The sequence below is a fragment of the Oreochromis niloticus genome, linkage group LG13 (genome assembly GCF_001858045.2).
Source record: "Oreochromis niloticus isolate F11D_XX linkage group LG13, O_niloticus_UMD_NMBU, whole genome shotgun sequence".
Classification (NCBI taxonomy): domain Eukaryota; kingdom Metazoa; phylum Chordata; class Actinopteri; order Cichliformes; family Cichlidae; genus Oreochromis; species Oreochromis niloticus.
The window spans coordinates 526009-670187 of NC_031978.2; the positions used below are offsets into that span (position 1 = coordinate 526009).

A 144179-nucleotide genomic window follows, 5' to 3' on the forward strand; every position below is an offset into this window, starting at 1 on the left:
CTCCAACGGAACGTTTCGGAGGAAAACACGAACACAGTGTACAGTTGAGTCTTAATAGCTTACTTACAGCTGGGCTCGTCAGGCACTCTTCTTGGCTGCAGTGGTTATTATTATATTTACATGCTTCCAGCTCCCGTTTTTGCTCCGTGACAGCTCGGACTTTTCCTTTCTCTCCCTCCCTCGCTCACAGACACATAACGTGTACGGCAGTCCATTCTCCCTGCAGCACGGACTACACTGCCCATGAGGCTACGATCTTTAGGGCGACGCCTGTAACACTCTGACTATTGCCTTGTTATTAAATAATTTTTGTGAATACATTTTAAAAATATTTCTTCACATCATTATGCGGGCCGCAAGTAGGGGTGACATGGGCTGCGAGATTGAGACAGACATTAGAGCCCGTTAATGCATGTTTTGTTTGGGTTTCCACGCCAAAATTGAGATGGCATAGCCGAACATATGAAACAGGAAAAGGCCGCAGTGTAATCCATTTATTTCAAAAAAGTAACTGTATTCTGAATACCACCTTTTTAAAGGGAATACAGTTACTCATACTTTGTATTTTAAATAAGTAACGTCGGTACATGTATTCCTTTACTCCCCAACACTGTACACAGTGTTACAGGACACAAGGATACAAGGTCATAAATAGGAGATCAGGCAACATGGCAAAAGGAGTGAGCAAGCAAACGACAAAGAAACAATCCAGAGATGCCAAACATCAGGAAAACAACATTGGAATCACTCGAAGGCTTGACTACAAAGAATACAAGAAGATGTGGCAACCAGTGAGCGTAAGGGAGGAAGTCTATATACCAGAGAGGGTGAGTGACTGCTAGGAAACAAATGTGAAGAACAAACCAAATGAGACTAATCAGCCAGGCATTCAATCACAAAGGAGGGAAAGCTAACAGACTTGTAGGAAGCTTAACATTGTTACAGATTTTAAAAAAATAAAACATGGAAAGTAAACTAGGAAATGATTTAACTTCCTGGCACAGAGGATCAAAGAAAGTGGACTAATTAAACATGATGACAGAGACAAGGAAACACTGAAGGAGATGAGGAGGAAGAAATAACTTAGAATAGGAACTGAAGCTAAACAAAAAGTAGTATTTAAAAGTAAATGCTGGACGTGTAAAACCATTTTAACAAGCTTCCTGAACTTCATGGAATTAAACAGGAAGTCAAATAGTATAAAAAACAATAAAGGCTCACCGATAAAAACATCAAATCAGGGATCCAAAACTCTAACATCAGAAAGTTTGCTTGGTTGAACATCACACTGCTGAGGCGGCGGATTGATGACCATAGCTCACTGGGCCAGATGACGGTCGTTCCTTCTGGTTTTAGGAATTCCAAAAGAAATTCCCAGGTCATGCTGCCTGGTGTCCTGCTAGGGCTTCAGGTCTGTTCACTGTCCCTCAGTAGTTCTCCCACTTTGTAATGATGTGGTGGTGAATTTACCACGCTGCTTCAATGTTTGATTTCTGGGTTGTATCATGGTGCACGTTGTTGGCCTTTCAGGGGTGTAGATAGAAAGATTATTTAACCTCTCAGGTCTGTGTAACCCTACCCGAACCCCAGCCCTGAGCGTGTCGCAAAGAACAACACGAAATTCAACATTTTTCCGACCCAAACTTGTCGTGTAATATGTACGCACACTGAAATGTTTTTTTTGTGAAAAATTAATTCTCAAAAAACAAAAAAAAATTTTTTCCTGATGTTTCTGAAACAGAGAAATCATTTCAGAGAGCTGACTGACCCGAAGCAGCAGCTAGTTGTGCATCTGGGGTAAAATCGGATTATTTTACAATTTTTCTATCATTTTATATTCAGCACTGGTCCACATGCTGAACTATGAGCACTGTGTTGCCAGATTCTGATTTTAAGATCTGTTTATTCACATGTGAAAAATCTGAAGAAGAAAAAAATCGAGCATGATGAAAAAATAAGTGACGCAAATTTGTCCTATGAAATTATGCGTTAACCCTTGTGGTATGTGAAAGCCTTAAACCCTTATCCCTAACCCTGTGTTAGCAGAGGACACGTTTTTTGGCCTTTAAAATACACGAAAACATGTCGCACAAAAGCTGACACACATCTAAAAGTAATTTTTTAGAGAACAGTAAAGGTCCTGTGTTTAGATTTTTCCATGCAACAGTAACTGTGATGAGATGATGGAGGAAACTGTTGTTTGGCATCTGAAAGGAGCTAATTTCTCACGTTTCTATAATGGTGTCTTTACAAGTGACACTGTGGCTTATCACAGCTCTTGGAGTTTCTACTTTATACTTCTGTTATTACATTTTGAGAAGCGTCTATGTAAGATGCAGAGTAGCAGCAGTACTCGCAAAACTGTAACTGTCCTGTTACACCTCCACCAACAACTAACTTGTGGCTATTGTTATTTTTTCTGAAGGAACCAATCAATCAGATCCACTCTATGGACCCAGCTGGCTGAGTGTGCAAAGCTTTCGGAGTAAAATATGTCTGTGAAGGTTCTCAGTCATCCAGCTCATCGTAGTCTAAGGAGCTTGGAAAGAAAAGCGTCTGGACTTCTTTAAGTTGCTGAGAGGTGAAACGTCTTCAAGCAACTTAAAGAAGTCCGGATGCATTTCTTTCCAAGCTCCTTAGACTTTTAGAGTAAAGCGGTGTTTGCTCTTCTCTCTGGAGTTCTCGGAGAGACGCTGGGCATGCAGCTGGTGGAGGCCTTGGCTCAGCTTTGGTTTGTGATTATGAGGAACAGCTACAAACAATTTTACCTTCAGAAGTTGTCAAATATGCTCAGAGGTTAGAAGTGGAGAATCAAAGCATGACAAATAACCCAGAAAAAAACAAATTAAAATACGTGAACTTTGACTCGATGTCAGTATTTGTTCTGGCCGTGCATTATACACTCAGCAGACTCTACAGGTTATTTGGTAGTTTTCCTTTTTTGCATCTCATCAGCTGTGTAATATTTTGGTCTTTGTCTGCACATCACGTAGTGGAACTGCGGGTGAGTTTCATAGTTTGAATATTGCGACTAATGAGCCCCTGAGAGCTGTACAAAAGAAAACATGAAACATGGTCATTATGAACTCCTTCTCCTCATCATGAATTGCTTTGCAGAAGCTTTCATCCAGCAGAGAGGCAGGTAATCACATGTGATTTGTTTGAACGTGTTTGATGGTCTATTCATATGTAAATGAGCGTTTTAGGAAAGGAAGGAGAAACTCTGACAGTCTGCTGCAGGGCTCAAACATGCTGGAGGTGTAGTTTTCAGACAAGAAGCCATTCTGAGGCTTTTTATGGCATAAGTTGATTCATTCAGCGCTAAATGGCATCTTATGCAGTTTAAAAGAGCCCCTAAAACTTAAAACCGTTTTCTATTCGAGGATGGATGGATTTGATGGAGGTTTTATTTAGTGGATCATGACCTTTTCCCAACTGCTTCAAGCACCCGGTCAATTAATTGGAAGCCTTCCTGATTGTGCTCAACGACTTCTGCTGCTCCTGGCGTTCCTTTGATTTCTTGTCCAGGTCTTTGGGGGACAGGAGCTAATATTTGCTGTGGGTTTTAATCCACCATTTACACGTACCTCGATTGTTTTACATCAATCCAGCCGTCCAGTCACGTCTAGAATGCAGTCTAAGCAGAGAAGTCCAGGCTCTGTTTTCCCAAGTGGGGCATCCTTGTCTGCTGGCTGAACCACCTCAACTGTCTCCTTTTGATGTGGAAGAGTAGCCTCTCTACTCTGAGCTATTCCCAAATGACTGAGCTGCTCAGTCTGAGCCCTTCAGAGGAAGGTCATCTCTGCTGCTTTGTCATCTCATTCTTCTGGTTCCTCCCGCCATCACTGATGGCTGTTCCTCCCCACAGCCCGTAGCCATCAGTGATGGTAGAGATGTAAATCTATCAATTAATAATAATTAAGTGGAAATAACTACAGGAACTGTTGTGTTGCAACCAGATAATGTACTTTAGTGATCAAATTATTGAAATCCTGGCAGTGAATTTGGATTGTTCTCCTTTTAAATGAGTCCAGCCTTTCAGGTGCTCATGCACTGGTTTGCACGTGCACACCAGTGACAGTCACGGGACCTTTTTATTTAAAGGGAAACAATGGAATCAAAAACAAGTTATAGAAATTTAAGAACAGGCTGTGCTCTGACACACTGTGAATAAGCTACAACAACCAGTTGGTAATGATTAATCACATTAATAATCTAATTATTATATTCATATTGATTCATTCATTGCATTGGAATGGAATTAATTTACATCATAGACATGAATTTGTATCTAGCTTCCACCTAACCTTAAACATGTATATCTAAAGGCCAGCGGGTGGTGACTCCTCTGACTGGAAAATAAAATCCATCCTACTTTTGTCTATAAGTCTGCACTCTCCTAACCAGTTTATAACATAAATGTGTAGTTTCCAGTCATGTTGAATAAAACATGATGTTCACTTTATTTCCAGTTAGAGTCAAAAAGGAGGATAAACCAGCACATGACTGTTTTTTCTATTAGATCATCAAGTCCTCTTTAAAAACTCAGCTTGAGGCTTCACAGAGGGAAACAACATGGTGGTTACATCACTTTTTACTAATAAGTCTACAATTAATATTCAGCAATATCAAAATATAGACAGATGTTAATGTTTCCACCAGGAAACGTGTTCTTCCAAACCACAGTGTCGCTTCTGTTGCTCAGACAGTTAAAATCACACCAGGTCTCCGTGTCAGTTCTGACGTTCTTATAAAAGAGGGGATGATCTATAATGTGACTGATAATGATACTGAACACGCTGTCTAACGCCCTACAGCTGCAATCAGTCCAGAGTCATTAGACCTAACGGTATGAGTGAAAGGCTCCCCCTCTTCCTCTGTGTTTATGCACATGTGATGATGCCCTGAGGTGTGACTGTTCACCCATTCCAGCTGGATTAACTCCAGCTGATTAACTAATCACCGACCTGCAGTATGTGGGAGCCAATCCAGGAGAGCCCTGCCCTAATTTAACCCATCCAAGTGCTGATCTTTGCTATAACATCACCAAAGGACCCATGTATTTTTAAAGCTGTCCCATTATCTGATTGGGGCCTATAGAGAAAGGACAGTAATGAAAAATTTTCATAATGCTATATAATTGGACAGTAACGCTGTTCATATAAAAATGAAAGCTGAGGCTGAGAGTGACTATAAATTGTGATGATGGGCCTCTCAGTGCAGGCGGTGCACACTCCACTCAGTGGTTGAGGAGTTTGAACTTGGCAAGTCAACTCGGGACTCCGGAGACCTGAGAATGGGATTTGTAATTGGAACGCCAGTGTTCCTGCTGACACCAGCAGCTCAGCCAGGGTCTGATAATTATACAGTGCACTTTAACTCTCTTTCAGTAGGCCGTATATATGTATGTAAAGGCCACCCGGCAACTCAAGCATATTGCGATTTGTACTGAAATGCGGTGACACATGCGATTCAGAGCACAGAGGGAACGTTGTGCCATCCAGAGTTTATTCAGATCACTCAGTGACAGAGGGAATTACAGAAGTATCCACAAGTCCAAATCTAAAGAGCTACTTTCTAGTTCAAAAAAATATTAACACAACATAAGGTGACAAAATAGCCATTTTATGACAAACGCATTACAGCTCAAAAGTCTCTCCCACTGCCTGTCGTCAGCACAAAAGTCTTTATTGGCTGCTCAGACTTTTGTTTTTATAGTGAAACCTTATTTTTTAGAATCAGCAGATAGTATATCTGCCAGTCATACAGCTGAGCTCGTGATGCCTTATTGGAATTCAGGAGTTAATGTTTCCTTTTCAAACTAACAAATACATCAGCACAAAAAACTATATTGGAAACATTTTTCACGCTTGGTCACCGTAGCTAATCTGATCTGACATGAAGATGAAAAACAGCAGCAGGTGTGGCATTACACTAGTGTGATACACACGCCCACAATGTGATCTGAAGCCACGATTACACGTTTGCGTTCAGTTTTTGTTTCCTGCCTCAGATCAGAGTAAGCCTTTCCCTGATTTTGCAGTCTTTCGATATCAACCCTTAAAAGGAGACACAATGCACTTAAAATCAAATACTTGAGTGTGGCTGGAAAGCACTCCGGTCTAGAGGAGGTCCAGGCTACAGCCGGGAGACACAAGTTAGTCCTAGATGTTATTTTGAGTGATTGTCCACAGAGAGAGGATTTAGCCAGGCTGCTTACTCGTATCTTTGTGAGGAGGTCCTCTGGTTTGAAGGCAGATGATCTGACGGAGACTGGAGCTTTTCTGCTCCCCAGCAGAATCACCAGGATCTCATCAACCTCATCAGCGACAAACTCCACCCAAAGAGGAGAGGACCTGTTCAACCTATCCTGGCTCAGAGAGTTAGAAAGAACACACAGACCAGTGGCAGACGATGACCTTATTAAATGCTACTACACAACATCAGCACAGTTATATCTGGGTGACATAAGGAGTGAAAATATGAGTCATGCAGATCAGCTGATCTTTATTGTTTTGGAGATCACTCACTTGAAGAACAAGTTTTAGGCCCATTTGCACATTTGCGACTTTGCCATGAGCCTAAATCTGGCTCAGGCATCAGCTGCTGTTTCAAAGTGACCTGACGTCTGTGTGGAGCGGGTGATGACAGCTGAGCACTGTTCAGGCTGTGCGACGGGAATCTGCTTACCTGTGTGAGACTGTTATTGACATGTTCTACTGTAACATGCTGAGGGCCTTTTTGGGAGAACAGAGCTTCAGCACTTGTGCCCCTGGTAAGATTTACATCCATGCCGATTTTTTTTTTTACAATTCTACCAAATTAAAATCATATTTTGGGGTCATTGTTTTAACACGGTGAAGGAGATCCAGCACGCTTTACCTGAGGTGAAGTACCAATGTGTTATGGTCCTGGGTGTTAGACCCGAGTGTTCTTTGATTTATAGTCTTAGTCTGTCTGCTGTTTAGATGATCGCTGCCGTGTTTATTTCTTGTTACTGAAGTCTAGATAATCATTTTATTGTATTTCCTTTGTATGAAGTTTTTAACTTTGCGTTGTTTCTCTTGTAAGAGATCCCTTAGTTCTATTCTCACTTTAGTCCAGTTTCCACTTCTCTCTGTTACATGACTGCTGCGTTCTTTCAGGAAGCATCGCATAATCTGCACTTTCCTTTAGTCCAGTTTGATACAGACATTTCCAAATCTCTGTGTGTGTGTGTGTGTGTGTGTGTGTGTGTGTGTGTGTGTGTGTGTGTGTGTGTGTCTGTGTGCGTGTGTGTTTTGCAGGCCTATATAAATTCGGAGTGAGCTCCTCATTCATTATCAGCCTAAACTCACTAACAGAGAGGATCTCTTTCAACTTCACATCTTTCTGCAGCGCCTTGCATCAAGAGAGTGAGAGAAAAAATACATGAAAGGATTTTTGCCTCTTAATTGGAAATTTGGGGTTGCAGAGTACTTTGAAGACGCCAGCTGCTTCCTAAGCAGTTTTGGAGTGTAATATTTCTCAGGCCACGGCCAAAAGCATATTTATTTAGGGATCATCTGTGTCAAACTGCTAATACTCCTTCTTGCTCCCCTCTCACTCTCGCGTCTTAAAAACCCTTCTCGAGGAAAAGGCTGGACGGTGCTTTTAACGTACTTAAGATTTATTTATTTATTCATTCATCCTTACATATTTCATCTTTCTGAAGTATTTTTGGAAAATGACAGAGCGTGCCCACAACAGTAAAGCGTCCCTGTCCCTCCTGCTCTGTGGTACAGTACAGTTTATCAGGACGACGACTCTTTCCCGGAGCATTCTGCTTCTTTTTCCTCGGCAGTTAATGGGATTAGTCTGACTGAAATCCACCATATCATTTCTTTAACAATGTCCTCTTCGCTTAGCGCAACACCAGCTGCAGCTGTGCATTGCCACTGCATGTGATGAAGAAGTAGCAATGAGCATATACAGAAAGCGGAAACCTAATGTTGGGATTAAAAACTGGCACTATCATGTTTGGAAACTAGAATCAAAGAAACAGGGGATGGATTTCACACAGACACGCTAAACGAGCATCGGTGCTCATGAATGATGGAGAAAAAAAAGGCTGAATGTGTGAACGAAAGGATGACCCAGAGACAGAGCAGGATAAAGCTGCCAACGAGAAGCCAGACGTTGTGAATGACTCTGCTTCCCTCCCTGTTTTTCAGAGGCCTGGATTGAAGGAATGAAAGGCGCCATGCGCTGTGAGAGCGAGCGCTGTTGCTGAATAAAGAGGAAGGAAAATAGAAAAAGGCAAACAATGACAGCGGCGCAGAGACAGAAGAGGGTGAATAAAAAACTGAAACGAGAGATGTGAAAGCGACACAGACCGAGAATCAGGAAAGGAAGACAAATCTGAATCGCACAGAAGATCCCGAACAAAGACAAAGCCCAGAGGGGCTCTGAAAAGGAGTCAGCCACATAAGAAAAGACCAGGAAGTCTGTGCGCAATGATGCTGCACATGCACACAGGTTGCAGTTTAACAAAACAATGCAAGTGCCACCCACAGATAACTGCTGACATGGTTAAAGTTGGGGCTGTTGTGTAATAGTAGAGGCTTTGTTACATGAACATCTGGTCAATATAAAAATGTTTTCCTGGTAAGAAAAAATGACAGTAATAGCGAGCATGTGTAAAAGTATACGTCATGTACCTGAGGCCGGCTGGTTGATCCTAGAAAGCAAACACAGACTCTGACTGCAATTTTTCACCACTTAAAAAACCCAGACGGCAATTTTAAAATGACCTTTTCATGCTTCAAAATTACATTCATGCATTGTGGCCCTGCACCTTACATACAGTCTATCATGTATGTAAGGTGGATGAAAATTCATAATCTTTCATTATTAACACACATTTCCATACTTTCCGTACTGTGTGTGTGTGTGTGTGTGTGTGTGTGTGTGTGTGTCAGGGAGGGAGTGAGAGAGAAAATGTAATGATGGAGTAAATGGCTCTTGAGATATAAAGTGGAGGGCATCCTGAAAGCTTTCACGGGGGGCCTTATGTAACGTGTGTGCGTAAACTGGAGTCGAGGATATAGAGAGGTTTTTAAATATATTAAAGTGGCCTCAAATGTGTTCATTGCATCTTTAATTGGGCTCCAAATGGGCGCCCATTAAAATGCATGAACCTGTTTTTTAGAGAGTCTGTCAAACATTGGGATATATTATCAATTTATATAGTTTTTATGCCATTTATTGTAAGAAACAATTTTACACAAGTCTGTGTGATATCAGCCAAACCTGCAAAAAGTAAAAAGAAATGTGTGTTTGTTTTGTTTGCACTGAGTTCCAGCTTTTAAAGTTCTCGCAGCTGAACTATTGATCGTCTCTTTGTGCGGCGCTGCTCTGCTTCCAGTACTGAAGACCTGCTCTTTGGCTCGTGTCTGTGATGTGCGCTGGATATACTCGCATGTCTCAAAAGGGCAGCTCTTCAAGCTGAATTTCACTTTAAAGAGAACATGCTCTCAGGCCAACTGATTAAGATCTTTAAAAAAAAAAAAAAATACTGTCCACATCAACATTATACATTTTATGTTATTTCTCCTGTACTTTCTCCCCCAGATGCCTCAGGACATTATAGAACCCAGCACTGACAGTGTCACCTGGGGGGATGATGTCGTGGTTCATAACTCCATAAATGTCTTAAAAATGTGTTGTTTGGTGTCAGTAAACACTGGGGTAGTTTGACACAGATGTGGATTTTTTTGGCTCTCCGAGTTTGAGATTGAAGATGATGGTCTAAAAAAGACTTAGGTTTGAGTTTCTTCTCCCTCCCCCTCCTCCACCCCCTTCTATCTCGTCTCAGGTGGAGCTGTCCGGCTGGCTCTGCCTTACTGGTTCATCCATGATTGACTCCTGTTTGGAAATTGAAGCTTTGGAAAGGGCGACTAAGCAAAGGAGACTTGTCAGAACCTTCAGCCACATCCAACCAGTCCAGTCTGTTTCTCCAGCTCCCAGCCAAGGAAGGTCTTACCTTTGCTACACCTGCACCCACTCACTGGTCACAGATACCCACCTGCCAGGCTCCCTGCTCAGGAAACAAACAAGTACACCAGTGGAAGTACATTTTATTCATCCTCGGCAATATTTTGTTCAACTGACCTAAGCAGTTGTTAACATCCTCTGTAGCAGTGTTCCTGGTTGCTGTCGCATGAAATACCCAAAGTCCTCGTTTTCAAAAATTCGCCAGCCTTTCAATAAACCTTTTAAAACTGCAGCTGAATCTGCTCCTCGAGTCCACTTGAAGTCAAACCATGACAGCAATCCAGAGATGTGTGAGATTATCATATTTATGGGTGTAGAATGAGCTCAGTTTTGATGCGAGAAAACAGGTTTCCAGCTAGATTTAACTCAAAATGAGAGAAAAACAACTTTTGTCAGATTCCCATTTTCAGTAACAGCAAGAGCATCAGCACTTCAAGCATTAAGCATCCTCCTGTGCGCACACATGCATGCTGTTGTTTCTCAAAGCGAATTTGGGAGGATGTTGCTGTAGCATAGCAAAAGTTAAAAAAGAGAGCAGCTCAGGGCGGATGTCTTGGTGCATAGCTTACAGTACAGTTCAAAAGTCATTATTGACATTGTTCCTGAGCATATGCAGGTTAGATTTAGAGGCTCAAACTTAACTCAGCCTTAATGAGACCGTGGCAAGGACAGAAAACGGGGCTCACCTGCAGCCTGTTAGCTAACATCATAAAGGCACAGCTGACAGAGAACAGACGGGGTCAGTCTTTGCACCAACAAGGACAAAAGATTAAAGAGCCCTCCGTCTCTCTTCCACAGGCTTAAGGACAAAATCAGTGTCCAGATGAAGTCACCGCTATTTTTCTTCCGCCTCCTCACACTGACTCATCGTAATGAGCATGTCTTTGACTCACCATATTAACATGGCTAGTTAGCTTACGTCACAATAATAACACTAAAAGCTGATGATTCAGTGTTAAATGACTTCGACAGCCCGTCGTCCAAGTGCAGCATTTTCCTCTTCATCTTTTTATCCTTCATTCATTTGCACCCCCCCCACTTCCCCTCCCCTCCCATCACCAGTTAGTGTCCCTTTCTCTCCTCTTTAACCACCTTCTGAAAGCACCTCTCCTCCTCTTCCTCCCTCCCACTCTCTTTTTCACTTCTTCCTCACTTTCTCTTCACATCTCAGTTTCTTCCTCTCCATCCAGCCCTCCTTCGCTCTTTCTCACTCCTCCTCGTCTCCCATCTCAACCGGCAAACACTGGCTGACACGGGGATTGCAAACTTCTCACTTAGTAGCTCACAAAGCCAAACCTCAGCAGAAAACTGTACCGAGAAAAGTGTAAAAATAAAGAAACACTAACAGAATCCCCCATCTCCTTCTTCTTTTGTGTAAAAGTACAGTAGGTGTGAAGTTGTCCTTCAGTTTGAGCTGCTCCCTGCTGTCCACTCTGTTTTGAAGAAAGTAGAAATCGCTCTTTATGATATTTCTGAGCGTGAATGTGGGAAGGCTGAATCAATAGCAGCCGCTCATGTAAACGCTGCCTTTGGCGGCTAAATAAATGAGTCAAACAGAAAACTGCGTCATAGTGTGCATCAATCCAAGTGATCGATTAAAAAAAACACAAAATCTATGGAACTTTCGACACAACAACACACCAAAACTCTGCAACGTTTGGTGGATATAAAACTGTGTTATTATCCTTCACTCTGCTGGGAGAGGCCATCTACATGTCACAGAGAAGCTGCAGCTGGGAGCTACAGCGTGCAGAGGGTTGCTGGTGTCTGAAGCTGGGAAAATATTCTTCACCCTGCAGCTCCACTCGAGTGCATCAGTCCAAAAGTACCTTTTTCTTTGTCTTTGATGTTGGGATCCTGCAGTTCTGTCTGTGTGTGTGTGTGTGTGTGTGTGTGTGTGTGTGTGTGTGTGTGTGTGTGTGTGTGTGTGTGTGTGTGTGTGTGTGTGTGTGTGTGTGTGTGTGTGTCTACAAAAACGTTAGAGATCACAGTAATGCATTTCCACTGAAACCTTACAAAGTATTTAGAGATTTAATCATAATTTTGAGACTTGATTTAAATATAAATTAATTATATTTTCAACAAGAGTCCAGAGTACGCATCAAAATCTAATCTTCTTTAAACAACATCACAAACAGGTAACCGTCAAACAATATGTAGCCACAGTCACAGAAGTGCAAAAGTTGTATTTGGCTGAGTTAGTGCTCACAATGACTTCAGTTTAGCTCTAAAGAGATACGAGATGGACGCCCAGAGTCTGCACGCGCACAGACTGTGGGCCGTCCTGATGGTTTATGAGTTCGTTGGTGATTTTAGGTCACATTAAATAAAACACTAACCGTTTATGTTTCATTCAAAGGCTTACAAATGATGATTATCCAGGATATCCTCACTGACCAGGAACTTGTGACTGTGGAGTTGTTACCCAGCGAGTGTGGAGTTTCACTGTCAGATCTACGATTCACTCCTCACATCTGGTTTTAAAGGAAAATGGCACTGGCAGAAATGCTTAGTTTGAGGCATCATTAAAGGATTCTGATAAACAGTGAGTGATGTCACGGTGGATATGGTCATCTTTTATACCGTCTGTGGATTCAGGCTCACCAGCCAGATGTTGGAACCTGGTTGTCTGAATCCACTCCCACACAGCCTTGAGAGCATCATGAGCTCCAACAGTGATTTTTGGTGACAGCATCTGGCTCAGAGCTGGCACTGCACATCGCTCCAAAGTTTCGGACGGGGCTGAGGTCACAGCTCTGTGCAGCTCAGTGCAACAAACTGAGTGCTGTCGTGCTGAAACAGGAATAGACTGATCATTGATGCTAGCTGACTGTGACTTTTGGGTTCTTGCCCTGCAAGATTTGAAACGATCTAATGGTCAAAATGAAAAAACTGAGCACTGAAACATTATATGTTGTAAGCAGTCAGCTAGATAAAAACTCACAAAAGTTACCACAAAGAAGCAAAAGTAATTTAGCTGCTGCTGCAGGTCTGTTTGATAAAGCTGCGGTCAAACCGGCACCATAACCTGATCAGCGCTGGATCAGAAGGCTCAGAGGAGCAGGAGATAATCAATAATGCGTCTCTTTCACAAATGATAGGACTCGCAGACGTACGAGAGGTGGGAAAACGCTGATAAAGGTAAACAGATGTAAGATTAATGAAGTAATCAGTGAAATGAATGATTCTGAAGATCAGGACAAATGTAATGAAATGACATGAGCTTGTTTGGAGATAATCATTCTTTGAAGACGTGTCCTGCACTGTGTGTTCGTCAGAAACTATTATGTTTAATGATGCTTTTAGCATTAGGCGTATTTTAACAGCTCGATTACATTTAGAAGGGAACTGTAGTGTTTTCATTCAAGTTTCAGGTAAGAAGCTGAGTGTTTATAGGATGGGAGGCTTTGTGAAGAAGACCCTTTATTGGACTCGGAGTCTTGCACTGTAGAGGGTAAGAACACCAGTTTAATGTGATGGCTGGACTGGGCCCATACTGGGATAAACTGCATCACTTCATTTAAAAGTTTGGGTGAAAAATGATGTACTAGATTATGGACATGATGTCATGTCTCAGTTAATTATTTAAAATGTTAAATATAATGAGCTGAACACACAGCAGTGAATCAGCTTTCTGCCTTCCTGTCTGTCACTTCCTCGCGCTCCTCGGTTTCTCTCTTGGTCTCTTCGTGAATCGTTTTGGTGCTCCTCCAAAAATACACATTTTTAAACTAATCTCATTTAATTATTACGCAAATGTAATTACTTTTTGTGCATTTCTACTCCCAAGAGGTGACTCATTAGTTCTTTCAGAGATGTCTGAATGTGATTCTGGATGGGATTCAGTTTTATTATGTCTCTGCTGTCAGAGTCTTAAACAATACAGTTTGTCTATAACTGAGTCACAATGATCGCTCGTTAAGCCTGATGAAAACTGATGACAATTTTATTTAATTTGTAAGACACAGAATAACTACTTTGGTTTTTTTCGTATTCCACAATTTTATTTTCTCAACAAAACCACAAAGACACATTTTTTTTTTTCACAGGCTGTGAAAACAAAGTTTTGTTTCTTTTTTTAAATCAGCACAACAACACAAATAAACTGAAACACAGACACACTCGGGTCTTAATATCTGCTCATACAGAAAGACACAAAAATCATTTTATTTTCAGGTTTTTTATGTTTTATTTGGATCCTCTACAAACAAAAACAATAATATAGCAAAAAGAAAACTTTTCTTTGCATATTAATTCATCTCTACTTCATCTTCAACTTTTCTATTTGTTAAAAGTAATTAAATATGGAGTTTTGTTGACTGATGAATAGATGATTGTTCTGTCACTACTGGCAAGCACATACTGACAGAAACATGCTGATGTAATTTCAGAGGCGTGTCGGTGTAGCGCAGACTGAGGTAACAGAATATCAGTGCATCCCTGTTCTTTCATTATTGAGCTTCCTCACAAATATTTGCTGTAAATCAACAACCTGCTGTTCTACATTCCTAAATTTACAGAAACTAATAAGACGGCAGAGCATTACTCAGTGCAAACACACCTCAGTGAGATACGAGTTTCAGATAAGACAACAGTGAGTGTGGAAATAATCTCTAACTGCAGAGGGAAGAACTATTCATTTTTTAGAGTGGAAGTTGGTGTCAAGGCAGACTTCAACCTGCAAGAAGTTTTTTCCTGTAACTCAAAGTAAATGCTGATTGCACATGACTATAAAATAATGCACATCAGCATTTATGTTGGCTCGAAGTTTCTCTTCCTATTCTTTCTGCAAATGGCCACAGACTGGATATAAGACGAGCATCGAATGGAGCAGAAGTACAGCTGGGAAGAGGTTCACACATCTGCAAACTGTGGAAGAATTTCAGAATGATGCCACCTTTGTAAAGATGTGAGGACAGTAAACATCTCGCCCTCTGCAGAATATATTACCATCAAAAGATTCAAGGTTAAAATCAGTGGCGGACGCCCATGACCGTCAGGTCCTCAGCATTCTCTCATGGAAATCAGTGCATTTGCTCAGGAACACTTCCAGAAATCACGGTCTGTGAACACAGCTCACCGTGGCGTCCACACATGTAAAGTTTAAAGCTCTATTGTGCAGAGAAGAAGGCATAGTGAATATGAAAATGATCCAGAAATGCTGCAGTCCTCTCTGGACCAAAGCTTGTTTAAAATGGACAGAGGCGACATGCAGAGCTGTTCTGCGGTCACATGAATTTAAATTTGAAATTCTTTTGTGGAAACGTGGGCGCCACGTCCTCCAGACTAACAAGGAGTGAGTCTATTCGGCTTGTTATCAGCGCTCAGCTATGTACAGGTCTGAGAAAATATACCCCATCCAAACAAAGTTTTGTTTTCAGGCAAGGCCTTGAATATAAAAAAACCATCTATGACACGACAGCCAGGACTGCTGAGCAGACAAGAATGGGACGACATTCCTCTCCCAAAAGTCCTGCAGCTGCTGTCCTCGCCTCACCCACGTTTACGGACTGTTGTGAAAAGAAAAGAGGAAACTTGGCCCAGCTTTGTAGAGACGCGTTGCTGTCATCAAACTCCAAATGAGCACATATTGTTCTTAAAATGACACATTTGGTCAGGTACTCTGGCTTCCTGCCACAGTCCAGAAGCATGCATGGGGTTAGGTTAACTGGTAATGCTAAACTGGCTGCAGGTGTGAATGGTTGTCTGGCTCAGTGTGTCAGCCCTGCAACAGATTATGTTGGCTCTGGACCTCTGACAGCTTAGAAAGGCTCCAGGGTGGGATGGCACATCGTTTCACTTTAAACATTGGATTAAATTTCTTTCCTCTGTGATTTGTTTCTGTGCCAGTAAAAAAAACTTTGAGATTTTCATTGTATTCTGTTTTTATTGACCTTTGACCCAGCATCCCAGCTTTTGTGGGACTTGCTCTGTATTCCAGCAGGGATTAAACTGCATCATTACATTTTAATGCTAGATAGGTAGGTCTTATTATCATGTGCTGGCCGTGTGGAGCAGGCAGGAGAGGACCCGAGCCCAGACTCCAGACTCAAACACAAAAAGTAAACTCAAAAGGCAGCTTTATTGCTAAACATCAGAAGCTACAACACTAACTAAAACTGTAAGATACATGTAACTAGGCAGGCAGGCAGGCAACACACACACACAGCAGGGAATGAGGGCACGACACAGCACAGAGCAAGGAAAATGCAGGGCTTAAATATCCAGAGGGATAACGAGGGAATGAGACACAGGAGGAGAGCACAGCTGGGAGCAATCAAGCATGACGAGACTGAGGGGAAGCAAAACTGAAAACATTAACACAGGACAAGGACGACCAAAGTAAAACAGGAAACAGTTCGCAAAGATGCAGACTAGACACTAAGACGTGGAAACATGACAGACCTGGGAACAGAGACAGGAGTAACAAACTGCAACATGAGACACGACTGACTGCGAAGCAAGAAAATAAAGACGACAGAACGAAGCCTACACTAAACACGAGGGGCACAGGAACCCAAACACTAACAGTCATGATGAAATCACAGATCAGTAATAGTACAGACTCAAAAACACTGGGTCGCACTGTTTAGAGCTACAAGTAAATAGTTTTTAACAAGCTAGTTAGAATACTAACAGAACAACAGTCTACCATTTATTAAAAATATCATATATAACGAGGACAGAGTCTCAGTTTAAACACTGTAAAGAGGGGACTATTTAAAAAGATGCGGAGGCTTATTGAGTTTAGCTTCTTTTACTTACTCCTGCTCTGTTTGCAAATAGTCGTCTAGCAAAAATTCCACTCTCCACATAACCTTTCTGTTCTTATTGTCCTTATCTTCAACATATGCTGCTCGGTTGTTTGTTAATGGGGATAAATAAAGTCTTCTGATTCTGATTCTGTCTTTTTGTCATAAACAAAGACACAGCTCCATCATGTATTCTCCACGTTGCCTCTGATTTTTATTGCTGACTAATGTGACTGATGTTTGAATGCATTTTTAATGTTTAAACGCACCGAGTCTACCACTCATCGTTTCAGTCAGAGCTGATAATTGTCCACTTGACACTCATCAGTTACAGTGACAGCATCTTGCATAATGTCAAATGAACTGTCTGTGGAACAGTGTCTGCATCATCCTGACCGTCCTGACAGGAAATCAATAGCATCCCCACCTTTAAAGTGTGGCAAATGTTCCAGTACACTGGCGATACGAGGTTTATATTTTTAGAATGGCTGAAAACAACCTTGAACTGTGTTTTTTTTCTTTGCTTTTTTCTTCAAACTCAGTACAGTTAAATAGAAAAAAAGCTCTTTTCAAGAGTTATTTTTGGACCAACCTGCATTTTAATTGTGGGCAAAGCCACAAGGCTCGAGTCGCCAAAGGTGAAGGTTGTGTTTTCTCTTTTTAAGGTGTGCGTTTCACATCTAAGAACTTGCTTTATGCATAGATTATTTCAATACCAAACGGTTTTGCGGCTTAGCCAGACAATAAGAACAATGCTAGTGCTTTACTTGTGAAGTAACATAAGCGTAAGCCTGCAGTAGCCATCATTTCCACGTGTGTTTGCTGTCTTTAGGTGCTGATCAGAACAGTAAAGCAGAAACAGAGACGAAGATCAATCCTGTTTTATTTTTTTAAGTATTTAATGATTCATTTGGGCAAGAAAGGTCACTTCACAAATTTAGCCATCACTCAGCACCATGACAAAACTGTACAGACTGTAAAATATAGATTACATCTAAAACAAGTCTAAAGAGTTTTAACTGGACAGGAGGACATCTCCATCATGGCTGCTTCTTATCAAATCCTACAACACTGCTGCTGATGTCGTTTCAGTATGAAGAGTCATGATTGAAAATAATCTTACAGATTGGGTCAAAAACAAGGCTGATTAACTGGAACCAACAAGGTTTCACTCTGACAATAACAACATATGTTACAGTCTTTTCCACGTGAATGGTTTTGGACTCATATACAAGAAATTTCAGCAATTTGATTGGTCAAATACACGCCGCATCTGTGCCGAGAAGTGCCGTAGAGACTCTCCTGCTGTGCTTCATGGGTCGCTAAGCCCAGCTGTTATGGTCACCAGGGGCCAATGGAGCCATCGCGCTTTCCTTTTTTCTCTTTTTAGTCTTAATATATATACAGGAGTTTCACACAGTGGCAAACAGCATAAAAAAGCAATACTATCCCATGAGAGCTGTTTTTTGTACTTTGATAATGCTGACAGAACAAGGTCCCATATAGTCCCAGTGAACAACATTGCCCTTAGTATGAAAACCTAATTTAAAAAAGTGTTTGAATGGGGCCCAGGAACCATACCAATCTGAGAGCTCGGGTTTTATTTGTCCCAAAAGGATGCATTTGGCCCACTTGCTATTCTGACCATGTCAGTCCGCTAGCTCTACCTTTTATCTGATGTGGAGCAGTTTTGATGACGATAACTCAAAGCAGCGCCGCTGAGGCTTCTCATTAACCAAGATGGATGGTTTGGAATGATCTCCCTCTGTTGTGCCAGAAACAACACAACTGGATGGGATATTTTACCGTTTGCCATCACATATTTTTTATTTTTCTGACTGAGTCCTGTGCTATTTGCCCACTGGTGACCGCCAAAGATCATCTGAAATAGCCTTTCCCACACAAATCCTTATTTGTGCATTCGTCCAGTAACGGTAGGCTAGAATGAGCCCAGAGCTTTGAGTGTCTCCAGTCCACAGAGCTGACTCATTCTTCTAGTATTTTGACATGAAACAGCAGGTTGACGATTAAAAAACAATTGGTCCAATGAGTGCCATGGGAGGATTAACACACAGCCAATCAGTGACAGATTAATGGAGTCGTCTCAGTAGAGTGTTGTCACTGTGCAGCGGCAGACATTTGAAATGGGCAGTGCTGGCTTTCAGCATCCACGAGAGGCAAACAAATAAAGATGTTTGACTCTCAAAACAGGACAAACCAACACACATCCATTCACGCAAATGGAAAGTGGTGCAGACTAAAGACTGGATGCTATGAACGAGCACAGGTTATATCTAATATGGAGCTGAGCCTCCCTGTTCAAAAACAGCTTGTGATGAGGACGTTCTCAAAAGGATAAGCAACTGTTGGCTGAACATTTCCAAACATCTGGCTTCTAAAGCAGCTATTAGCAAGAGACAGCAGGTAATTTAAGTCCCCTCCAGCCAGATGCCTTAAATGTTGATCTGTCTATTTATTATCCTTACTGAAGTGTCACAGTTTCTGTGTTTAGAGTTAACAGTCATTTTCTCAGAGTGTTTTCAGTGTACTTTGACTCAAATGAGGAATACTAAGGAATAAAACATCTGCCTTTAAACAATCACATCTTTGGTTGATGTGTAAATTTAGCAGAAGCTGATATCTCCACATTCCCCGTCTTTTCATAGATTCTTTAGAAACCATGTGACCGCGCCGACCCAAGAGTCATTTTTTGATCATTGTGGGAACTGCTGGTGCACGTTTAGTCTGAGGGTTCCCGTTCCCTCGCTGAAAAAAATCCATAAATCTACTTTTTGTGACGCAGGCTCTCAATTTCTTTAAAATTAGCTCCGGTTCATTGCAGCGCTCTCATGCGTGAAGATGACTAGTTTGATGAAAGAGGCGAGCATTCAGTCACATACTGAGATGCAGGTGACAGCCACTGAGTGCCAGGGTGCACCTCTACTTTCCATTTACCTTTTAGCATGTCTCCTCTCTCCTCTGGATGTCATACAAACGGGTTATATTCTTTTTTTTTCAGCCTGTAGCTGTGCAGTCGTTCCCTTCCTATCTCACACCAATGTGTTGACACGCCACTGAGAATATTTTCACGAGATGTTGTCAAGATAACAACAGCTTCGCTTCCCAGATAGTTTGAGTTTTGCATGTGAATGATAACATTCTGCTCTTCAGAGTTTTTGGATGCTCTTCAGGAAAAATGTGCTCCTGGCAACCATTCTCCGTCTATTCTATGACGGGAAATGGAGCCATGCCACGGCGGCGCTGAGCCCAGAAGAGTACAGTTCAATGGTTCTCAACCTTTTCAGCTCACCTCCCCCAAAATAACTAATTCCCTTAGTCACATGGCAAAGGCGTGACTGGGCAGAACCCTGAAGTGTGACTGAAAAAGATGGATTTACCTATTATAGCTGATGTCCTATATCAGGGGCAGGCAATTCATTTTTCCAACTTGGACTGTTGTGGAGGGCTGCAGAAAAAAGTGAAGTCAGTTCTGCTCAATATTCATTTTATCTCTTTATAAGCTCACTGGTTCTGGTTTCCATTGTGACCCTTGGGAAAATATATATGGCCCACTCCTGTGTTTCATTATGATGTTTAATCACACTTGATACTTGACAAAAAATCTAAAATCTAGAATCTAGAGAAGCGTTCGAGTCCCGTTTTACTCTGAGTGAACTTTCTGTTGTAGGGCAGCAGCAGTTTGTCACATGAACCAGACGTCCTGCTGGCTTCTCTGTATCATCTCTGCTGCCATGCTAACTCGGTAATTAAGGCTCAGTAGCTTAGCGCATTTTTTTTATTTAAAAATAATCTTGCGGAGAGCAGCTTTAACTAACATTTCAAAAGAGAATAAAGGCAGTAATTGCAGTGTTCACACTTCTTCAGTAAAAAGAGATTTTGGTAAAACTGACTGAGTGCTCTCTGTTGCTCCTTCTAAGTTAGCTGTTGTACAATTTCAAGTTAACAAGGACAAATTGTCAGCAGCACAGAGTGTACCAATACTCGTAAAACACAAAGTCTCCTCAAAGGATTAAAAAACATTACTGCAGTCCTTGAGGAATAAGAGTTAACGCCTTTCTCCTACTCGTGTCAGTGCATATTAAGAAGAACACATTAAAAAATAATGTTGCCAGAAAGAAACCAAGCAAGCAGTTCCAGAGTTCCTACTGTCAGCATGATGTTGCAGCTGCTTGGTGCATGCAGGATGTTGCACTAAAACTTGTGCACATACAAAAGCTCTGTGCACTTTGTCACTCCCCCTGAGCTAAACTTGTACTTTTAACTTTAAATTAAACTCCAAGCAGAGAGGCTCTCGATCTCTGGGGGAGATTAAACACACCACGAGACAGCGGCTGTGATCTGCTCTCTCTCCTTTAACATCCACATCAGATTTCCTCCCGGGGCGTCGCCCTGTAGGCTGAGACAGAGCTACACGGGAATGACGGCTGCGTAATTAGTGTCTGTGATCACATAAAACTCCATAATAACAGGAGGTGAGAAGATTAACAGCATGACAGCCCAACATATTGGAGGTCATTTAATTAACACTGGTGGTACAGATCCTAATAAATGATCACATCTAACTAATCTTTAGGAAAAAAAGCCGTATTTACGCTTCCTCCATGCTTTTATCACCAGTTAGAGAATGTGAATGAAATAATCGAATCCAGAATGAACAGGGCTACGAGGATGTTCCATCATCGTTATATAGAAAGGGTTTAGACCATAAATTTTCATCGTCATAAAATCATTTTGTGTGTCTGAGGCATTTCACGGCATCCCATTTTGCCTTTCTGCAGGCAGCAGGCTGCTAGCATTGCCTTCACCCACCACAACCAGCTGCTTCCCCCACACACACACACTGAAACTGCTGTCCTGGTTTAATGTCTTATGTGTAGTTATCATTTGGACAAAGGTGCCAATAAGGGTGTTGGTCCCATGGTAAAATTCTTACTCGACTAATAGCGCTGATTAGCGGGATGCTAGCATTTATAAGCTAACTTGACCTCTATGTAAGAAAAAAAAATCAGCAGAACTGTCGTTTTACTTCAAACAGGAAACATCATCAGTTTATGTATTTTATTCCCTAGAATGACACATAAATCTTGATTTTAATTGTTTAGCTCCATGCTCATTGAGGATTGTCTCACCGGGGCCCCCTGCTGTTCAGCTGGATGAATTACAACAAATTTCTGTGAAGCGGGATCTCCTAATTTCTAGCTGGGCCCAGTTGGAAAAATATGACCTCACAGGGTTTTGAGCAGCAACTGGAGTTAAGCAATATTTGACTTCAAAGGAGACGCCAGTTATGGGTCAGGGGTGTTTACCAGCAGCAGGACAAATCCTGATCCTGGATTTGTCTTAAAAAATGTCCATATAATATATTAATGTTAAGATTTTTATATATTATAAAGAATGGAAACATAATTTATCAAAATGAAACTGGTACATGGGGTATTTTTTTGATGACTGTAGATTGGTCAGCTCATCATGCAGGAAAAAACACCTCCAGACATCACTTTGTGGAATAAGAAACTGTGATTTTACTGTTTTTGGATCCACTTGAGACAGAACTGTAGCCCGAAAACTAGTCAACTGCTAAATTAACTGTGAAAATAATTTTTGGTGCGTGTCATGTCAAAAGATTAGATCCTAAAAACTTAGAGTCTGTCCATCATTCATCTCTGTTTGAGAGGATACTGCCCATTTTATTGGCCGTTTCTTTTGTTATGTAATGCACAACAAGGCTAAAGTCGCACGTTGTCTCAACTTTCTAACACAGTGTAAGACTCTTGTGTGCTGCAACCAAACCTTAACCGACAAAGCAGAAAAAGGCACAGGCACATTCAGAAAGCGTCCTCAATGATGTTGTTTCCCTCTACTCCACCTTCAGCTCCGCTTCAACATCATCGTGTTCTGCATTTCACGTCATTTTCTCATCCCTAAGAGTCCTTGCTTGCTCATTAATTAGCTGCCATATCACAGAAATAAATGATCAGTAAATAGTTTTCAATAAAGAGGTGGTCATGACACGAGTAGAAGGAAAGGGAGCACATTTTGGCTCATCTTCAAATGATATCAACTCATTAGGTTACAACAGATCAGAACCATTTGTTACAAAAACAGCGTGGCTATTGACTTGTGTACATAAATTTTTACATAACATACTTTTTAATCATTACCGTGTCCACTTGTTACGGCTGTTCACTGATGAAACACTCTACATTTAAAAAAAGTGATAACTACAACGCAAAGTAAACACATTTGGTAGCGGTTGAGCTCCGAGACGTTCTTTATTTTCTCGTTGTTAGTGTGTCAGAAATGGAAATGTTAGTCACTGGCTACTGAGTAAGATCATTTCCATCCATGACAGGAGCTGAGATCAAAGTCTGGGTGTGTAGCTCCTCCTGCTTTTGCATCAATGTCATGTGCAAAAGGCTCTTCAGCAACATTGCAGCCAGTTTCAAATCCACCAAGGTAGCCCTTCCTCGTGGGCTTCAGAATCCCTGCAACAGCTGCCACTAATTAAACAGTATGAATTCATCACCACTGAGCTCTGTTTTCTCCCAGTTTTCTCCAGAGTGAAACACTTAGGCTTCCTCTACATCCACTTAATCGCAGCATCTTGCCTCCTCTCGCCTTGGCAATCCTCATGAAATCTGGAGGGTAAAAAGGTCTGTCAGCACAATGGCCTTGTGCCACAGTCTGAGCCCCAGTGGATTTTTTTCCATACTGGTCTCTGCAGCCTTGCTGATTGGCAGACCTACAGCTTTACGCATCAGCGTCTGGTTTCTCCACCAGTTTCAGAGCCTCGTGCATGCCAGCCGCCGACAACTTCCGATTGATGTTCCTGTAGCGGCAGCGCAGGAGGTTGCTGTAGGTGGTCCTCAGATCACGGTTGAAGAATGCATAAATGAAGGGATTAATGAGGGAGTTGGCGTAGCCAAGCCACAACAGAGTTCTTTCCAGCCAGAGGGGCACACAGCTGCACTGCACGCCACAGACGAAGGGCCTGGCAGTGGACACCAGGAAGAACGGCAGCCAGCAGAAGGTGAAGGCGCCAACTACGATGCCCAGAGTGGCTGCAGCCTTCTGCTCCCGTTTGAAGATGGACTGGTTTTTCCTCTTCCGCCGTTGGTGGTGCTCGCCGGTTTTGAGAAGGCGGGAGACGCGTGTGCTGCACTCCTCCTCCACCTCACGCTGGAGCTTCAGTGCCGCTGCCACGCAGTCCAAGCTCTCCTCTTCCTCGGCTTCCTCCACCTGTTCGACCTCCGTCCCCTCGACACTTCCCGTCTCTCCCGACTCTGCTGGCTGATGCCCTCCTCTCCCCCCGCGAAGAGTCACCACGGCTCGGTGTTCCCCTTCCCTGGGGAAGCCAGTGATGGTGTGCTTGGCTGCGCTGAGCTTGGCCGCTCGGTAGATCCTGTAGTACATGATCAGCATCACCGACATGGGGATGTAGAAGGCCACGGCTGTAGAGTAGACAGTGTATCCGAAGTCCTGGCTGATGAGACAGACCCTGCCGTCGTTGACGTTCTGTGCCCAGCCGAACAGAGGGGGGAGGGTGATGGAGGCAGAGAGGAGCCACACCGACAGGATCATCTTGGCCATGCAGCAGCCGTTTTGCCGGACAGGATAAGTCAGAGGCTTAGTGATACCCAAATACCTACACAGAGAAAAACACAGCCAAATGAATACAACCCTAAAATGTGTCTAGTGTAACACTATTTTTATTGCTTACATTACCCTAAGTTAGTGGCACTCTCCCCACCCTGGACAAGGTGCCCTTGAGCAAAACTAAGATCTCTGGTTGCCACACTCAGCTCCCAAACGAGAACTGGGTTATATTATGAAAGAGAAGCTCAGGGATGCTGGGAAAGACCATAAATGTTCAGCAAACCTCATATTTTTAATAAAGTCAGTGTGACCACCGAGCAGAGCAGTAAAATGACCACCTACAGCATACAGGCTACAAAATTTCCAACACACAGCGCATTGGCAGGCATGTGTGGCTTTCAAAAACAAATAAGCAAAAAAACATTTATCGTTTGATTAAAGTGGTGAAAACGTTTTAAGGAAATGGAAAAACAACAGCAGGGGTTGAATTTTAAACTCGGGGTCTTTTCAGAGTCTCTGAATCTGTAAATTGATTCAGCGGTCAGAACGGGAATGCCGTGAGCAGAGAGGTCACACTCTGTCCTGCAGCTTTTCATTTTAAGCAAGCGCCCCAGAACAAGACCCCGAGGCGCAAGAAGCCTCACAGAAACCCAGCGATCCAGTGTCGCAGAGCACTGAGCGACAAAAGCTGGAGTTAGAGTACAGAAGGCAATTTTTCTACGTCTATGAAATAAGAACGTGCACAATACGTCGCTTCTGTTTAAATTTATTTTTGGAGACTTGGGTTCCAAATACTAAAGACAGGAGACGTTTAATTAAAACGGGATAAAAAAAAAAATGACGGCAATGTTTTTATAAGATTTTTATCTTAGCTTCATAAAAAAAAAGAATCTGACACAGTTTTAAAGCTGAAAAAGTTTATCTCACCTGTCAATGCTGATTACGCACAGAGTCATGATGGACGCGGTGCAGCACATCACATCCATGGCGATAAAAACGTTACAGAAGAACTGACCGAATATCCACTGACCGCCGATAAGGTCCGTGATACTGACAAACGGCATCACGGCCAGAGCCACAGACAGGTCGGCCACTGCCAGAGAAACGATGAGATAGTTGGACGGCTGGCGCAGCTTCTTGACAAAACAGACGGAGATGACCACGAGCAAGTTCCCGCAGATCGTGGACAGCGTGAGCATGGTGAGCACCGCGCCGATCAGAACTTTCTCCACCCGGCCGTAGCTCAGGATCTGCTCCCCGCAGCGGGTCCCGTTCGTCTCCATGACCTGCGGCTGACTGGAGGTGGACGGAGAAGTGGCTGCTGCCGCTGCTGCCGCTGCATCTGCGGCGCCTTGCGCAGCCTTTAGTAGCCGAAGCGCAAGAGCCTCCGAGATCATCATGTTAGTGGAGCCCCCGGGATCTCCGCCACCGACTCTGTCCTCTATCATGAACGACGACCTCATGTTGCCACTGCCGAAAGTCCCGTTACTCGCTCCTGCAACAACCATTCTGCCGCCTCGTGTTCCTTTTTATCCATGGACTTGGAGAGCCGTCTGGAGGTGGCACAAACGCGCACTGAAGTGCCGGTGTTGCCGGTGAAATGATTAATTCCTTTCCCTAACCCCCGTCAGGAGACACTACGCTGGTGTGCTCTCTTTCATTCCAAAGTATCGACGCCTTATTTCATCTATTTACAGGCGCACTCGTCATTACGCACGTGGCGCGCAGCGGGCATATTCCCAAAATACCTGACCTACAAAACGGGATTTTATTTCCTTTTTGTCCTCGGCCTGACGGGCTGCACATCACGCTTTTCACCCCGATGTGCAGAAAGACAAAACTTAAACGCTGCCCTCCGCGTAAATATCACAAAAGTTGACGCGTGACGTCAAAACCCAAGTTGGATAGCCTATAGGCTGCTGGTCACTTTATATTTACACATGCACACAAATAACACGCACTGTGCTTTTTGGTGTTCGTTCTGCTGGAACTGGACACACCGTGCCCATGGATGACCGTGCGTAATTACGCAGAATGGAGAAATGTTCATTAATGTCATTAATCTACACACAACAAAAAACAAAGGGAGATAAATTCGTATTTATAGAAGTTTTAATAATGCAATCTGGGGTTTTAAGAAAATTTTAAGGAAACATCATGTCATCCTTTTGGGTGATAGACGTGAGGTCTTATAATAATTACATACTTGTGGGGAAATACTTTTTTGTGGTTTCATTTTTAAGTTGTTTATCCCTCATCTGATCGAAGTGAAGGAGCTGAAAAGGATTTCCTTTAATTTTTCCCTTGAATCATTTTTTCTGTTTAGCCGGGAGGCGTCAAATTTTGAATGTTAGGACAATCTGCCTTCATCTCACTTCTAAAACTATTAGATTTATGTTGCTGGAGTTGAGAACAGGAACACAAAGTGCTCCCGACGTCTTTTCATCATTCTCTAATCTAAGTGCAATTTTGGAAAAGATAAGTTCATACGTGGCTGTGATATTAATGCAGTCGGTAGCCTTGGTTACTACCTCCCCCAAGTGATCAAAATCGTCCACTGCATGCTGCTCGTGAAGACAATGCTGGATTTCTTTCTTGCTTTTGGGATAAAACGTTTATACTCTCATAGCTTTAATGTTAGTTTCATTTAAAATAATTTCATGTTTTTCTTTCACAGGTGAAGCTGTAGTTTCTCACTTTAGGGCCCTGAAGAGATCACCACAGGCTGGAATTTCACTTTAACTGGATTTACTGCTGGTCATCTAAAGTATCCTAAAAGATCCCGAAACACCTCAATCTGAATCACTTAATCATCACCTTGTTTTATGACAGATTAATCAATGTGATTTTTCCTCTTTGACTGCTTAGAAGACTTACAGTAAATCTATCAATCAATTCAACTTTTCCCACTTATCCAGTTCAGAATTGAGGCAGGGGCTTGTTTTTGGTGGGAGGCAGCCAGAGTGCCCACACAGATGTTGGGAGTGCACACACAGGGGCTGGACTCAAACCCAGGACCTTCTCGCTGTGAGGCAACAGCACTAACCACTGCACCCTGCGACTTACACTCTGCTTGCACAGCAGCCAAAATACGCTCATGCCAGTTACAACTTCAGGAGCATGATCCAATGAGTGAGTTAGTTGCAGGTCACCAACCCCAAAGCTTACAGGAAACTCTGGGGTCCGTTCTTCGTACCTCGCTTACTACATCCAAGATCAAATCATCGCGCCAACTTTGAGCTCGCTAATCCGGTTCTCCGAACACACCTGTTGTTGACGATTAGTATAGCTGGATGAAGTAATCTGAGATCACTGGGTGGCTTAAAAGGGGCTACGCATCGATAGTAGAAACATTGATCGGCAACCCTGTGATTGGTCGGCGAAAATGTCGAAGGAGCGCACTCAGTATTTTTCGGCAGCAGAGCAAGAACTCGGGCAGCACGGTGGCACGGTGGTTAGCACTGTTGCCGCACAGCAAGAAGGCCCTGAGTTCAATTCCACCATCAGGCCGGGGTCTTTCTGTGTGGAGTTTGCACGTTCTCCCCGTGTTTGCGTGGGTTCCCTCCGGGTACTCCGGCTTCCTCCCACCGTCCAAAGACATGCAGTTTGAGGGGATAGGTTAATTGGATAATCCAAATTGTCACTAGGTGTGAATGTGAGCGTGAATGGTTGTCTGTCCTTGTGTGTTGGCCCTGCGACAGACTGGCGACCTGTCCAGGGTGTACCCCGCCTCTCGCCCTATGACAGCTGGGATAGGCTCCAGCGTCCCCCGTGACCCTGGAAAGGATAAGCGGAAGCGGATGGATGGATGGATGGAGAGCAAGAACTCTTGATTGAGGGATTTCAGGAGTTTCAGAGTTTAATTAAAACGCAAGGGAACACTGCAAAGGCTGCAAAAGCAAGGAGAGAGGGCTGGCAGAAAGTTGCTGACAAATTAAAAGCGTAAGTAATTTATTATATTACATTATATCCTCTTTCACATTAGAGCCACAACAGGACCCACTAGAACATGGGAACAAGTAAAAGTGAAATATAAGAATATTCCACAGAATGGTAATATTTATCACTTATATTGCTTTTAGTCTATGACAAGAGACCCTGGAATAATCTGTTTGTTTGTTTATAACAGCAACCAAGAAAAGGGCAGAGCAAATAAAGACAGGTGGTGGTCCTGCACCCCCTCGTCACACCCCGGCTTTTTGTACTGTGACATTTATTGACATTGTGGGTTTTTTGTGTGTAGTTTGACATAACACTCCATCACTTTTACCTGTTCCCATGCAAGGGGTGACTGAAGCATGCACAGTAAGTTGGGAGATATATATATATATCTCTATATATATATCTATATATATAGAGAGAGAGAGAGAGAGAGAGAGAGAGTGAGAGAGAGAGAGAGAGGAAGAAAGTAAATAATACCCTGACGGGAGAATCGATATCTCTCTATGAGCACACCGTCGCGCTGAGCTAAAGGATCCTGTCTATCCCGCAATATACGCTAAATTCTGAAAACTCTCCTTATCAATCTTGCACCTTCCTTGCTCGCGTACAAACGGACAGGACATGGCTGCGACAGACTTCCCAAATCCACCTTCGCTTTTATAGTCGTGGTCTCTCATCTTGATTGCACGTAGTAATTTACTATTACTACTCTAAAATATGAATTACATCTGACATGATCTACTACATGTAATAGAATGATTAATAGTACATTTCCCTTTTTTTCGGAAATGACCTGTATGTATCTGTATGACATCAATAAAAGAATCAAATGCTGCATTATCTTTAGTTACATTGATAATATTTATTTATGGAACAACAGTGGAGAAATATCGCTGTTGCTTTCGTATAAATGAAGCGGACATACCTGAGAGGCCGCGATCTAATCCTGTTTACATAAAGTAAACCTGCTCCCGAGCAGGTTTACGCTTACGGATCTGTTGCTATGACAGCAAGTCCCGGATGAGCTTCGGAGAACCGAACGATCCAAGATCACGCGAAATCGTCAACATTCAAATCCGGCTAACTTACTTAGCGAGGTACGAAGAACGGACCCCTGGGTTTGTTTTTGTTTGTTTGCTGTTAACGTCCATGGGCGGGACCCATTCGGGGTTTCCGCCTCTGAAGCTGCACACCTGCCTACAATGATCTCATCTGAGGTTGCTACTTTGGGTAGCGGCTGGCTGGCATTCCTCGCTGGAACATTAAACTATGCAGTTAGTAAAGCTCTGGCTCCCTATTGGAAAGTACAGCCCTTTCTTCTCCCTGCGGCCTGTCTCACTGTGTTTCTCCTTTGTACAGCTTGTCCCTGGAGTGTGTGGTGAGCCTGCCTGAGCTGAGTGAGTGTGGAGTGTTCAGAGTGTTTTTGGATATTTGGACCCTCTCCTCCCTGAAGCTCCATTTTTCTCCTGCCACTACTGGATATATATATTTTACACTGGTGTTCACTGTAAATAAATGCACTTGGCTCGACCTTCCAGAATCCTGCTCCTGAGTCCTCTCAGCCTGGTTTTCATGACAGTATAATTCTTTTGCTATGGAACAATCAGACCCTTACAGAAAGTACATTTTCTGTCTGACTTGCATCTCTGAAGCTTTAGTTTATAAACTCGTCCATCTTACTGCCCGTGCTTTTAAAGTTTGGGAAATCAGAAGATTTTGCAGGCTTTCTGACCTCATCGCCATTCAGCATTTACGAATAAATGAACTGGCATACGAGTCAAACCACCTGAAATTAGCAGCCAACCTCATTACTGTAATGCTTTTGGCTGAATGCTGGTTCTTGTGGAGAGCCTGAAACCAGAGGCTGGTAAAGCAGTAGATTTATGTCCAGAGTTTTATAATGTCAGGTTTAATTATCAGATAAGGGCAGAATGGATCTACTGTTTTATCTCTGCCCAAAAAAATTACAAAAAGAAACTTTAAACTTTTAATGCACCTTAAGAAAAATTAGGGGTTACGATTAAGAGGTGATAAATACTTCTTTTCCAAATTTGGGAAATTCTTGTGCAGCCGTTGAAATGATGATGAAATGAAATAAATTAATAAAAAGATCAAATAAAACATAACTGCTATATACCTCTCTGTCAGACAGACATCTTGTGTTATTGTGAGGGTGATCATGTGTGTGTCTCATCATGTTTGCTCCACACATTGAAGGATCTCAGCTTCCTTATGGAATGGAGCTTTTTGTATCCAGCATCTGTGTTGAGTTTCCAGTTCAGCCTGTTGTTGATGTGGATGTCCAGGTAATGCTCCAACACATCCCAGGATAGACACGGGTGTTGTAGCCATTCTCGCTCTTCTGACATCTCTCGGGTTTTTTGCACATTAAGAAGCAGATCATTTCTCCAAGACTACTCAAATAAAATCATCCACTAGTGCTCTCTCTGCGCTCCTCCTCCTGCCCATCACTAACACAGGTGACATGACTCAGAGTTGGACTGAAAGTCTCAGGTGTTCATGGTAAATGGACTGGAGACAGCACGGTCTCCTGTGGAGCTCCTCTAATGCACATGAGCAAATCAGACAGAGCTCAGTGTCACGTCCTGCGGCCTGTCTGTCAGGCAGTCGCTGATCCCTGAGATGGTGGAAATGTTTGCTGACATTTCCTGCAGCTTCTCTCTCAGTGCTATTGGTTATCCAAAAAAACCCAAACTGCAGCAGCACCACATTTCAAAGAGCTCACCAAACATAGGCCACCATATAATAATATCATCTGTTAGAGAGCTATCATCTGCTGAGAGCAGATTAAGCGCATTAAGAGCTCCCATTAACAAAAACAGACGAATGAGGAGTCCGGTTCTCTTCGCCTCGACACCTTAAACATCCCTTTAACTGGCATCACACTGACGCTGAATGTTGAGTCATTTTGTAATCAGGGGAAGTTTTAGACGAGAATCTAGAATCTAGCTTTTTAAAACGTTCATAAGTGAGATTTGTCCTCCCTAAAGAGCTGCCTCATTTCATGATTAAAGTCATCATTGCACAACAGACCATGTGACCTACAGGCCTATAATCATGTTATTGCCATTGTTTATTTTTATACAGTGGCTGAGGTTCGATCTAAAATCATTTTAATTCCTATTTTTCACCCATAATCTATGATTGTATATTCATTTTACTATCATATCTCCTCTTGGTTGGCTGCTCTTTTATTGCTGTATTCTAAGGTGCCTCTGAACTGGATTAATCGGATCAATGCAGAATATGTAGGGAGACCAGTCGAGTTCTGTTTAGAAAGCTCACGCTGTTGCTTCAGCGTATTGGAAGTCAAAGAGTCACAAAACTATTGAATGGTCAAGCAAACAAGTACATTAAGAAAGTATTAAGTACCAACATTGAAAAACACTTGAAAGTTCTTACCATGCATACATGAGTACATACGTTTGTCTCCAGTTTCTTTATCCAGAGTTTGTTCTTTATTGAAATACACTAGATTCGTTCTTATGATCACTATTCGATTTTAAATGACGTCAGTTATCAGTGGCACCAGTGAACTAAGGTGAAGTCATTCTGGAGAGCACAGCTCATGTTACCTCAGAGGTATCATTTTACCATTGATTTGGAGATCACCTTGTTAGACAGTCCACTCATCACAGCAGCACTTTTCAGTTCAGCTTTGAGATTAACGCTGAAATAAGTGCGCGGACACAGTTAGCAACGGCTCGTGAATGTTCTAAATGTATGTCTATGTCTCTGATTCCTGCTTGCACTTACAAGGCAGGTGATTTCTCAAATATCATGAAAACACTGGCTAACTTTTACTGAATGCTTTAGTCTTTGTTCTGACTCAGTACCCTGATGAGGAAAATGATAGTCAGGCCTAAAATATACGTAAATCATTTACTTCTTTATGTATTTAGATATAAGCTACCGTCCAGCATGCTGAAGAGGAATTTTACTGGATGCTAGCTTGCTAAATATACAGTATTGGTTCTGCCAGCTTTCTTTGAGTGATATAGAACTGAAAGAAAGTAGATTTGAAATCTATTGGAGAATCCCACAATATTAAAGATGGTGTCAGAAGTGCAATTCCACAGGGAAAACTTTTATTTTGGATCACATTCAGTAATTTTAGATGTTTTTTTAATCTGACTTGATTAATAATTTTAAACATGCAGTTGTTATGTCTCAGTGACCACTGTTATGTTATTAATATTGAATAATGATAGTGATGGATAATGAGTCCGGGTTTTCACCACAGTCAGTATAAACATGGATGTAGGTACTGTGACATCACCTGTCTCCTGAAGTCAAGTCAACTTTATTCATACAACACCAAATCACAGCAATAGTTGCCTCAGGGGGAGTAGTCACAACACGTTAGCCAGTGAGCATATCCAGCATAATCCTCCTTCTGACACTTAGAATAAAACGGACTAAATGATTTTCATATTTCATACAGAATGACTAGAAAATGAGCACAAACTTACTGGGAACGTGTTTCCAGAGGGATGTCTTCCTATTACTTTCAACAGGAACTGAAATGCTTTTGCACCCTCAGCTCTCACTGCTCAGTGGCCTTTCAGAAACAATGCATCTATAAAGGACTTCCATATTGACTGACGCTCTTTTAGAATCTGCCTCAAGTGGCCATTAATGGAATTGCAGTTTTGGACACTGAAACACACACTGAAGCACACTGACTTCATATTGCTTCATATCCCTGAGGTTGCAGCTTGACCCAGACACAAAACACATGAACACTGGAGAAAAAACAGACACACAAAGGAGCCTCACAAATCACAGATCACAGCATAATCAGTTTGTTGTGTTTTTGTGGACTTTTGAGCTGTGAGCTGAGCCTCTGCGGCTCACAGACATAAATTTAGACAAAAGTGAAAATTATTTTGGAATTTGTGCTTTGCTCTGAAAGCAGAATCGCCTTATCAGCTGTGCCCGAGCTTCCTCCACCTGTCACCGGCTGAGACCGCAGGAAATCCCATTCCAGTGACTCCAGCGTCGCTGCCGCAGTTTCAAACGTCCCCGCGGGGAGAGCGTGTAAATACTGTGTTGCCAGGTTGGACAGGAATCCATCTTTTAGCGGAAGACGCTCACCGTGCAGAGCTGTGCGCGTGCTCCTGCCGTGCAGGCAGCTTGATGTGAGCGATAAGAAGAACCGGATCTGGTTTCCGTGAAGAGCGCAAGTATCCTCTGGAACGGACTTCCAAACGCGGCAGCGCGGAGGGATAAACGAGCCACGGACACGAGCGAAGCGCGTTTGTTTCCTGCGTGTGTCCGCGGCTGGACGGGCAGCAGGCTGACACGACTATTTGTCGCACGTCAGCTGATCGACGCTGCTCTTTCTGAAGGCCGAAGCCTCGGATTTGGGAAAATACGCACACGCGCTTCCTCCTTCCACCTTCACAGGATCGGCGGCTGGCCTGACATCATTGGCTGGCAGTTAGGAATGAATCATCGCCTTCCCCGGGGGGTTCGGGGATGCTGTCGCTGTCATAGCACCCATAAAATCCCTCGGACACGCTGACCCACCCTCTGCGCTCTGGTGTTTTAAAGCCGTCTCGTCTTTGAAGCCAGCATGGAGGAAATCTTGAGGAAGCTGCAGAAAGACGCGTCCGGCCACAAATACAAAGGCATCCGCGATGCCTGCGTCTACGCCTGCGGTGAGTGCACGGCAGCCCCTCCGGGCTCTTTGTCAGCAGGAGGCGGAGGGAGAGCAGGGATGAGGGGAACCTGCGACTCCTCACCTGCTTTTAGCTTTTAGGAACCCGAGAGCAGCTCCTGCACTCAGCCCAGAGGCTGTGGAGCCTGTGAAGAGTGAGCAAGAAGCCAGCAAATCTTTAGGACCATAACAGATTCATCTGAGCAGCCACGGTGCCATATGGCTCCCATGCCCATGTGCTGAGCTCAGTACCTGTTGTATAAGGCCAAATGTCAGCCTTTCTTAAAGAAATACGGCAAATGTTCCAGAAGGAAAGGGAAATTCTGGTTTCAAGTCAGGCTTTAGACAATTGGATCGGATCGTTATAGAAAAATACACAAGGCAAATATTTGCTGATTCATTAATGCCATAACTTGGGAGTATTGTGCAGACACGAAGAAAGCATGAAGGAGCTTCTTCAGCACGGAGAGGTTTACAGACTCTGAGCAGAAACTCTTTCTTGTCTCATTACTGTCTGTCTGCACGGCTCAGTGCTTTTCACAGTTCTCGCCTCAGCGAGAGAGACGAGCCTCACTGTGGAGGGAAAATATAGAAATAGAGGAGCCCTCCTCTAGTTTCTTTATTAAATAAAATCTAGTTAATACGGTTTAAAATGTCTTTCACAGTTCACACATAACATCAAGCAATAACAAAAACGGACACACCATGGTGTTCACGCTCCCACACTGTTTTATTATTATTATTAGTAGTATTATTATTGAGTAGCAGAGTCTGATTGGGACTCCAGCCAACATAGCTTCATTATCCAGGTGGATGAGTTATGACAGAAATTCTCAGAGTTGTTATGAAAAACCAAATTATCACATGAGGCTAAAAGAGTTTAATGTGCCAGGCTGCAAATATGATTGTTATTGCTGTAAAATTGGGCCTTTTAAAAGGAAAGTAAATGGGGATTGAATCCTCTGTGGTGCCAGCCTCGAGTGGACGTTAGTGGAGCTGCAGTTTTTAGCACTTCTGCGTCACTGTGTTATCTTTCAGTTCTGCAGGTTGAGTTTTTGGAACAAGGCTGATGGCGTACAGGTGAACTCTGGATATCAGGGTCATCAAGTTAGAGCTCGGTTTGAATTCTGTGAAATAATCCTCTGAGCTTTGTTAAACTTAATCCAGCAAGCTAGAAACTGGCAATGACCATGCGGCTGAACACAAATCATGTGACTTCCAGTGCTCTGTGACAACAATGAGAACGTGCCACAGAAGCCAAAATATATAACGCCATTTACGCACACGGTGAAAAACGATTTCCACTGACGTCAGCGAGGAGACTGTTAGCATTAAACGGCACGATGGGTCAGCGTGACCTTTTAGTGGCAGATGGAACTCATTGAGACAGCAAGTAGAGAATGAGTTCAGGTTGTGCTGAAGAAGGGGTAATTGTGTAATCGTAAACACACACACACACACACACACACAGTATTAATGCATGCTGTCTGTCCAAGGGCACAGACCTATTTGGGTATGTCCAAAGAAAGCTGCAGGCCTTTTCCAGGCATATGCTTGCATATACACACATGCACAAAAGGCCTGAACTGTGACCTTCCAAAAATGATTATATCATATATCAGTACTGTTTGCTCTTTTCTTCACAGACCGCTCGCATGAATAGAACCACGCCCACAGCATCAGTCACTGTGTGTCATGGTCGTCTCCGGATGTAAAGGATGCTGAACAGCCTGATGCAGATGCAGAGAACATATATGGGAGAGTTCAGTGCAGGGACAAAGCTGCTGTTCACTACGTCTTGACAGACACAGAAAGTATGAAAGCACTTGCAGAGATTTATGGCAGATTTTAGAGATGTCAGCAAGTCTCATATTTCAACTTTTTTACTGGAAAAACGTGGCACGCGGTCAGAATTGGATGGAAGTCTAAAGATGAGGTGAAAATTTCTCTCTGAGGTCACCGAGGTCATGTTAGGAGGAGGCTGCAATGTGCGCTGTTAATGCCGGACGGCTTTGAAGAAAAATGTGACTGTACTGACGGTTTGGTGTTTGGCTTTCCTAAAGTACGAGCTCACATTTAATTTGAGGTCGTGTTTCAGGGATTCATACTGAATCTGTAATTTTAACAGAAATGAGTCAGCTAGCAGTCAGGTGTCACGTAAATAAGATCCAATCCTGCATTTCCTTTTTTCAGCGGTAAATCAATCTGCATTTGATGCTGCAGTGGCTGTAGCTCAGGTGGTAGAGCAGGTCAGCCACTAATCAGAAGGTCGGTGGTTCGATCCCAGGCTGCCTCCTGGCTGCATGCCAAATATCCTTGGGCAAGATACTAACCCCATGTTTGCCTACTGGTGGTGGTCAGAGGGCCCGGTGGCGCCAGTGTCCGGCAGCCTCCCCTCTGCAGCTGTGGCTACAATGTAGCTTGCCATTGCCTGTGTGTGAATGTAGGGTAAAGCGCTATACAAATGCAGGGCATTTGTGTCTGCAGTGTCTGTGGGACTGAGTCAAAGTAAAGTGCAGTGTTTGTGTTCATGGTAATGAAAGAAGTGTCACTCAGTGGCTCGCTGGGTTCAGAGGTTCTGGATACACAAACCAGTGTGGAGGTTGTTGACATGAGAAAATATTCAGTGCAGAATATTTCTTCAACTGTTTCACGTCTCTGTGCTGAATTAAAACCAGCTTTTCATTCATGGATTCTATATCTATGAATGAAAAGGTAACACAGTTACAAGTTTCATTATGTTTCAGGTACAGCTGATGTTACTTAACCAGTCTGTCTGTTTCTTTGTTCCAATAGAAATGCTTCAGTCTCAGAATGGATCAGCAAAGATTTCTCCTTCACTGCTCCGGTAAGTTAAACATGCTGCATTTTCTTCTCAAAAGCATGAAAATAAAATGTATAATTAAAACCTGCTGACAGTCTGTGGTTTGTTTAGAAGAAGGCGTCTTCGACAGTGTTAAATGTTCCTGCCTTTAGCTAACCTGATAGCGTCCATTCATTCTCTTCTGCTTATCCTTATCGGGGCTGGAGCCTGTCCCAGCTGTTATGGGGCGAGAGGCCGGGTACACCCTGGACAAATCGCCAGTCTGTCACCGATAACTGAATACTCAAATTTAAACTGCTCAGAACTTTGTAGCTTAAAATGTCAGTTTTCTCAAAGCTGCCTGATTTGAATAGATTAAAATGACAGAGGAGTCATTTCTGGGTTGATAATGCAAATACTGAGCGCGAGCTGTGAGCTGAGCATTGCTTCAGTTTGGATGTTCGATCGCCAGTGAAGTGATCAGTTTAAACTGCAGTAGCTGGACACACTAACATCTAAAATCCCATCAAAACCCATCTGTTCGAATCTGCATATTCACTGTGAGCTAATTGTTTGTTTGTTTTTATCTTGTGCTTTTGTTTTTTTATTGTTCTGCACTGTCATTGTTCTATTATGTGTTTTATTCTACTGTTAAGTGTCCTTGGGTGTCTTGAAAAGCGCTTTTAAATAAAAATTTATTATTATTATTATTTATATGCCTGAGGCTGCTTTGACATGCAGGATACTTTGTTGGGCTGTCAGATATACACTGTGATCATAGTCTAATTACATCATAATTATTATATATATATGGTTTTAATTTTTATTACATTTTGAGTTTTTGCTTTTAATTCAGTTTAGTTTCCAGAGTAGCTTTGCTCGTTTCAGTGTAGTTTATATTGTTTGAAAATGCCTAGTTTTATTTTATTTATTTATTTATTTCAGTTTTAGTTTCTTTTTTGAGTTATTATTGTATAGAGGGCATATGTCAGAGGCAAGATTTAGGTAGATCACTACAGGTGTTAAAATAAAAACACATGAATCTTTCAAAGCAGTTGACTCAGTAAACACATCCACCAGTGGCTCATCAAGCAAGTTGTAAAAAAGTACTAAAATGTTTTTGTCTAGTTTTATATTTTATATTATTAAGTAAAGAAATCAATTTAAGTTATTTTTTTTCAAAAGTCTAATTTTTATTTTTCATTTTAGTTTACTAAAATGTTTTTTACATCTAGTTCAGTTTGGTTTAACTACAATGAGCCTGCTGTCTGTCAGCTGGCCAGCAGGGGGCGACTCCTCTGGTTAAAAAGTCCTTATTTCCCATTTGATCCTTGAACTCAGTAAACACTTTCACAAGTTTCAAATCTTATTTAACACAATGTGATATTTATTTTGTGAGTTTGGTCCCAATCAGAATAACAGCAATGATAGGGCGGGGCCTGATTGAGGGCTTTGTAACCGACAAGCCGGTACGGTGTGAACGTGCAGTGTCCTCAGTGTCTCAGTCGCTACTACCATTAAAGTGCAGCTGCAGTATTTTTCCTGTTATCATACAGTTTAACTCAGAGTTTTCAGAATTTTTATTATTTAAATGAGTACGAGAGCACCACAAACTAAAATCTAAAGGAGTTGAGAGAAAAAGCATCGTCGATAACACCTGAGCTCTCTAATCTAAGAAAGAGTTTGTGCTTTTGTGGTAATCGCCTATTCAATCGTTCCAAAAAACCCAGTTGGACATTTTTAGAATTCAGTGATCACTTGGTGGAGTTTTTTTATTAGAGGGACGCAAAAATATGATCTGTCTGATTCTTGCAGTCGCTGTAGTGAGTTTGAAATCCAGTAATCTCTGACTGTTTCTGTGAGTAAAACTCAGTAAAGTGTAAAGTGGATGGAGAGCTGCTGCTGCTGGTGGCCGGCAGCTCGTGATGGTCCCGTAAATTCCCAACACGGCATGAATTATTCACGTGATAATCTGTGTTGTTTTATTAGAGTGTATTAGATTAAATATTGATGATAATGTCTTTGTAATATAGTGCCGTGATTTTCTGCTAGTGTGTTCTTCTGGCTCTACAGATAAGACTTCATCCCTGTTATCTCTGAAGGAGAGGTGCTAAAGGACAGACTTGATTGACAGACTGATGGAAGATTAGTTTATAATGTATTTAATTATAAATAATCAATTTCAAAAGTGACTGAGTTTGGTGTTTAAATGAAAAATTCTCAATGTTTGTGATCCAAATATTCACCTTTTTATTGTCTTTTGACTTTGTTGTCTTTGTTGTTTGTTGCTCATAAATGGTCTGGTTGTGTTTAACTGCCGTGCAAACTGTGGCTCCTCACAGCCCGCTTGAAGTGGTCGAGTTGTGACAGCTCAGAGCAGCCTGAGAGCGCAGAGATGAAGCTCAGTATCCTGTAATCAGCAGCAGAGCGTGGTGACTCAACCGATCACAAATAACAAGAGGGAGATGGAGGGCGAGCGAGTGAGCGGAAAAACAAAGAGAGAGTGAAGAAACGGCGGGAGAAGCAACACAATAGCTGGTTTACATAAAGATACCTGCGTGAAGCTACAGTGAAAAGCTTATTTAGCAAAGGATGTGGTTGCTGAGATCATTTGGGTTCCCAGTGCAAAGTGTCAAGCTTAGCATTTTGCTCCTGTCCGTATTTAAAACCACACCTGAGTAACGGGCGGGTCTGACTGAGAAACCAGCTGACATTGTGAGTTCATGTGGTGTGATATGATATGGGATATTAATCAGCCGTAAGGTAGGCCCACCCTGACGCATACTTTGCTTTATATCCTTCTGGATGTTATTGTGGGCCACAATTTATAAAACAGACACCATGTTGTACTGAGTGACCTGAAACCAGCAGTAAACTCATAAGGAAAGAGGTTAATTGAGCATGACCTTAGCAAGAAAACAGTGTGGCACTTCTGCAAGCTGCTTTGCAACCCACCTCCAGCCCAGGTTCTGATGTTTATTACAAATGTTGCATACATATATGACCAAAAATATTTATCACGATATACATTTGAAAATTTGCGATAACGATATAACTGACGATATAATTCACACTAGACAAAATACTTTACAACTCCACAACTTTATTAGTGCAAAAAAAACCATCAGTATATTTTCACCTAAACAAGCAGCTGTTTTTTATGTGCATTAAAGCTATATAAAAATGTGCAAACACAAATTCCTCGCTGACAGTTTACCCAAAAGGCATTTCCAGTGGAAATTGGCCGACATATCCTCAGCATAACCATGTATAATATCCACAAACCTTAAAAAGAGGTTATACACACACAACACGGTAATATTATGTTGAAGCACAGTACGTATCACTCCGCGAGGCTCCTGCCTGCGATAGCCATAAAACCGACAATCCATCAAGCAGTGCGGCTTCATAGCTTAGCAAAGTCGTACTAAAACCTTTGACAGATTTTCGAGCGCCGTGCACATAAAATCGTTTCGAGGTCAGTAAACACAACCAGAATTCATATATAAGGCACACGGGATTATAAGGGGCACTGACGATTTTCAGAAAAATCAAAGAATTGATTTTAAGTGCGCCGTATTTTCCAAAAAACACGGTAATAACGACGGCCCGCTAGCATGCGCTAGCAAAAATGTGCTTTGTTGTGTATCTGACGGACGAAAGCCAAACCAGTTCCACACCACTGAAGTTGCAGCATTTTTACAAACCAATTCTGGTTCATCCGTTTCATTCAACAATCCGCTTTCGCCCTTCTCATTCTGCATCACCGCCATGCTTTTTCCGCCATGTGCGTATGAAAACAAAGGCACTGCGCATGCGCGTTTTACCCATATTCTATCGCGATATTTCATTTTCCGATCGTTGCCCAACTTTATACCGGTATTACCGTGAACGGTATGATATGGCCCAGCCCTACATACATACACAGCTTATATACAGCTCTAAGGACACAAGAACTAGAATGTAGTTCAACTTTATGGCTTATGCTCCCCTCACCCATCAGACGGTTTGGCCAATGAAAACTTTTACCAGACAAGAGGAGCTCAACTAAATTGCTCCTCCTGACTTGTTACTCTAACGATTGTAAACTATAATGCTTCGGTTTTTGCAAAGAACAGTGGAGGGGGCCACAGATTTATGATGGGGGTGAAAAAGGAGACGTTCTGATATTCTGCTGATCTGTTTTCTTCTCACATCTCTGGAGTCTCAGACCCAGAGTACTGCACACACAGTTTCACAATCTTTAAGAGATATTCCACCTATGCAACATAACCATTTTCAACCACTAATCATTAATGAGAAATTCATTTACTAAAAGCTTAATGTATTAACTTTCACTCCAAGATTTATTCACTCCATATTTTGCATTTTTTTCTGTTCCAAAATCTGTGTTCGCTCACTTTATTGACACCAATCCCTGACTGTGATTGTGTCAGCTGATCTTCCGAGATTGTAGAGAGCTGTGATTGCACTGCCTGCATTACTGTGTTGTATTTGCTTCCAGAGAGCGCTGTCTGCTGCCTCTACAGATGGCTCTGGAGTCGAAAAACACCAAACTGGGACAGACTGCACTTACTGGCATGCAGGTACTGGAAGACACAAATATATAAATAACGGTTTTATTTATTTGGATTTTATTCTTCTTTATTTAAACCTTTCTGGTTGAACTTTGACACCAGTTTAAAGTGGAATGTACAAACTGAACCTGTAGCTTCTCTCTACACAGAAACTCCTGTGTGAGGACAGGTTTGTGGGTGGAACTAGTGTGGAGGTGGAGGCACTGGAGAAACAGCTGCTCAGCCAGATGTTGGAGGCTATCAGAGTTACCCCATCTCTCCATGAAGACCTGCAGGTGGAAGTTATGAAAGTAAGACCTGGGAATGTGTTTTTGGGGCTGAAATGATGACAGATAGTTGTACTTGGGTAATGCCTGAAACTTCCAGGCGTGGTGGTTCAGTTGGCGCTGTCCTTGGTGCTGAACATGTCTCCTTTGCTTACTGACTGAAAATTGTTTTGTGAAATTGGACTGAAAGAAGTCAACAGTTCTGAGTGCGCTGTCCAAGTACCCACACTGCTCATCATGTAGCTATACTTAATGTGAACACACTTAAAATAGTGTCAATTTCTAATTATTCAGACCCAAAAACTGATGTTATTTTTTTCTAATATTTACTTTATTTTCCTGGAGCATGCTGCTTAGTGCACTTAGCCTATGTAAAGTGGACCTGCTGTGGTGGTGATTACCACCTCCATATTTTATTCTTGGACTCTACTGCAGTAGGTTTGCATGATTGCATGATTACTTATTATAAATAAGTATCTTATTTGGTCTTTGTACAGCTCCCACGTCATCCTTTGCCTGAAATAAACTGGTTTAGCTCCTCCCCCTTTTGCTGTTACTGACCAGCTTTCTTCTGATTGGCCCTTGTAAATAGAATCATCGAGCCAAGAGTTGAACAAACAGCATGTAGCACAGTTTTAGAGCAGTGTGCAACCTGAGCTTGTTTCAGTTTAGCACTTTATACCTGACAGAAAACAAGAGAAATGATAACAGGAGCACTTTAAGTTCAGTAGAGGGATGTAGTGTACAGCTGAAGGGAAACGCTGCAGCTTTTTCTTCTAACGCTTCCTGTGATTTGGCCTCTCTAGAGCTCTCTGCTCATCTTTTTCTTTCCCACTTTCCTTTTCTTGTTTCTCAGATCTTTCCAATTAGTGTTTAACTTACTGTGAACTTCTGTTGATGCAGTTCTTACATTTGCAATCAGGTTATACTGTATGAGCTAAAGTCATTTTCATGACCTGTTAAATCTGTCTGCCAGTGTTTTAGACAAGAGACAAGAGAAGCATCACCTCAGAATTAGCCCTGCTTATTAAGAGTATGTTTCTCCTGTGTGCAGGTCCTGCTCTGTATCACCTACTCACCAAACTTTGACATTAATGGAGACTCCATCCTCCGGATTGCTGAGGTAGGACAGCCTGAGACTGATGCGACTCATCTTCATAATCAGAAACATAAGCTTTTACATGACAATAAATAAATACATAAATAAATAAATTCACAGACTTCATCGCTGTGCAGAAATTGCTATCCTGGATTGTTTTTCCAGCTGTTACATTAGGTTTTAGGCTTTTTATTTATTGCTGTCACCTGGAATTAGTCTGAAATGATTAGACAGACTTGTATGGGCCGGACTAAACTTGGACTGGACGACCAAACGAGCTTTACAAAGGAAAATTCAAGCATGTTAAAAATAATTTGCATCATTTTCTGTTTAGCTTGTTCCTGCATGTTGCTTCACGATGCAGCCAAAGTGGAATAGATTTTTTTTCATAGTACCAGCATTGAATAGGCTGTCTCAGACTGAACCGATGATAGAGGGCGTTGCACTTTTTTTTTTTTAAAGGAAAGTGAACTGTTAGCACAGCGAGCTGAACATGTGTCTTTTTTTTAAAGGTGAAGCGTTTCTCTGTCCTCACTTGCCCTCAAGCCTTGTCTCGTACTGTAATCTCATCAATTATTCAGAAAAGTGAGATGAGTTTTCCTACAGACACACAAACAAAGAGACACGGGCTGCGCAGATGAAAATATTTGCCAATAAAACCAATAAAGCAAGCCCGTGACATGCTGGAAGTACCAAGATGGGCACTAGGTTCACTGGATAAGCAATCTGTACAAAGCTTCTTACTCATGGTTTTTAATGCTGTATTATCATCATATTACTGGAACACGTCTGTGTAATCATATTCAGTTTTGCTTGCTGTAATCAAGAACATCTGTTTCAAGTACAAGCCTCAGCTTGCCTTGATTTCTGCTGAACAGTGTACTTATAATGAGCATGAGAACGTATAGCTAGAGAGATTGGATAAATGTCCAGCACTACCTGCCTGATGACATACTGCACACGTGAAGTGGTGGCCCTGCCTTGAAGGTCAGCAGGTTCAGTTCTATATTAAACTATAGATTATGCCAGAGGTGATTATATATTCAAACTGCTTCCGTCTAATTGATCTACAAGCACAATTTAGACATTACTCAAGCCCTTATGTTTTTCTGGGTTCACAGTGAATGGGGTTTAAGAGAACAGATTGCATCTTACTTGTTTTTATTAGGAGGTGTGATGACAAATTCAAATCTGACACATCAACCCCTTCAAGGTCATCTCCTTGAGTGGCACTGCACTGCACCAGATGATAATGATAATAATGATAATAATAGTAATGATAGTTAAAGTAATAGTGCTCAATGTCCTGGAACACTATAGTGGAACTCTGCATTGACAGCCTGAGTCTGGGGGAAGAATGTAAGGAGAAAAAACAGGGATGAGCTGGGCAGCCTGTGAGCCTCGGGCTCTTCCACTGCAGACTGCAGCTTGGTCTTTGAGATGTAGCTGGAGTCTCAGCTCCCGTGGGCAGTGATGATCCCTGAAATTAAAGTTGGGTCAAGCTGACACTGAAGTTAATGTTTGCTCTGTGTGAAACTGGTGCAGTTTGCAAGGTTTGGGACTCCCAGGAAATGCTTTTAAAATAGCAGCTGTGCTGGAAGCACTCCAGAAGTGCTCAAGGAGACAATTTCATTCACAAAAGTTTAAACTGGGTTGACCGCGTTGTACACCCACCAGCAGTAAAAAGACTGATGAATAAAATTCATAAACTTTTCTCCAAAAGTTGAATCTGTTCATCTGGACGTAGCGTTTTGTGGGAGAAACGTTTCGTCACTCATCCAAGTGACTTCTTCAGTCTGAAGAAGTCACTTGGATGACTTCTTCAAAAAAAAAAAAAAAAGAAAAAAAAAAGGAAACGCAGAGTCATGAATAAAAGAACATCTCAAGACACTAATCAGTTCAATGCAAAGATTAGACTTTATGCTGACAGTTAACTGTATAATTGGACGTATGGTTCTAAGAAAGATGTTTCAGAAACACGATGTCACAGAATTCTACAGTTCGACTGTTTATTCTGAGCAGAAATGTCATGTTAGTCATTAATGTTCAGACCACCTGACCACCTGATCGTAGTGTGGTCGAGTGTTTTATGTCAAATGTTTTCTGTCACGTCACTTCCCCCAGCAGCAGAAGCAACATCTCCTGTAGCTAAGTGATGTTTGACGTCCATTAACAGCTCATAAAAACCCAGTCACCATGGCGTGTTAATGGGCTCTGTGCTGTCAGGGCTGGCCATCTGGTGTGTGAGTGTATTGTGTTTGCATTTGGTCATAACTCAGGGTGGCTGGAAAGGCTGTCAGCAACACTCCATTATCATAACATCTAAGCAGTTAGGGCCAGGACAGTTTTTTTTCTACTGTATTTATTTATTTATTTTAATGAAGGGATTGGCAGCGCTGAAAGATTTATGCGTTGTCAAACATGGGGAGCTAAAGGCTCACGCTCCATCTCTCTAATGTGGTCATCAGTTACACAAAATCATATAACCCTGCCATACAGCTAGAGACACTTTAGATGTAGTGTGTTAACCCTCAGATAGACTGGTGTAGCCAGCTTTATGCCCTATGACTCCAACCAAGCTGTGGCCCTGAAGGGGATGGACAGATGGATGGAGTGATAGATGGATGAGTGGATGGACGGATGAATGGATGGAATGATGGATGGACAGATGAATGGATGGACGGATGAATGGATGGAGTGATGGATGGACAGATGAATGGATGGAATGATGGATGGACAGATGAATGGATGGATGATGGATGGATGGATGGATGGAGTGATGGATGGATGGAGTAATGGATGGATGGTCGGGCTGCACAATTAATCGTTAGAAAATCGCGATCTCAATTCATACTTATGTGTGATCTCATTTCCAAATGACAACGATTTAAAAAAAAAAAAAAAGATGACGATTGTACCGCATTTTGATCCGGGACATAATCTGCATGAAAACAAGCGCTCACTCTTCCTGCTCAACAAATGACAAGGGCGGTGCCTTATACCACGTGATACCGAAGCCAGCTGGCAGGGAAAAAACAACGGAGAGCACGTGAGAGATGACGAAGCTGTAAAGGCCAAGAAAGTGACAGGAGAAAATCCGTCCCGGTCAACCACCCAAACATCAATAACGGGAACCTTATACAGCGCTTCCCCATAACCGTCGAACTCCCGCAGGCACAAAGAAATTACGGAGGCTATCACTTATCACTGGCCAAAGATATGGCTCCCATCAACACTGTGCAAAATGAGGGATTTAGGAAAATGATCAACACCCTAGACAAACGCTACACAGTGCCGTCCCGCAACTATTTTTCAAATGTTGCACTACCTGCTCTATACACGCAGTGTCGAGCAACGGTGGAGACGGAATTACAAGCAGTACAACATTTTGCGACAACGACAAAATGTGAGACATTTATTGTTTTTATGTTCATTTATTGTTTTTATGTTCAGTCTCAACTGTTACGAAGTTGATGTGCAGTTAATAAGTGCAATAAATATTTATACTGGAAAAGAAAATCGTGAGAGAATCGTGATCTCAATTCTAAGCAAAAAAATCGTGTTTCTCATTTTATGCAAAATCGTGCAGCCCTAATGGATGGATGAATGGATGGAGTAGTGGATGGATGATGGATGGACAGATGAATGGATGGAGTGATGGATGAGCGGATGAATGGATGGAGTGATGGATGGATGAAGAATGGATGGATGAATGAATGGATGGAGGGATGGATGGGTGACTGGATGGATAGATGAGTTGGATGATGGATGGACGGGCGGACGGATGGAGGGATGGATGGATTGATGGATGGACACATGGATGGATGGATAAATGATGGACGGATGTATGATGGATGGACGGACAGACGGATGGAGGGATGGATGGATTGATGGATGGACACATGGATGGATGGATAAATGATGGACGGATGTATGATGGATGGACGGACAGACGGATGGAGGGATGGATGGATGTACGGAGGGATGGATGGATGGATAAATGGATGGACGCACGGAGGGATGGTTGGGGGGACGGATGGATGGGTGGATGGATGGATAGATGGAGTGATGGATGGATGGATATCAACCAAAATGATTTGCTCAGCAGTTAATTGCCTTATTTTAACTGAAAATAATTTTCTTATTCCCACACGTTTGTCTCTTACATCAAACTATCACAGACTAAGGGCACTTTATCCCCTCGTCAAAAATATGGTCGCTTTTAGTTTCAAAAAACCAACATGGGAGTGGCCAAAAAACTAATGCTAATACTAATACATCGTTGTGTTTCCCCCCATCTTTTATATACAGTCTGTTGTCTTATAGCAACTGACCAGCGCTACGTAGAGGCAAAAAAGGAATACGAGTATTTTGTTACCAAGGAGTTTTATTGATCTGTTGCCTTCTCTTTGTTTGTGGCTGTACAACACAAGCTTTTTGCTTTTTTTTTTGCTTTTTTTTGCTTTTCTTTTTTTTTTTTTTGTCTGTCCCATTTGGTTCTTTAGCCGTCAGAATTGTTGTCTGAAGACCAACAAGGATACCAAATGGATTTATTTTGCCAAATGGATCATCATGGCATTGCCGTATTGGTCCATTTGATCAAACTTTGTTATTTTTATTTATTTTATTTTCAGTTGTTACAGATGGGACAGACATGACTGGGGGATAGGAAAGGGAGAAAGAAAGAGAGGAAGGAAAAGAAAAACAGAAGGGAAAAGGGACAGTGAGAAAGGGCACTTACAAAGACAAAGAGAAAGAAAAAAAAAATCTCCTGGATCACCTGTTGAGAGAAAAAGGAGAAGACAAGCAAAAAAACCCCCCAAAAAACCAAAGCAACATACTAAACACAACACCATCACGTTAATCTAGCTAAGTGTGAACAGCAGTAAATACTAAATATTGAAAGTTGTTGTGCAGCACGCAGGACAGACAGCGCACAATGTGCTTTGAAGTAGCAGCTAAGAAAGGTGTAGTTTATGTCTACGAACAGTGAACACCCGTGTGCACACCTGTGTGGATCAGCGCGCTTGTATACAAAAGGTTTCCCCATGTAACGGTCTGCTAGAGGGTGTGGAGGGCCATAGCCCCGTCCCCCAGGGCATGAAGCAGGCATGGAGGAGATCCAGGCTCCAGACATCCAGAGGCCCCAGAGTGCGAGAGCCCAAGGAGTACCACCGGAGGGGCATCCGTGCCACCTTCCTGGGAAGGGCTGAGGAGATCCCCAGACGAGGGGTCACCCAGTAGCCACGGAGCAGAAGCCAGAGAGGGCTGCACCGGCGTGCCCGCCGGCTCTGCCGGCAGCCAGCTGTGCCAGAGTGAACCGAGTTGCAGGCCCCGAGGCCGGAGGCCCGAGGGCCCCCTTTGCTCCGGAAGAGGCCTGACCGAGCGACAGGCACCAGGCCCCGCCAAGTAGCCACCGGGAGTGAGCTGGTGCATACCTGAGCGCCCAGCCCCGGACACCAAGAACCACCAATGCACCAACCCCTGAGGGCATCAGCTACCAGCAGGGAGTGTGGTGAGGGGAGATAGGCCTCCACACTTGGAGGGCCTGGGAGTACCCAGGGAGGTGGAGTCTAAGACCCGACCTGACATATAGACACAGACAAACAGGCACACACAGACATAAACATGCTTTCCCACCCTCATGCACACATATACAAACACTCAGCACTCACCCAACGTAGGGATAGACATACATAGACATGTACACACAATCATACTCCCCAAACATACTCTATGCCCCGGGTCCAGGTACCCTCGCCCCCAGAGGGGGAAACGGCACCCAGACCCAAGATATGTGACCCTTTCCCCCGGGGTGGAGGCAAGCAGACCGCCCCAGGCTCCGCAGCAGCAGGGAGGCCAATCGGACGGCCAACACCTCCTCCCAGCCCCCCGCCCCGATGGCTAGTAGAGAACGGGGGTGTGTGAAGACCCCATACCTCCCTCCTCCCGCTCATGTGTAGTGTTGCTGCGTGTTGTTCTAAAGTGCATTTAAAACAAGGGAGGGCATGGTGCTGCTGCCAGAGAGCAGCAGGTGTTAGCCCGGCCCCTCCCGAGAACCCTCAATGTCTACATGGATTTAAAATTGAGAGGTGGGCACCGGCGCCAGAGGTAGGGTTGAATACACAGACCGTCCTCTGGACGCCGTTAACGTGGTCACCCTCAAGGCCCTATATATATATATATATGTGTGTGTGTGTGTGTGTTATGAGAGTGTGAATAATGTGGATGTCTAAGTTGTGAAATAAAATTGAGGCGCAGGTGGCCAGAAGGGGACAGAGGGGGGGGATGCCTCCCCTGCACCCTGGTGACACACCCGCACCCCAAGGCCCTACCTGTGTGGGTGGGTGTGGTGGAGCGGGAAGAGGGAGGCAGCCGGGGATGGGGAGGAAAAGAAGGGAGGGGCAAAATGCCCCTCCTTAGGGCCAGCTCCCCGGCTGACCCCAGTAGGCACCCCCGTCCTCTAGTACCCACCAAGGCAAGGGAGCCCAGGCCCATCCAGACCGGGGCCTATGGCAGCAGCACCGCTAAGCCCTACAGGACCTGTAGGGCTTAGCAGAAAGCTTTTAGCTTTTAAACGTTGTATAAATAAATGTATCCTGTGAACCCCACATTATGTAGGTTTTAATATAACCCTCAGACATGTTTATGCTTACACTAACTGGCAGCCCTTTTAAAAAACAGTGGAGTATTGATTGCTTGCAAGAAGTGTGAGCATTAAAATTGAAGGATCTGGAGCAACTCTTAATTTCAGGAGGTAACTTGAGGTTGTTCCTTGCTCTCTTGTCCCTCTCACATGCATATTCATCCCATCTGTGAGTACCTTACGGTGCAGGATGTATTGGGTTTTTTATTGATTGGGAGCAGGTGGTGTAAAACATCCCTGAGGCTGCCAAGATTTCAAATGTAATTAGCAGATGTGGTCTTTGTTTAGGCTCTATGTGAGGTTGGCCCTGGTAGTTCTCAGCCCCTCTGAGCTCACAGGATGGAACAGAAATTTGATAATCGGTCAAATAAATCTTGGCTTACACATTTTGTTATTGACAAGCTCTGTACCGCTTCCATTAAACCCCAGTCTTGGATTAAGAATTGTTATGTGAATTAAGATCTGCATTCTTTCTAAGGTGCCCAGATGTGACAGACTTGAAATTCCCTCAATTCTGTATGAAATAATCGTATTCAGAATGGCTATTTTTAATTTCATGTAGAATAAGCTCTATACTTTACTGTGACATTAGCGAACCAGCATTCATGCTTCCTTCCTGGCTGGTTCAGTCCCAGCAATCCAGGAATAAATAAATAAAGCAAAAAGCAAAGAAAAGAAAACATCAACGGGAAAGCATGTGTGTGAGCGTGTATTCATATCTTTGTGGGGACCAAAAATTGTACGTTTACTATACTTGTGGGGACCAAAATCCCGGTTCCCACAAGTGAAAATGTCTAAATGTGGTTTTAGTGTCAGGGTTACAATTGGGTTAGGGTTAGGCATTCATTTTTCATGGTTAGGGTAAGTGGCTAGGGAAAGCATTATGTCAATTAGATGTCCCCACAAGATATGAATACCCGATATATGTGTGTGTGTTCACACACATTCACCTCTGTCAGCCTGCCCCAGGGCAGCTGTGGCTACAACAGTAGCTTGCCTCCACCAGTGTGTGAATGTGAGAGTGAATGAATAGTGGCATTGTAAAGCGCTTTGGGTGCCTTGAAAAGCGCTATATGAAATCCAATCCATTATTATTATTCAGCTACTAGCTAACGTCTGTCTTACCTTCCACAGATGCACAGTGTTTATTCTGTAACCTTCTAATCTGCCTGAAAGATGTCTGACACTGACAATAAATCCCCTTGCCCCTGCTGCTCTCTTGTCTGGTTACCATAGTAACCAGTGACGCCATGGAAAGCTCCTATGAATCTGTCCAACAGTTCGGTGTCTGTCTGTGATGGTTTCTTGGCACAGTGCGTCATGGTTTTTCTGGTTTAGTGACGTAAGAAAGACCACACACTGACAGATGCTGTGTGTGTGTGTGTGTGTGTGTGTGTGTGTGTGTGTGTAGGTGTGCATCGAGACCTACGTGTCCAGTTGTCACCAGCGTAGCATCAACACGGCGGTGAGAGCCACGCTGAGCCAGATATTGGGAGACCTGACGCTACAGCTCCGCCACAGACAGGAGGTCACACAATACTTTAATTATATACACACAGATATATTATACAGATGTACATGTGCACACATTAACTAGTGGAAAATGACAGGTAGATAAAAGCATAACGTACAGTACCGCATTTGTTTTGACACAGAAGTGACAGTAAGCATGCCTCCTGCTGTGTGTTCCTCCCCAGGGTGCAGATGGAGACGAGGTGACTGCACCGCCACTGCAGAGAAGAGGTACATCACTGCCAGGGATTTCTCTCACCTCTGCAGCTTCCTTTGTCAGCTGTAGGGATGTACTTCTCACCTCTTAATATGTAATATTGCATATAAGCACAGCATTTCACTGCCTAATATCTTACTATGAATGCTGCAGACAGGACTATTGTAGGGTATGAGTGTCCAGCAGAGGCTGTAAATAAAAGCCTTAAGATCACTCTGACCTAACAGGAGCTCCCTGATTGCCAATTCCACTCATGTTCACGCTGCCAGCTGAATTGACCACTGCAGTACACAGAATAAAAACTTGGCAGCTCCTCCCTGAGCCTGGTTTTCTTGAAGATCTCTTCATGTTAAAAGGGAGTTCTTCTTCCTCACTATCACCAAGTGCTTTCTGAATGCTGGACTGGGGACATTGTTGCCCATTTTACGAGTGGCATGTGGAAATTAAAGCATCACTGGTTGGTGGAGGCATAGAAACTCTAGTTTAGCCCAGCAGTGGTTCAATTCAATTCAATTCAATCCAATTTTATTTATATAGCGCCAAATCACAACAAAAGTCGCCTCAAGGCGCTTTATATTGTACAATAGATCGCACAATAATAAATACAGAGAAAAACCCAACAATCATATGACCCCCTATGAGCAACCACTTTGGCGACAGTGGGAAGGAAAAACTCCCTTTTAACAGGAAGAAACCTCCGGCAGAACCAGGCTCAGGGAGGGGCGGGGCCATCTGCTGCGACCGGTTGGGGTGAGAGAAGGAAAACAGGTTAAAATGTCCGAGTTTAGTTTCTCTTGTGAATTGAGCATTAAAGCTTGCGAGCCAGTGGTGGCTGTGGGCTCTCCGTCATGTTTAGTGTGCAGCTCCAGCTGTTTTGTAGCTGTTATAAAGCCACTGTAATCACCAATCTGCTGGTAGTAAGAAGCACCTTCGGAGAGAGACTGGCAGGGCTGCTTTTATGATATCATAAACAGTCCAATGCACTGTTTCGATAGATGCCTCTGCAGGAAGAGAGCCAAACAGGTTCCAGTGAGGGAACTGATTTATTCTGCTTCTTAGAGGGGAAACTGAGAGAGGGAAAATGGGGAAAGCAATGAGTTTTTTATCGCTTCATGTACATAGTGGCCGAAGATAAAGCAGGAACCATAAATTAACCTTTTTATGGTGTGTGTGTGTGGGGTGGCTTTTTCAGATATTTCTCCCACCAGCCAAGCTCTGTGTGAAGATGTGGTCACGGTTCTGACCGTTTTCTGTGAAAAGTTGGAGTCAGTGGACAGGTAACACTGCAGGTTCTCGTTGACTCATTAATATTCTTGTATATTTCTCTTGTCTCAGTATGGAGCTGATAATTCAGTCAGACTGATCCAAACACAAAAAAACAAAAACACAGATATAAGATTTTGGAGCAAAGGATGGGCTGACGTCACTGATAATCACTCTGCTCTTCTTTCATTAGTGTTTCATCTCCTTTCAGTGTAAGTAATGAGAACAAACATGAAGGCGTCAAGGAAAAGGTTGAAAAACTGCACATAGAAGTTTAGCTGCTGTTTAGCCCATTCATGCGGTTTCACTGTAAATGTCAGTTTTACCACATTAAACAGTGTTTGCATGTTTCCTCTGCACTTCCACGGTTTCTTCCTGGAAGCTTCCTAGTTTAATACAGTAACCATTTCTTTATTTTAATCTCCCAGTGATAACCAGCTCCTGCAGCTACTCTACCTGGAGTGCATCCTTTCTATGCTCAGCAGCTGCCCTCCCACAATGCACCTCTTCAGAGGTTTCACAGACCTCGTGTGGTAAGACTTCTTAATTGAGTAAAATTTCATCAATTGGTCCCTCACTGTTGTCCTTAATTGGAGTTGATTGTAGTCCAATGTAATCAATAAAAATCACTAATGTTCCTCTTCCCAGGAAGCAGCTGTGCCCATCCCTGGTGGCAATCATGGGCAATCCCGTCAATGACAAAACTATTGCTTCCCACCACGGCTACTCAGCGGCGTCAGACCGAGACCGCCTCTCAGAGAGACTCAGTTTAGGTAACTGAATTTACTAAACAAAATCCACTATAGGAGGCTGTCGGTTTGTCTATTTTTTTGCAACAATTTGAAAGTGATTATCAGTTGAAATTAATCTGTGTCAGGGATTTAAGCACCAAGAAAGGGTGAAAATCAATACTTAATTAGTGATCGCTCATAAATGGAGCCAGATGCAGCTATGAAGCTAACGACTGAAGCTAAGAGTGTGAAAAGTGTTGGTTTCCACTCACTGCTGCAGCTTGTTTAAGGACACATGGCTTCTTATAGGAGGAAGCTTTCTATCAGCAGGATTTTATGGGTTCAGCTTCATGCCCCTCTTTGTTTTGCTCTCCCAGGAATGGGCCAGGAGGTGGACTCCTCCTGCGGAGGACTGTCCGATCAGGGCAGAGGTTCTGGCTGCTCCTCTAGCGCCCCTGCCAGGATTGCACCGGTAGTGCGCACAGTTTGCTACATTGCAGCGGAGCTGGTGCGTCTGGTGAGCTGCGTTGAGTCGATGAAACCAGTGCTGCAGTCGCTCTACCACAGGATCCTCCTCTACCCTCCTCCTCAGCACCGCACCGAGGCCATCCGCATCATGAAGGAGGTGGGACAAAGACACGTGTTTCTCTACATTTATAATATTAGACTTTTGCTAATCTTTATTCAGCAAAGTTTTCACAAGTACCTCCGAGGATCATGCACTCGAAAGGGATCCAGTAACAGTTTGACATTTGGGATAACGTGCCTGCATATGTTTTTAGAAGCATGTCAGCAAAGCTTTAATCCTTTCGTCTGTGGCTGTGGCAGATTCTGGGCAGCCCCCAGCGGCTGTATGACCTCGCCGGGCCCTGCATGGCTGAGCCTGAGACCAGGAAGCGATCATTCTCAAAGAGGAAGTCCCACCTGGATCTGCTCAGACTGTTAGTAACTCCTAACTTTGTTCATTTGGTGTTTGCTGTAACTGTTTCTGAAATGTAACAATCTGAAATCTGTCACACGGCAATGTTTGTCCGTACTCTTTGTTTTGCTACACATTGTTTCAGTCGTCACTCGGTCCAAATTAAAGTAGAAATCAAAGTAATGTGTTTGCTCACGTCATGTGATACTGGCGATCAATCCTGACTCATTTGTACTGAGCTGTTTGTTTCTGTTTCCTGTGGCAGAGTGATGGATGGGATGACAGAGGCTTGTATGAAAGGAGGCATCGAAGCATGTTACTCCTCCGTCTCTTGTGCCTGTGCCCTTCTCAGCGCACTGGATGAGCTGTCACAGGGCCGTGGCATCCAGCCTGAGCAGGTACGCAGACAACACACAGAACTACAGCATTAAAGGGCCATTCTGGGGTTTACCGTTTTAAGATAAGATAAGATAAGATAAGACTTTATTGATCCCACGATGGGGAAATTTTTGCGTCACCTCAGCTCAGGTACAGATATCAGAAAGAAATACAAAAAAAATACAAATAAGTACAATCAATGAAAAAAGTAAGATAATACACTATATACAATGGTAGCATACACAGTATGTGATTATGGATATGGTTGGAAATATGGAAGACATAAACTATATCGCTTGATATAGCTATTGTACCACTACTATTCCTATTTATAGACATGTACACACACACATGTACACACTAAATATACATATGTATACATATACATACATATATACCTGCACATGTCCATACACATGGAAGGTCCATTATGCATGAAGTGGTGACCGTGGATGTTCACAGTGTCCAGTGACTTATGACATTGTGATTGAGGAGTTATAGAGTCTAACTGCTGTTGGGATGAATGATCTGTGAAAGCGCTCCTTCCTGCACCGAGGGTGTTTCAGTCTCTGACTAAAGGAGCTGCTCAGCCCACTCACATACTCATGCAGTGGGTGATGTGGGTTGTTCATGATGGATGTCAGCTTTACTAACATCCTCCTCTCGCCAACCACCCCCACAGACTCCAGGGGACATCCCAGCACGGAGCTAGACCTCCGCACCAGTTTGTCAATCCTGCTCCTGTCCCTGTCCGTGCATCCTCTCCCCCAGCAGGCCACTACATAGAAAAGGGCAGATGCTACCACAGTGTCATAGAATGTCCTTAACAAAGTCCTGCAGACTCCGAAGGACCTCAGTCTCCTCAGCAGGTGGAGTCGACTCTGGCCCTTCTTATACAGGATGTCTGTATTTGTAGTCCAGTCCAGTTTATTGTTGAGGTGAACACCCAGGTACTTATAAGAGTCCACTATCTCAATGTCTTTCCCTTGGGTGCTCACCGGTGTTGTAGGGGGTGACTTCCTCCTGAAGTCTATGATCATCTCCTTTGTCTTGCCGGCGTTGATTTGGAGTACGTTGGTCTCACACCAGCCAACAAAGTCACTGATGACCCCCCTGTACTCCTGATCATTCCCGTCTGATACGCATCCAAGGATGGCTGTATCATCTGAGAACTTCTGTAGATGGCAATCGTCCGAATTATAACAGAAGTCTGAAGTGTAAAGGCTGAACAGGAAAGGTGAGAGAACCGTGCCCTGTGGTGCTCCCGTGCTGCATATTACCACCTCGGACACACAGTCATGGAGCCTCACATACTGTGGTCTGTTGGTAAGGTAGTCGATGGTCCATGCAGTCAGCTGTTTGCCTACTCCGGCTCCCTCCAGCTTCCCTCTCAGTAGTGCAGGTTGGATGGTGTTGAAAGCACTGGAGAAGTCAAAAAACATGATCCTCACAGTGAGGATCATGTTTTTTGACTTCTCCAGTGCTTTCAACACTGGAGAAGTTAAATAAGTTTTACTTATTTAAGTAGCACTTTTTGTGCATGCAAAGGGTTTGGATTTAGTGTTCAGGCCAAAAGAAGGTCTCTATGTCACTGTGTAACCCAGTGATACTTAATGCATTCCTAGCAGCTAGTTTGACACCCTTCAACCAATAAATGAGCAGCTCTGTCGCTGGCCGTTCGTCATTAAAATGTTTGTGGGTGACAGCTCTTGGGCCTCTGAATCAGTGATGATTATGTATAAAACGGTAACATAGCTGCGCTCTCCAGGCTCGGCTTCTCCTCAGACGACTGGATGATCTGAAAGATGGAACCGAGTCGACACGCGAGTCCATGGAAATCAACGAGGCCGACTTCAGGTGGCAGAGACACATCCTGTCCTCAGAGCAACCTCCGTGGGACCCCAGCTCTTCTTCCTCTAATGTGGCCACCACCAGCGCCACTGAGCGTAGCCCCGACATCAGCATCAGCATCACCACGGAAACGGGCCAAACCACCCTGGATTTAGAAGTGGGAGAGCTCGGCCTCGCTATGGGCCACGCCAGTCCAGAGGAGTGTGGAGAGGACGCTCGGCTCCCTTCGCCTTCCTTCTGCGGTAATCAGCAGGAAACCAAACACGAGCCGATTCCCAGGCCCGACCAGGGAGGCCAGAAGGAGGAGGGAGGGGTGCCCACAGGGGAGGCGGAGGGAAGAGGAGAGAAGGAAAGAGGTGGAGGCGGAGAGAGAGGAGGTGCAGTTCCTCCAGATGTGGTGCAGAGGAGTCACGCCCTCGTCTACCCCGACATCACGAACTTCCTGTCGGTGGAATCCAGGTCTAGGTCACACCATGGAGGAGGGTCACGATACAGCGAGAGCAACTTCAGGTACTGCTGTTTCTGTAGCTGCTGAATTGAAATTATGATAAATATTAATTAAGTAAAGAAAGAATATATTAATAATAAAAACAATCTCATGCTTCTTCCTGCTGCCCACCAGCATGGAGGAGCAGGACTTGTCACGGACAGAGTTTGACTCGTGCGATCAGTACTCCATGGCTGCCGAGAAAGACTCGGGGCGCTCTGATGTGTCCGACATCGGGTCCGACAACGTGTCGCTGGCCGATGAGGACCAGCAGTTATCCCGCGACTTCCCAGGTCACCGCTCCCTGCGCACTGCCGCCCTGTCCCTCAAACTGCTCCGCAACCATGAGGCTGACCAGCAGAGCGCCCGACTGTTCGTGCAGTCTCTGGCTGGGCAGCTGCCCCGCCTGCTGGGGCTGTCCACTGCCACGGAGGTGGATCTGTTGCTGCAGAACTTCTCTTCCACCTTCTGCTCTGGACTGCAGGCTGGTGAGTGAGGGGAGAAGGGACAGAGGTTAGATTTACTACAGTGGAGTGAGCTGTATTCCTGTTCTGCGATCTGCATGTGTTTGCTACTCAAACACACACATATTTGCTCAGGGAGGAGATAGTTCTCCGTGTTTAAGTAAATATATTACACTGCAGGCATACGCTGGGAATATCAGAGTGCAAAGAATCATTGACAAGGAGACACGCTAAAAATCAGTTGTTTAAAGAATAACATTTATTTTCAAGCTGGGATTCTTGTTTCTTTTTTTCTACTGTAGATGATCTAAAAGCTGAGGTTTTCAACATTTTTGTGGTCATGGTTAAATTACAAGGGAAAGCATTTTCCAAATTCCCCTTCCCAGTTCTAACACATCTTTAGTTGGTCTGATTAATAAGATTTCCTCACGCTCACCGGTGAGCTTGTAGACTAATGGGCCAAAATTTACAGGAGCACGAACAGCTGCAGTGATTTCACAGCAGTCATAATGCAGAAAATGTCTGCGCAGCTAAACGAGGGTGGGTGCTTTGGGGGAAAAATTCTTCAGAAGAACAATTAAGTGGAAATGCCACACTGCCTGGAACATTTATGAAATCATGTTTCAGTCTGTCAACCCATCAATCAGGCAAATGAGCCGCATCTCCTTATCCCATCATCCAATCAGAAGACTGCTGAGATTAGTCTGACTCATGAACACCTTGGCTGCATATTCATTCAAGCAATTACATGAGCAGAATTAGTGATGTCACAGTGCACAGGTTCTCATATTAATGCAGTTTTTTTCTGCTGCTGTGTGTGTCAGTCAGAAAGCTTCAGATGCTGTTTTCTGTGTGTGTGCTGCTTTGAGGAAACCTGATCAAATATTCAGGAGCTTAAATTAGTTCACTTTGGGTTTCTGGTGCAGATTTGGCTTCCTCTCTGTGGCGGTGTCCTGTGTGGGTCGTGGGTGGTGTTGTTCTTTCATTAACTCTCTGGACTTCTCTTGGTCCATCTTTGTTTTTAAAGTGTCTGAATGGCTCAAATCTTTGATTAAAATGCATGTAGCATTGTTGTGTAATGTTTCTTTTGCAACAGATTTGGCAGGAGCGCACTTCAGATTCATTTTTTGTACTTTTTTATAAGAGCATTAGTTTATTATCAGCGATTATCAGTAAAAATTTCAGTTGTGACTACGGTGCGTTAGCGGGAAGAAAACCTCGTGTGTGCACAGGTCCCTGACATCGGGGACGTTTTGCTGGCATGGCTTTTGCTTTTCCTTTTATTTGTCAGTGGTGTATAGTCTGAATGCAGTACATTTATTTTCTTGGAGTTATTAAACAAAAGTTTTTGCCTTACAGTCATGACATCCATCGCTAAGAGCTGCGAGCCTGCTGGGAGTTTCTACATCAGCAGAGCAAAATTATGACCTAAATGAAATGTTACGCTTAGCTGACTTAATGAAATAGTTTGAGACTTGAAATCCCCAGAGCGGGTTTTTGATTAAAACACTTCAGTCACCGTCAGCCAACAGATTGTATCTCGCTGCCTGCTCTCACCTGTGCGCTCCCTTTCATTAGCTCTCTCACTGTCTCAGTTTTCTTTCTTTCTTTTTCACTGGTGCTTCGTCACAGCTTCCTTTACTACTTCCCTTCCTTTCAGACTGCTTTCCCATTTCCTAAATCTGTTATTAAGGCATATATAATCCGTCATATTTGACCTCTGAGAACACCGACATGTCCTCTACAGATGTAACTTGTAATCCTAAATCTATGTCCCTGCAGGCGGGATTCACTCCCCAGGTTTTGAGACAGGCGACACTCTGAGCTGCCAGTATCTGATGAACGCAGACGGCCTTTACCTGGTGTCCTACTACGCTCTGCTGCTTAATCTCAAACTCTGCTGCTGCGGCTACTACAAGCGGCGAACGCTCACGCCCGTCCTCAGCCTGGTGAGAGCGGACTTTCATTTCCTCTGATCAGTTTTCTCCAGTGTTTAAAGACAAAGATTCAAAGATAAAAAGTAAAACCAGGGTCTCCATATAATTGCTTTAATGCAACTACATCCTGTAGTTTCAAAGAATCCTCATTGTGCAGCATTGCTTATTTAAAAGTATAGATGTATCTTTGTGTTTCTCGAGCCACACAACTAGATACTGAATCAGCTCTACTTAGACGTTTAAGGTGCTTCAACTTTTGTACCAAAAGTACAAGAAAATTGAAAAAACTTCCTGCACTTATGACTGAATCTACCAGCACAGAATTGAATGCAGTCACACTTAATGGGTGGATTTTTGTTCTGTTGTGCAGAAGGAGTTTGTGCGTCTGATCCAGAGCAGCGGCGTCCTCGTGGTTCTGTCTCAGGCCTGGATCGAGGAGCTTTACCACCAGGTGTTGGAGCGGAACCTGCTGGCTGAGGCAGGATTCTCGGGCTCGTCAGAGGACCACACACTGCCGCTTATCACCATGCTGACAGGTACACACACACGCACACACACACGCACACACACACACACACACACATCTGTACAGTTTCTGCGTGCTCAGCTAGTCTCCACACACTGGCTCAAAAGGCCTCTACGTAACAAGGGAAAAATATTGATTAAGTGATAAATGAAACAACAGTATTTATTATGAAAGGTACAAAAGAGTGTGTGTGTGTGTGTGTGTGTGTGTGTGTGTGTGTGTGTGTGTGTGTGTGTGTGTGTGTGTGTGTCTTAGCCACTGGGAGAGCACCTTTTGCTACACTACACTGTCCAGGTGGCTTCACATGACTGACAGAGAGCTCCCCCTACAGGCCTCACCAGCTGAGCGCACCGCCCTGCCTCCTCTGTCCCCAACACTAAGCAGCTCCTTCCAAACTACCTCGAGCTCATCCTCAGTCGCACTTGGTCCAGATTATTATGCAAAAATCAGTTTAGATGTAGGACAAAATGACCCTTAAAGTCAGCTCATAGTTCATGCCACACCATCAGCTTCCTTTTACTTAACAAAAAGTCCCAATTAAAGACATCTTCTGTTATCCTTGACTGTATCATCTCCAATCAAATCATTTGTTCCTGCTAACAGGGACCTGGTTAAATTCTGGTATTTATAGTAATGCCTATAATTGCTCACATCATCTCCATGGGCAACTTTTTATCTGTTCAGCTTTTCTATTAGCAGGGACCTAAAGTAAGTTATGTATGTTGATCCATAGACCTCCTTAATCTGTGTCTGACTTTGGATAGTTTCCTCAGGGCTGCCTGTAGCTCAAAGGTAGAGCAGGTCTACCATCTGCTAATCAAAAGGTTGGTGGCTCCAGCCCTGGCTGCTCCAGTCTGCATGGCAGAGTGTCTTTGGGGAAGATACTGAACCCCAGTTTGCTCAGACTTTGGGGTTTATTATATCCAGAGTGTATAAATTCAAATATCTGACATATTGTGACTTCTCTGTTCCTCCTCTCTTAGACATTGATGGCTTGGGCAGCAGTGCAATCGGAGGTCAGCTGATCCGGAGAGCGTCGAGCCATGCGCCGCTCGGCTGTGAAAAGCCGTGCAGTGACACTGTGATGGCAGGTCAGTAGCACTTCTTTGAGAGCATAGTTAACATTTAATTCTCCTCAGTCAGCAGCTCTTCATTCACAGAGTTTTCGTGTTTGGATTATATTTCTGGGGAGCTTTTCTCGAGTTTGCTGAGCCTGTAATTACTACTAAAGTGCTGCGCTGGTAATCGGTAGAAACCTCCGCATTAGCAGAAGTATCTCAGAGCAGAGCTGCATGGTCAAGACACGCAGGTTTTTGTATTTAAAATTTTGTATTTACTGGTGCATTAACGATTGTAAAACATAACAGATGAACATTTGGAAGTTTCATGTCCTGCTGCAGAGTAGGTCTGCAGGAACGTTGATGGGAAACCTGCAGGTTTTAAATATAATCATGCTTCAGTGATGTTGTGTGTTTGGTTTTGACCTGCTGAAAGAGCAAGAAGCTGCATTGCAAACAAGATGAGACAAACTGGGAAAAAAGGATAGATGGGTAGAAAGAGGGCACACGCAAAGAAGGGATGAGTCAGTGAGCACCTGTGCTGTTTCCTGCAGGATTAAGCCAGACTCTAACTGCTGCTGACTGACTCACCTCTGACATTTATGCTCATCTTGTGTTTTTGCGTGTCAACATTTAAAAACTGACCCTTTTTTTTCTCTGTATGTTTTTCAGGAGCTGTGTTCTCACGCTTCATCCTCACCGGTGTTTGGAAAAACCTGATCGATGTCCTGTCCACACCGCTGACGGGTCGCATGGCGGGCAGCTCCAAGGGCCTGGCCTTCATCCTGGGAGCAGAGGGGGTCAAAGAGCAGAGCCAGAGGGAGAGAGACACCATCTGCCTGAGTTTAGACGGCCTGCGTAAAGCTGCTGCGCTCAGCTGCGCCCTGGGTGTGTGAAGCATGTTTCATGTGCCTGTATTAATAAGACAAATGCATATCATCTTTCATCCCTGTGGGGGGAGGATTTGTGCTCCCTCCCTATAGCACGGGCAGACCAAAGGTCAGGATTAGTCACTAGACATCTGCAATACAGCTGGAGCAGATTCTAGGTATGTACAGCATGAACAGTACTTTTTATTAGCAGCTAAGCAGCCACTCAGCACTGTTTTAAAGAAAACCAAAGGTAGGTGTCAGCATGACAGGACTGTTTTTAATCAGCACGTCCTGTCGCAGCTCGCTAAACTCGAGGATTGATTTATTTAAAAGCCTGAAGAAGTGCAGTGTGAAACATGATGAGCGTGAAAATGCTTTAAACACTTAATCCAAATATATTTGTACTGTGGATTCAAATAGGACACTTATATTACAGCATGCACACACAGATGTTTTGACTTGATATGGCTAGTGGGATTTCTTCTTCACTTGCTTTGTGTCACAGTAGTACTATGTTATAAGATATGAGAAAACATGCTAAAGATATGAAATATTGTGCTAAAAATACTTCAGATTATTTTCTGCAGCAGTTAAAACCTCTCTGTCTTTGTTTGGTATTTAGCTGTAAAACATTTTCCATCACTGGTTTAACATTAAGACAGTTAGCATAGATAACTTATAAACGTCTTGAGGTTTCAAAGCTGGATGTAATCATTTAATAGGTATTAAAACTAAATAACAGGGGCCCTAGAGTTGAGCCATGTGGGACACCGCAGGAAAGAGCAAATGGATGCAAAGTCTCCGGCACAGACGGTGAAACCTTTGAGATACGGTTCAGTATGAATTTGGTGGAAGAAATGCAGAAATAAGGACTAGATGTACTAAGATAGAACAATGAGCTGCAAGTTATTTGGCCACAACCTTCAGAAGTAGAAAGACGGAACTTAAATGTCTCTGTTTCCTTCTTCCAGTCAGCAGAATAAGCATGAGAGAGCACCGGGGAGGACTTGCTGTCAGATGGCTTTATTGTTCACTTTTATCCACAGTAACTGTCAGGATGGCAAATGCCCCCACATGACTGCACAAATGGAGTCAGAGTGAAGAAGGTTCAGACTGTAGAGGCTGTCAGAGGCAGACAAAATGCTGTTATTCTAATTCTAACATGGAGTTTACTGCCCTCCTGTGAGCTCAGACCCTCTCAGCTCCCGCCACAGCACAGGTCTAATTACCCAGAATAATTGAGAACTGAGGGTTTACACAGCTTTTAATTGATATTAAACATGTTTTGGAAGCTTATGGGGTCACGGGGAAATGCAGTCACACTAATGAATGCCGCTTGACTTTTTAAGCGATTAAGCACTTTAAACTTTCATGTTAGAAGTCCTGGAAATGAATTCATTGAACCTGAATATGTAGTCGTCTGAACCAAGTGCCGGTGGCCTTTTGGCTGGCCTACCTTAAAGCTCTGTCCCATGTTTTTAGCTCGGGGATCCTTTCGTTCCCACCTCGACGTTTGGCAGCCACTGAAAAGGGACAGCAGAATAACACCAGTTGCTGAGTGCAGATTCGTTTTCAAACGTGAACACTGGGCAAAGCTGTCAGACATAAAAACACAAAACACAGGTGCTTCCTTAAAACTCCAGTTTTAGGCGCATTTTACATTTTATCTGGTCTCAGTTCATTTTAAACTGTTTACACACTGAATGCAACAAAGACGATGACTTTCCTCTCTCTTGCTGGTATAACTTTTCTCTTTGTGCTGTCAGTGCAGACTGGAGGCCACGTCGTGCCCAGATTTACTTCATACTTTGATATTGTTTCAACACAGCATGCATACCTTTTTGATTTAAGTCATATAAGTTGTTTCTTCACGTTCTGTTGATAACTTTAGTCCATGAGGCTTTAAATTATCTTTCTAATAAGCACCTTTAAACCATAGAGGGAGAAGGACACCGCTTGGACCCCTGCGCCTCCGCACCTGTGCTCTGTTTGAAATGAATCTGCTGTTGATCGTCCACTCCATGCTTCAAACTTATACATTTAAATGTAAAAACAGAAATTGTTAGTAAAGCATTCATGGGGCATTTCATAGTGCCTAAAAAGCACATCACGGTACTGTAGGCTTTTAATGTTTGTGCCATACTTTGAGCTTTAACTCGTACTCACACAGGGAAGGTTTTGCTGAGTTCTGATTTTCCTTGTCAGCTTCATTATGTATCACAATCAAATTTGACACCAGTGACAGGTGCCCAATAGCAACCAGCACCTGTTCGACCCTGTTCAGCACCTCTGGAGGTTAACTGCGAGTTTTACTTCCAAAATGTTAAATGCAAGTACTACAGAGGATGTCAGGGGAAATGCAGTTTACTTATCAACCACTGTCAGATGTCTGTGAGTATCACTAGCATTAAAAGACAGTGGCACATCCCCGGGGCCTACAGATTGAAATTATTGCAGAAGGACTAATGAATATGAATGAACACATGGCGTACGACCTCCTCTGTGTTTGCAGTTGGCACGTTACAGTTTTTGTGTCTTTAGTTAAAATGTTAAACCTGTGCAGTGGAAGTAGAAATCTGTGAAAATGTCTCTTTGGTAGATTCTGACTTTGGATGATGACTGAAATGTTGAGTTTTATATGTGCAGGGATGATGTTTTGTGGATGAATGAAACGGCACGTCTTTACTCTATGTGTGTGTGTGTGTGTGTGTGTGTGTGTGTGTGTGCGTCTGTCAGGTGTGGCTGCCAACTGTGCTTCAGCTTTAGCCCAGATGGCTGCAGCCTCCTGTGTGCAGGAAGAGAAGGAGGAGAAGGAGGTGGGGGAGACGGGAGACGCTATCGCACAAGGTATTTTCACAGAAACACAAACACACGCTCGTTCGGACGTTTGCATGTAACAGACACACAAACACCTAAAATGGCCTTATGGCATATGCATTTGTAGGAGTTTCCCTTTCAAGAAGAAAGGATTTAAATGAGTGACACAGACATGATTTACGAAGTCTGGAGCATGCACTTCCAGCAAAATGCGTTACATTTCTTTGCCAAAAACAAAGCTTATGTCTGTTGTGATTGTGATCGGTGCTTCCAGGAGTGTTTATCAGTTTGGAATGACGGGCCAATTCCTTTTTGGCCACAGCCTAAACTTTGGGAATCACTTCTACTGGAGATAAAAGCAATGATAAAAACAAGATATGGGAACTAGTGACATCTAGTGACAGCTGTTACAAACTGCTGGCAGCATTTACTGGGATGCAAAATTAATATTTATATTTTTCCACAACCTGAGAGTGAGTTTTGTTAAAGCTCATCTCAGATCAGTTCAAGCACAATGTTCAGGGTGTCTGTGACATTTAAAATGCACTTTACTGTGTGTGTGTGTGTGTGTGTGTGTGTGTGTGTGTGTGTGTGTGTGTGTGTGTGTCCAGTGAAACAGCGTGTTGAGCAGCGTCTGGAGCAGATCGGCCGTCCTCAGGGAGTTCGCCTCCACACAGCTCATGTGTTGTGCATGGACGCCATCCTGAACGTTGGCCTGGAGATGGGCAGCCACAACCATGACTGCTGGCCTCATGTGTTCAGGTACGTTCGTTTATCCTGTAAAATATACTTCATATATCATATATATCAAGCTCTGAAATGTTAGCATGTGAAGCTATAGTGGTTCATAAGAGGGACGAAACTTCAAAAATATGTTATAGAACCTCAAATCACTTTCAGGGTGACCGAGTACATCAGCTCACTGGAGCACACCCACTTCAGTGATGGCTCTGCCCAGCCGTCCTCTCTGACCACGATCACCCAGCAGAGCCAGCAGATGGCTGGCATCGACCTCGGGCTGGAGTTGAGCTGCGAACCCAGCCCCGAGGCCTCGGACCTGAGCCTGAGCCAGCCGGTCATCCAGCCGCTTTCCATCCAGGAGCTGCTGAAGGAGAGCGGCAGAGGGGGCCGGGGCCTGGACCTGAAGAGCGGCAGCCTGATGACCGGCACCAGCGCCGCCAAGGCCGTGTGCACGCTGTCAACACAGGCCGACAGGTAGAGACTGAACGAATACCACAGCAACATGATGGACTGGATGCCAATCACTTATTTCAGGCACATTAGCACAGACACTTTCTACATGTGATGTTCCAGGTGTTGTACCAGTGCTGTCAGTTGTGTTTTGATTTTGTTTTAATAAAACTCAACAACTGCACGTGTTCCAAGTTAAAGAAACATAGTAAATAAGAAATTCAGGAATTAGATTTCCTTTGACAGTCAGATTAGAGTGGTCCCTGTCTGAATCGCTGAGGTGCAACTTCAGAGATTGGATACTGAGTTGTTTTATTGTTTTTTACAACTTTTTATTTTATAGGTATTTAATCTTGCTAAAGACTAACAGAAGAGGGGTTCAGTTTTATTTATACTTTTGTCCACTTTAACTCTAATGAGGTCACAGTTATCTTTCAGAGTCTCAGATCTTTCCTGCTGAGCATTCTGCAGACATCACAGACAAGAGGAAATAAAGTAAAGGGAAGCAATGAAAGGCAAAACAAGAGAATTATGTGGCTCAATATTCATTTTATCTCCTGAAATTCCGGGACCACGCCTTCCAGTTGTCATCTATATAGGTTCCCCCAGTTCTGCAAGCTGTTCATTCTCGTTTACGTGCCCCACCCTCCCTCCCTCCTTGTTCTCAATTCTTTAACTTCTTCATTTCTATTTAGTGCACGGGGATCTGCCAGGCCCGGGAGCCGTCGCCAGTCCCCTTCCAGGCCTTCCCCAAACCGCAGCTCAATTCATGTCAAAGCCATTCACCTTTACCTACTAAAACGCTGTCAAACCTCAAATGAGGAGGTGGGCCCAGCGAGTGAAATGTCTGAAATAACTAATAAGGCTAACCTCGCGGCCATAATGTCACCACGGGCAACGAGACGGTGGAAATAGAAACAGACTAAGAAGTTTCACAGTGGGTTTAATTTTTAACTGAAGTGCAGCAGCCTGTGCCCGTGTTAGCACCGTGTTCCACTAACAGCCAGCATGACCGAGGCTCTTAATGTCTTTATCTTCCAAATCCACGTTTCACCGACATTTGGTGCTCAGCAGGTGTTCCCGAGGTTGGTTTTATAGCCAAAAGATGGCAGTAGTGGTGCAGAGCTACTGCAGTGTGTGTGTGTGTGTGTGTGTGTGTGTGTGTGTGTGTGTGTGTGTGTGTGTGTGTGTGTGTGTGTGTGCTCTGACACACTTTCTTTGATGAGTCATTTGGTATTGGACCGACACTCAGGATTAGAATGAGACTGATGTCCTCACACGTGTACAAACATGTATGCATATGTGCGCGTGCCACTTGTTACGGCTCGCACACGGCTGCAGTAACTGTGGACTTGTTTGCGTGTTCATTCCAAGGATCATCTCTTACATAACCAGTTATCTGGGCTGCTTTTAGGAGCGTATATTAAAAAAATTCCCCCTGATCTTTTGGAACAGATGGACTGAACACATTAACAAGCTCAAAGTGGCGGCGACCATAGTAAATACTGCTGCACAGGGCTGGCCTAAATGTGCTCAGAGGGCAGCGAACAGGGAACCTTTGCAAGTATTTCAGTGTAGGATGTTTTTTTTTTCTCTTCTGTCCTTTAAATGTAAACTTGCATGGCAGCGTTGCATTACCATTGCACTGTAGACCTTCATGTGAGTGTATGAAATGCTTTCTGTGTGTTTCAGGTTATTTGAAGAAGGGGCCACCAAACTAAACCTGGTTGGTCTGGTTGGTTTCCTGCAGCAGCTCAGAAAAGCTTCTCAGTCTCAGCTGTTTGACTCTCCCACTGAGACTGGAGACTATTCACTGGCAATGCCAGGTACACACTTTGCAACAAATGTAACAAACCTGACTTTACTCTGACATCAAAATATTTTTATTAGAATTGAACAAACTGGTCTTTTTCTCCTGAGAGTAATACACACACACACACACACACACACACACGGAGATGCCACCAATTGGTTTCTGAAACGTGACGAGCTGCCATCATGTGGTATCTGGATGAAAGGCTGGGATGCTAAGCTATCAGACAATAATTGCATTAGCTTGGTTAGCAAGCTGCATCCATAAAGTGTACAGGTGCATCACACAGACACAAATACCTGCTCACTAATTAAAGTAACAGATTTTTAAAAATGCTTAGATTTTACTCATCAAACTGGAGCACAGAGTTTTTCGGATTGGCTGTGTGAGAGCAATTATTCTTTGTCAGATATTTGCATTCAAAAATCCTTCAAAAGGCACGAGGAGCTTGAATGCAGAGGTGCAGATGAGTGACTCAGTGAAACATGGTAAACAGTCTAAACTATGTTTGCTTTAATAGCAGGTGAAATTGGCCAAGTTAAAAACTGGCTTCACTTCACAAAGATTTTGGCTTCACTTCAACACAAATAAACCACAGACATCCAGTTTTATTTAATAGCTACATTTTCTGCCTTCATTAAACACACCTAAAACAAATTCTGTTACATTTATTTAATTATTGACACATTTTTTTCAGACACACTAAAGTAAAATTATCCAAAAAAACATAGAATTTGCATTTCTAAAGCAAACATGCAGCGTGGTCTGCAGTTCATGCAAGCTGCTGCAGCTGTGAGAGGAAGCACAGCAGCTGTCCGCTCAAACAATGAAGAGACACATACAGGCAGGGGATTCAGTTGGGAAACACAGGGGGAGACAGAAGACGTCAAAAAGTCAGGAAAAAACTCAAAATGTTGATCATGAAACACAAAATGCGCAACAAGCCAAAAACACGTGTGCAGAAACAGGAGTCGTGTTATTCTTGACAATCACATTTGTTTTTTTCTAGATCGGAAATTAAATATAAATTAAAAACATATTTCTCTATTGAATGTCTTAGAGTGATGTTCAGCTTTTAAATAAATACAGTTTTGTGTTGTATCTGTGGCTCGTTTATTTATCACAGATTTAAAGTTTTCACAACTTTAAACATACTCTGTCCCTTCCTGTGGCCTTCTCGATCTCAGGCCTTGGCCAATGACCCAAGGGTCTGGATAACTATGAACCATGCTGGGCATACCTTGTTCTCTTTCTTAATTAGTTTCCCTCATGTGGTTAATTAAAGATGAAGTACAGACAGGAGTAAAGCTCCGAGGCCTTTTTTGTGTCCTCTGCGTGTCTGTAGGAGAAGCCAAGTCGACGTTGGACCGGCGCAGCGCCCTCCATCTCTTCCGTCTGGGTGAGGCCATGCTGCGAATCGTCCGGAATAAGAACCGACCCCTTCTCCACATGATGAGGGCCTGGAGCGTGGTGGCGCCTCATCTGGTGGAGGTAGGATATTACTACCTTCTAAACAGTGTTTTATTTCTCTCTTCTCTCCTTCTGTTAACTTCTCAACCTCTCAGTTGCACAATTGTGTAACTACAGAAGTTCTAATTGTTGCTCTGACATGAGTTGGAACTACAGACAAAGTCAACGTGTTTAAAAGACTAACAAAGGTTGTGCCAACAGTTGATTCATTCTGCCACATGTGAAATACGGGTTAATTAATCTTCTCCTTTTATGGAGATTTACTTCACAGCAGCAGCATCGCAGTAGTTCAGGCAGGTCTCAGTCTTCTGAGTTCGGCTCAGCTATCTCACTGCACCTTAGGCTGCCTACAAGCCTATATGTGTATCTCCAAGCCACTTTGCAACCCACCTCCAGCCCACCTCCTCCTTTTAAGACGGGTCTTGAACTCCAGGCCTCGAGGGCCGGTGTCCTGCAGGTTTTAGATCTCACCCTGGGTCAACACACCTGAATCAAATGATCAGTTCATTACCAGGCCTCTGGAGAACTTCAGGACATGTTGAGGAGGTCATTTAGCCATTTAAATCAGCTGTGTTGGATCAAGGAAACATCTAAAACCTGCAGGACACCGGCCCTCAAGGCCTGGAGTTCAAGACCCCTGTTTAAAGGTGTCTCTAACCTGATCAGTGTTGAATCTGTTATCACTAATGTCTGCTTGTTCCATGCTGTGTCTTACTGCTGCTGTCACCACCTTATACTTTCCATGTATGGACATGGAAGTGTGGAGGGCTCCCAGAAAACTGTGACTGCACACAGAAATGAATCTTCTTTGGATTGTAGCGGCTCTGAAATGAAGTTGTGTAACATCTGTGTCGACCACCTTTTATCTCGCACAGTGGTTTTCTCTTTTTAGCTCAACACACTTCAGGCACTGAGAGAATAAAAGCTTTGAGCTGTTTGAGGCTCTTTAAACACAAAATTTTTGTCGTCATCACAGGCTGCGTGTCACAAAGAGCGCCACGTATCCCAGAAGGCCGTTTCCTTTATCCATGATGTTCTCACAGAGGTGCTGACGAGCTGGGCGGAGCTTCCACACTTCCACTTTAACGAGGCACTGTTCAGGCCTTTCGAGCACATCATGCAGCTGGAGCTCTGTGACGAGGACGTTCAGGACCAGGTGGAGTCGGATCTCGGTTCCTCACAACAACCAAATCAGCCAGCGTTGTTCCGGGCTGTGCGTTCAGTTTGCCAAACAATTTTTCTCGGGTTTGTCTCCCTGCAGGTAATAACATCGATAGGAGAGCTGGTGGAGATGTGCTCTCCTCAGATCCTGTCAGGGTGGAGGCCTCTGTTCAGCGCCCTCAGGACGGTGCACGGTAGCAAGACTGACACCAAAGACTACCTGCTGGGAGAATACTCCATGGGCACGTCTAACAAGCTTTTTTCCAAAGTTTATCAGCAGAAAGATTTTTCCTGCAGATCTAAAATCAAAGCCACTGAGTTTCCTCCTCTCGTCTCATTGTCTTCCTGCAGGGAAGTCTCAGGCGCCGGTGTTCGACGTCTTTGAGGCGTTCATAAACACCGACAACATCCAAGTTTTTGCCAACGCTGCCACAGACTACATCATGTGTCTCATGAAGTTTGTCAAAGGATTAGGTTTGTCTCACATTTTTCATTTCAAGATATTACTTTTCAAGCCTTTTGGGATTTTATTTTTCCCGGGATCAGGCTAAGTATTTATCTCTTTATTAGATGCTCATAACATGCATGTACATTTTGTATTTACGTCACAGCTTTAATACATCAGGAGAGCGGATTTATGCATCTGCAAATGCTGCTGCTTCAGTTTTGTGCAGAAATTTAAGAATTTATTTTGATATGTGCTATTATTATTTCTTTTTTTTAATCAAAAAAGGCCAAATGCACAAATGCATGGGAAGTTTTCATGCATAAATTTGTTCCTGTACATCATCAAAATGTTTTACAAAAAAGCACCAAGAGGACACACAAGACACAAAAGCTACTTTCATGTTTTTAAAATTCCAGACATTAATAATTCCTAAACTACGACTGGGAAGCTATTTTTTCTTTTAAAAAGATACTTCATGGTTTTTAGAAGAATCGCCACCATCAAAAGCTTCAAAACCTCACAGAAGGAGAAAGGAGCAAACACGGTGCTGATCACAGTGAGTGGGAGGCAAGCTTCAGCGAGTCACTGACAAAATCAAGAAAACAGCACCACAGAAAAAGCGATCCTGTGTTTTTGAGGGACATGTTCTCTCTGAATGACTCGAAACAACTACAGTGTCATCCAAGTGTTTTTTAAAGCTGACCTTTCAAACTCTGGAGAACTTTTATGCTTTTCTGTGCAGGAGAGGTGGACTACAAAGAGATTGGCGACTGCGTTCATGCGTCAGGTTACAGCTCCACAGACCTCTGCCTGCCTGCTCTCGACTACCTCCGCAAATGCTCGCAGGTGGAAGCTCCACAGATATAAAGTGAGAGCATATTTTTAAGATTTTTCGCTATTATAAAAAAGAAACCGTGTTTTGCATTTGATTAACAGCTGCTGGCAAAGATTTACAAGATGCCGTCTAAGCCGGTGTTCCTGGGTGCGCGGCTCGCCAGCCTGCCGATGAGATCGCAGGAACGCTCGATCAGCAGCGAGGATGGCATGGACTGTGTCCTCCAGGAGTTTGATGACGACACAGGTTTCGCTTTCGCTCCTCTCTGTGCTTCACGGTCTTTGTGTCGTCTGAGAATCCTTCTCCGTTCTCTCTCCTTCTTTCTCTTCAGTGCGTTTTTGTTCTCTTGTGTCCTGCAGGTCTGATCCAGGTGTGGATTTTATTACTGGAGCAGCTCACTGCAGCCGTGTCAAACTGCCCTCGACAGCACCAGCCTCCAACGCTGGAGCTGCTCTTCACTTTGCTCAGAGAAGTCACCGCAGTGCCAGGTGATAAACTTAAAATCAATCCAAAGAAGAAGAAGACAAACCCTACAAACAGCTGCGATGTAACCTGATCTCGCCTCTCCAGGTCCAGGGTTTGGTATCTTTGCTGTCATTCAGCTGCTGCTTCCTGTGATGTCACTGTGGCTGCAGCGTAGCCATGGTGACCACTCTTATTGGGATGTGGCGGCAGCGAATTTCAAACACGCAATTGGCCTGTCCTGCGAGCTGGTGGTGGAGCACGTCAACAGTTTCATACACTCAGGTGGGTGGTGTGCGTTTCGTCTTCTTTAATCGTCTTCAAGCTAAGAGCAAAGCATGCTGGGAACTTTGCATTTCTAAGCTTTTGTGTAAAAATTCACTGAAAGATTTGACCCGTGGGCGTGGTGCATTAGCACAGTCAGGTGCGCTGTCACAGATCTGATGGACTGTTATTGTTTCTCTTGCGTATAATGTGCTTGTTCTCTGAAGTGAAATGGAGCAGAACTGATCTCGTGTTGTTCCACTGTCCTCCTCTTTAGTCAGATTAAACTGCACCCCCACCCTGTGTGCTCACAGGCTCTGTTGTGGTGTTGTGTGTGTGTGTGTGTGTGTGTGTGTGTGTGTGTGTGTGTGTGTGTGTGTGTGTGTGTGTGTGTGTGTGTGTGTGTGTGTGTTTCTTCCTTCACTTCCTGCAGATATTGGATACGAGTCACTGATCAACCACATGCTGAAGGACCTCTTCAAGCTGCTGGTGGCTTGTGTGTCTGAACCTGCAGAGACCATCTCCAGAGTGGGCTGTTCCTGCATCAGGTGACCACACATCTGGCAGTTGCACACCTGTCGCCACAGTGAAATCAAGTGTGGAACGTCTTTTCAGTTCAGGTTGTCTTTCTCTGTTTTGGGTGGATTGTTGGCTGAGTGAGTGCTTCGGTGGTGGACGCTCGTCCTAAACAAGGATGAAGTTTCTAAAAATAAGGTGCAGCTAGAAGAAAGCTGGACGATTCGTGGAACTGTTTTTAAATCCCGGTAGAACTGCATCCACATAAGCTAGCGCAATCATTTTTTTGCATTTGGAACCAGATGAGTTGTACTTGCATCACATGCATTCAGCTTGTCCCAGGTCCTGGTTTCCTTCCACATATGGCTCTGTATAAAAATCACGTAAAAAGCGATTGCAACAACAAAAACATTATAATCCAGAAACGCACTCTGCCGATCCGATCAGCTGTTCATAGCACTTCCTACGTTGGAAAAAACATCAGTGCGGATTATCACATGTCCGCCATTACCAGCAAAAACCAGAAGTGACGTCATTTTTTGTGGGAAATGTAGTTTCTCTCCTACAGGGCCTTTCAAAGGTTTCCTGGTGTTTTTCAAAGTCGTGTTTGACTTTATGCCTTTCTGTGTCGTTTCTGGGAGGCTTAGAACTTAAGTTTCACTGTTTGAAATCGTTTATTTTGAAGCACGTTTCTTTGCAAATTTTGCACAATAATATTTCTTCATTTTCCTTCAGTTAATAAAAATTGGTGTATCTCAAATATGAAACTATGAAGAAACTCAAAATACATTTCAAGTGGTTGGAAACTATTTTGTGCAACTTTTTTTGCATTTACAGTTTTGAGGGATGTAACGAGAGTATGTGTAAAAAAAAACAAACAAACAAACAAAAATGATTTTCAATTTTTTTTTGCAGTTTATTGCACCTTTTTGCATTTTGTGTAGTTACTATGCATACATATTATTAAAATTTGGGATATAACGGTTGTATTTATGTATAGCAAATGCTCCCAAAAATTGCACTACAGCATGTAAAAGTATAAAGATAACCTCTGGCTCAGACTTGGTTCCTTGGTGGGCTTTAAAGGGTTAAAGGAGGATGTTACAGCCCCCGGTGTTTTTGCAGGGCTTGCTCCTGTGTGGAGATGCAGGAGGCTGCAGGCCAGTGTTATTTAAATCCTGCCTCTGCTCCTGTGACGATGTCTACACCGTCTCTGCGGCGTGCCACCCTGTTTGTTCTGTTTTGTTAGTTATAATCTTAGTGCACGTTTGCACATGCAACACCTGCCATACATGTGACAGCTGCTTTACATCACTGATACAGACTCACTCACATCGTGAGTTTTGGACGCTTTCCAAGGTTGTGCGAGAAAGTTGATAGTGGCTCTTTTCTTCTTCTTTTTTTTTTTTCATCTGTCAGTGTTCGAGCCGAATGGACTTACTCTACTTTTATCTTCACATTCACTCAAATCCTCGAGGTTTCCATACTAATCACAAATATGACGTTTTTACAGTCTGACACTTTGATGTCACTGCATTTGGACTTGTGTGACTCTCTCGTGATGTTTTACATCTTGATTATGCAGAAACAAACATTACTGTAAAAGGTGTGCAAACTTTCAAGGACCGCATTAGACACCACGAGAGGATTGGTCAGAAAGTTTGGCAACACTAAATGGTAAATGGTAAATGGCCTGTATTTATATAGCGCTTTCTAGTCCCTAAGGACCCCAAAGCGCTTTACATATCCAGTCATTCACCCATTCACACACACATTCACACACTGGTGATGGCAAGCTACGTTGTAGCCACAGCCACCCTGGGGCGCACTGACAGAGGCGAGGCTGCCGGACACTAAGGCTTTGTTAGTTTTGCTACTCGAGCGGTTTATTCTCAGCAACAGAAATGTCAAATCAAACCACGTCAGCTGTGTTTTAGAAATTGATTTAAAAGATGTTAAAAAATAAAGCGTAGTTTATTTTCTGTGTAATCAGTCCACGGTTGTTCTGCATCTCTCTCCAGGTACGTGTTGGTCACAGTGGGTCCAGTGTTCACAGAAGAAATGTGGAGGTTGGCCTGCTGCGCTCTGCAGGACGCATTCTCTGCCACGTTAGAGCCGGTCAAGGTACGTGATGAAATGCAGATGTCAGGTGGTGCAGCACCTGGATACAAGTGACCTGGACAGCCCGCTGCAGTAAACCACATAATCCATCCCCAGTTTGAAGCCGCTTGTCCAGACAGAAGTAATCTGAAAGCAGTTAATACCACAGTGCTGGTATTCCACATTAGGCCCAATAACCCCATTTAACCTCCAGTGCACATTATATACTCGCCATCACAGTCCTGCAGCTGTGAGCGATCACTCTTTGTCTCCTCGGAGCAGGAAGGAAACTGCTCTCCTTTCCTTTTTGGTATCAACCATCCTTGACTGAGAGGTTCAGTTAGATATTCTCTGGTTTTTGGATTCTGCAGCTCTTTTGTGTGAATTACCTCAAATTTAGTGTTTTATTTGGATCCCCGTCACTTTTAGCTGTTCTTCTTTAAGTGAGACTTTATCACTTACTGCACAATGAGGCACCATTCAAAGCACAAATGTTCCCAGTTTTCATGGATGAATATAGTCTGAACTGATTTCTTTCTAAATGTTCTTTTAGTTTCTTTTAAAGACCGATTTTACTCATAATTTGAATTAAGTACAGTGTGGCTCTTATGTGCAATAAAGGTACTTTTTTTAAGCGTTGACTTCTGCGAACTAAACCTAATCCTTATCGATCTCATGCTGGGGCTCGGTGCAGCTCCTCGGTTCATCTTCTGTCTGAAATCAGCTGATTTAGCTTCCTTCCTCTTACCTTTAAGTTGTCTTTCTCCTGCAGGTGAGTGAGGCTGCTGCTCTCAGAGCCAGAGCTTTGGACCTGAGCTCACCACGTTAGTGATTTCTGTGCTTCTTTACACATCGAGCTGAGTGTGTGACTGAGTGTTTGGATCAGTCTGAAACCTGAGCTTTTTGCTTCCAGTGATGACTCGTACCTGCACTGATCTTATTATTTTAAACTTTTAAATATCACGTATAAATATGACAGAGAATAATAGTTCCTTTTTAACTGTCTTCTCTGTTTCACTTCCTAATAATGCAATATGTCTCTGCTCGTTCTAGCTTCTATTATTGATACGAGTTCCCTTTGTTGGAACGATATGGCTTCTTTCACCTGCTCAGTAGGCGCTCCTTGAGTCATACCAGTCCTGTTTGGTATGTGTACTCTACGTCATCTCTCCAAAAATAGCCAGTGCGCAAAAACTAAACAGAAGTCTAAAGAAACGACTGAAAGCTGAATGCGAGCACGATGTTTGTCTCACAATCAGTTTCCTCCTTTCGCTCGTTAAATGTTCTACCAGAACATACAGTGTCCTGTTAAAGACGATCTGCCAGCCTGCTCAGCTTTAATGAAAAATTTGTGTTAATTTGTTGATGATGGTTCAGTACCTGCTGAGTGCATGTGCGAGCCGGCAGATTTAGAGCCTCAGCGGGGAGCCGACTCCCGCTGTTCCCTTTCACTTACCAAGGGAACCGCCACTAACCCCGAGTGTGCGTGAGTGTTCGGCAGAGGTGACATGGACGAGCACTTTGTTATTGGATGTCGTGTTCCTGTAGTTCTGAGCCAGCTGCCTGCCTGACATCTGCTAAGCAGCTTTACAGATTAGAGCCACATCTGTCTGTGTGTGCGTGTGAGCCTGTATTCATATCTTTGTGGGGACTAAAAATGGAAGTTTACTATACTCGTGGGGACCAAAATCCTGGTCCCCAAAAGTTTGAAGGCATTTATGAGACTCAAAATGTGTTTTTAGTGACAGGGTTACAGTTAGGTCATGGTTAGGTTAGGGTAAGGGGCTAAGGAAAGCATTATGTCAATTAGATGTCCCCAAAAGATATGAATACCCGACGTGTGCGTGTGTGTGTGTGTGTGTGTGTGTGTGTGTGTGTGCGTGTGCGTGTGCGTGTGTGTGTGTGTCAGTCAGGCTGAGATGGTGTGGGGTGGATATACTGGACAAAGGTTGTTGAATGTGCCAAACAGGAGGAAAAGAAAAAGTTATGAGGGAAGATTCATGGATGCAGTGACGGAGGACATGCAGAGGGTTGGTGTGACAGAGGAGGATGCTGGAGGAGGAGATGGAGGCAGAGATCTACTGTGGTGGCCCTTAAAGGGAGCAGCTGTAAGAGGAAGAAGTTTCCAGAAAATATAGGATAGTAAAATAAATAAAAATGGTCCAGCTGGGCCGGGAGAGCGAGGTCTCCACTGTCCTCATGACGCAACAGTCGAAAATGAGAGGATGGATAGAAACGGATCTTATTGACTCTTTGTGATGGGTTTTAACATTATCATGCTGAGCAATGCGCTTTATGTATTTAGGTCTAATAGCCCTTTATATAACAATATTTGCTGAAGCACAGACATCTTAAAGCATGTTGCTAATGTCACATATGGAGCTGTGACCTCCTGAAGTACTTCGGTGTCTGTAGTTCCTCGTCAGCTGATGCAATACGTTCGTTCAAGCCCTTGAATAAAATGTGAGCCTGTCAGTTCAATCATAGTTTGTCTGTTTGATTTGAAATCCAGTGTGAAAAAATGACAATTTTTCCATGATATCACACGTATAACAGCACACTGAAAACAAGTGCAGCTGATCTCGTTGGCTCAGGTTCATACAAATCATTAACTCTGAAACAACCAGAGGGCTCCACGTCTTTGTAAAACGTGCACTTTGCTGCTCAACGTCGTTTTTAACCTCAGTTAAAACTTCTTTCATTTCTGTCCCATCTTACAGAAATATTGAAGAACGAGCAGAGATGTTTCAGACATTTAAACATATGTGACTATAAATGAAATTCTGAAAAATGCATAGAATCGTATTATGTTTGTAGGACAGTTGTTAACATGCAGCTTATACTATGTAGACATCAGTCCTTAATATGTAGCTTATGCTCTCAGACATATGAACACATGGCCTTTGACTGGCTTTATAGAAAAGCTGCTTTTGTTAAAAAGCATTCAGGTCACAGCTGATGTAATGTAATCATCAAGATGGAAACGCTGGCCATACATGTCATTCAGAGACCGACTGTCACCTGAAATTATACCATATAACACAAAACCTGACTGGTGTATGAAGGAAACAGTGTAATATTTCCTATAAACAATAGAAGCTGTGCTCCTTGATTAAACACACAGACTGAAAGGTTCATCCTCATTCAGCCAGCCAAAGCTGTGGTTTACACATCGGCCCTAAAAGCGAGACAAATATCAAATATCCTTTTCAGATATGCTATTAGGAAGGAGTTTCAGGAATAGTGTGCTGTAGTCTCTTCCACAGTATTCCAGTAGAAGAATGAACTTTCTGACGGATCTTCTTCTGGTTTCAAACCTGATTCAGCAGATTTCACTTCCAATGAGCCAGAGGGTCCTTCTACGCTTTCTGAAAGCGCATCAGCGATATTCAGGGAGACAAAGTCTGTGTTTCCCATTTAACGCACACCAGTGTTCCCTCTTTTCTTTCTGCAGAACCTTCTGGCGTGTTTTCACAGCGGCTCGGACAGCTTTTCTGGAGACGCCTGCGAGGTGAAGGTGGCGGCTCCTTCTCACTCACCGTCAGCCGAGGCCGAGTACTGGAGGATCAAAGCTATGGCCCAGCAGGTCAGTGTCACTTCACGTGGCTTCGCTGTGGCTTCAACCTCCAATCAAGAGTCCAGACAGGAAAAAAAATCTCCCATCATCCTGGAGTTTGAAATGTCAGGGATTATATTACAGATCCTGAAGCTGAAGTTGTACATAAACGTGTATTTTATCACTTAATACTTCAGAGATCCATCGTGGTAAATGAATATAAACACAAGTGTATGGGTAATCTTTTTTTAAGGCTGTCCTGTGGTTTTAACTGTCTGACCCGAGCTTGTCCACATGTCCTGTTTCTATCCCAGGTCTTTATGTTGGACACTCAGTGCTCCCCTAAGACACCCAACAACAAGGAAGGCTTTGAGCACGCTCAGTCCTGCGTCCTCATCATCGAGCTGCCGTCTGACCAGCAGTCCAATGGACACGCTCAGAAGAGGTGCACATCAAATGCACAAACACACAGTCTCAGATTTGGGCAATTCTAAAACTGCCACCCCCTGCTCCAGAGCTCTGATCACATGGGTGTTGCTCGTCTGATTGGTTTACATTTCTTAACGAGGCTCTGAAGGTGCCGCGTGTTTTCAGTTAGATTTAGGTTTAAATGTGCCTCCTGCTGTGGTCTGTCCTCTTATGTGCCAACTCCATGTGTGTGCTCTGTCAGTGCCTTTGGGGGAAATGTGCTCTCTGAAGCCCACTAACTCTTTTTGCTTGTCTTTCTGCTGCTGTGTTAAAGGAAAATTGGGTAAGGCTGTTCTCTGTGTGTTCATCAACAACCATTTAAAAGTGTGACAAATGCCCACATGAGGCATGGACAGCATGATCGCCAATGTTAATTTGAAATGATCCTCTAGAGCTGCACAATGTACAGACAAATATGCAGTTCCTGACAAGATAATATTATAATTAATTCAGCACTCAAACTTGTATCAGTGATGCAGCTGCAAGAGAGAAGCTGACTGAGTGCAGATGGCTAAGAACAAAAAGAAGCTCTCTTTGTACATTTCCACTTTTTCACAGACGTTACACCACAGCTGAGCTGTGATGTTGTATATTGTGCAGCTCTGTCATTTACGTGTTGCACCTGCATGTTTATCCTTTAGTCTTTATTTGTTTAACATTACAGTGATGCTACAACAGATAAATGAACCATGACATCACCCGCTGGTTTGCAAAGCCTGTTTTTGAAGCCTGTGATGTCACCATGTTAGCTTTTTGTAACCAAATGTAAACAGTCACAATCAGAATAGTTTATAAATGTCACGAGCAGGTCTGACTTTAAAACTGAGAGACACTCCATGCAGTGCAGGGCCACACTAAAGCACACCCTGCTTTAACATTGCTGGGTTCAAAATTTTACAAAATAACAAAGTTATTATCAATAAAAACTGAAACTGGTGACTGCGACTATAAATTCATCAGGCAAGTGTTTTCTGAGCGCGTGAAGCGAGAGACACGAGGACAGTTTTTCTATAGACGTCTAGTCGATGCAACTAATTTAAGAGTCTCCCTCTGCTGGCTTTTTCTAAGAATACAGATTAAAGGCTTCACCTTTCACACCTAGAAATGCATCCATTTGTTCAGTGAAAATATTTCTTTATTATGAAGGATTCTTTTTTAAATAAATAACTGAATGTATGTGATTCGACTGATGTGCAGGATCCCATTCCGGACCATCGTGGTGAGCCTGCTGTCCCACCAGGTTCTGCTCCAAAACCTCTCTGACATCCTACTAGAAGAGTTTGTCAAGCAGCCTGAAGGTCACGAAAGGGTCACACCTGTGACCTCTGACCCCAGTAAACCCACAGCAGGCTTCCTGCGCTACATCTCTATGACGAATTTAGCCATAATTCTGGATCTGCTGCTGGACTCGTACAGGTTACTGCAGCAAAACATGTCACATATGCAGATGGCAGTATAGTGTTGATACTGAATCCTGCTAGTTTCCAAACATAGAAACAAAACAAGTTATTTTATATTCATACGTTTTATAATAATGTCAATCAGCTTCAAATGCGGCTGAAAAATCTGTTGTGTGCAGGACGGCGCGGGACTTTGACACTCGGCCGGGTCTGAAGTACCTGCTGATGAAGGTGTCGGGTGTTTGTGGAGCAGCCAATCTTTACCGTCAGTCAGCCATGAGCTTCAGCCTGTACTTCCAGGCCCTGCTGTGTGCCATACTGAGCCAGGCAGACAGCATGACTGCACAGCAGGTGGAAACCAGTCAAGTTAATAATGTTCTTCTATGTTTTTGTCACACTGCTAATCCTGCACATCCAGATCTACATACTGAGGGGCAGAAACATTGTTCCAGGCTTTTGTAGCTTAGAAGTAGCCAACAATTAGCAACCACACTGCAGCTCTTTTATAGTTTTACAGGGACCTGCTGTCACTTCTAGAGCATCGCTAATGCGTTCAGATGATTTGGAACAATTTTTTGTTATTGTAAAAGCCACAGAGAGTTATCACCCGAGTGGTCACTTCCACTCAGCTCTACAAAGCCTTATCACTTATTTGAGCTTATCGTTTCACAGCTCAGCTCACTGTTCCAGGTCACTCTCACTGCAGGAGCAGGAAACTGTTTTTCATTATCCCACCTCGTGCTGCTGCTTAGCATCAAACGCACACAGTTAGAAGGTAACTGGTGAAAAGTTGGACCAGAAGGTTTAGATGCACACCCAGCAAAACGACCAACACCAGTCAGGCCGTCACACTGCCCTGTTGATCATATCACTTCTAAAGGAGCCAAATGCACAAGTTGTTTTTGATTCACTGACAGTCATTTCATAAACACATTTTGTAACCATAAACTGTAAATAACATTTAAACCACTGATGTAGAGCTGAATTTAAATTCTGTGTCATGGCGTGCTGCATGGGAGGAGCGGAGCTGAGCAGGCAGCGAGCTGGACGCCTACCCAGCTTTTATTTTGGAACTTTTTTCAAACATGTCTTGGATGAATGTTCATGAAACGATTTTTCACTGTGCAGGAACACATCTTCACATATACGATGTTTCTTGATTTCTAAGATTTTCTTTTGCTGGGATTGAGTTTATTTAAATGTACAGCTCCAGATTTAAAACTGCACTTTTGTGTGTCTGGTAGGTCGATTGAAAGAAGCGCGGAGCAGGTATTTGATATGTCTGGAGGAACGATGTTCACAAAAATAATGAATTAACATTTTCATTTCATTTATTAATTTTTATTCTAATGTTCTGCATTCTGCATAGGGCAGCACGGTGGCACGGTGGTTAGCACTGTTGCCGCACAGCAAGAAGGTCCTGAGTTCAATTCCACCATCAGGCCGGGGTCTTTCTGTGTGGAGTTTGCATGTTCTCCCTGTGTTTGCGTGGGTTCTCTCCGGGTACTCCGGCTTCCTCCCACCGTCCAAAGACATGCAGCTTGTGGGGATAGGTTAATTGGATAATCCAAATTGTCACTAGGTGTAAATGTGTGAGTGAATGTGAGTGCGAATGGTTGTCTGTCCCTGTGTGTTAGCCCTGCGACAGACTGGCGACCTGTCCAGGGCGTACCCTGCCTCTCGCCCTATGACAGCTGGGATAGGCTCCAGCGCCCCCCGCGACCCTGAAAAGGATAAGCGGAAGCGAATGGATGGATGGATGGATGGATGTTCAGCATATTTTACCAACCAGACACAGCAGTCATATTAACCTCTCAGCAATTACACAATCACTGGTGATAACTGTCGTCACCGCTAACAGACGAGCTCGTCACTAGCTGTCAGTTATCTGTTTGACATCTGAACTTGTCGCCGTGTTCAGGTGAAGAGGATCCTGTACGACGAAGAGGAGGGGAGCTCAGACTCCTCTCGTCCTGGTTCCGCCTCCTCGGAGGATGAAGACATATTTGAAGAAACCGCACAGGTAACACATGCACACACACACACACACATGTCGGGTATTCATATCTTTTGGGGACATCTAATTGACATAATGCTTTCCTTAGCCCCTTACCCTAACCATCAAAAATGAATACCTAACCCTAACCATAACCCAACTGTAACCCTGACACTAAAATCACATCTCGAGTCTCAAAAATGCCTTCAAACTCGTGGGGACACTTTTGTCCTCACGAGTGACTGTTGGTCCCCACAAAGATGTGTAAACAGGTACACACACACACACACACACACACACACACACACACACACACACACACACACACACACACACACACACAGCTTCTGTAAAGAATCGTAAAACACTCAAAAGTGATGAGAGGCCACTCAGAGGGGTTGATAGGTGACCTCAATGTAGAATTAAAGCAGCGGCAAAAACAAAAGATTTCCTTGGATTAGTCGTGCTGCTGCTCTTTTTATCCATTAGTATTTTTTTTTCTCTTCAAATCTCAGAGGCTTTTCTAAACTTTTGACCCTCCTCGTGATATTTGTGTCTTGTCTGGCAGGTCAGCCCCCCTCGCGGCCGGGATAAGCGCCACCCGTGGCGAGCTCCAGTCCCCTCGCTCAGTGTGCAGCCGCTGGGGAGCGCCGACTGGGCCTGGCTGGTCAAGCGGCTCTACAAGCTGTGCGTGGATCTGTGCAACAGCTACATTCAGATGCACCGCGACCTGGAGAGCACGCTGGAGGAGACCGCTCTGCTGAGGGGAAGTGCAGGAGGAGACCATGTGTTCTTCCTGCCTCTCTTCCAGTCCGAGACTTCGACCCCGACCTCAGCAGGCGGGCTTTCAGCGAGGGAGACGCCCTCAGAGGAAGGCGGGTACAGGTGTCAGACGACAGACGTGAGCTCAGCATCACCGGGAGACACACCGACGCCAAGTCCAGGATTCAGGTTGGAGATCACGCATATTAATGTGTGCTTTATGAAGGCTGTTTAGTCACCCGTCACGTAAAACCTGCCACTCTCCTCTCTCCACAGCTGCACAGGCAGTCTGTCCAGTCAGTTCCGGACTGGATGTGAACGGAGGGACTCCAACATAACAAGCAGCTCGGTTGGAGGGATTCCTGGCAGTGCTGGTACGGGAAGGAGAAAGGAATGGTGGGAAAGTGCTGGAAACAAGCTATACACCATCGCCACGGACAGAACGATCAGCAAGCTGATGATGGAGTATAAACGCAGGAAACAGCAGCAGCAGCAGCCGCAGCAAAGCCACGTCAACCTGTTCATGAAAGAGCAGGGCCGGGCGGCGGCGGCAGGAGGAGGCGGCGGCATCGGGGAGAGAAGGGGCCCAGTAGAGCCGCAGAGGCCCCCGCAGAGGCCCCAGCAGCTGGTGGACCAACAGGGGCCCTCTCTGAGGCACTCGGTTAGTGCGGGGCCGGAGGTGCTAAGGCAGGAGAAAAGGCCGCGGTCAGGGTCCACCATCAGCTCCCACAGCATCTCGCTGAGAGACTCCGAGGCTCAGATACAGGCGAGTGTGTGTGTGTGTGTGTGTGTGCGTGTGTGCGTGTACGCGTGTGCGCGCACACACACATGTATTCATATTTTTGTGGGGACCAAAAATGTGAAGTTTACTATACTTGTGGGGACCAACAGCTCTCATGGGGACCAAAATCCTGGTCCCCACACGTTTGAAGGTCCCCTGTTTAGATCCTCTCGTATAAAGAGTTAGGTAAAAGTGAGGTCTGCATCTGCTTGTGAACTGATGTCTGTGTTCCTCCCTCTGCAGGCGTGGACCAACATGGTCCTGACCCTCCTGAACCAGGTCCTCTTGCTGTCGGACTCCTCGTTCCTTGCGCTCCAGCCGGCGCTCTACCCCTGCCTCAGCCAGCTCTCCTGCCACGTGACCGATGCCCGCGTTCGCCAGGCCCTGCGCGAGTGGCTGGGCCGGGTTGGCAGACTCTATGACATCATTGTGTGATGTCGCAGCGAGAAAATGCGAAAGCAGCGGCCGGAGGCTGCAAAGTGTCGGTCAGTGAGGGACATAAACAGATGAAATCCGAAATGCTGCAGTAGATTTTACGAGCTGATGAATGATCGATGGTCCTCGCCAACATTTTGTTGTCAGGCAGTCATTTAGTGACATCAGTATGAAGGATGTGTTTCCTGATGAAGGATACAGTACAAGAAATTAAAATGTAAAAGGCTTCTCTATATTATTTGAAATGTTTCTTAGTAAATGTGCCATCTGTGCTCTTGTCACTCGGTTGAACTGTTTCCTAAACCCTGAACAGTGCAAAGAAACAAACATGGAGCTCTTAAATGTCATCTAGGAGTTCTCAGTTTGTGAAGACAGACTAGCAGAATCCTAATTTTGATCCAGCGTTGTCATAAAGTCCCAACACACAGAGGCTTTTGATGATAATTTCCTCACCCTCGTGCTTCATTCGTGCCAGTGACTTCCAGGGGTTTTTGACACCCCATGAAGAAGCAGCCATGTTTACATTCTTTGCATTGTTGCATCTTTTCATACACTCGTCTCTATAACCTCCATCATACTCTGTCAACACATAAATGTTGTATAGCTCCGTAGCACCACAGGTGGTCCAAACAACTCTCCCCGGTGCCCGTTTGGATGCTTTAATCCTTTTTATAACCTGCTGCCAATTTACTTCCAGCTCATTTTTCACTCCCTTTTCCACAAACCCACATTCTATCCATATGAGATGAGATGATGAGAGAACTGCCTGCTGGCACTTAGGGAGGGGGCGTCTAGGGAGTCGGAGCTAGAAGACAAATGGTAGCGATGTATTTACTGACGCCTGCGCTGTTGCTGCAGCGACTCTTACAGATGGTCTGGTGATGTCTGGGCACACAAATCCGATCTGATCACTTGCAAATAACAGCGCAGTCCTAAAGGTCCTATTTGAGAAACAAATCTGATTTGCCTGCTGTCTGAATAAAGCCCATGTCTCATCTCTGCCACGAGCTCAGCAGATTTCTGAGAAATCTCCACAGTGATGAGTGCTGAAGACGGGACCATAAACAAGCCAGTGAAATCCTGGAGATCACAAAGGTTCAGCTTAGAACTTTATTTTTATCCTGTTTTCCTTCTCAGAGTTCAGAGCGAGTGCTCATTGATCCTGATCACATGTGGCTCAGAGGTCTTTATGATTCACACCTGTTTAAACCTTCTGACACGAGTATTAATTATTTTGATCAAAGACGGCGTTCGGTGTGTGTGCTTTGATGTTTCATGCCAGCCGCGTGTCCTTTTTCATATCATCTATTTATGCAAATATTTATTTGAAATTTTTACTGTGTTGATAATATTTTTTTTTGCATTATATGTGCTTGGAGCCTGTGCCGTTTATTGGCCGTGACTGAAGGGGAAACCCTGAGTCTGACCCCACTGTCAGTGTTTCACCCCCCCACTCCCACCCCACAGGGGAAACCTGTCTTGATTTAAGTCACTCTGCTGGTTTTCTTAAGCTTTTCCAACACAGTGTTCCTAATAGAGACCAGGGGGTTGGTGACAGAGCTGCTTAATGAGTGCATCCTGTTTAACATCATCAGTAACTCTGTCATTTAATTTTAAGTAACCAAAGAATTCCAATCGCCAAACAGAGGATCCCAATTTTTTTGTATGGCGGCGCCTTCACATGACTTTCAGTCTTCATATTCTGTTTGTCACCATGTAACGTGTCTCAGTGTGGTTATATATGTGCGCCAATAACTTTCAGGTTAAAATGAATGATTTTGTTCTGCATCTAAAACGATACAAGAAAAGTTCAATAATAATCAACACCTGTCCTTTAAGCTCCTTACCGTCCATATTTAAATAACTGTCTTATCATTTTTACCCACTTATCATCAGTCTTTTCAAAGAATAATGCCGCATCTCTCACCTGGAAACCAACAGATGGATTAAAGTTTTGCCATCAGGTGCATTTAGATCACAGAGACAGAAACGTACTCCGAGCACGGAGTCAGCAAACTGAATGAATTGGGATAGTGTGCGTTATCTCACTTTCACTAGTCCTGTTTGCCTCGATGAGCTGTAACTGCTGACCTCCATTCATGTGCATTTCAGGACAGATTATGAGTGAATGAATGAAGAGAGTGCTGAGCTGACGCTAACTTCAGCGGCTTGGCCCGTATCGAGGACAGGCGGGCGGGGTGGGGAGGGCGGCAGCATCTGATGCTCTTAAGAAGATTTACTCTCCTTTTTTCACCCACTTTGTCTACAGTGGAGACTTTTTCGGTCTCATTTGCTCTCTCTTCATCGCCTCATTCTCTCCTTTGTGCCAGCTGTCACATCCTCCCTGGCAGCAATGCTTCGACTGGACGCACAGCTCCAAAAAAGCAAGTAGTCAGTGCCAAGCTGGGTCCTAATTTGATGCTTTAAAGTCATCATCTTTTCCTGCTTTAGAAGCCTGAAAATCTTAAATCAACAACAGAGTTTTAAAGCTCACTGTCTTTATTTAATACAGGCTGGAACCACTGAGCTCTTAAAGGACTGCTGTTTCTGTTGCTTTGCTTTAACATCTGTTTAATATTTATGTCATGTGGCTTCATTAGTTATTGTTGCCACAGATGAGGCGTCCAGGAACCAGCCAACTCTAAAACCAAAGAATTCTTGTTTAAGAACTCATTTTACATTTTATTGAGACGTGAATTTCTTAACTCCAGGGAGAGATAAGGGAACAGCTGCTGGGTGTCGTTGCATACGTTTTGTCCCTCTTATGGGACAGCCTGTTAGGCTAGTGACACTGTAGGAGCCACAACCACACGGGCACGTATGCTCTTAACTTTCTATTCTTACCCCCAGCTATAGGAACTATAACCCGTCATCCCATGTGACGGAGATGTTTGTGCCTGTCAGTCGGGCTCTGCTACAGTGAAATCATCTCTTTAACATAGGCAGGTGAAGCTCAAAGACTATAATTATTGTGGACAACAGCCAATGCTACAACTTGGAGTCCAGACAAACTCTTCCTATTGGAATCCTTTTTACCTTAGACTAAAGTTACACATATACTGTACACCACGACCATCTGGGAGTCCCAAACAGTTGATTCTGTTCATCTGGACATAGTGGTGCTAGTTTCAGTCATTATGCAAATATAAGGCTGGGGAAACCTGCAGTCAGCTGAGACTGAAGAAGTCACCTGGATGATGACGAAACGTTTCTCCCACTAAAAACATCCAGATGAACAGAATCAGCTTTTATGGGATTTACTTACCTGGATGATTGAGCATGCATCAACACAACCCCCTGGGTGCTTCATGGTTGCTTTTTTCCACCCTATCTCACACACACACACACACACACACAAAACCTCTGCAGATGAAAAATGAAGCCAATGCTGCAGTTCTTCTGTTTGAGTGCTTGTAGACTGTGATTAAATGGCCCACTTAACAGCAGATGTTTGTGTATGTTTAAAGCCTGCCACAAAAGACTGTCTTGGTCTCTTGTTTGCCCCCCTGAGAGCTGCTCTGCATGGGATGAAGACTTTTAAACGTTATTTGGGGATAATTATTGGCTCGACTGCTTTGATGCTGGTTTCACTTCCAGTAATTGGGAGTCACTGAGCCAGACCTCTCGCCTGTGCTGTTGGTGCCTTTCAAAGAATTTCCAGTGAAGTTTTCTGACAAAAAAAAGTTGTGATTTAGCTGTGCAGCTTTTAATCTTAAATGTCCTTCTAAGAGTCTCCTCCAGTTTCCAGGTGCACCTTGTTAATCAAGCACACTTGTGCATGCACTTCTGCACTTCTGGCTCCGCCTGCACAGAGACTGCTGCGATGCTTCATTTAAGGCTTCAGAATGTGAGTTTGCACCTTTAAGTGAGGTGGCTAAGTCAATCTTTTCTACGCATATTGTAGATGTGATTGTGTGTTTATGGCCCCTAGTTCAACATGAGAAACAAGAAAACATTAAACAAAATTCAGTTTTATTCTTTATGTCTCTAACCTGAACCCTGAGGTGACATCATAATGCAGAATATCAACAGCATCGGGCGGTTGGAAGGTCGTGCTCTAATTCCCGCTTCCTTCTTGCGGGGCTGCTACGTTGCAGCATTAGCACGTCTCGCCACTCTGTTGTGTCTCAGCTGACTTTGCTGTCCCTCAGCCCCTCCCGGTGTCCCTGACCCGTCCCCATTTGTCCCTGTTGTTCGAGGGCGAGCAGAACTGGACAGATGTTGTGGGCCATCAGTGTGATCAACAATAGTGAAGGGAAAGGATTTAGCGGGTGTTAAAGCTGTGACAGTGTTTCCATCGGCTGATGTGTCAGAGTCATGCAACAACTCTGCACCTCCAGTTTGTGCTGATGGCGCCCGTGCTCCTGTAGGTGTTTACTCTGATTGGTTCTCTGCTTTCAGTTTGCCCACGACATTATTTGTAACGCAGAGTCCACAGATTAATCTTTTGTCTGCGTTTTTGACTTTTACAGCCAACGTACATTTGAAATGTTGTGCTGAGATTAAGAGAGCTTGAACCACAGTCGCTGTGGCTGCTGCACAGTGCAGCTCATCACCAGAACAAACTTTATCTGCACTCTAAGCAGATTTAATGCTCTTGGGTATAACTCGCTGCTGACAAGAAACTGCAAATCCGTCTACGTGTTCCACAAGTCTTTGTTTGAGTCTAAGCTCTTATTGCTTTCTGATTCAAGATACTGACAGCTCCTCCTTCTCTCCATTTACTGGGAATTTCTAATATCGTTTCTACAATTGATTTACAGTAAAATCAACACATGGTGACTTTATTGAGGGATTACTGATGGAAGAGGCAGTGACTTACTGCATTCACTTTCCAGAGATCAGATTGAGCCGCGAAAAAAGAGAAAACATTGTCTGGAGAACTCAGTATACATCTGAGTGATTTGGCTGACAGTTTGATGACCGACTCCCTTGTTGGTCTGAGAAATGTACACATATCTAAGGCTTGAGCTTTCAGGGCATCTGGGTGATTGACTGTCTGAGAGCGTAGGAGTAAAAGCAGCTTTGACTATTCTGTCGTTTTGTCTGACACGGATGGCGAAAGTTTCTACGCGACCCAGACATCTGACACAGTTTCCACAATGAAAGGTCATATGACAGAGGAAGTCATGAGAACATATAGAAACAGAAAAATATAAAAGAATAATCAAATAAAAGGGAAAATTCTCAAAGTTCTTAGAAATGTGCTTTGCAGAAATATTGTGTCTGTAAATGTTTGAATCTGATTAGTTTTTGATTTTTGAAGGACAATCATGGGAAAAGTTTTGGGTTATGTGTTACATTGTCTTTAAAAAAAAGCAAAGTCAGGCTTTATCAGATTTTTGGGGCCAAGATGAAGAAGACAGAAGACAGCATAAATTTGTCTTTAAGTCATGGTCATTAGAGTAGAAATGAGATTTGTTATTTTCATCTGCATTTGTTTTTATTTGGTTTCATAGTTCTGGGACCTCCTCACTCTTCTGTAGGCATAGATTCAGTCAGGAGGAGCTGGGGTAGAGTGGGTTCCAAAGCAGCTTGCAGATATGCAGCAGATGTGGGTGTAGATAACACATTCAACTGACAAATCTGACACAGGGCGTGCCATTTATGCTGTTTGAGGAGTAATCAGGAGATGATCAGAGGAAGAAAAACATCATTACTGCTCACAAAGACGAAGCCACTAATATGGTTTCTGGTGGTTAATTTAACCAGTCATTGGCAGTTGAAGCATGCAGTCTTGCCACCATCATATTTCCTGTGAAAATGTTCAGTTTCTTCTACATTGATGGAAAAGAGGTCAAAGTTAAGCAGATGTTGGCATCAACGAACTTGAAGCTGTTAGAAAAAGTGCATCTACTGTGTAAACTTGTGTTGAACTTATCACTTGAATCTGACGTTAACCAAACACATCAGGTGTTCCAGAGACGAGGTGGTCTACATATATTTTCTTTTTCTCATTGAAGATCAGTTATGGCTACTTGTAAAACACGTGATTGTCTTTAAGCCTATAAATGCTTACAAAGTAAACAATCACCACCAGAGGAAATGGTAAATGGCTTTTGTTTGACTGATGGCACAAATATAAAACACAACCTTCGGTGTCCCTGCAGAGGCTTTGTGATGTGACTTCAGGCTCTCTGCTCGTTCACTCAGGTCGTTTTGTCCGTTTGCTTCCTTCACTGACCTCAAGATGCTCTGCTGCCCGACCTGTGAGCGCCGGCTCTGCTAATGTTGTGACTGTGATTTCTAAAAGTGCATTTTTTTCTGCTTTTGATATTAAAGAACAGCAGCTGTAAGATTTTCTCCTGGTGTTTCTAACCTGCTCTGGCTTCTCTCTTCTGTCCCGAGCTCAGCTGTGTAACTGCTGTAAGTTGTAAAAGGCTTTGTCGGCAGGCTTGTCTGCTCCATGTTGCAAATTAAAAGCAGTTTGCCCCAAATGTTTAGTATTGTGTTTTATATCTGATAATAATCAAATGCACTCCAAAGTTTGGATGTCTTCAATCCAATCTGAAAGTGATGATTTTAACCGTAAAAAAGGATTTTTGTGCAGAATAAACAAAACCAGCTGTAATGTTTTAGTTACGGAGCTTAGGGGGATTTTTTGATTTTGTTATTGCTGAGGGTTTGGCTTTGGTTCCATTTGCACATTGTTGGAGTCTGTGTGCTAAGCCGAGCTGACACACTGCGATTTGCTGAATACATGAAAGTGGTATTAGAGCTGTCCTTGCCAAAAGATCAAAACGGTTGGAGATAAATTATAGAACATTGCTCACAAAGTAGTGAAACCTGTTTATATATACACACACTGTATGTTTAAGCTACAGGGAGTGCAGAATTATTAGGCAAGTTGTATTTTTGAGGAATAATTTTATTATTGAACAACAACCATGTTCTCAATGAACCCAAAAAACTCATTAATATCAAAGCTGAATGTTTTTGGAAGTAGTTTTTAGTTTGTTTTTAGTTTGAGCTATTTTAGGGGGATATCTGTGTGTGCAGGTGACTATTACTGTGCATAATTATTAGGCAACTTAACAAAAAACAAATATATACCCATTTCAATGATTTATTTTTACCAGTGAAACCAATATAACATCTCCACATTCACAAATCTACATTTCTGACATTCAAAAACAAAACAAAAACAAATCAGCGACCAATATAGCCACCTTTCTTTGCAAGGACACTCAAAAGCCTGCCATCCATGGATTCTGTCAGTGTTTTGATCTGTTCACCATCAACATTGCGTGCAGCAGCAACCACAGCCTCCCAGACACTGTTCAGAGAGGTGTACTGTTTTCCCTCCTTGTAAATCTCACATTTGATGATGGACCACAGGTTCTCAATGGGGTTCAGATCAGGTGAACAAGGAGGCCATGTCATTAGTTTTTCTTCTTTTATACCCTTTCTTGCCAGCCACGCTGTGGAGTACTTGGACGCGTGTGATGGAGCATTGTCCTGCATGAAAATCATGTTTTTCTTGAAGGATGCAGACTTCTTCCTGTACCACTGCTTGAAGAAGGTGTCTTCCAGAAACTGGCAGTAGGACTGGGAGTTGAGCTTGACTCCATCCTCAACCCGAAAAGGCCCCACAAGCTCATCTTTGATGATACCAGCCCAAACCAGTACTCCACCTCCACCTTGCTGGCGTCTGAGTGGGACTGGAGCTCTCTGCCCTTTACCAATCCAGCCACGGGCCCATCCATCTGGCCCATCAAGACTCACTCTCATTTCATCAGTCCATAAAACCTTAGAAAAATCAGTCTTGAGATATTTCTTGGCCCAGTCTTGACGTTTCAGCTTGTGTGTCTTGTTCAGTGGTGGTCGTCTTTCAGCCTTTCTTACCTTGGCCATGTCTCTGAGTATTGCACACCTTGTGCTTTTGGGCACTCCAGTGATGTTGCAGCTCTGAAATATGGCCAAACTGGTGGCAAGTGGCATCTTGGCAGCTGCACGCTTGACTTTTCTCAGTTCATGGGCAGTTATTTTGCGCCTTGGTTTTTCCACACGCTTCTTGCGACCCTGTTGACTATTTTGAATGAAACGCTTGATTGTTCGATGATCACGCTTCAGAAGCTTTGCAATTTTAAGACTGCTGCATCCCTCTGCAAGATATCTCACTATTTTTGACTTTTCTGAGCCTGTCAAGTCCTTCTTTTGACCCATTTTGCCAAAGGAAAGGAAGTTGCCTAATAATTATGCACACCTGATACAGGGTGTTGATATCATTAGACCACACCCCTTCTCATTACAGAGATGCACATCACCTAATATGCTTAATTGGTAGTAGGCTTTCGAGCCTATACAGCTTGGAGTAAGACAACATGCATGAAGAGGATGATGTGGACAAAATACTCATTTGCCTAATAATTCTGCACTCCCTGTATATGCCAAAAGTATTCACTCATCTGCCTTCAAACACATATATAAACTTGACTGACATCAAGCAGTCTGCATGCAGAGGTGTTTGATTTTATACACCTCTGCTCATGGAAGTGATTGCAACACCTGAATTCAATGATTTGAATGGGCGAGTCAAGACTTTTGCCAATATAGTGTATTTGTGAGGATTATAAATGAGTAATATTAATTGGAACTAATATTGGCTGGCCATATGAAAACATTTTTCTTTTGCCTGAGACGGTCATACTATAACCAGGTGCTTTGCCTTCTTGCTATAGTTGTTGTGGTTGTGACTTCAATTCTCCTAAACTTTTGTTTTGCTGAAAATGAAATATGAATTCATTCATTTTGCATGTGAAGTGTATTTTCTGCCTGGTATTTAGAAGAAAACAGATGATACCCCATCATTAAAAGACAGTTTCCAAAGTTACAGAGTCACATAAATTTGTCCAAAAGTTAATTTCATTCAATTCATTTTATATCGCACCAAATCTCTACATTTGCTTCAAGGTGCTTTATTTTGTAAGGTAGAGACTGTATGGGTCCCCTTTTAGACCCATTTACTTTTAATATAACACAGCCACATACACAACTGTGTTGTGTGAGGAAGGTGTGCCCCCCCCCCAAAAAAATGTGTAGTCCTACCAATGGACAGAAACATAAATAACAGCATTTTATACCACAATAAATTGTTTAATGTCTCAATTTAAAACATTAACTATTCTTCTTGCTTCTCCTCCAGCTTGCTTTACCTCTTTTTCTTCTTTTCTAAGAGTTTCAGTTCTAAAATAATCCTGCAGTTTTAAGAAAACCTGCACAAAAGTTGTATCAAAATGTGCAACTTGGCTGAGAATGGCGTGCTATGGCTATTGGCAGCAGCCCTGCGACAGACTGGCGACCTGTCCAGGGTGTACCCTGTCTCTTGTCCTGTGCTAGCGGGGATAGGCTCCAGCCCCCCCGTGACCCTGACGGGGATAAGCAAAGAGGATGGATGGACTATTGGCAGCGATTTATTGTACAGTTTTTACCAAACCTGTGATATACTTTCCTCTTCCACACTTTTTAAATGACTTGTAAATTGTCTCAAAGTGCGTAAAACCTTTAGCTCTCAGACTTACTTCATCCTAGAAATGTTGAGAAAAGTTTCATCAGATCACAAAGACTTTTCACTTTTGGTCTTCTTGATATTCACAGAAAAACTGAGTTCCCCGAGCACGCTGAGTGACGGAGAGATGTCATCCACTGGAGATAAAGCTTCCTCATTGTCTCACTCTTTACACCGATCATTTGAATGTATCCACTACACACACAGTGCGCCACAGTATGTCAGATTTTCTTTGTCATCTCTTATCTGGACTTTTCAAACAATCAACACAGTCATTACTGTTGAACAGCAACAATCTTACTACATGTAAAAATCATTCAAAGTGTAGCTGACTGATTTTAGCCTCTGATGGCTCCTCGTTGCTCTCACTGACTGAAATTTCTTTGTCAGTGTGTCAGTGAGTGTTAAATATTCAAATAATATGCATATGTTTGCTTGTGAGTTAAAAAACAGAGTGCTTACGGTCTACTGTTCCCTAACTCATCAACTTTACTTATTTACTTAATTATGTTTGGAACCATAAATGCAGTTTGTCCTATTAGTTTATACATCTCATGCTTCAACACAGATTTGTAGCAACGTCTCCTAATGCATATTTTTGGAGGCACGCGATCTCGCTGCCCCCAATAAAAACACACCCACACACCATAGTTTTTAAAAAAGAAAAATCCTGGAAACACCCTCGGCTGTGACCCACTGGGACCAGTGATGTGTCTCTTCTCTGCTGGACTGTCTGCTGCCCTCATTTCTCTGCTGTCCCTCCCTCCTCCCCCTCCCAGATATATTTTAAGGCTGATCACTTCAGCGGTGCAGTCGGTGCTAACCCTCTGAGCCGTCAGCAGTCTCGTCGCCTCGTCTCTTTCACCCACTCCTGTCAGTGCTCTCGGCCCCTGCGGCCCCTGGCTCTGGCTGGCCTTCGGATCCTGAACCTTTCCACCATGCGGTCTCTGCTGGAGAGCAGCTGGAGGAAGTTTGGACCCGCTGGCCGGGACTCTCTGGACTGGTCATCCGGACCCTCGGCTTTGCCTTCCACTGACAGACAGGCACCGGTGAGTTTGTGCAGACATCGATTTTATTTTTATTATTAAACATGCTGTCAGTGTTTTTTGTTTTTTTTAATCAGTTCATAATTTAATCTGAAAATATGTCATTTTTTTAAATTAAATGCAGTTGCAGTTTTTGTGAAACACAAATGTGAGCGTCCACGTTATAAAATAAAATAAAATATTAATAATTGTCAAATTTTGATGGATAGATGTTACAAAGCTTGCACAACAAAAACGTGTCACTTCAAAGATTCTCTGCAGAGTTTTACTTCTAGCTTTTGGAAATGTTACTTATATGAAGCTATGAAGATACGATTCTTGGCATTTGATGAGAAAATAATATTTTGCGTTGATACTTGAATCCAGTTTTATTTCATTAGTTTTATCTGAACTTAGTGTGTTTTTAAATCACACTGCCTAAAATCCAGACTGGAAAAAATGCAAATATGTAGAACTGGAAGACATCCTTTAAATACTTCTTTCAGTTACTTTCCATTTTTGGTATTTTAACATTTATTTAACGACACAAGTCATTCTTTACAACTGCTTTCTGGTAAAAGACAACGTCTCCCATCTCGTGTTTACTCTGCATTCTTAGCTTTGTCAAGTGCTCCAAATAAAAATAACACCAGGAGCCTGTGTGCTCAGCCTCACAGTGGCGATGCTACACATTCACATGTGCAAAGAGGAAATCAGCAGAAGTTTGGCACGGACAGCTCCCTCTGCTGGACAGAGTTTTATGTTAAACACAAAACACTGGGTGGTATCAGTGCAGTCAGCACTTACTCATGTCCAACAACAAAAGTGTATCACTTAACTTTAAAGCAAAACTATATAATCAAATGACTGTTTATGCTGATCCTTTGAACTCTTTCGGAAAACCTCAACAGCAATAACAACAACAACTATTATTATTATTATTATTATTATTATTATTATTATTATTATTATTATACAACTCATGAAAAGCTCTTCTAGTCTAAGGTTCTAAGAATAAATGTATACTGCTCAAAATGAGCCAACTAGCTTCCTAAAGCTTATTTATGGGTGTAAATCTGTGACTTCTACACTTTATATTCCTTAACTATAAAAAAAACTAATGTAAGAAAACCCTAAATATGCAGACTCTGTATCACTGAGCTTTGATCCACCCATCTTGTGTCTGACTCACAGAACCAGAGTTTTGGTGAGGCCATCTTCAGCGGTGGATCAGTCACCTACATCGTCATAGCAAGCATCTCCTTCCTCATCCTCTTCATTAGCGTCCTCGGCTTTGTGGTCTGCCGCCGAAGGAGGGGCTTCAGCTTCGACGGAAAGCTGGGATTGGCTAATGTGATCGCCTTGGAGGACCTGCAGGACCCAGAGAGGAACTGCGAGCTGCTGTCCTCCCTCCGCTGCAACAGAGGTCCACTTCCCAGCTCCAGCTCCGAGCAGGACGTGACAGACGGCGTATTCCTCATGGTCTATCTGCCCTCTCCGTATGAACAGACCCTCACCAGGATTGCCAGAGCTGCTAGCACAAGCAGCTCAAAAGATGCAGAGCTCCTCCCTCCAAGTCCAGGGCCAGAGGCACGCTGTGGAGATGAAGAAGAAGGGATGATGATGGTGATGAACGACAGGAGGGCAATCATAGAAGAAGTCAAAGACTGAATCAAAGCTGAAATTAAAAGAAGAGACCTAAGATGTGAATGAAAACACTTCCAGTTGAGGACATAGGAATCAAACATATTACTTACCAAGACTACATCCCAAATCACTCTATTAAGTATATTAAAAATAAAATAATTCTACAAAAACAAAGGGGTGAAGAAGAGCTTCTGGGCCCTGTGCTGCTGCATCAAGATCTTCTAAACTGGTTTTTATACTGAATAATGTGACTGGGATCCAGGAAACAGGCGTCTCCAGACTTCCTTTGGATGACATCCTCAGTGATTTTTACCTTAATGGACAAATGTGCTAAATATTTATAACTCTTACACAGAATGGCTATTTTTTTTCTTTGTTAACAAAGTCCTCTATGCCAGCAGTCCCCAACCCCCGGGCCTCGGACCGGTCCGTGAGTCGTTTGGTACCGGGCCGCGAGAGTTGAGGCTCAGGTGTGAAATGTATTGTTTTCAGGGTTTTTATCGGTTTTCAGCGTTATTTTGTTATCGTTTTTATCGTTAACTCGGTTTTCCTGGGTCTTTTCTCATGTGTTATGAATAAATCTTCTTTTTCGGTACCAGTACTAGTTTTATTTTGTTGTATTTATCCGCGACACCTTAAAGGCCGGTCTGTGAAAATATTGTCGGGCATAAACCGGTCTTTAAGACGCAAAAAAGGTTGGGGACCGCTGATCTACGCCATAAGCACCAAGCACAGTTTCAAAAAAGCCACACAGACTTGTATACAATAATATTCTTACCATTTACATCATTCCTCATAAGTTAGTGTGATAATTTCTCCTGTTTGTACTTAACATTGTAAAAGTGTTCACGTGGATAACAAACATGCTATTTTCATTATTGTGCGTTTTCCCTGTGACACAGCTGTAGGAGCCGTTAGACGTCCCCAGAGTGAGCAGTAGTGGTAACAGGACAGTTTTATAATGCTGACATTTGTATTTATTTTTACTGTGTAATAATCACAAACAATAAAGTGAAGCGATCCCTGTGTCCCACTGTTTATTACTGTATCCTCCTCACATACAGGAATTTGTACAGATAGCAGACACACAGTTAGGTCCATAAATATTCTGAAGTTTATTTTTCTAATTTTGGTTCTGTATGTTACCACAATGAATTTTAAATGAAACAACTCAGATGCAGTTGAAGTGCAGACTTCCAGGTTTAATTCAGTGGGCTGAACAAAAAGACTGCATTAAAAAAATATTGAGGAACTAGAAGATTTTAACACATTCCCTTCATTTCAGCGGCTCAAAAGTAACTGGACAAATTAAATAACTGAAAGTAAAAAAAAAAAAAAAAAAAAAAATTTTTCCAGAACTGTTCTGTCTTATTTAGATTTTTTTTTTAGTAAAGTCCAATCTAGCCTTTCTATTGTTGAGGCTTATGAGTGGCTTGGACTTTGCAGTGAATCCTCTGTATTTACTTTGATGTAGTCTTCTCTTTATGGTAGACTTGGATATTTATATGGACTTTTATTTTGCTGAGTTCACAGTGCTGTCTTTCTTTCTCAGGATGTACAAAAGTGTAGATTTTGCTACTCCTAATATTGTAGCCATTTCTCAGAGGTGATAATTTTTTTCTGTTTTTGCAGCTTGAGGACAGCTTGTTTCAACCGCATGTTGTCTGTTCACAGCAAAATCTTCCAAAGACAAGCACCACACCTCAAATCAACTCCAGGCCTTTTATCTGCTTAACTGAAAATGACATAATGAAGGAATTGATCACACCTGATCATGAAATAGCCTTTGAGTGAATGGTCCAATTACTTTTGGTCCATTTAAAAAGAGGACGGCACATTTTAAGAAGCTGAAACTCCTAAACTATTCATCCAGTTTGAGTGTGGACACCCTCAAATGAAAGCTGAAAGTCAACACAATATTTTCATGTCCATTATATAAAAAACAAAACTTGTGTCACTGTGCAAGTATATATGGATCTAACTGTCTTTGGTCCTAAGTTATGGGACTAAAAAGTGCCTGACATGGCCCAAATCAAGAACTGGGCTTGACATAGGTCAGAATAAGGCTACGTTCACTCTGCAGGTCTTAATGCTCAATTCCAATTTTTGATCAAATCCAATTTTTTTGTCTGCTTGTTCACACTACAAATAAAATGCGACAGCAAACGCGCTCTAGTGTGAACGCTCAAAGCGGCCCGCATGCGCAAAAGAAGACGTGAGAACAATATTGTTTGACTGATGGTCCTTAATATAAAGACTTCGGACTTTACGTTTCCCAATTTTTGCTTTAAGTTGCTTTGTTCTTTACATAATAATGTAAATGGTAAATGGCCTGTATTTATATAGCGCTTTTCTAGTCCCTAAGGACCCCAAAGTGCTTTACATATCCAGTCATTCACCCATTCACACACTGGTGACGGCAAATAACCTAATAATGATCCTTATTGCTGTTTTAGAGGAGCGGTGCTTCAAAGGATAGTTGCAGATTTCTGTCAGAATCAGCAGATTATACAGTACAAATAAAATGTTCACGTTGTCTTCCCAACAGTTTCACTAACATCTACACTGGATGGCCAGGAAGCGTTCGCGATGTCTTCTCCGGCGCTGATAATTGGCGTCTGTCTTGTGTCAGTGACGTAAAAGACGGATTTAATGCGACATGACCGTTCAAACAGCAGTCGCTTTCTAAAACATCGGATATGTATCGGATTCAGTACCACATACGAAAGTGACCCAGATCGGATTTGAAAATATCGGATTTGTGCCGTTCACACTGTCATACCATGATCGGATATGGGTCGCATGGGGTCAAAAAAATCGGATTTGATGCGTTTTCGCCTGCAGTGTGAACGTAGCCTAGTGTTGTGTGGAATAGATGTGGCCCAAAGTCAAATCATGACTCACCTTGAGTCAGTGCGGTGGGTGTGGCCACTTTTGGAGAAACATCTACTAATTAGATCCTGATCATTACTCAGGAGCTTTTTGAAGCATATACCGTGTCAACCTGTTTACCATATGTCTGATAATGTTAGTTATACTGATTTAATTTGGCACTCTTCATCTCCTGACTTAAAATAAGAAGTAGACACACTGTTTTGCCTAAAATATTGACTCGCCCATCCGAATCATTGAGTTCAGGTGTTCCAATCACTTGCATGTCCACAGGTGTATAAAATCAAGCACCTAGCCATTCAGATTGCTTCTACAAACATTTGTGAAAGAATGGGTCGCTCTCAGCAGCGCACCATGAACGTGGGAGGCCGTGTGAAATCACAGAGTGGGGCCAGCAGATGCTGAGCCACAGTTTGCTAACTTTCACCTCCAAACTTCATGTTGCCATCACATTAGCTCAAGAACAGTATAGAGATCATCATAGAATGGGCTTCATGGCAGAGCATGGATCCCATATCTGATTTTGAAAATGAGTTCTTAAGCTTTAGATTTCCAGTTTATCAAATCCCACTGAGCAGTCCTTCCCTTTAAATCTAACCTCTCTTCTTCCTCTGTCTTTCTTGGCTTTCTCCATCTATGAGTGAAGTAAGCTCTTACTTTTCTCTCCCTGTGAAATAAGCAGCTGGACTTTGAGCTGCAACACACTGAGACAAACTGCACACAAACAGTTTGTGTGTTTGCTGATGTTTGTTGAGCTGATTCAAACGCTGCATTTGAAATGACCTGACAAAATGTTTTTACCTTTATGCTGCTCCTCTTCTGTAGAGCTAGCTAGATGCTGAGAGACCACAACCACAACCACAGCTTATGAACAACAAAAACAACGGTCCTCCTTAACTGACTATAGAGTTGTGAATTATCCATAAATTAAATAGTTTCAGCTCTTTGTATGCCATAAAATGGACTGATATACTGATAGATTGCCTTTTATGTGTTACAGTTTAAGCTCAAATCAGTACAGATACGTGAAAATTCTACTAAAATACATCAACAAAGTATTTGTGCTTTGTTAGTTCCCACCTTTACAAATGCACTTCTGGAAGAATAAACACACTCCTAAACCTTGTGGAGAGTCTTTTATCCAAGCAACAGGGGGCCGACATCATAACAAACACTATGGATTAAAAATGAGACGTCACTCAAGTTCATATGCATGTGAAGGCAGACAAGCTAATATTTTTGGAAATATACTGAGAGAAGATTAAGTGCTGCTCAGATGAACTGATAACCAACAGCAGGTCAACAACAACTCCATTTTAATCAGCCAACGAAAAAGATTAGCCACATTTGGAAATGACTCATTTCATGCTGTTAGTGCTTCTGTTTCCTGCACTGGCTGCTTTGTTGCCAAAAAGAAAAGCACCTACACACAAATACAGGAAAAACTAGTAATTTGTTTTTGTCATGCAGCAGAAAGTGCTCAAAAAAAGTGTTTCATTTGCAGTCAAAAAAAAGATGCTAAATGAAACATCAGAGTTGTGGTTAGTGTCCCCCAAGCTGAAACACATGACCTCATTAACTGACACAGGCTAACCCTATGACTGCTACTCTGGCTAATGTAGCTGTCTGGTGGCACAGATGTGGCTCGCTTTGACCACAGTTTGAATGATTTAAATAGAGGAGGCAACAAAGGCAGCTGGGGAGTGGAAGGAAATCAAAATCACAAAAAGTGAAAAGCAGAATTTTAATTTCTCATATTTATGTTAGTGAAGGTTGCCTCCATTCACCAATCAGAGACAGCGCAGCGTTGTGGATACACATCAGCTGAATCTGTTTAGGACTAATTACACACCTCGATCCTTCCACAAAACATAAATGGAGCCCTCATGCCAGCTATAACCTTACGCCAGAATATCACAATATTAGATAAGTAGTAAATGTCTATCATGTATTACTGTAAATGCAGTGCACCCAGTGACAATACACATACCATACCAGCTTTATTTGTAAAGTACTTTAACATAAAAGTAGGGTTCAAAAAGTGCTGTACATATACAAATAGCATAATCAATGTAAAATAAAACAAAACAAAACATTTTAAAATAAATTGAGTCAACACTTAAAGAGTGCCAAAGGCTTCAGCAAATGAATATGTTTTAAACTCAGAAAGAGAAGAGGCCTGACTAACACAAAACTATTATTCCCACCATGATATTTCATACCAGTTTATGGTGCATCTTTGTGTATAAAAAGACGAAACAATAATTCATCTTATATTGGACACAGTAGCGTTTTTTTTTTTTGTTTTTTTTTTGTTTTTTTTGTAAGATGAGATGTGACCTCACTGAATAATGCATACATTAGAAAATGGCCATAACCTGCCAAAGGGTGTACGGTCTGTTTCTTACCAGATTTAGAAATGACTAATATTTCCAGTTTACACTGACTTCCTTCCACTGAAGCACTTACTAACCACACTCTGTGTGCATTTGCACAGAGGGGAGACTAAAGAAAACCACAATTTCTCTTCTTCAGACTTAACCTCCTGAGACCTGAACTCTTCCACAGCATGCATTTTTAATTTCTCTTTGATATTTGGGCATATTGGGGACCCGATGAATGTAAAAACAAAGAATTACCAGATTCTTTTTTTCCCTGATTTTTGTTTCTAAGAAAATTGAGATAGAACAGTATAATGTCCTCGTAAGTGGATATCAGGCCCCTGTAGAGCAAAATGTAGTATTTTGGTCTAAATAACCCAAAATGTGATGTCCACATATGTGGACGCCAGGTCCTAGGAAGTTAATGAAGAAAATACAGAATCACCTCAAAGTACTTTATATTGGAGTTGAAAGTGTGTGAAGAGCAAATACCCAGTGCATCATGGCATCTCCCATGTGCATGTCGGAGGTATGACAGGAGATCTTTCTGTGGTTTTCTGTGAAACATAAAAAACTTTGACAGGAAATAGTCAAACAGAAAAAGGCAAAGCCCTTGGCATGTGGTAGCATCATTTTATGAAGAACGGTTTAAGACAAACCATTCAGTTCAGCGGCTTTTTCTTTTTCTCTTTTGAAGAAGCAAAGATCTGCTATTCCACACTGAAGGTTGTTTGCTGAAGAAAAGTGTGGACTTTACCTCTGCATTACCTTCACCGTGAAGACAGTCGCTCAGAGATGGCATCTCATGCTCGTGTGATGTTCCTAGTTGACACATGTGCCTGCCTTCCTCTGACTATTCTTCTCCTCGTGCTTTCATGTCGTGCTGTAAGTAAATAATAACATTACTGTCTGTCTGTGTCTGTCAGTGAACAAGCCTGTGTATTAAAGGTTTATTTTCTTTGCTTGACAGCCTACAGATATTCAGTCAGTTCGTCGATCACACCAACCTGTGGCTTTTAGGCATAAAACATTTTTGTCATTACTGGGTGGATTAGACAAGAAAGCACTTTCACACAATGTCAGTGGAAAGCTGTGATTTGGTACCATCTGGTGTGGCTGGGACTTAATTGAACTCTAAGGCTACGTTCACACTGCAGGCGAAAGCGCATCAAATCCGATTTTTCTGACCCCATGCGACCCATATCCGATCATGGTCTGACAGTGTGAACGGCACAAATCCGATATTTTCAAATCCGATCTGGGTCACTTTCGTATGTGGTACTGAATCCGATACATATCCGATGTTTTAGAAAGCGACTGCTGTTTGAACGGTCATGTCGCATTAAATCTGTCTTTTACGTCACTGACACAAGACAGACGCCAATTAGCACCGGAGAAGCGCTCGAGAAGACATCGCGAACGCTTCCTGGCCATCCAGTGAAACTGTTGGGAAGACAACGTGAACATTTTATTTGTACTGTGTAATCTGCAGATTCTGACAGAAATCTGCAACTATCCTTTGAAGCACCGCTCCTCTAAAACAGCAATAAGGATAATTATTAGGTTATTTACATTATTATGTAAATAACAAAATAACTTAAAGCAAAAATTGGGAAACATAAAGTCCGAAGTCTTTATATTAAGGACCATCAGTCAAACAATACTGTTGCTCTGGGTCTAAACAGAGCGCGTTGTGTGTGACGTCTTCTTTTGCGCATGCGGGCCGCTTTGAGCGTTCATACTAGAGCGCGTTTGCTGTCACATTTTATTTGTAGTGTGAACAAGCAGACAAAAAAATCGGATTTGATCAAAAAATCGGAATTGAGCATTAAGACCTGCAGTGTGAACGTGGCCTTCTTTCTGTACCTAATCAGGAACATGGAATCATGAGGGAGACGAATACTGCTACAAATCTAAACTTGTTACAAATAGATGAATTTGTGTTTAGTTATTTTTTTGGAACAACAACGCTTCTGTGCCATGAAGCCAATACCGTTCGAAAGCCTGTTTATTTCACCCTTAAAGAGTGTCATATTAGTAATGGAAATACATTTCTTTAGTTGCACCCATGAAAAACTTCTCTGCCAATGCCACAACACTTATTCTGCTTATGACTCTTGTTTGATGTCATTTTTTGGATTGGATGATTAAAGCAGAGCTTGCGTTTGTAGTGAGGACCCGAAAGCAGACACTGGAAGCAGGTCTGAACTTAACAAAAAGCCAGCCGTTTATTCTTAGGCTGCATGGAAATACAAACAAAAGGCAAAGAGAGACTAACAGCAAGAAACTAACCTGAGTGAAACTAAACACTAACAGCTGGGTCAAAGATCCAGACCATGACAAGCAACACATACTGGCAATTTAACAATTCAATTTTATTTAGAGTGCCGAAATCACAATAGCGGTCACCTCAAAGCACTTTATATTTGCAAGGTGAAAGTGAGTGAAGAACAAATACCCACTGCATCATGGGAATCCCCGGCAGCCTACGTCTATTGCAGCATAACTAAGGGAGGATTCAGGGTCACCTGGTCCAGCCCTAACTATATGCTTTAGCAAAAAGGAAAGTTTGAAGCCTAATCTTGAAAGTAGAGATAGTGTCTGTCTCCTGAATCCAAACTGGAAGCTGGTTCCACAGAAGAGGGGCCTGAAAACTGAAGGCTCTGCCTCCCATTCTACTTTTAAATACTCTAGGAACAACAAGTAAGCCTGCAGTGTGAGAGCGAAGTGCTCTAATAGGGTGATATGGTACCACAAGGTCATTAAGATAAGATGGGGCCTGATTATTTAAGACCTTGTATGTGAGGAGCAGGATTTAGAATTCTGGATTTAACAGGAAGCCAATGAAGGGAAGCCAAAACAGGAGAAATCTGCTCTCTCTTTCTAGTCCCTGTCAGGACTCTTGCTGCAGCATTTTGGATTAACTGAAGGCTTTTCAGTGAGTTTTTAGGACATCCTGATAATAGTGAATTACAGTAGTCCAGCCTGGAAGTAATAAATGCATGAACTAGTTTTTCAGCGTCATTCTGAGACCGGATATTTCTAATTTTAGAGATGTTGCGCAAATGGAAGAAAGCAGTCTTACATATTTGTTTAACATCTGCTCTCAGCCTGCAGGCTTTCTTGTGGGCGGCCATTTAAAAGTCAAATGGGAGGCAGAGCCTGTAAAAAAAAAAAAAAAAAAAACTGTCAGTCTGGTTCCTTGGAAACCAAATATATCATGTGTGGCTCAAATGTTTTCCACAGTACTGTACCTCTCTGTTTTTAGTGTTTAGCAACTTTTAAAAATGTAATTTCTTGTTGCAGTCTGCAGGTAACTGAAATAAAATCACTTTTAGCTTCTCCTTATTCACAAGTGGTCACCAAAGCAGGATAGCACTGCATCTTTGATTTGCCCGATCACACCAGATTAACTGTCCTGATGCAATCCCAGAGCAGTTTGTGTGTCCTACACATTACTGGTCATACTCATGTATTTCCCTGAAAGTGAACACAGGAACTGCAGAGAGACTGAACTGAACCGAGCACATCATCTACATAAAAGCTGTTTTCTTGTAGAAATCTTGAGACGACGTGTCATGCTTATTACTGTTTAATGTGACTTTCATACTTCCTGCAGATAAAACGCGGGCAGGTTCCTGTCATCTACTACACAAACCTCCTCATCACCACTCTCCTCCAGCTGTTCACATTTATTGCTTTCGTGGCAAACCCAGACCAGTTTAAGTTCAACTCCCCCTCCGTGTCTTGTTATGCCTTCAGTATGATGGCTAATCTTGGCTTCAAAATATGCATTTCTCTAGAAGGGTATGTGTCTTCGTTTGTACTTCCATTCTATTACTCAGTGAAACATCCTTATGGCCAGAAATATGAGCTTCTGTACTCCAATAACGATATTATCTCTTTGTATTGTGTTACAGATCTTCTATCATCGTCTTCAGACAGTTGGACAGCATCAGAAAAACTATGATTTCTGTGCTGGCTTGCGCTGTGACCTGGGTCATTTGCATTCTTACCATCTCCCTTACTGCACAGAAAGTCTTTATTGTTTGTATTCTTGCCATACTCCTTGCTCCACTGTACATCCTCTGCTTAGCAGGGACCCTCAAGTGTCTGCCTGCTGCCACCTCAGTGCCTGTTAAGGAAAAACGAAGAATTGTGGGAGCAGTAGTTCTACTGTTCCTTAACTACTTCGTCATGATCTCTCCAATGATCGTTTTGATTTTTCACATCAGATCTTACGTGCTAAATCACATTCCATACATTATAACACATTCCACAGATGTGATTATGACCTTATTTCTGCTCAGTCCTTTTGCGGACTTGATTCTTTTCGTTTTCATGTGTGACTGGTTCACTGACAAGCTGGTGGCATCTTTGTGCTGCTGCATTAAGGATGACAGCACCCCATCAACAGTGTGACTGACGGTAGGACAGACAGGTGGTTTGATTTAGGCAGAGAGAAGGAGAAGCAAAATATGATGAAAATGCAGGAAAAGAAAAAAAATGGTCTGCAAACCAAACTATTTTAAATGTTGTGCAAGTGAACGCCTCACCGTGGATTCAGCTCTCTCCTCTCAGCTGATGTGTCAAATCGAAAGTAATGGGAAGCATTGTTTTGTTATGTAATGATGCTGTCATTAAAAATGTAGAATTGTTCCTGAAATCGCCAATAAAACCCCGACCAGTATTTTAATGACTCATTTCTGTGTAATATATGAGTGGTGTCTCAGAGCGTTGCTGTGCAGAATAACTGGGCTGAACCAGCACAACTGCTGCTTGTCTGAGCTCCATGAAATCTAACAAAATCATCAACTCTAGTGTTTGAGAATTCAGTAACGCTTTATAGCACGACCTGCATTGTGATTTTCATCAGTTTAAATATGAGCTGTAATCCATTGCATCCTCTTGTGCCTGACAGAGCTGGGATGTGCCATTTTTGCCATCTTTCCCTTCTGGCTTCAAAAAGGCTGAACTTGATTTGTGTAGTGTATCTTTTCTCACATTTACTAAAAAGTACCCAAAGAACTCATTTACATATTTCACTGCCACTCACTCATATTAGCGTATGAAGGCACATACCTCTGACCCATGGCCATGCCCTCAACCTGCAAGTAATGCTTACTGTTGAATTCCAAATCATTGTTAGTAAGACCCAAAAAATCCAAAAGTTGGAGAATGTCTGCATCCGGACGTCTGGATAAACGCTGGAAGATGTTTGTCACAGCTGTCAATCCCATCTGTGTGTTAATATTTGTATATAGACTGTCGATATCTATTGCAAATAAAAAGGCGTGGTTAGGCACAGTCACAGGGCAGAGAATTTCCAGCAAGTGATATGTATCCTTTAAATAACTGGAATGTCTGTTGGAGAGATGCCCGAGGAATAAATCAATATATTGTGAGATGTTGTAGGTAGAACTGCTACAATCAGAGACTACTGGTCTCAGACCAGACCGACCATCCAAACCGCCAAGACCATCCAGTGAATAGGGTTAGGTATAGAAACAGTTGGACTTAGTTTTCTTCCCATTGGAGCTTTAGTGCATGGCCCTAGGGGCTGGGTGGACATCCTAGGCCTTCCTTGATTCTCCTGTTTAGCTGCTTAGCTGTTCCTGCCGCCACTTTTATCAGATCTTGTCACCACTGACCCTCAATAGGTGTAAAAAAAAAAAAAATATCAATCCAAGGTCTCTATTTCTACCTCTCCCTCCACTTTCCTACAACCACTGTTGTATCATTCCTTGTGTCAGAGGATTGTTGGTAAAAGTAATGGCAAGGGTTGCGAACCCTGGCTGGGTTGAGGGCATCTATCAGATCAACTTAGAACCCATAGAGTGGGGCAGGTAATAATGAACGCAAAATCCGCACTTTCTCAGATTCTAACATAAAGTGGCTATCACCACATACAAGCCTGTTTCCTTGCAGCATATCCGGTGGAACCGTAAAATTTGTAATTTAACTATGCCGCAGAACGTTTGAAGTGGATGATGGCTCGTTTTATGTAAGAGCGCATGCGTGTCTGTAGGCTTAAAATACACCTTGAAATGTAGATAAAATACTGATACTGAACTACCTCACCGACCGACCACAGTGTGTGAGGACTCAGGGCTGTGTGTCGGACAGGGTCGTCTGCAGTATGGGGGCCCCACAGGGAACGGTTCTGGCTCCGTTCCTCTTCACCATCTACACTGCAGACTTCTCCCACAACTCCACCCAGTGCTTCCTGCAGAAGTTCTCTGATGACTCTGCAATAGTCGGCCTCATCACTGATGGGGACGACATGGAGTACAGAGGACTGACTCAAGACTTTGTGGACTGGTGCCAGCTGAACTACCTCCAGATCAATGCCAGTAAAACCAAGGAGCTGGTGGTAGACTTCCGCAGGCACAAACATCCTCCACTGCAACCACTGAACATCCAAGGTATGGACATTGAGGCTGTGGACAGCTACAGGTACCTTGGTGTTCATCTGAACAACAAACTGGACTGGACTCATAACTCAGACGCCCTCTACAGGAAAGGGCAGAGCAGGCTGTACCTGCTGCGGAGACTCAGGTCGTTTGGAGTGGGGGGCCCACTCCTGAAGACCTTCTATGACTCTGTGGTGGCCTCAGCCATCTTCTATGGTGTGGTCTGCTGGGGCGGCAGCATCTCTGCTGGGGACAGGAAGAGACTGAACAGGCTGATCCGAAGGGCCAGCTCTGTTCTAGGATGCCCTCTGGACCCAGTGGAGGTGGTGAGTGACAGGAGAATGGTGGCTAAGCTGTCATCCCTGTTGGACAACATCTCCCACCCCATGCATGAGACTGTGACAGCACTGAGCAGCTCCTTCAGTGGGAGACTGCGGCACCCACGGTGTGGGACGGAGAGATTTCGCAGGTCTTTCCTCCCCACTGCTGTCAGACTTCACAACAAAGACTTCAACTGATCAAACATACACATCCACACATGTGCAATAACACTAATGTGCAATAATCTTTTCTGGCATCGTTGTATTTTTACTCAGTTGTATAAAGCATTTGTATTTTATTTTTATCTTATTGTATATTTTATTCTATTTTATTCTACTGTATATAGTATTGTATTTTATTTTATTCTATTCTGTACAGTTGTGTACTGTATTTATTCTTATTTTATTTTATTCTAATTTTTGCTTCATAACTTTTGCACTGTCCACTTCCTGCTGTGACAAAACAAATTTCCCACGTGTGGGACTAATAAAGGTTATCTTATCTTATCTTTATCTTAAAACATGGGCTGTAGTGCACACATAGCCAACACCTCCCTCTTCCACTCGCTCATGTAGATGTTTGCGTACAATGATGCGCATCTCCGTGCCTTCAACCTGTAAGTAGCAGTTATTGTCAAATTGAAAGTTATTGTTAGTGAGGCAGAGTTCTAACAGACGGACAATCTCTGTGTCTGGGTGCTTAGTGTCCAAATAACGCAGGAAATGGTAAATGGCCTGTAATTTGTATAGCGCTTTAAGGACCCTAAAGTGCTTTACACAACCAGTCATCCACCCATTCACACACACATTCACACACTGGTGATGGCAAGCTACATTGTAGCTACAGCCACCCTGGGGCGCACTGACAGAGGCGAGGCTGCCGGACACTGGCGCCACCGGGCCCTCTGACCACCACCAGTAGGCAATGGGTGAAGTGTCTTGCCCAAGGACACAACGACCGAGACTGTCCTAGCCGGGGCTCAAACCGGCAACCTTCCGATTACAAGGCGAACTCCCCACTCTTCAGCAGCTTTTTTACCGCTGTCAGACCCATCTGCATATTGATATTTGCATACAAACTGTCTGTGTCAATAGTGAATGAAAAAGCATGGTCAGGAACAACTACAGGATGGATTACCTGCAAAAACTCATATGTATCCTTCAGGTAACTGGGATGCTTGTTGGAGAGAGGTCTGAGGAAAAGATCAATCTATTGCGAAATATTGTATGTGGAGCTGCTGCAATCCGAAAATATCGGTCTCCCCAGTGGAACCTTGAATGGGACGGCCTACGTCTCAGGTCACTTATGTATTCTGAGCAATGATAGAATTGTCTCGGCCTAGGATTGTTGGGTCCCAGTAAATAGTTCCTCTGTTTAACAGAGATGTTTTTTTTTGTTTTGTTTTTTTTTTATGGAAAAGCTGGCTTTTTCATTATCCAATTGTCCATTTGGTTCCCACCTACACTGCTGCTATTTTGGATCCCCTGTCCGCCGGTTTGATTACCATCTGTCTGTTATTTTGTAGTTCCCTAATAGCGCGCTCCTCCTCCACTGAAAAAGAGCCCTCCCATCCCTCCTCCGGCCAGAAAGAGTGGAAATGGCGGATATCTCTTTTTATCAATTCCCAAGTAGAATCACAGTGTACCTTCCCAGACCGAGGGAAGGACGAGGGGCTCTCTGCAAAAATCATCATCTTTAAAATAGTCGCCCAGCTTCACCCGTCTGTGGTACTGGTGAAGGTCCCTTCAAGCTCCAAACGGGAGAATTTTTGAGGAACTGGAATGAATGTCAGACCCCTCTCCAACAGGCTAATCTGTGCCAATGATGGAATAAATACCTTGGAAAGATTTAAAATATTCGAAGAGGAGGACCAGCTCAAATCAGGCCTGGGACCTGGGAACCTCATTCCCAACTCCCTGCTCCAGGTGCAGTCCTAGTTCTACTCTAAACCTGCATCCAACTGCAGGCTCTTGCACCAATATTTAAAGATTCTTTTGGCTGTCTCCTCTGTCCAGTGTATTTCATCCGTCATAGTATGAAACTGATGTGGAGTAATACAGGGTAAGTAATTGAAATGGTGCCTATGATGTTATTAATTATTGTGAGATTTTGCTTCTGAAGTTCAGTGAGCGAGTCGGAGGAGTGAATCTTTGTCCCGAAGAAGTCCACGTTAGGAAACACGGACCGTGCATCCCACACTACCATGTGCAACTGTTTAATTTAATGGTAAAATGGTAAATGGCCTGTATTTGTATAGCGCTTTACTAGTCCCTAAGGACCCCAAAGCGCATTACATATTCAACCATCCACCCATTCACACACTGGTGATGGCAAGCTACACTGTAGCCACAGCCACCCTGGGGCGCACTGACAGAGGCGAGGCTGCCGGACACTGGCGCCACCGGGCCCTCTGACCACCACCAGTAGGCAACGGGTGAAGTGTCTTGCCCAAGCACACAACAACCGAGACTGTCCAAGCCGGGGCTCGAACCGGCAACCTTCCGATTACAAGGCGAACTCCCAACTCTTGAGCCACGATCAATGATTGATGTTTGTTGTTCAAACCTATCGAGAGCACGTCCAAACCCGTCTCCTCACAGGTCAACGTCCTCTCCAGAAGTTATGAAAGTTACTTTAAATTCGAGTCGCCCAAAATTACTATTGGCTTGTTAGCACGAATTTTCCAATCCTGCAATTTTCTGCTCTTCTGAGCCCGATGGTACTTTGGCATATTCCTCACACCTAACTTGCCCCCCACCATGGCACAGCCCCCGGTCGCACGCCCGACCCTGCGACTTGTATTCCTTCAGAGGTGCTGTCACCACCACTGTTGTTGTCGCTCAGTTTAATGTTGCAACTGAAATTAAGATAGAAGGATCTGTGCGGTCCAGCGAATCGCTGCTCATATTCACTGCTTTTTACCGATGTTCCGGGTTTTCTGTCGTCATCTCCCCTATGTCTCTTTCACCTGTTTCAGCATTAACTGTTTATGCTGATTAGCTGCGGGCCAGCACATCTCATGTGGCGAAGGCTCCCCCGCTGGGCTGGGTGAGTGGCGAGAGCGCGGAGGAGCTGAACGTGGAGTTGCTAATGTGGGAATCACTGTCGATCGAACGGGATCCGCCGCTGCCCCAGAACGCCAAGAAAAGGAAGCAGAAGATGTAGGTAAATTCTGAATATCCACATCCAAATCTACAGCTACATTAGATCTAATCGTTTTATTGAGATGAGCCGACCCATCCCTCCCCACTGTCCTCCCACCTCCCTCTTTCAAATCTTCCCTAAAACCTAAGTGCACTCCAACATGGGGCGGGGTGTGGGCGTCCCCCACCTAATGTTCCGTCCTACCCTGTACTTCCTCCATCAGCGTTTTTTGCTCACCTAGAAAAAGTGTATTCTTGTGAGCACCAAGCACTCTCTCTTTCCCCCATGCCTTTGTTGGCAGCGCAGGGAACTGCTTCTCATCAAAGCTATACCCAGTGGCTCCAGCGCCACTTCTCTCGCTCCTTCTCCCCTTTCCACCTGTGGATGCCCGCACTTCAACCTTTCCCCTCCCCAGAAACGAGAAGATATTCCACTACTGTTAAAGTAGAGGCCCTTAGTCGAGCCCCATATCTCTTCACAGCGCAACCCTTAGCAATATCCAGTGACACCTTATTCTTCTTCACGTTGTTCAAAACCTGAATAACAGTTTCATAGTGGTCATGTAAAAAGTACAAATTGTTCGCCATCCAGGAGCATGTATTTTGCGCCAGTTGCACTTTGACCTGTTCTGTCAGTGCCGTTGGTTTAGTAAAGCCGGAGAGCCTACTGACCTGTCTTGTCATACCCCGTGGGTAAATTCCCGTTCTCAGTGCTTCATCCACCACATTCTTCTGATGTACTGCTTGAATTAGCTTAAAGATATCCTTTGCACACTGCCTGTCTGAGAGGGTGTGGCCCATTTCAGTTCCTGTATTTGTTTAGTTTTAGAGACGGATGATTTATACCTCTCACTGCTCACAGTGCGCTACGCTTTAACCGACATGTCCTACAAGTTTTTATTCTTTCTGTTGACTGCTATAACTCTGTGGTTTTGAAAATGGTTTAAAAATGTAATTGTAACTGTTTGCACCAGTTTGAGAGTATTCGTTGTGCTGTATCCTGCGTCCAATGAATGTATCCCCGATTGTTCGGGGCGCTCCCCGAACAATCGGGGATACATTCATTGGTTCAGGATCAAAAAGCGATCCGCAGCAAAGTTATTGATAACTGTCAAGTTGTGTTGTTGTTGTTCCCTTGGAAGGGAAGATGAAAAATTAATTACCGGGAAGAATATGCCAGCATTGGGGAAGGCAATCTAGCTTTTTTATATAGCATTCTCAGTTGCTTAATGGAAGTCTTTTCTGCATCCTGATTCCTATTATTGATCCCTACCGACAGTATCACTAATTTGGTGAGTGGGTGGGCTGGAGTCTTCTCCAATATCCGAAGAAAGTGGTAAAAAGAGGCCCCTGGATAACTATCAATTTGAATATTTTCATTATTGTAAGCTGGTATACGATTTAAATTGGAGTCTCATAAGAACCACATTGGTTTGCTCCCATGAAATTCCCAGTCTACAATTTTTCTCCCCTTTCTAGCTTTGTGACAGCTGAGGCGACACCTATGTCCCTGTTCTTCTCTGTCTCTCGTTCTCTGTCGTTTCCAGGGTTCCCCCCCTGGGAGGAAGTTGGTCAGCAGGGTGGATATTTTGGAGGTCAGATGAGGTCTCCACAATTTTGTGTTCAGCCACACTGTGATCCACAGACCTTCCCATCATCATATTGTTATTCCCCACCACCTCTGTCTGTCCACTTATGCTCTTTTCACCCTTTGGGCTTGAATTCATTCCTCGACCTCACCCAGTGGGCGCCCCTACACAGTCAGCTAAGCCTCTGGCTGCAGGAGGATGGGTCTGGTTGCTGTTCTGAGATCCCTGATTGTACGTTTGTACATCTGGGCTGTCCTGAAAAACTGACACATTAGAATGGATAGCTTTTTAATCTGGTGAAATGAGTGGCTCTTGCTCCTAGTTTGTTGCCCTTTCTGTATACAGTCCTAATTTGTCCCTCACTCCTGTTTACTCTATTAATAGACTAATAGGTTTTCTCCAGTTTACTCTGGACTGGACAAAATCTTCATCCATCTGGGAAGTTGGAAGCATAGCTTTTACCCTCCCAGGTCTCCCCCCCCCTCCCCCTGTCTCTGCTCCAACACAGGACGGGAGGTTGAAGGAGGACAAAGAGAAGTGTGAGGAGGGGACGACAGTAAGTAGGGGCTTACATCTATCAACTGTGGACCCCGAGTGGACCTGGTCATCTGTTCACTGTTTGCAGTGCAATAGGAGAACACATGTGGCCAGGTGAATCATCCCTAACCCTACTGAATTGTAAGATTGGTGTGAAGTCGTCTACCAGAGGAGTGGATTGTAAATCCCGGCTGGTGGGATTCCTTGTAATATGAATTTCAGGATACAGTGTTGTATTATTTATTCTGTTTGTTTGTCCTAAAGGTGGAAATTCCTCCTCACTTTCTATATTTAATTCTTCCACCATCCCCTCCCCAAAAAATTCCACAGAAGACAGCGGCGAGGGATCGGAAAGGTGTGAGGACTCCAAGTTTTCAGTAATCAAAGACTTAGCTGCCTCCATCGTAGCTTGAGATAACCGAGCTTTATAATGCTTAATCATCCAATTCTCTGCGACCTGGAAGGCTGTGTCATCCCACGCTAAGTTTCTGTGATTTATGATGGTCTTAGTATAGTGTTCTTGTAGAATGGAGAGACTATTCTGCAAACACGTTTGCGTATTTTTGCTTACTGCCTCCCTGAGTTCCTCCGTGGGGGAAGAGGGTTTCAATGAATACTATAAGTTTTATTATCTGTTTCATCATTCCCCTGGGAGGATTCTGGGTCAGAATAGCCTTGACTATGATATTCTTATGATTTATAGCCTGCATCAGCTTGAAATAATTCTTTGCTACCTGTCTAATACTGTCATTCAATGGGTGATGGAGCAGGAAGAGGTGTGGAGGATGCTGTTGTCACAGTCCTGCATTTCTTGTATAAGCATCTTGAGGCCCCTCACACCCATGCAAAATTATTATTTGCTGACTTTTCATCGGCATTCAACACAATTCAACCCTTCTTACTTGCTGACAGGCTTTGCAATCATTTTAAGCTTGACACTACTCTGACTGGCTGGCTGACAGACTTTATGACCAATAGGTCGCAATGCGTGAGGGTGAATCATGTATTTTCTGACGGTGAAGAATAAGAATCTGTTGCTAGCCAAATTTCAGGGCGCTGGCAAGATGGACTTTTGGCCATTTACAACAACAATGTGCTTAGGAAGGCTCATTCTATTGTTAATTGTTTGAACCATCCACTTCACAGTGAATTTGAGTTGTTCACTTCTGGCCGTGGTCTTAGACCTTTGAGGAAGACCAAAAGACTCCAGGTTTCTTTTATCCCCACTGCATCCCATCTCCTTAATGGCAAATAACCGTCCTGTGACTTTCTATTACTATTATTGTCATTATTATTTTATATAATTGTTTTGTTTACTTTTAAGTTGCCTGCTGCTAAACTAATTTCCCCTTGTGGGACAATAAAGAATTTGAATTGAATTGAATTGAATACACAGAATGATAATTAACCTGTGAGCCTGTTTGTCTCCCTCCCTCAAAGTATTGCTATTATGTTTTCTGGCAGATGGGTTTATTCCCCTCCCCGCTGGGAGGCTTGATTAGGCCGCCTTGGACCTCTGAAGAAAAGCCACAGTGTTGAGGCTTACCTGTATTAGGGCCTTTGGTCCACTTCACCATGGATTTTCGGTAGCTTTTAAAGCAGGCACTGTGTCCGTATATCCTGAGTGGGAAGAGTCTGAGGCTACGTCCACACGTACACGGGTATTTTTGAAAACTGAGATTTTTCGTTTTAAAAAATAATCCCGTCCACACGTAAACGCAGAAATGAAGGAAAACGCTGCTAGGAACATGCCAAAGCAACAGGTGGCGATATATTCCTAACCGTGTAGAAATGTTGGCCAATCAGAAGTCTAGAAGCCTCGGTAGGAAATAGTAAACAAAGATGGGGCATAGAAGCAGAACCGAGTCGTATGTGTGGAGGGACAGTAACTGTGTGTGTATATGTAAGCATTTAAACACTGCAGAGAGTACAATTAACAGTAACAGTATTGTAGAAATGCATTTCACAGAAACAATAACGTGGCGCACAGTGTGACGTCAAAAAAGGCGCACACCTTTGACGCTGCGTTTTCTCCGTTTTTCTCGTCCACACGTAAATGCAAAAACTGAGTTTTCGAAAATCTCCACCCTGGCAGGCGTTTTTAGAAATCTCCGTTTTCAGTGACTGAAAACGCCGTTTACGTGTGGACGAAAGGTGCAAACGCATAGAAAAATCTGCCAGGTATGTGTGGACGGAGCCTGAAAAACTCCATGCAGAGGATTACAAACAGTTCTATTTCTCCTGGTGGAGGAAGTCAGTGATCAGGGTTGGGTATTAGGAAATTCTGGCTTAGTTTTCTTTAAGCTTGGATGCACTGGAGCATTGGAGGTACTAGCGGTTGACTGGATCCTTATTATCCTTGTGAACTCCTCATGTGACTCTGTATTGCTCGTTTGCTTGGATATTGTCCACATAGTCTTAGTTATATATAGAGGGACCTCAGAGCTTTATTCCCCTGTTTCTAAATAAATAAATAAATAAATAAATCCAACCACCAAGGAGAGCAGTCTAAAGTGCTCCAAATCTAAGAAAAAATATTTAAAAAAAATATAAAAAATTAAAACCATACCTGTCACCAACAGGTGAGCAGATCCTCCCTGACCTCCATGGAAGGGATCTCACCCCCACAGAATAAAGTTTTGTATATGTGTGTTTTTTATTATTATTAATTTCTGTGTATATTAGTAATGTAAGAGTTAATGCAGCTGTTAATAATCACAGCAAATAACATCAGTTAGTTTAGGTTTAGAACTCACTCTTTAGTTACACAATATTAGTAGTTTCTTTAAGTGAAGGAATCTGTCGGTGCGCTTGTCAGCCTAAAAAAAAAAAATGGCTAAGCCTTTTCCTAATTAAAACTATAAAAACCATGAATTAAATAAAGCACAGGGCCCTCTCTCCTCACATACGACCAGACCTTCCCAAAGTGTGGGGCGGGGTATGAAAAGGGAAAAAAACAAAAAAAAAAACAAGGCTTGGACACTGCTAGCACGGGGCGCCCACAGAAACGCAAAGCAGGAGATGAAGCATCGCCAAATATGTTTCCAAACCAACTTCATTCTAAGCCAAAGACTAGAAAATATGGTGAAGCATATCTTCCCTTTGGCTTCACCTGCACAAGTGCCAAGGTAGGTCTCTGTGACAGAATCAATTTTCCCTGCGTCGGGAGCAGCGCTGGGCTCTCCAAATCACGGACAAACAGTATCCCACAGCTGTTTTTGTTTTTGAACCCATTTTGCACAGAGAGACATTTTTTGAAAAATGTATTGACAGCAATGTTGAATATTATTACACAGGAAAAAAACAACTACACGTAAAATAATCACACCGTGACGCCTCTGCCTTTCTAAATGCAGGGACAGTAACTGCGTGTGTATATGTAAGCGTGTAAAACCTGCAGATAGTCAGATTAACAGTATTTTGTCTCTATCTGCCATTCTGCAATTCATCTCATGTAAACAATAACGTGGCGCACAGCGTGACGTGAAAAGAGGCACATACCTTTGACGTTGCGTGACGAACTCTGTAATCCTCGTCCACAGGTAAACGCAAAAAAGGAGTTTTAAATAATCTCCGTTTGCGGTGAATCGAAACGCCGTTTACGTGTTGACGAAACAGCTGCGTTTTCAAAAATACCCGTGTAGGTGCGGACGTAGCATAAAAGAGTTAGTAGTTTATTTTCTTACTACCTGTAATTTATTGCCGTTTGCTTGTATTTGCTTAATTGTTTACTAAATGTTTGAGGTGTGAAATAAACCGCAATGGAGCAAAATATGGGTGTGTGTGGTTGGAGGATGTGTTTGTGCGTGCGTGTGCGCGCGCGGAGGGGGCGCGAACATTTTTATTGTTAAACAAAGGGGGGCCTAGCAAAAAAAGTTTGGGAACCACTGCATTACACTAAGTTGCATAAAAAAATCTAGAAAAATTTTAAAAACAACATTATTATGGGTTATGATTAGCTCTACTCCTTCTCTACATCTCTTCATTTTTCAAAAAGTGGAAATTGTTTTTACAGTTCTTCAACGCTCTCCTGCGCTGACCACCAGGCCGTCCTGGGTGAATCTAGGAGAACCCGCTCCAATGACACTGTCCCCATGGATGCAATACTTCCTGCAAGAGTGATATCCAGTTGATTTAGTAAAAGGACTAGATGTTACAATCCCTGATAATGCATTGCTTTAAATCAGGGGTCCCCAATCCCAGTGCACGAGGGCCGGTGTCCCTGCAGGTTTTAGACGTGTCCTTGATCCATCACAGCTGATTTAAATGGATAAATTACCTTCACGATGGCCGTTTATCAATGCCCAAGTACGCGAGTACGTACTCGCGTGCTCGGTGAGTACGTACCCGCCGAGAACGCGAGCACGGACTCGTGGGATGTTTCTCAATTCTCAAGTACGCGAGCACGGACCTGTGATTTGTACAGTCGGAACACCTGCGTACGTGATGATGTCACAGGTCCGGAGTTTTTACTGCCGTCCCCTCCTAATTTAACTGTGAGTAACATGTTATGAAGCTTAACTTTAATCACAGCCAAACCGGTTTACTCAGGAACAAATAAAACACTGAAATAAACCAAACATTAACATTTAGAAGTGATCTAAGTGACTTATATATCATTTTTAACCTCAGTAGTGAAACCTCTATTAATAAAAATAGTGTACATGTACATACGTGTACATACGTGTACATACCTTAATAAAAACAAGCAGGTGAGATGTTAGAACGCTTTTATTTCTATTCTAGTGGACACTCAATACTATAGACAGCTGCTGGGGTTTCTTTAACCTGAGTAGTGAGAAGTCCGCGAGCGGGGGGGGCGACGATGTGGCGGGAGTCCGCTGTTGAGTTTTGGACGAAATGCATTCTGGGATATTTAGCTGTCCCAAGTCTACACCGATGCATGCTCGATAAAATGGGCGGATCGAGAACACATCCGGGACTTTTTCGCATTCTCGGCGTGATGCGTACTTCGAATTGGAACAGTACTTGGTCTCCGACTGATGACGTTTCACGAGTACACGAGAACGCAAGTACGCACAAGTACGCATATTGATAAACGCCCAACATGTCTTGAAGTTCTCCAGAGGCCTGGTAATGAACTAATCATGTGATTCAGGTGTGTTGACCCAAGGTGAGATCTAAAACCTGCAGGGACACCGGCCCTTGTGGACTGGGATTGGGGACCCCTGCTTTAAATGGAAAAATTTTGAGGGATGGCTGTTACACTGAACAAAAATATAAAAGCAACACTTTTGTTTTTGCTCCCATTTCTCATGAGCTGAACTTAAAGATCTGAAACATTTTCTTCATACACAAAGGACCCATTACTATCAAATATTGTTCACAAATCTGTCTAAATCTGGGTTAGTGAGAACTTCTCATTTGCTGAGATAATCCATCCCACCTCACAGGTGTGGCATGTCAAGGTGCTGATTAGACAGCATGAATATTGCACAGGTGTGCCTTAGACTGGCCACAATAAAAGGCCACTCTGAAATATGCAGTTTGATCACACAGCACAATCTGGAGACTATGGGAGGGTCTGTATGACAGTGAACTTCGATCCGGGTGCTGACACCCTGAGGACTGTGGGGGTTCTCCTGCCTCTGGGCTTCAATCAACTGATTTGACTTACTTCTTAAACAAGATGTGTCAATGCGAGGGCCCTTTCCCAGCTCGCTGAGGCACTTCTTCCTGCCTTGGTGGATTTTAAGGCACATGTCAGTTGTTAGTATTGACCAGCCACTTTCCTACCATCACTGATTGTCTGTTATTTTCAGTGCTGGTTAATCTATTCATCTTGGTACCATTCGGTGGTTTGTTGCCATTAAATCTGTCCGGAAACGGTGTTCTTCCGCCCCTGCTCTCGCAGACCCTAGGGATATCTTCTCCTTTGAAATTTTTGTAGCAATATTGGGTGTACCCAAGAACACTAAAATGCGCTGGGTACTGCCGGTATGAGGTGCTAACCCGCACCAACCCCATTAGGGTCTATTCCCTCCTGTCAGCAGTCTTTCCAGGCTGTCATCTGCCCTTTCGCAGCGGTCACTGGATCACTCCAGAGTTCTGATTCAGTAAAAGGACTAGATGTCACAAATTAAGTTAAAGTTTGTTTGCCCTAAGAGGTTCAAGAGGCCAGTTAGCCTAAATAATTCGACCTTTCAAAAACCCTCTACCTCACTCCATGCAGCTGCACCCTCCCCCAATCGCACATCTACACAACTAAGCTTTTTCAATGGCAGCGGTGTTATTTTTAGCCGCTGTCTTAATTAAAGCATCACTTTTTAATACTTTTTAATATGAGATATTACTCTTGGACCGCCTTGTCCCCATTCAGGACATTTCTCATCATTTCCCCAATATTTTGCCTGTTTAAACTGTGATTATCTTCAATTCTGCCCTGTGTCTTCTCATGTGGCGAGGGCGCCCCTGCTGAGCCAGGCAACAGGTAAACAAGGGTTAAAAAGGACCAATAAAACCCTTTTTATTAATACTAACCCCATTTAAGCTATATTCTAAAACTGATCCATCCCACACTATCCTTTCCTCCCTCCTTAACCCGTTAAAACCAAAATAGAATGACTCCTGATTGAACTCACATTGTGTGTTATAATTAAATGCCAAACTCGGCTTTCCAAAAATGTTAATATAGAATGTTAATCAATGTCTGTCTCTCCTGCCTCCACCCCGCTTGCCCTCTCAGACCAGCTATTGGGTCTGTCCTCCAACCCCAATCATTCTGGACTTCAAGATGAATATTCTTACCGGAGAGCTCACCTGTATCTCCGTATACATCCCGGTTCAACTGGATCACACTGAGAGAATCTTCTGATGTGTGTGACGTCCAAAAGCAGACTGGGAGGGTCATCATGATTTTTTTTTTTTTTTTCCATCTTTGTTTGCCACTCCTTTAATCCTATACAGTGGGCTTGTCCTTTTGTGATGTTCTTTAACTGTGTCAATCTCTCTTTAAAGTTACTCATTTTACAAAGCCTATTTTATGGAGTCTTTGGGTGAAAAACAGTTAGTCCACACACCGTAGGGGCAACAGGAAAAAAACAGGCTAAAAACAAAAGACCTCTCTGCTTAAAATCCAGAAAAAAAAGGGGTTAAAAGAATCTTCCTTCCATAAAATTAGGGTTCAATAAACGTATTTCTCTCCCCCAGAAGATATATTTTGACATGGGAGGGCTAGTTTTGCTTGCTCCCTCTTCAAATTAAAAAGCCAAAGTTGGGAGGGCTAGTTTGGTTATTCCCACGTGGCTGTTTTTGGTTAAAAAGATCAAACAAGAAGTTTGAGGATTGTTTACTCACTCCCATTCCAATTATCCAGTTAAGGCCACAATGGGATATTAGGGGGTTTAGGATAAGGGTTAGGGTTAGGCATTCATTTTTATTTTTTTTTAGGTTTAGGGCAGTGGTTCTCAAACTTTTGACATCATTCCCCATGTGCTCAGGAAGAAATATTTTCACGCCCCATCTAAACAAAACAATGAAACTATTTGTAACTTTTGTCACTATACGGCTTCGTTAGTCTGCAGCACTTCTTCAAAAAGCAACAAGTTAAACAGAATGTGAACATTACCAAACACGGAAAAGTTAAGTTCAGTCTTCGTCGTATTTAAAAAGAAAAAAGAAATCCAGAAACTTGTGAACAAAGATGAAAAATATATAATGTTTGACAGTTTAATACTATTCACTCTTGGTGGTTGCAGTGAGCCTGTTTTTGACTGCAGAGCTGTGGCGGGGCGTGGTCTGCAGCGCAGCTGCGGTAGAGGCGGACGCACCTTTCGGCTCCCAACTGACTCTTCAGGCTGTTTTGTTGCTTTAATTAATTTATTATTAACTACAATATATGCACAAAAGAAATTACTAATGTAAAAAAAGTGGTTTTATTTATATATGTTTATATATAAATATATACGGTGGCCCCTAGATACAAAGCACGTACAAACTCTAAAACACATTTCTAGTGTTAACTGAACTTCCAAAACAGAGCTACCTAGATCACTTAAATTACACAATTGAAAGCATATGTGTATTGTTTGTGTATTTATACACAAGCACTCATATATATATATATATATATATATATATATATATATATATATATATATATATATATATATATATATATATATATATTCAAATAATTTAAAAAAAATGTTCATTTACCTGTTACTACCACACACCAAATCCGGTCGTTGGTACTTCCTGGCTTGTGTAGCCACTAGGTAACAAAAGCTCAACACTGCCCCCTAGCATCCTGCAGCACTTCTGTTGTGTTTTTAAAGTTTGTACGTGCTTTGTCTCTAGGGGCCACCATAAATATACTTTTATTTATTCACTCTACATAAAATGTAATAAATAAATCATATAATACTAAAACCAACTATTCACATTTCAACTTTGAACTATTTAAATTTTCAGCTTTTTCCTTTTAAACAAATTTAAAGTGAAACAACACAAAACACTGCAAACCACAACACAATTAAATATAAATTAAAATATGAAAACAAAAAGAAGATGCATATTCTCTTTTATATGGACCTGCATGAATAAACTTTCTGAATCCTTTATCATCCGCAACTGAAAACAGTTGTGGATGATTACTATACCTTTCTAATGTGACGTTGTTGCCCCTGGCTCTCTTTCTCTCTCTCTCCTGCCCGCTCTGTTCCTGTGCTACTGCGAGTGTAACTACCGCCCCTCCTCCCAGTGCAAAGCACAAGGCTCGCGTGCGGAGTGAAGCGGAAAAAAGTGCGAGAGAGAGGGTGAGAGGAAAAAAACCCAACAAAAAACCCACGGCTCCCTATAAGGATCCGGCTCGCGTCGTTCACTTCAAAGAGTCAGCTCTAAGAGCCGTTTCGTTCGCGACCGACACATCACTAGGAGACTCACACAGACCTGAGAGCACCTTGGCTTCACGGCAGACCACATACATGTGGCAAACTGATGACCATCTTCATGCGATTCATGGTTTTTATGCTCTGGTGACCGTTTTCACGTCACATCCTGTGGCGAGTTGGCTGTTCGTGCACCGATCATGCAACGGCGACAACTGCAGACGGTATACAGTGCAGTGGTCGCACCGCTTACCCCCGCACCACCATCACACCCGACCTAAACGATAGGTGTCGCCACTCAGACAATACTGCATCATACACGCTGGATGCCAAGACATTGTTGAGTTTTCACACAGTTGCAACATCTCCCTCTGTGAGTCACTACGTCTTTGAGCTTCTGTGCAGGATTCTCAGTAAATGGCAGTTAAAAACCGGCACGATCGTTAACTCACCGAGTTATGAAAATCGAGAGGTGGTACCACTAAGACTGAGTCTCCCGACACCGGATGTGACACCCTGGACACAGAGCAAATCCACTGTAACAACAATATTTTTACCTTGTATGGTTTTACAGCTATGCTTCATCAATTCAGCTGAGAGCATGTTCACATTAAAGGGGACAGTGTTCACATGAGTGTGTGTGTCTGTGTTTAGTTTGTGTGTCAGTGAAAGGAGCTTTGATATTAAAGTTTAGGAAAGCTGGAAGCTGTGTAAGTTCAAATTCAAATTTTGTCACACACAACCATACACAGTATGACATGAGGTAAAATGCTTGTAGCTGTGCAGTGCCATCCATCCATCCATCTTCATCCGCTTTATCCAGGGCCGGGTCGCGGGGGCAGCACCCTAAGCAGAGAAGCCCAGACCTCCCTCTCCCCAGCCACTTCCTCCAGCTTATCCGGGGGAACACCAAGGCATTCCCAGGCCAGCCGAGAGATATAATCTCTCCAGCGTGTCCTGTGTCTGCCCCGGGGCCTCCTCCCGGTGGGACATGCCCGGAACCCCTCACCAAGGAGGCGCCCAGGAAGCATCGTTGTCAGATGCCCAAACCACCTCAGCTGGCTCCTTTCGATGTGGAGGAGCAGCAGCTCTACTCTGAGCCCCTCCCGGATGGCCGAACTTCTCACCATATCTCTAAGGGAGAGGCCAGCCACCCTTCGGAGGAAGCTCATTTCCGCCGCTTGTATCTGCGATCTCGTTCTTTCGGTCACTACTCATAGCTCGTGGCCATAGGTGAGGGTAGGGATGTAGATTGCCCGGTAAATTGAGAGCTTCGCTTTTACACTCAGCTCCCTCTTCACCACGATGGACCGGTGCAGCGTCTGCATCACTGCAGCCGCAGCACCAATCTGTCTGTTGATCTCCAGCTCCCTTCTCCCATCACTCGCGATCAAGACCCCGAGATACTTGAACTCCTCCACTTGGGGCAGGAACTCATCCCCGACCCGGAGTGGGCACTCCACCCTTTTCCGGCTGAGAACCATGGCCTCATGGTTGCTGATCCTCATTCCCGCTGCTTCACACTCGGCTGCGAACCGTTCCAGTCCGAGCTGGAGGCCCGAGACCCGAGGAAGCCAACAGAACCACATCATCCGCGAAAAGCAGACATGAGATTCTGAGGTCACCGAAGTGAAAGCCCTCCGCCACTTGGCTGCGCCTAGAAATCCTGTCCATAAAAATTATGAAAAGAATCGGTGACAAAGGGCAACCCTGGCGGAGCCCATCACCCACCGGGAACGAGTCCGACTTATTGCCGGCAATGCGAACCAAGCTCTTGCAATGGTTGTATAGGGATCGAATGGCCCGTAGCAGTGGGCCAGACACCCCATACTCCCGCAACACCTCCCACAGGACACCCCGAGGGACATGGTCGAATGCCTTCTCCAAGTCCACAAAACACATGTAGACTGGTTGGGCAAACTCCCATGCACCCTCAAGTATCCTTGAGAGGATAAAGAGCTGGTCCAGTGTTCCGCAACTAGGACGAAAACCACATTGTTCCTCCTGTATCCGAGGTTCGACTAGCGGACGAACTCTCCTTTCCAGCACCCTGGCATAGACTTTCCCAGGGAGGCTGAGGAGTGTGATCCCCCTGTAGTTGGAACACACCCTCCAGTCCCCCTTCTTAAAGATTGGGACCACCACCCTGGTCTGCCAGTCCAGGGGTACTGCCCCTGATCTCCACGCAACATTGTAGAGGCGTGTCAACCAGGACAGCCCTACAACATCCAGAGCCTTCAGGAACTCGGGGTGGACCTCATCAACAGCAGGGGCTCTGCCACCAGGGAGTTGTTTAACTGCCTCAGTGACCTTGCCTCCGGAAATTGGCGGGTCATTCCCGACATCCCCAGACTCTGCTTCCTCCTCGGAAGACGTGTCAGTGGGATTAAGGAGGTCCTCGAAGTATTCCTTCCACCGCCTGACAATTTTCTCAGTCGAAGTCAGCAGCGCTCCGCCAGCACTATACACAGTGCAGGTAGAGCACCGCTTTCCCCACCTGAGACGCCTGATGGTTTGCCAGAATCTCTTCGAGGGAGTCCGAAAGTCTTTTTCCATGGCCTCTCCAAACTCCTCCCACACATGAGTTTTTGCTTCAGCTACTGCCCGAGCCACATTCCGCTTGGCCTGTCAATACCTGTCGGCTGTCTCCAGAGTCCCACAGGCTAACCAAGCCCGATAGGACTCCTTCAGCCTGGTGGCTCCTTTCCCCTCTGGTATCCACTATTTGGTTCGGGGATTACCACCACGGCAGGCACCAACCACCTTGCAGCCACAGCTCAATGCATTCGGACTCAATGTCCCCAGTCTCCCTCAGAATGCTGTTGAAGCTCTGCCGGAGGTCTGCGTTGAAGATCTCGCGGACTGGGGCCTCTGCTAGACGTTCCCAGCACACCCTCACGATGCGTTTAGGTGAACCGGGTCTGTCCAGCGTCCTCCCCCGCCACCTGATCCAACTCACCAACCAGGTGGTGATCAGTTGACAGCTCAGCCCCTCTCTTTACCCGAGTGTCCAGAACATATGGTCGCAGGTCTGGCGATACGATTACAAAATCAATCATCGACCTGTGGCCTAGAGCATCCTGGTGCCACATGCACTTATGGACACTCTTATGTTCGAACAAGGTGCTCGTTATGGCCAAACTGTGATTTGCACAGAAGTCCAATAACAAAACACCGCTCGGGTTCAGATCAGGGAGGCCGTTCCTCCCAATCACGCCCCTCCAGGTCTCGCTGTCGTCACCCATGTGAGCATTGAAGTCTCCCAGCAGGACAACAGAGTCTCCAGGTTGAGCACCTTCTAGCACCCCACCCAGGGACTCTAAGAAGGCTGGGTACTCTGAACTGCCACTCGGCGCATAAGCGCAGATGACAGTCAGGACCTGTTCCCCGACCCTAAGGCGCAGGGAACAAATTATTATTAATATTATTATTATGTATTAGAATACCCACCCCAGTCCGTCGCCTCTCACCAGAGGCAACTGCAGACTGAGACAGAGTCCAGCCCCTCTCCAGGAGACTGGTTCCAGAGCCCAAGCCATGCGTAGAGGTGAGCCCGACTATATCTAGCCGGTACCTCTCAACCTCACGCACTAGCTCAGGCTCCTTCCCCACCAGAGAGGTGACATTCCATGTCCCAATTGCCAGTCTTGGCAGCCGGGGATCAGTCCGCCAGGGCCTCCGCTCCTGGCCGCCGCCCGGCACACAATGCACCCGACCCCTATGGCGTCTCCTGCGGGTGGATGGGCCCATGTCCCCTTTTCGGGCTGTGCCCGGCCGGGCCCCGTGGACTAAGGCCTGGCTACCAGACGCTCGCCCTCGGGCACCCTCCCCGGGCCTGGCTCCAGGGCGGGGCCCCGGTAACCCTATCCCAGGCAGGGTAAACTGTTCCCTCGATGTTTTCTTCATAAGGGTCTTCTGAATCGCTCTTTGTCTGGTTCCTCACCCAGGACCAATTTGCCATGGGAGACCCTACCAGGGGGCAAAATCCCCCAGACAACATAGCCCCTGGGATCCCTGGGACACACAAACCCCTCCACCACGATAAGGTAGCGATTCGCGGAGAGGGTGCACTGTGCAGTGCCCGACCATTAAATGACAGTAGGTTTCCAGTAAGATATACAAATTTACAACTTTAACTTAGAAATTTACAGTAAAAATGTGCAAATAATAGTTTACGTAAGAGATTATTAGTCAAAAGAAATTATAAATTATAGGAAGTGTGCCGGAAGAAAAACCAGAGTGTGTGTGGTGTTATGATGTGGCAGAGTCCAGTCCTACACCTGGTTCAGGGCCCGAATAGCCTGGGGGAAGAAGCTCCTCATTCTCTCTGTTTTGGCCTTAAGGGAGTGGAAGCGCTTCCCAGACCTCAACAGTAAGAAGAGTTGGGATGGGAGAGGTCCATCATAATCTTCTTGGCTTTGCCCTTGCATCGCTTGGTGTAGATAGTCAGCAGGTCAGGAATTTCTGATCAAATGATGTGTTCGGCTGAGCGCACCACTCTTTGCAGATCTCGTTTGTCCTGCTTGGTGCTATTCCCAAACTAGGTGTAGATGTTTCCCGTCAGGATGCTCTCAGTGGTGCAGGAGTAAAAGTTCTTGAGCACCCTCAGTGGCAGATGGAAGTCTCTGAATCTTCTGAGGAAGAAGAGATGGTGGAAAGCTTTCTTAACTAGGGTGTTAATGTGGCAGGACCATGACAGGTCCTGAGTGATGTGGACAACCAGGTAATGGAAACTGTCCACTCTCTCCACTGGTGTGCCACTGATGATCAGGGGCTTGTAATTCTCCGCCTGCTTTGTAGTGATCAGCTCCTTAGTCTTGCTGACATTTAGGAGGAGTTGTTCTCCTGGCACCAGGTCTTCAGGTTCCTAATCTCCTCCAGGTAGGCCGTCTCAATGTTGTCAGAGATCAGGCCCACAACAACAGTGTCGTCAGCAAACTTGACAATGGAGGTGGTGTCTGATGTGGCTACACAGTCATAAGTGTACAGTGAGTACAGCAGGGGGCTTAAAACACTTCCTGAGGTACTCCAGTGCTGAGTGAGATGAGGGGGGAGACTTGTTTACCCACCCTCACAGATTGGGGTCTGTCTGTGAGGAAGTTGAGGATCCACTAACACTGTGATGAGCTGAGTCCTAGATCCGTCAACTTAGAGGGAATTATTGTGTTGAATGCTAAACTGTGGTCTAGGAACAGCATCCTAACATACTTGCCCAGTTAACAGGAGTATGCAAAAGTGAAGCAGAATTTTAAAAAAATGATGTTTGTGAAGATCATACTTAATGAGAGCATGTCATGTAATGTGAAAATTGCAGGTTACACATATAAATAAGAAACTAAGCAGAAACTAAGCTTCAGAGAGGATCAGACTGCAGGTCATTTCATTCATTCATCACATATAAGCATTTAAGGGTGAACACATTTAAGTTTTAAACCAGCAGCTAATCAGATTGCCCCTTTCATTGTTCCTGTAAAGGCTAAGTGGCAACATATGGTATCAACCCAAAAATGGCTCCTATAGTGCCCCTCCCACTGAGCCCTTCTAGCATCAGCCAAAGGCTACCTGAAAAATGAGAGTATGTTTTTGCTATCTGCTCCCACCTGCTGGACAGAATTTGAACCACAGACTCAGTGTAAGTTAAACTGATCAATACTGTGCGCAGCACACAATAGCCTCAAAATGGAAAAATGGGAAGAAAATAAAATGATGTTTTATTAAATAAATACATTTTATTATCAAATGTAAACAGCTATTTTTATACATATACACCTGTATGGACATGCAGCCTGTTAAAGTAATGCACAGGTTATATTTACTGCATCCTTCAATAAACAGCTAATTACATTCAAAATCAGTTTTTTTATTCATTACATCAAACCACAGAGAAAAAAAAGTTAATTTCATCTTTAAACACAAACAAAAAAACTTCCTCTTAACCAACAGTGACTGCTTCTCTCTCACATTTGTATATTTTTTTTAAGAAATAAAAGAAACCAATTGAAATCAGAAAAGGGACCAAAGTCTAAAACATTACCTTTTTTAAACCCCAAACAAAACTTTTCTATAAAAAAAGAAAAATAACAGGAAAAATCAGAACATGAAATGAGCTAAACATATGTCAGTGTCCCTTAAACTGTATTTTAATGGCTAGTGGGGTGCGACTCCTTTGCCGTGTATAGAAGTCAGCTGATTTATTACCTCAGTGATGAGTTTCTGGCTTCACTTCGCAGGGAATACAACACGACGTTCATTTTGGAACTATGGTCCCATTTAAAGCATATTAAACAAAGAAGGATACGCTTTAGTGCTTTCAAAACCCAAAGTGTGCAAGGCCAAAACTTTAGCCGGGAGTTTGAAGTGGTCATTCACAAACCGCTGGACACTGCACAGTGGCCACATCCACGTTTAAAACCACATAAAGACGACCGAGTTCAACAGAAATCAAATGTAAGTGGAGAGCTCTTCATCAACCTGACCAAAGCTCACTTTATTCTGCCTCATCTCTCATCTGCAAACACATGAGACCAAAGAACCTGTGAGACACACCATCGTAGAAAAGATGATGCTCACTGAGCTGCAGTGTTTTTATACGATGCGTGCTTCACCTTAAATCTGCACACAGCTCATCCAGCTGAACTACAAGATGGCCAAATACTGCACATTTGCAAAACCTAAAACAGTCAAGTTATATTTGTTGCTTCCTAATAGATTCACAACATATAATTAGTTACTCTGACCATTAAAATCAATAAACCAACTGCAACATAACTCAGTCACTCAGTTGTTAAATGTATTGAATCAAACAATCAAAGCTAATGAACCTGACACTGAACTGTCATTAATAAATAATTCACCTTCTCGCTGACTTTAACTCAGCTTTAAGTAAAAAAAAAAGAAGGAAAAAGCACGTACTGTCGTCCAAGACATTGTCCAGCAATATTTGGCAATCAGTGAATCTATCAGCGCTAATAATGACATCATCCTGATTAGAATTCACATTGTCGATCAAACGCTCCTTTACTCTGGTCTCCATGGTGACCGTACATAAGATACATTTTTATAACAAGAGGGAACAAAACCTCAGCAGGTCTCGCGATAAACTGCAGCATGCACTTGATGGATCCTGTGAGATCCTGTGGCTGATTTTCAGTTTGACTTCCTGTTTTTACTGAACTCTGTTGGCTTCTACTGATCCAGCTTCTCCTCGCTGAAGTTGCACAGGAGGCTCTTGGCTCCATTCTGCCATGAATACAATGTCTCCATTGGAGTTTTCCCGTCCTGCAAGGGAAAAAGAAACACAAGGAAACTTTGAATGTTCCTTTTTTTAAACAAACAGATTATTCAACATAATAAATTTTTTTTAAGAAAAGCAGAGGTTTTGTCGACATCAGTCTACTTTAACTGTGCACAAAGACACAAAGAAAGATATTTAAGTGAAGTTTCGAGGGGCTTGATATGAAGCATTAGTTCAGGTGGGACGCAAACCAGGAAATCAGTCAGCATACCCCAGCTAATGACTCGGCTGATACGCCCTCCAGCTGCTGAAACTCATATAAGGAATGCAGGAAGGTAGGTAAGCTGTTGCTCAAATGCAACCCAGCTCTTTCCTTCAGGTTGTGTCTGATTTAAGAACAGAATCACACCTCTGAATATCCCGGTGTGCAAAATTAGGTCCCTTCTTGTAAATGTGTGATCATAATTGTAGAAAACGTCACATGCAAGGCTTGTGTTACACTTTTCAAATCAGTGTAAACAATACAGGCGTGACGACACATGGAGTACGACATATTGTGTGTAGTCAAAGGGGTTTGCAAAGAAAAGCGTCTGGACTTCTTTAAGTTGCTTGAAGACGTTTCACCTCTCATCCGAGAAGCTTCTTCAGTTCTAAGGTCAAATGGCCGAGAGTCCCAGATTTAAACCCAGTGGGAGTATCCCCCCAAAGAGGGACAAAGGACCCCCTGGTGATCCTCTAATCACATGCGCCAAGGTGTGAAAGCGGGTGTGGGACCTAATCAGCCAGGGTTTCGGGTGAGCTCATTGTGAAACCTGGCCCCACCTTGTCATGTGAATTCCTGAGGTCAGATGGCCCAGGATGTGAGTGGGCGTTAAGGCGTCTGGGGAGGGAACTCAAAACTGGATTATAGATGGCAGACAGTTGGTGTCGTAAACCACCGCCTCTGTTCAAAGATGGTCGCTCACAGTGGACATAGATGGCCTCTTTCACTCCTCTTTCAAACCATCTGTCCTCTCTGTCCAATATGTGAACATTGGCATCCTCGAAAGAGTGACCTTTATCCTTAAGATGCAGATGGACTGCTGAGTCTTGTCCTGTGGAGGTGGCTCTTCTATGTTGTGCCATGCGCTTGTGAAGTGGCTGTTTGGTCTCTCCAATGTAGAGGTCCGGGCATTCCTCGCTGCACTGTACAGCATACACCACGTTGTTCAGTCTGTGTTTTGGAGTTTTGTCTTTCGGGTGAACCAGTTTGTGTCTGAGTGTGTTGCTGGGTCTGAAGTACACTGGGATGTCGTGTTTGGAGAAAACTCTCCTGAGTTTCTCTGATACACCGGCTACATAGGGGATGACAATGTTGTTGCGTCTGTCTTTCTTATCCTCCCTCGCTGGTGTCTGATCTTCTTTTCTGTGCCTCTTTGCTGACTTTATGAACGCCCAGTTAGGATAACCACATGTTTTCAATGCTTCCTTTACATGTGTGTTGTCCCTCCTTGGGGGGATACTCCCACTGGGTTTAAATCTGGGACTCTCGGCCATTTGACCTTAGAACTGAAGAAGCTTCTCGGATGAGAGGTGAAACGTCTTCAAGCAACTCAAAGAAGTCCAGACGCTTTTTCTTTGCAAACTCCTTTGACTACGATGACCTGGATGACTGAGAACCTTCACAGACATATTGTGTGTAGTTTCAAAAACCCAGTTGACTGTATGGGTGAGGCGTTGTGTACTCACAGAGTTCTTTGTGTTGAGACTGGCCCCGTACATCATCAACAGCTTGATCATCTTGAATCGGTTTATTCTCACAGCATCGTGCATGGGTGTGTCTCCGTCCTACAGCCGAGGAGGAAAACCGACATTTCAGCAGAGAATAAACTGAACGACTATTTTTATCATTTATCATGATCATCATATTTTGGTTGGTGTAATTACGGATCGCTGGTGTCAGGACACGAGTGCTTTAATTATAAATGTGCCCTAAATTCAGGGAGAAATAGACCACGAGGGAACAAGAACCCAGCAGCCGAGAAACAAACCAAAACGCTGTTCTACATTTGAGAAAAATGCAACGCTAAACATCCAGAAACAGTGCCTGAAGCTGAATTGGCTTTATTATTTCATAGACTGTATATAAAGATGGATGAAGCCCCTGTGACATCACCCTCTGTTTGCTGAAGTCCTGTTGCTTGTACTTTAGTGCTTACTCTGTCTTTGGCGTTCAGGTCTGCTCCACAGTGAATGAGGTGCTCGGCACAATCGCAGTGTCCTGTCCTCACAGCCACGTGCAGAGGAGTGCTGTGCAGCTGAGGGAGAGGAGGAGGAGAAGAAGAGGAGTTTATGTTCATGCACGAAAAAACACTGAAAATCAAATGTCATGAAAATATTAAAGGCCCCGTCTGTGGAGGATTTTATGGAAGTATCTGGCGAGTGCTGCTCACACCACTAGATGGAGCCAAAGTAATTTTCAAAATAAAGAACCGGCTGCAGCTGTTGTGACCTCGAGTAACCCTTCCTCACAATTCCTCCACCAACCTTGTCTCTGGAGGTGAACTTGGCTCCTCGATCCAAGAGGAGCTGCAAGGCCGGCAGGCTGCCTCCCCTGCAGGCCCAGTGGACGGCTGTGGCCTCCAGCTGAAAACACACACACAGCCCAACGTGTTAGAATAATTCTGTGTGTGTGAGGAGGAAACATCACTAATAAAGGAGGTAAAAGAGAAGGTGTGACATATTTAAGCTCACCTTGTCTTTTTTCTCGATAGCCGCTCCGGCCTCCAGAAGTCTTTGCATGACGTCCACGTGTCCTTTGAAAGAAGCTTTGTGCAGAGCTGTTCTCTGGAACTGGACGTTATACAGAAAAACAAGCTTCATACGTGTAATTACTGTACATGACTTTTGAGATTTTGACGTGCTGCAGGCAGACATCGCTGTGCCACACTCACATTATCGCTTGCATCGGGGCTTCCTCCGTCAGACAGATACTTCTCCACCACAGCCAGTTTGTTCTCCATGGCTGCTGTGAGGAACAGCTCCTCATCCACCGTCTCCGGCTGCAAAATATGTGCAGAGGGAACTTAATGAAGAAACTGAGAAAAAAAAAGAAAGGTACGCCTTGGAGCATGCAGTAAGAGAAGCTGCTGCTGTTTCACTGCAGCTTTATTTCAGACTTTTATGCATCCATTTATTGTAGATTCATTCCAACAAAATCTGTTTTATACCTCATATCACCGCTGACCTGGAGACCACGGTAATATTTTAGAAGTTTTATCAATGTTAACTTCTATACATAAAAGAGTTGACCTTTGGTTCACTTCATTCAGCATCAGCACACATTTATGCAATGCCAGATTTTATTTACACTGCACTGTTTCCTGATGACAGTATCTGCTGTCATCAAGGTCTAAAGTATTTCTGGTCAAATGCAAATTAATAATATTAAATTAAATCAAAATTTGGGAATTCATGAAAATCAAAAATCTTACCACAGTCTCAGGCTCTGGCTCATCTTTCTTCAGGACCGGGCTCTTCCTCTCTCTCCGTTTCTTCCTCAGCTGCAGGATGTTGAACAGGTCGTCCACCGTCTCCAGCTTCAGTCTGCCGCTCCTATCCGTCTGAGAGGTGGAAATAAGACAGAGGCCTTCAGCTCACAACAGTAAAAACCACAGACTTCATTCATTATTCAACTTCTACTGGTCTGTTTATTCACTGAATGATAATCAGATGCCAACATGATCAGTTTTACATTGTCATACTCCTGAATGCCTCCAGGTGGCAGCACAGATAAGGAGAAAAAAAAAACTGGATGGCTTCAAAGTTCCTTCACCTCTGTGCTTGGATGAGATCATTTACCGGATTTAAGTGACTCAGTCTAACTTATTACATAATCCTGAACCTGTAATTCTCTCCGCTGTGGCAAAAAGGAAACGCCTGAATTTAACCAGAAATCTCTCACGATTACAACTGCAAATACGACTAAAAGTGCATATTACACATGATACACAACTCCTGACATATTTAGGTACTTTTTACCTAGAGATGGGTACATTTTTTTGTTTAAGAATATCAAGTTGAATAAAGTCACGTTTTATTGATTTAGCACAAAAAAATAAATTCTATTCATTCATTCAGCTCATTCTCACGCCACTCTCCCTGCTGGTCATCCACACATGTATCTGATAATACTTTAATATTGTGATGTACTCGTTGTATTTGATGCTTTATTGTTACTCCTATTTTATTTTAAGTAATGAGACTTTCCTGTAACTATTATTGCTGCTGCAGGTGGTGCAGAGTCACAGCTGGTGTTACATAATCATATTGACATGTTTACGTACAGCTGGCAGTAAAATAATACTCCTCAGTGTAACCTGTCATTGCACTGTAGCTGCTGCTCTTACATTGAGAGCTGCCACGCTGACATCCTCCTGTTCGCTGCCGCTGTCACTCTCCTCCGACAGACGCCCACCGACCCCCAGCTCCCTCTGGGATCTGCGGTCATCCCTCTTCTCCTGATTGACGGCCGCCTCATACACGCCCCCCTGAAAGTCATCTGCCTCTATGCCCTCTGACCTCTTACCAGTCACCTGCAGGAAGAAGGAGAGGCGGAGATGTTGTGAGGTGCTTTTGTGATATTTCGATAACTATTATATATCCAACAGCTGAAAAGCCAAAGTCTGAGTGGTGCCTTTTGCAGAAAAACACCATGAAAAAGTTCCCGATGAATAGATTTATAGTGTGAAGCACAGACTGATGCACTGAGTTTTGGCTTTGCTGCTGCAGAGTCAAACGCGTGCACCGCTCAGCACAGCCAAGGCCTGCTGCGAACAGAGGAATGTAAACACACCACAGCGTCAACGCATTAACACACGCTCACTCAGCTCTTTAATGAGCCACAACTGCTCCATTCAAATCACTCATGTAGTCATTTACACAGCTTGTAGTCCATGCATCACTCTAACAATGACTGCTGAAGGAAACAATGGGATGTTCAAGTCTAATGCACAGCAACAAACACGGCTGAGACTGACGCTAAGCTCTCCGGTACCTCATCATTAAACCACTTTTACCTCCAGTGTGCTTTTATTTTGGAAAGTAAGACATCAATATTGAGTAAATTTAATGAATTAATGGATTTAAAAGTTAAATAAATCCTGCGTTTGGAGTTAAAGGGAGTTAGGTTGTGTGCAGAGACAATTCGTCACATTTTAAACTGCTTTAGTCAAAAGTGCCGACCACAGAACTGTGAATTGGGAAAATCGCATTCATGTCTTCTTTGTTTTTATATATACTTCAATAACTATTCATGGTGAGATGCTGTCAGTGTGTCCACACAGACGTGAAGGAAACCTCCAATACACATGTGATTATAGAAGTTTCAGATTTATTGTTGAGACATTTTTGCCGTTTCATCATCTGGTTTGTAACTGAATTAAAAATGAATGTTTACTTGTGCTTCCTTTATTAAAAGCATTTTTTTTTTACTGATCTCAATCTTGACTACAACTAAAGTGAGTCTGACAGCCACGTTTTAACTCAGCTTGTATTTACATTGAGCCAAATCACAATCAAAGAGCCCTACATGGGAAATTAAAGATGCTGCAACCGTGGTCCAGGTTCTAGTGTTTTAATAATGAATTTGTTATTTTGCTTCAGGTTGACTGGCTTCTTGTTTTTAACTCTTACTGCACAAAACAACAGATATTTTTACTTTTGTGCACTGAAAATTACTTCTTTTTCATTCCTTTCCATACAAAAATTATTTAATTTAAATAATATTTAGGAATTAATTAAAGAAATGTGACAATAAGGAACAAAACTATTTGATTTCTAATTTTCAAATGAAGTTTGCGCCTGTTCTTGTTTCCTCTCTCTGCTTCTCTCTGTTACAGTTGCACACAGCACATCTTACCAGTTCTTCAACACTGAGCAGTCCCATTCTTCTCCTTGATGGTTTCACTGTGCCGTGGGTACCTGGAGGTGGATTTCAGTCCACAGGTCCTCTGGTCTGATGCTCAGTATGTCCGTCTGTCTGTCTCTTTGCTGCAGCTGGAGCCTCGGCCTCTTATATAGCTTTGCTAAACTGCCGGTCCGTCACTGAGCTCAGATTACATCACTGTCCTCATGTGCTCATGTGGCATTCTCAGAGCTATCAGCGCTGCCCCCCACCCCTCCCCTCCTCCACCCTCATCTCCATACTCAACCCGTCCCACCCCGAGTGCTGCCCACTTTGGGCTGAGCCTGGCACGTCTGTGTCACCGAGCAAAGATGGAGATGAGCTTCGAGGAGTTACTCTGCACCAAATGCTGATGCTGAGTGTTCTGCAAAATGCTTGAACCAGCCACATGCATTGTTGTAAACATAAAGTCAAACTCTGAAATCTTGAAAGTGCAAAATCTTTATTATCCCCTCCTGCTCTTTGCTTGAATCTTTCCTTGTTTTCTATCAGTTATCCCTGATTTGTCTTCATATATCTATTTTTTTCCAGCAACTTCACGTCCTGCCTTTGTGTGCCGTTCACCTTCATGTTTAGCAGATGAGTCCTCCTAAACATAATTTGCTCCTAAACAGTTGAAGATTGGGCTGGAATGAGTCTCTGCACAATGTTAAACGTGCATGCTGAAGATTCCCCCTTACTGTGCTGAAATGTAATGTCGAACGTCCATGCAGTAACCGGTGTGTCATGCAACAAATGCCAAAGAGCCCAAACTCTGTCTGTTGGATGCTTTGAGAAAACAGCAGCGTCAGGCAGTCTGGGAATAAATACGAGCTCTTTGCATGTTTGGCCTTTCACCTGCTGTCTGCTCTTTGGTAGTTTTGATCTTGACCTCGCCTTCGTCTCCTCCTTTTTAAAACAGATATTATCACCTTATCCTCTGACTGAGTCTCTGTGTCCTTCCTGCTGATACAGACTGATATGTTTCCTGTTCTGCAGATGAGAATGGTCACAGCTAATATTCTCACACGCAGACATATTAAAACTGCCTCATGATCCTCTGAAAGTTGTAGAAACTTTTGCTATTTTGTGCCAAAATAAAAAGTATTAATTTTACTATTTCCTTCAACTTTATCTTTCAAGTGACCAAAACGTGTGAGCTGAAACTTTTTTACTACAGTTAGTAGAGCTAAAATGTAAACCTTTAATGTCTTTTAACCTCTACAGGGCTGATAAAACTGGTATATAAAGGTTTAAAGGTATTGTTACAAAAAGTTAAATGCTGAGTGATTCATCCTCTCGACCACAGATGATCTTTGACAGTATCTGGCTGGGCGTGTGGTCATACAAATGCAGTGACATCACCGGGAGGAGACAGGTTCACCGTGGATGGGGAATAAATAGTCACACTTTCAATCATCTTCTCACTGTAGCTCAGCCAATCAGGCATCAAAGTCAAAGGTCAACAGACAGACTGACAGTCGGCGACGGGTAACATCATGTCAGGTGTTCTTTGACTTGCTGGTAAATGCGGTCAAGTTGCATAGTACACATTACACAGAGCGACGTACAGTACATACTATGGCAGTGATGACACCTCATGTGACTGCATGCTGCATGAGATCACAGTCGACCAATCAGAAGCCAGAAAATGAAGACGTCATGAGAAGTAGTGCACGAAACAAGAAACCCAAAAGTAAAAGTTTATTGAAAACATCGACAGCTTGTTTAAAGGATTTCCTTTCAGTGCTGACATTTAAATTTCTGAAGAAGCCAAGTAACAAATATTAAATGATGTGGTGCTCACCTTGTCCTGGTTTTACTTAAACTCAAACTGCTGTTGAGTCTATTAAGAATATTAAAGTGCCCGCCATTCTGCCATCTTAACATCTATACTGTTGTTAGTTAAAATGATTTTTCTTAACTTTAAATGCATATAGAATAATATGCTTGTTCATGCAATCATGTATTTCATGATTTCTTTCTCATACTAATTATTGTGTCACTAAATGGTCAACCATTACAGTCTTTATATAACTGAACTTTAAAAATCTTTGATAAGAGGCTTCGTTACTTTCACCATTGCTAAATTTTACAGAAGAATTGCTGACTTTGTTTTGAAAATGTTCTTAAAAACATTAATTGTCATGTTACGGCTGGCAGGCAGGGAGGAAGCCAAACTGGTTGCACTGAACATAGGAAAAGGAACTATCAAAATAAAACGGGAAACATGAGACTTGACCCTGTGACATGGAGACATGACTGACAAGGGGAACAGAGGGAACATGAAGGGACGGCACAGTGATGGAACACTAGACTAGAAACTAAGCATGGAACACACGGAGAACATGAAAAACATTAAATCAAAGAATATTAATCCAGGACCTGAAACACAAACACTGGGTGCCAGACCCACTACTGTGATATTACTATTTGTTTTATTTATATAGAATAAATATATTATTTGTTATTAATTGTCTTTTTAACTACTAGGATAAACAGGAAGCAAATTACAAGAAGTGAGTCTGGACAGGAATGCATTGGTCCTTTGAGGAAGTCTTCTTTTGGTCAGTCTTCAGTATCAAGGCTGTCCAAAAGTAGAACTTTTTACCCATCAGCGTTACATGTGTGTTACTTGTAAAAATCTGTTCCACAAATGGTTGTTTGTTCATTAGTTTTGCTGTTTTGCCATCTTGTTTCTCTTTAACATGCCAGTTTGTTCCCTCTCTCATTTCTTTGCCTTTTATTTTCCGTTAGGATGCTGATATTCGAAGCTGTTTTCTTTTTAGGTTGTTTTTAAGATCTGGCCACGACTGTGGCACCAGCCCCTGGTTAACTCTGCTCCAGCATTGTTTATTCATGAGCACTGTCCCTGTTGAAAATAACCAAAATAAAAAATACTTTAGGCAATATCTTTTTTAAATTCACCCATCCTGGATACCGCACAGTTACAGGTGTAGCTGCTATGACTGAAAAGCTTAGGCCAGGGGTGGAGTGGTCCAGAATGATCTGAATAATTAAAGCTGATATGGGTTTACCAACATAAAAATGCAAAACATGTTAATTTTTCCCACCAACTACCCTAAGTGGGGTTTGGTTAATTGATAACTGCCCGGGTGGGAACATGAGTGAGATTGGTTGTCTGCGTCAGTCCTGACAGACTGGACACCTGTCCAGGCTGTACCTGTCCCCGCCTCTCGCCCTATGGCAGCTGGGATGCTGAATTGGATCAGCAGAACAGGAAGGGCGGATGGATGTTTATTTTTCTGCATGAAGAAATTTGTCCAACACGTTAGAAATGATGTCATTTTACATTCCCATTTACATCCTCCTATTTTTCCCCTCTCTGATGCAGTTATGGTGCAGATGTCAGTTCACGTCACAGATCTGAAGCACAGTCATCAAGCTAGTGCTCCTAAATGGGAAGGAGCATAAATGAAGAAACTTTGATTGAAGTGGTCGTTTCAAACAGCTGAGCGAAGATCAGCAAGCACACAGTGTGTCTGCAAACTGAAGAGCTATGAGATGCTGTAATTCTAAGGAAAAAAGAAAAAGTTCATGTTATGTGTGAAAACTCGACTCAGAGATGGAGAAAGATGTAAGAAGAGGAACAGGAGAGTAAAATGAAAGATCATTCCCAGAGGCAAAGCCCGCTCAGTATGTGACATTTAATGAATTGCTGATTTAAAGCTCCTAAATTCCTCATGTTTAGACATTTTAATGAGACTGTGGATTTGTTGTGTTGTGAAGTAATCTGGTTCTTTGATGCTGGGAAACAACTTGAAGAATAAATTAAATTACAGTCGTGTTGTGTTATTGTGATTATATGGAATAGTGGCAGGTTAGTGGAGAACTGCTTAATTTGCAGTACTGCGTTGATGCACTGTGCTGCACTGGTACATCATGACCTCGGGTATTCACAGTCACTCATATGTTACTGGTTCTCAAACTGTGGGGCGGGCCACACTGCTGGGTCACAGACAGCCAGGTGAAATATGTGAAGTGAAAATAAAATGAATAAATAAAATTCTTTGATGAATGATAAATGCTGAGGCTTCAAGATTCTGACTCCCTGATAAATCAGACCTGTTGCATCGTCTAATCATGAACATGCACTCTGTGGATTTTGGTTAACTCCAAACTCTGGACTATGATTTAACCTACAGTTCATCTTGACCAGGAAGCATCTGTGCAAAGACTCATGAAACAAAGCATTAGCTCTCATAAAATTTCATCTATTTGTGGATTTTTATGTGAAGCATATCTCATATATTTGCAAGTTACTTTCATTTTATTTTCAGGACTACAGACATTTTTATGGTTTAAAAGAGTTTGTATCTTTGCATGGGGAACAGGCATCAGCAGACATGGAAGAGGCCGTGAAATATCTCAAGACCTTCAAGACAGACCTGTTGTAAGATGACTGGAAGTATTTAGGATGATAGTTTAAGGTATATTTGGTGTTTCAACTATTAAAACAGGCAGGTATAAGCGTTTTCAGAGGGGGTCTCAAGTATTGAAGGATTTCTATTTGCAGGCGGCTGTGGTCCCTAACCAGGGGTTTATTATTTTTCATTTAGAGGAAATATTCAGAAATATGCAATATGTAGTATAATATTATGAAGTACAATATTCATAATGTATACCATAAAGTACATAATATAAAAATTACAAAGACAAATACAAACATAAATAATCACTGACTTTCTTCTGGCTCTTTTGTGACCTTTCCCATCAAACTGGGCTGTCACTCATATTTGCTCTGTGCTGTTCTGACCCCTCAGTTCCTCTGAAAGTGGAAAACATAGCTGCGGGCTATTTCTGAAACTGACCTTGTGACTGAAATAGATGGCAAAAGGGGGAAATCGTTTTGAATGGAGACCTTCACAGTTACTATGCACCGCCTACAGATTACAGAGAGAACTGCATGAAGGGCAGGCTGAGGGAAAGCAGGAGTCCAATGAAGAGCGTGCAGATCAATGCTGTATAAGCAGTTACTGCAACAATAATAAACACAGTAAAAGCCTCACAGCTGAGGTATTCTGTTAACTGGATAATGTTCAGCTGGGAATTTTGTATCCACATATTGTGTTGGTTGGTCAAAGAGCTCATTCCTGATTAAAGCGCAGGCTGGTTTAATCAGCTGAGACTCTGCAGCTTGCTTAGTTCACTTTTTTGACTCGTGACAGCCCGAGTTTCAGACAAAACAAACTTAAGCAAATCGTGGGCTGTGTTATCTGTGTACACTCTTATATTTTCGACTCAGTGTGGGAGTCTTTGTGGCTTCTTTGCTGCTCTCCTCTGCTCGCTGTTTCACTGTATGTCTGCGTGCAGCTCCTCTGGTCAGGGTAGAACATGCACAGAGATGAAGTGGAGGTGGGTGAAGATGGCACTACTGAAGCCGATGACACTCGTCACCAGAGATGGGCAGTAACGCGTTACTTGTAACGCGTTACTGTAATCTGATTACTTTTTTCAAGTAACGAGTAATGTAAGGGATTACTATTGCAAAAACGGTAATTAGATTACCGTTACTTTCACGTAGGAACGCTGCGTTACCGCGTTACTAAAACCGTGATGTTTTGCGAGAACGTCTCATGACAGTGACGTAAGCGAGTGCGACGTTCGTGACAACAGCTGTCTGCAGATCATAATATATCGAGTGCGGGACAGAGTGTAGCATGCAGCGTTTAAAGCGTGGAAGTACTGACCTTATTTTGAGTTTGATTCCATAAAAAGTGACAAAAACATTAGTGTCCGTTGTGCGTGGGAAGAAAACTTCTTTTTACAGCGAAAAAACCCCTAAACTTCCAAGCAAGCACCGAGTGTACTACGACGTAATGTGAAATTCACAGAGAAACTCGCGGATTCTTCCACTGACCGCTGCGGCACACCTGCACCAGGGTAAACCTCCTCCGCCTACCCCAGTCCTGCTTTACAGGTGAAAATAGAGCAACAGGACCGCTAGTCTTTGATTTTATTTATTTTCTGCTGTGTTTTACTTGCATCTATTTGAAAGAGTGAGTGTAAACACAAAAAAATATTTTATTTTATGTGCTGGAATGTGCAGAAAATAGGTTTAAATGTTAAACAAATTTCTTCCAGTCAGAGAATGTTGCATATAATTTAATTTTTGCTTGATGCATAAAGTTAAAAGATTAAAACTAATAAAACAAGTTTTAAAAAGAGACTTTTCCATTTGATTACATTTTGTATGATGAATTATGCAGAAAAAGTAGAATTGGGCTGAAAGATCTATCGCTTTATCACCTATTCAGGTTGTAAATCGTGTTTTTAAAAAGTAACTAAGTAACTAAGTAACTAAGTAATTGATTACTTTTGAAAATAAGTAATCAGTAAAGTAACGGGATTACTTTTTGGGGGAAGTAATCAGTAATTAGTAACTGATTACTTTTTTCAAGTAACTTGACCAACACTGCTCGTCACGGTGCTGTATGTGCAGCAACAGCTTAAGAACAATTATTAATCCATCACAGAACTTTGTTTCTGATAACAGTTCACATGTTTCAGGCACAATAGATTTCTAGTTACAGGTATATATGAGAATTCAGGCAAGTGATCCTTTATCTTCCTTTTTAGATCTCACCCTGGGTCAACACACCTGAATCAAATGATTAGTTCATTACCAGGCCTCTGGAGAACTTCAGGAAATGTTGAGGAGGTCATTTAGCCATTTAAATCAACTGTGTTGGATCAAGGACACATCTAAAACCTGCAGGACACCGGCCTCGAGGCCTGGAGTTCCCCCGTGATTTAGTATCATCAACAAGGAAGGTTTGCTGCTGAACCACAAATCTGTAGTTTGGGATGACTAGATCTTAGTAGGGGTAAAGGGTAGGGTCAAAACTAATCAAGCGAAAAATCAAAAGTAAAAACTAAGACAAGTACAGCACAAAGCCCACACTTGACACATGGCTCTTATACCCCCACCACCCATCCTGCCTCCAGATGCAGACTTATAGCTCTTTAAAGATGATGGTCACATCTCTGGGTTCAGTATTTCAACAAAAAAGCAGCAGCTGAAGGTAATAAAGGTTGGTAGAGACAGCACTCACGGTGATGTCCATGGATGCAACGCTTCAGGACTCACTGACGGCAAAATGGCTATTTTTCATCCAAGAGTCAAAAGTTTTGTCACAGTGCTGTATTTGTGTTTCAGGTTTTGAATTAATATTCTTTGATTTGTTGTTATTCAGGGTCTTGATGCTCTTTATGGGTTTGTGCTATATTTTTTGTCCTTAGGTTTCTGTCTCTGTGTCTCCCCAGTTGGTCGCATGTCTCACTCAGTGACTCTTCTCTCTGTTCGCCCTGTCAGCCATTTCTCCTTGTGAAGTCCGCGTCTCTGTGCCTGTCGTATGTTTGCTGTTTTACTTCCTTTGTTAATGTTTTCAGTTTTGCTTCCTTTCCGTCTCGTTATGTGTGATTAGTCACAGCTGTGTTTCCCTCCTGTTTCCCATTCCCTCCTTACTCTCTGGTGTATGTAAGCCTGCTGTCTTTTGTTGTGTCATTACAACACTGCTCTGTGTTGTTTTAAATAAAGCCACCTCCCTTGTTTCATTCCTTTGCTTCTGGGTCCTGCATCCTGCCTCCCACAGCACCAACTATGACAAATCTTTATATTTACAGTTGTGTGCATTTGTCCAATTAGTTTTCAGCCTCTAAAATATGGAACTGTGTGTAAAACCAGTTAATACAACACTTTTGTGAAACCCTTGAAATAAAGTTGAAAGTTTGCAATTCAAGCTCAGCTCTTCTGTCTAAATAGACACACAAACGTTCTGTGCCATATCTGTGAAGGGACTTTTATTTGTGTTTGATTCCAACACAGAATCGGAGCCATCGGATGGATTTCCTGAGGATCCTTTTCTGGAAGCAGCAGCTCTGACCAGAAGCTGTGAACAGGCGTGAGCAACAACGTCTCACTCAGTTATTTTTGTTCTGTGATGAAGTCTGTGACCGCCTTGCTGACAGCTCCACGGCTCGATCGCGAACAGAAATATCTCGCCGTTTCAACACCAACGCTGATATTAACTGAAAAAAGGTGCAGCCCACCAAAATAAAGCCCCTTGTGCCTATTTAAGCTGCCACTCCCTCTTTTAAACACACACTTCATATCCTCCTCCTATATTTGTCAGCAGTCTAAAGGAGAGTGCGAAGATCACAGGTCTGTATACTGTATGTGTCAGTTCCCGTGCCGGCAGTCTGAGCGTTGAACCTCAGGGGGATACATCATAGGATTCAGTAATTATAAATAGACCCTGTGCAGAATTCCTTCTCTGGAAATATACCCAGTTTACTCTATTATTAGCCACGTAAATCCTCATCTCACCCGGTATCCTCATTCGAGGGGGGGCGGGCGCTGCATCTGTGAGATGGATGGCCGCTCCTCGGCGCTGTTTACGAGTGTGTCATCATATGAAGATAATCCTTCAGTCAGTGGGACGAACCGTCCGGTTGTAATTCACAGCACTGTTGGCCTTCTGACAAGCGCCTGCAGCCTGTGCAGCCCCCGACCGTCCTCCGTCAGCCTCACAGAGCCGTAACTCTGACTGGGATGAAGTTTAAAGGTAATTTGTGGCACTGTTGTCACGTTTTTCCAGAATAGAA

The 144179-nt window shown here is 43.3% G+C and overlaps 4 protein-coding genes across 7 annotated transcripts; 2 read left to right on the top strand and 2 right to left on the bottom strand.

Moving 5' to 3' along the window:
* Positions 1-17632: 17632 nt before the first annotated feature.
* Positions 17633-27617, bottom strand: htr7 (5-hydroxytryptamine receptor 7). The gene is made up of 2 exons (XM_005473746.3): positions 25311-27617; positions 17633-24432 (listed from the first exon to the last, which is right to left on the bottom strand). The coding sequence occupies exons 1-2, from the start codon at positions 25889-25891 to the stop codon at positions 23538-23540; spliced, it is 1476 nt and encodes a 491-aa protein (XP_005473803.1). The 5' UTR covers positions 25892-27617; the 3' UTR covers positions 17633-23537.
* Positions 27618-32562: 4945 nt separating this feature from the next.
* On the top strand, positions 32563-90526 carry arfgef3 (ARFGEF family member 3). Of its 4 annotated transcripts, none has more exons than XM_025897396.1 (42): positions 32565-34009; positions 36805-36856; positions 41316-41397; positions 41538-41678; positions 42709-42777; positions 50811-50927; positions 51097-51142; positions 52321-52405; positions 52820-52924; positions 53040-53164; positions 53500-53747; positions 53951-54063; positions 54307-54439; positions 56188-56780; positions 56893-57245; positions 59004-59170; positions 59529-59694; positions 60668-60775; positions 61415-61630; positions 64351-64461; positions 65043-65193; positions 65332-65646; positions 67315-67448; positions 68781-68926; positions 69882-70061; positions 70167-70308; positions 70418-70540; positions 71257-71360; positions 71451-71595; positions 71709-71837; positions 71920-72096; positions 72509-72623; positions 74613-74715; positions 78146-78277; positions 78562-78692; positions 78990-78998; positions 79913-80131; positions 80295-80481; positions 82037-82138; positions 82680-83062; positions 83150-83639; positions 83898-90526. In XM_025897396.1, exons 1-42 carry the CDS (start codon positions 33925-33927, stop codon positions 84087-84089), a joined length of 6924 nt encoding a protein of 2307 aa, XP_025753181.1. In that variant the 5' UTR covers positions 32565-33924; the 3' UTR covers positions 84090-90526. The 4 variants fall into 4 exon arrangements, with proteins under 4 accessions (XP_025753182.1, XP_025753181.1, XP_019204901.1 ...); XM_013264366.3 differs by having other exon boundaries at positions 32567-34009; positions 80295-80466; XM_025897397.1 differs by lacking the exon at positions 78990-78998 and having other exon boundaries at positions 32563-34009.
* An 11791-nt stretch (positions 90527-102317) lies between these two features.
* On the top strand, positions 102318-105976 carry LOC102080825 (uncharacterized). Its single transcript, XM_013264362.3, has 3 exons — positions 102318-102427; positions 105162-105349; positions 105463-105976. Exons 1-3 carry the CDS (start codon positions 102338-102340, stop codon positions 105962-105964), a joined length of 780 nt encoding a protein of 259 aa, XP_013119816.1. The 5' UTR covers positions 102318-102337; the 3' UTR covers positions 105965-105976.
* Positions 105977-128103: 22127 nt separating this feature from the next.
* On the bottom strand, positions 128104-135684 carry ankrd1a (ankyrin repeat domain 1a (cardiac muscle)). Its single transcript, XM_003455672.5, has 9 exons — positions 135528-135684; positions 134017-134202; positions 133102-133230; positions 132562-132669; positions 132362-132460; positions 132155-132253; positions 131827-131925; positions 131357-131455; positions 128104-129672 (listed from the first exon to the last, which is right to left on the bottom strand). Exons 1-9 carry the CDS (start codon positions 135552-135554, stop codon positions 129580-129582), a joined length of 939 nt encoding a protein of 312 aa, XP_003455720.1. The 5' UTR covers positions 135555-135684; the 3' UTR covers positions 128104-129579.
* Between the last annotated feature and the right edge of the window lie 8495 nt (positions 135685-144179).

Excerpts from the sequence above, each read along its gene's own strand:
- htr7 (XM_005473746.3), bottom strand. The coding sequence starts at position 25,891 with ATGGTTGTTGCAGGAGCGAGTAACGGGACTTTCGGCAGTGGCAACATG. Across the intron at positions 24,433-25,310 it reads TGCGTAATCAGCATTGACAG|GTATTTGGGTATCACTAAGC; the intron begins GTGAGATAAACT and ends TTCTCTGTGTAG.
- arfgef3 (XM_025897396.1), top strand. The coding sequence starts at position 33,925 with ATGGAGGAAATCTTGAGGAAGCTGCAGAAAGACGCGTCCGGCCACAAA. Across the intron at positions 42,778-50,810 it reads CCATCCTCCGGATTGCTGAG|GTGTGCATCGAGACCTACGT; the intron begins GTAGGACAGCCT and ends GTGTGTGTGTAG. Across the intron at positions 56,781-56,892 it reads TACAGCGAGAGCAACTTCAG|CATGGAGGAGCAGGACTTGT; the intron begins GTACTGCTGTTT and ends GCTGCCCACCAG.
- LOC102080825 (XM_013264362.3), top strand. The coding sequence starts at position 102,338 with ATGGCATCTCATGCTCGTGTGATGTTCCTAGTTGACACATGTGCCTGC. Across the intron at positions 102,428-105,161 it reads TCGTGCTTTCATGTCGTGCT|ATAAAACGCGGGCAGGTTCC; the intron begins GTAAGTAAATAA and ends TACTTCCTGCAG. Across the intron at positions 105,350-105,462 it reads ATATGCATTTCTCTAGAAGG|ATCTTCTATCATCGTCTTCA; the intron begins GTATGTGTCTTC and ends ATTGTGTTACAG.
- ankrd1a (XM_003455672.5), bottom strand. The coding sequence starts at position 135,554 with ATGGGACTGCTCAGTGTTGAAGAACTG. Across the intron at positions 132,670-133,101 it reads AGCCAGAGCCTGAGACTGTG|CCGGAGACGGTGGATGAGGA; the intron begins GTAAGATTTTTG and ends CATATTTTGCAG. Across the intron at positions 131,456-131,826 it reads ACCTGAACGCCAAAGACAGA|GACGGAGACACACCCATGCA; the intron begins GTAAGCACTAAA and ends CCTCGGCTGTAG.